The 143,164-nt window shown below is 38.7% G+C and overlaps 10 protein-coding genes and 1 long non-coding RNA gene across 16 annotated transcripts in view; 7 read left to right on the forward strand and 4 right to left on the reverse strand.

Moving 5' to 3' along the window:
* The first annotated feature begins 4,686 nt into the window (after window positions 1-4,686).
* LOC114465779 (NACHT, LRR and PYD domains-containing protein 4E-like) lies at window positions 4,687-19,254 on the forward strand. The gene is made up of 14 exons (XM_028451014.1): window positions 4,687-4,926; window positions 7,230-7,293; window positions 7,370-7,501; window positions 7,621-7,728; window positions 8,611-8,751; window positions 8,834-8,887; window positions 8,992-9,070; window positions 10,546-10,744; window positions 10,865-12,668; window positions 12,746-12,919; window positions 13,000-13,173; window positions 13,250-13,420; window positions 15,653-15,699; window positions 16,393-19,254. The coding sequence occupies exons 2-14, from the start codon at window positions 7,235-7,237 to the stop codon at window positions 16,947-16,949; spliced, it is 3,699 nt and encodes a 1,232-aa protein (XP_028306815.1). The 5' UTR covers window positions 4,687-4,926; window positions 7,230-7,234; the 3' UTR covers window positions 16,950-19,254.
* Window positions 19,255-20,696: 1,442 nt separating this feature from the next.
* Window positions 20,697-24,285, forward strand: ndufa12 (NADH:ubiquinone oxidoreductase subunit A12). The gene is made up of 4 exons (XM_028450291.1): window positions 20,697-20,835; window positions 21,741-21,826; window positions 21,904-21,991; window positions 24,039-24,285. The coding sequence occupies exons 1-4, from the start codon at window positions 20,747-20,749 to the stop codon at window positions 24,223-24,225; spliced, it is 450 nt and encodes a 149-aa protein (XP_028306092.1). The 5' UTR covers window positions 20,697-20,746; the 3' UTR covers window positions 24,226-24,285.
* A 1,000-nt stretch (window positions 24,286-25,285) lies between these two features.
* usp44 (ubiquitin specific peptidase 44) lies at window positions 25,286-33,583 on the reverse strand. Of its 2 annotated transcripts, none has more exons than XM_028450410.1 (7): window positions 33,357-33,583; window positions 30,671-32,069; window positions 30,313-30,594; window positions 28,650-28,851; window positions 28,207-28,315; window positions 27,458-27,705; window positions 25,286-26,042 (listed from the first exon to the last, which is right to left on the reverse strand). In XM_028450410.1, the coding sequence occupies exons 2-7, from the start codon at window positions 31,982-31,984 to the stop codon at window positions 25,918-25,920; spliced, it is 2,280 nt and encodes a 759-aa protein (XP_028306211.1). In that variant the 5' UTR covers window positions 31,985-32,069; window positions 33,357-33,583; the 3' UTR covers window positions 25,286-25,917. The 2 variants fall into 2 exon arrangements, with proteins under 2 accessions (XP_028306211.1, XP_028306212.1); XM_028450411.1 differs by having other exon boundaries at window positions 33,338-33,583.
* Window positions 33,584-34,597: 1,014 nt separating this feature from the next.
* Window positions 34,598-41,226, forward strand: LOC114465415 (uncharacterized). Its single transcript, XR_003674306.1, has 3 exons — window positions 34,598-34,672; window positions 40,096-40,331; window positions 41,111-41,226. It is a non-coding gene; the product is annotated as an uncharacterized LOC114465415 (long non-coding RNA).
* A 2,836-nt stretch (window positions 41,227-44,062) lies between these two features.
* On the reverse strand, window positions 44,063-81,531 carry ntn4 (netrin 4). Its single transcript, XM_028451026.1, has 10 exons — window positions 81,239-81,531; window positions 78,925-79,475; window positions 70,452-70,730; window positions 59,751-59,877; window positions 59,379-59,564; window positions 48,988-49,183; window positions 48,814-48,908; window positions 47,296-47,364; window positions 45,686-45,859; window positions 44,063-45,613 (listed from the first exon to the last, which is right to left on the reverse strand). The coding sequence occupies exons 1-10, from the start codon at window positions 81,279-81,281 to the stop codon at window positions 45,474-45,476; spliced, it is 1,860 nt and encodes a 619-aa protein (XP_028306827.1). The 5' UTR covers window positions 81,282-81,531; the 3' UTR covers window positions 44,063-45,473.
* Window positions 81,532-84,209: 2,678 nt separating this feature from the next.
* On the forward strand, window positions 84,210-87,555 carry snrpf (small nuclear ribonucleoprotein polypeptide F). The gene is made up of 4 exons (XM_028450248.1): window positions 84,210-84,358; window positions 84,780-84,905; window positions 86,518-86,582; window positions 87,420-87,555. The coding sequence occupies exons 1-4, from the start codon at window positions 84,356-84,358 to the stop codon at window positions 87,484-87,486; spliced, it is 261 nt and encodes an 86-aa protein (XP_028306049.1). The 5' UTR covers window positions 84,210-84,355; the 3' UTR covers window positions 87,487-87,555.
* Window positions 87,556-87,680: 125 nt separating this feature from the next.
* On the forward strand, window positions 87,681-96,283 carry amdhd1 (amidohydrolase domain containing 1). Of its 3 annotated transcripts, none has more exons than XM_028449834.1 (10): window positions 87,681-87,848; window positions 89,574-89,680; window positions 90,297-90,361; window positions 90,429-90,706; window positions 90,846-91,071; window positions 91,147-91,271; window positions 91,515-91,608; window positions 91,671-91,831; window positions 93,392-93,499; window positions 96,150-96,283. In XM_028449834.1, the coding sequence occupies exons 1-9, from the start codon at window positions 87,712-87,714 to the stop codon at window positions 93,495-93,497; spliced, it is 1,299 nt and encodes a 432-aa protein (XP_028305635.1). In that variant the 5' UTR covers window positions 87,681-87,711; the 3' UTR covers window positions 93,498-93,499; window positions 96,150-96,283. The 3 variants fall into 3 exon arrangements, with proteins under 3 accessions (XP_028305635.1, XP_028305636.1, XP_028305637.1); XM_028449836.1 differs by having other exon boundaries at window positions 87,743-87,848; window positions 89,413-89,680; XM_028449835.1 differs by lacking the exon at window positions 89,574-89,680 and having other exon boundaries at window positions 87,692-87,848.
* On the reverse strand, window positions 93,560-101,507 carry LOC114465072 (tetraspanin-9). Of its 2 annotated transcripts, XM_028449837.1 has the most exons (9): window positions 101,277-101,506; window positions 99,974-100,001; window positions 98,573-98,652; window positions 97,043-97,234; window positions 96,905-96,979; window positions 96,362-96,463; window positions 96,161-96,292; window positions 94,576-94,659; window positions 93,649-93,810 (listed from the first exon to the last, which is right to left on the reverse strand). In XM_028449837.1, the coding sequence occupies exons 3-9, from the start codon at window positions 98,633-98,635 to the stop codon at window positions 93,739-93,741; spliced, it is 720 nt and encodes a 239-aa protein (XP_028305638.1). In that variant the 5' UTR covers window positions 98,636-98,652; window positions 99,974-100,001; window positions 101,277-101,506; the 3' UTR covers window positions 93,649-93,738. The 2 variants fall into 2 exon arrangements, with proteins under 2 accessions (XP_028305640.1, XP_028305638.1); XM_028449839.1 differs by lacking the exon at window positions 99,974-100,001 and having other exon boundaries at window positions 93,560-93,810; window positions 101,277-101,507.
* Window positions 101,508-103,199: 1,692 nt separating this feature from the next.
* LOC114465639 (UPF0577 protein KIAA1324-like) lies at window positions 103,200-124,825 on the reverse strand. Its single transcript, XM_028450789.1, has 22 exons — window positions 124,569-124,825; window positions 120,654-120,774; window positions 115,312-115,501; window positions 114,772-114,916; window positions 114,540-114,629; window positions 113,331-113,436; window positions 113,109-113,258; window positions 112,310-112,398; window positions 112,059-112,239; window positions 111,846-111,974; window positions 110,828-110,918; window positions 110,640-110,742; window positions 109,756-109,893; window positions 108,060-108,332; window positions 106,661-106,834; window positions 106,311-106,500; window positions 106,020-106,116; window positions 105,839-105,940; window positions 105,495-105,621; window positions 104,819-104,997; window positions 104,496-104,658; window positions 103,200-103,507 (listed from the first exon to the last, which is right to left on the reverse strand). The coding sequence occupies exons 1-22, from the start codon at window positions 124,686-124,688 to the stop codon at window positions 103,436-103,438; spliced, it is 3,030 nt and encodes a 1,009-aa protein (XP_028306590.1). The 5' UTR covers window positions 124,689-124,825; the 3' UTR covers window positions 103,200-103,435.
* Window positions 124,826-126,599: 1,774 nt separating this feature from the next.
* klhl42 (kelch-like family, member 42) lies at window positions 126,600-130,821 on the forward strand. The gene is made up of 4 exons (XM_028450014.1): window positions 126,600-126,979; window positions 127,935-128,437; window positions 129,522-129,715; window positions 129,799-130,821. Exons 1-4 carry the CDS (start codon window positions 126,707-126,709, stop codon window positions 130,227-130,229), a joined length of 1,401 nt encoding a protein of 466 aa, XP_028305815.1. The 5' UTR covers window positions 126,600-126,706; the 3' UTR covers window positions 130,230-130,821.
* Window positions 130,822-131,723: 902 nt separating this feature from the next.
* Window positions 131,724-143,164, forward strand: part of nrip2 (nuclear receptor interacting protein 2) — an 18,404-nt gene continuing 6,963 nt past the window's right edge. Inside the window, exons 1-3 of one of the 2 annotated variants that reach the window (XR_003674276.1) lie at window positions 131,724-132,023; window positions 139,632-139,922; window position 143,164. The exon at window position 143,164 is cut by the window's right edge and continues 82 nt beyond it. Coding sequence is in view for 1 of the 2 variants with exons in the window: in XM_028449717.1 (XP_028305518.1) it covers window positions 131,868-132,023; window positions 139,632-139,922; window position 143,164 (448 nt within the window). In the remaining variant the exon portion in view is untranslated. The remainder of the gene's footprint in view (window positions 132,024-139,631; window positions 139,923-143,163) is intronic. The other variant, XM_028449717.1, reaches the window with a different exon arrangement.

Here is a 143,164-nt window from a genome sequence, read left to right on the forward strand (position 1 = left end):
ATATACCAGAGTTTCTCAAATTGGGGTAAGCAATGGCACTACGGGGGGCACTTAAGAGAGAGAGAAGGAAATTTTACAAATGAAAGAATTAAAAATATGGCTTTTTAAGGTTTATTTCTTTAGTTCAAAATAATAATACTATTAAATATTACCAGCAATTCATAAAACGACAATAAAAACACCAAATAAGAAAAATATAGTGAATAATAAAAAGAACAGACAACCAAAAACACACACTAAGAGATTAAAATACTTACTATTACCAGTTACACACAAAACAACAACAAAGACACATTACTACAAATTACACAAACATAACAGAGAAACATTCAAAATGACCAGAAACAGACTGAGATGGAATAATTTAAATAAAAACAACCACACACAAAATGATAGTGATTAGAACACTAACTGATCATCTCTCTCCTGATGGGACCAGGAGAATGATCCATTCTCCTGGTCCCATCAGGAGGGAGATGATCATAAAAGAAATAAATCTATTCATGAGGCACTAAATACTGTTTATTTTCACTTATTTACAAAATGAGATTCTTTAAAATGTGTGTTATCGCTCATTCATTCCATCATTATGATTTATAGTTGTTTTTTCATAGTATTCTGAGCAAAATGTGGTAGTTGGACATAAGGGGGTACATGGATTCAGAAATGCGAGAAAGGGGTACATGAGCCAAAAAAGTGTGAGAACCACTGGTATAAACTACTACTATATACTAGATTTGTTCCTACATGTTTATGGGTTCGATGACAATAAATGTGGTTAATTTGAAAGCAGTTCTGTGAGTGTAATTTTATTTATATTATTTATTTGTTCAAAGCGACACAAAACCTCTTTTTGGTGTAAATCTATTTTGGAGTTGGAGCTACTAAAGTGAAAGTCAAAGCCACTAAAGAAGCAGTAGTTGGTGAAGGAGGAAACGCTCTCTACAGCCCTCCCTGCACTGAAGGAGCAGCAGTTTGACACACAGGTTTTTCAGTGTGAACATCTGCAGTGTTTCAGCGGGGCTGGTGGACGTACACAGACTGGTACCTACTGAAATAAAACTGAAGACGACTTCCGGTGAGAGACATTTGTTAAGTCTCTTTTTCTTTCACTCGGAGTTTGGACTCTGTGGTGCGTTTGCGGGCGCGCGGAAATCTGAGACCTTTTCAAAGCAGTTGTTGACCTTGTGGTTTTGTGCTCAGTTTGTTAAATTGGAATTAACTGTACTAATTAATTCAATTGATTATGTCAACCTAGATTAAAAATAAATCATGATTGTATTGTTGGATTCAAAGCACATGAAGTATTATATAAGAGTTGATTATGTGTTATAAATTCTATTATGTATAAGAAATGGGAAGATATGGAAATAATAGTTTCATTGTAAATAATATCTAACTATATATTCTTAAACATATCAAGTAAATGTCATAAAATGAAATATATATGTATGTATGGCAAGCTGTTGAGGAAATTATATATATATATATATATATATATATATATATATATATATATATATATATGAAAGATTTAATATATGAAAACCACCACACAAAACGCCCGACAGACAGACTTTTATTCTGCTGATGATCTTGTATCATGTTGTCCACCTCACACATTGATAGCAGAGGTAATTTGTGTGTCGATGACGTTTTGTTGAAAAGATTTTGATGCTGGAAGTTCAAATCTGTGAATATCTGCCAACTTTACTTAACAGTGTCACGGTCCAAATAGTATCCAGATAATCTGGTGACTTTCGCTCCCGGTCTGGACATAAAAAGAAGCAACGCATAAGTGACATTACTGGTGAATCGAAACGTTTTTAATACATAAATAAATCAAAACCAAAAAACTGGATGTTATGTAAAACATGGTGTATTGACTCTATTGGTGCTCCTTGTTTCTTGTGATCAACTTCCGTGTGTGTTGACAGCTGCTGTTAGCGGTATTTATAACGTGCAAAATACACATTTTCACTGCCCTCAAAAAAAAAAAAAAAAAAAAAAAAAGCTGTAATCGTTCCACACAGAAGAGGTGTGAGAACATGAGTTTGAGCTGGAGTGTGTGTATATATATATATATATATATATATATATATATATATATATACAGTATATATACATATATATATACTTTCATGTATATTCAAACTTTCATATATATATATTTAATTTCCTGAACGGCTTGCCATATTTCATATATATATAGAGACAAATGCAAAGAAGCGGTAAATTGCAGTTTAATATGGCACGTGTGGATGCTAATTTCTGGAGTATTAACAATGGTATCAACAAAAAGACATAGTCATCAACATCCCCCGCCATATTGGTTGTCATTATAACTCATAACCTTTTCCTAAATGTCCTAAATCTAAGAACTTACATGTATACATAAGAAAATATCATCACATTAGAATATCAAATTACTAACTATCTTAAACGGTCTTTGAGAAAAGCTGTCCCATTTGAAGATACCTCAGACAGAGTAAAACAAAAATGGAAAAAGGGCAATAACTCAGGGAAAAAATATTGTGCGCTTCTCATTTTCGAACTCCATCACAGTATTGATACAGTGAAGCCACACACAGAATTATCCTTTATTAAACGGTTTCTGAGAAAAGCTGCCCTCTTTAACTCGGACGGATGGATGCATGGACGGACGGAGCTCAAACCTATATCCTCCTTCACACTTTGTGGTGGGGGATAATAATGTGTACTTTAGACAATTTGAACCGTAACACAGTGAATAAGGGCTAAAAATCTGACATATAAAGGGGTTGAAAGGGAATAATTGCATTTTGACTGAGTATTAAATACAGGAAAAACATTAGCTGGTCAGATGTAAATAACAAATGATAAAACTGTAGGTTAGGCCAATATTAACACTTTGAGTATTTTTTAATCTCTAGAAATGATCTTTAACAGTTCGGACCCTCCGGACTACAGCTGCAGAAACTTCAAACTGTTATTTAATGATTATTTATCAGACCAAACTGAAGTAAGTTCTCCACCTATAATAGAACACTGAGCTAAATAACTGATACAGTACAACTGAGGCTTCATTTCATATATTTACATGACCTTTTTCTTTCTCCCGCTTTTCCTCCTCTTATTTTTTTTTCCTTGTCTTCCGAATAGTTTAGGTTGTTTCGACATGATGACAGAATTCATATCAATAAATCCTCCCTTCCCCCCACAGGGATGAGCAGGTACCATCAGTCGGAGGAGGGAGGGGTTGGGGCGGGCAATTATTTTGTATTATTATTTATTAATTGGGCATTGCTTTATATTTCAATCTGTGTTTGCGTTTCCATTTTAGGACTTGATAGTAATAACTAGTTTTAATATGATTATATTTAGGGAAAATTATTCCCAATTTTCTGGCGCCCTTAGCGTTTGCCTATACTGCCTAATGGGCGAGCTGATTCTGAAACTTGTTGAGAGCTAGTTCGACACTTTCATATGAATCACACCCAGGGGCCCGGCCAGGGTTTTTGGGCTCCATGGAAACAAATCTTTGGGAAATTTTTATACTGTTTTACTTAAAACTGTGCATTTTAATGATATTTTTGACAATTAATTGATAAGTGCAATATTGACAATATCATTATTGTCTTATTCTATGTTGTGTATGGGGCCACATGAGCACCTTGGTCTAATTTTGTGAAGCCCCCAAAGTAATTAGACAGAAATACAGAAAAATATGCAAAATTACACAAAATGGCTCCAAATAAGTACTAATTTAGATTCAATTATTTAATTATTTATTTGTTCTATATTTCAAAACCAATCTCTTTCTTTAAAAACAAAACATATACTGTATATTGCTAAATTTTATAGAAACTCTAATTTTTTGAGGGGCTGGGTTCAGTAGAAAGTGAAATAAACATTTCAGTTCCAAAACTTTCTGACTATACTTTGTGTTTTCAGGCTTTAGGGGTTGAAAATGTCAAAACAAATACAGACTATAAGCTTTTTTTAAACTTTAGAACAATTCTGAGAAAAGTTTCCAAAACAAATGAACTCAGTGTTACCTAATACATTGTAAATAAAATGTGTGTGTGTGTGTTAATCACAGAATGTTAAATGGTCTACACGTGTGTGTGGTTGGAACAAAATGAGCCTTGACAAAAAGTGTTTGCTAAACTACACAAAAGAAATCAACCCTGAGTTATTGTTGTTGAACGATAGAATAAGAAAAGAAGAAAGTTTACCAGGAAATGATGAAGTGACAAAGGAATGCAAGGATCATTTCAGGTTAGAACAGTTTCAATTCCTTTGAAAATGTGATGCCTGGAATGATTGAAAACTTCTAAGATCTTTACATTGTTGACATGTCTTAGGTATCAGTGACAAACTTAGTGTCTGTAGATCCAGACAATGTTGACTACATCACATTGTGGTAGTTACAGAAACAGATATTATCTTTGAGTTAATAGACTGAATGTTTGCATACCAGTCTGATGGTTATCAGTGTGTTCACATTTAGAAACTCCTACTGATTATGAGTCACCACAACGTTACGTTAGGAACGTTTTTGTTTATTTAGTGAAAAAAAAAAAAAAAAGAAAACTGTAAAACAAATGCTTCAAAACTACTTGTACACGTCACAGACCAAAACTCAAACCAGAAAGGGAACTGGCAAATGATTGGCTGCCAAAGTCTAAATATTTGTTCTTACATGTTTAGTTGTAGCTGCTAAAGTCTAATGTAATTCCAAAGTGAAAGTAAAGAAGCAGTAGTTGGTGAAAGAGGAAACGCTCTCTACAGCCCTCCCCGCACTGAAGGAGCAGCAGTTTGACACAGAGGAGGAAGTTTTCGGTGTGATCAGCTGTGGCTGTGTGAACATCTGCAGTGTTTCAGCGGGGCTGGTGGACGTACACAGACTGGTACCTACTGAAATAAAACTGAAGACGACTTCCGGTGAGAGACATTTGTTAAGTCTCTTTTTCTTTCACTCGGAGTTTGGACTCTGTGGTGCGTTTGCGGGCGCGCGGAAATCTGAGACCTTTTCAAAGCAGTTGTTGACCTTGTGGTTTTGTGCTCAGTTTGTTAAATTGGTGTTTGGTTTAACTGGTAAATGAAATGCACAGCTACAAGCTGCAACGAGCTGATCTTCAATACAATTATTGATCATTTTAGCAGAAAATATCCCATTGTTTCCTATTAGAGACGTTGTGCGGGGACCGTCAACAAAGTGCAACCACCAACGCAATAAACATTGAATAATGTCAATAAGTCTGTGATCATACATAGCAAAGACATAATTTACTGTGGACGTTGATGGTCTTCATTTGGTCATACTACAACTCTTATTCAGCTAAAATACCCTTTTGGATATTTTTGATTATATGTATTGTTGCGTTTGCGGCCCGACACTACGGGGCTAACTAGCCGAATGACGAGGACACAGAGTGGCTGCCGTTTAACCGAATGAACCGGGTTTTATTACCCTCAAGAACAGGCTAATACTGGGTTGGAAGAGTGCCGAAAAATAACAAAAACGGATAGCTAACTCAACTAGCAGCTGGTCGAGGTGTCTCCTTTTCTCTTTCCCCTTTTTTTTTAGTTCCACCCCCCTTTTTTAGTTCCTCTTCCGCCTTCTTCCCCCACACTACCCTGATCCTTCCGCTCCCAACAAAAACTGGCCTATCCGACTAACTAGGGCAACTCCTTCCCCCACAACTTCCCATCAATCCCCCCCAAAGTCCTGCAGGGTCGCTACAGTATATTATATTGATTACAAGATCATTTTTTATCAATCACAGCAGAATAAAAGTCAATCTGTCGGTTGTTCTATGTGGTGTTTTTCATTAAGAATTTCGTATATACTGTATATAAGTCTTTCATATATATATATATATATATGATAAAAAGGATAATTTTACAATTGATTCTTCCCATTATTGATTACAGTGATATTGTTTATCAAAACACCACTGCCACAATTCTCCAACCACTTAATGTCACTTACAATAGTCTGTGTAGATTTATCCTCCACTGTCCCTTCAGAACTCAGCACTGACAAATGTATGAACATTTGTCATGATTCTCTCTGGCATCTAGACGACAGCTTCACTGGCTATTATTTATATTTAAATGTATTCATTTAAGTTTCCCTGATTATTTAAAACAATATATAATTCCTTTCAGATCGTCATACAGTTTGCGTCATGCTGATCAACCATATCTTGTCGTCCCTAGAGTCAAAAAAGTCTATGTTTAAAAATGCTCTTATCCTCCATCTCCAGAATATCTGTCAGTGTTTTTGATTATAGGCTATGTAACCTAAACCTTTTTTATTTATTTAATCTAATGAAAGTTTTTACTATCATTAGATAGTTACTATTAATGATATCACTATTATTACTTATTTATTTTTGTATAAAATATTTACTGTTTTGAGCAACTGTTAAATGTTTACTGTGTGTGTGTGGGTGTGTATGTGTGTGTGTCTATCTATATTTTGTTGTATTTATTATTTTTGAAATATTGAATTTTTGTATTGTCTGCTCTGCTGTATCTGTCATTTTATGTAAGTTGAGGACCCCCTCGAAAACGAGATGTTTTATCTCAAGGGGCATATCCTCCAATAAATAAATTTGCAATTTGCATATATATATTTATTTTTTTAAATTTCCTGAACGACTTGCCATAGAAATGTACTTATTTAATATATAGTGAATATATAGTGGAAGGTTTGCTGTTTTGATATTGTTATAATTTATTTAATGGCTGTGTAAGACTTTGTAATGGATAACTACAATGTGTGTTCAAGGTTTTTCACCTGCAAAATAAATGGGAAAAGAAACTTAAGCCTCATCATTTGGGATTGAATCCCAGCAAAAAAATCTCCAGTCCTGTGGGAACAGTGCACAAACGAAAAGAAAGGGTCAACCTGACAGTTGGTCAAAAAACTTCCATAGACACATGGAGTAAACTGGTGGCACTGTGATCTCTGAGCAAAGTAGTGAATTCTGTAGGTTTGGTTGCTACATGGTCAAACACACATTGCTTTAAGAAACGCTTACTTCACGAGCCAGCTCTGTAGAACCATTTATTTTAATCACGTGTCTTGGAGTTCAGCATCATCTAAAGTAGAGGACAGAAGAACTTTTGAAACAGGGTTTTTATCAGATCAAAACCATCGTCAGGGTCTACTGAGCGTTGGTTTTACATAGAACAGTCGGTGATGATAGGAATTATATCGTTGTGTTTGTGTGAAGGTGCTATGGATCAGGAGGTGGACACGGAAACCCTTCAGTGTGGCGAACAGACGCAAGCCCAGAGGTGAGACCAGCATCTCTACCAGGACATGTCTCTTCTGCACCATCAGTGTTCACTCTCAGCTCTTTGTTTGTTCAAGAACCATGATGCAGCACGTAACTGCTGGACAAGCATCTGGACCTGAACCTGGACTCAGCTGTGGGTCCAAAATAAGTGAAGAGTCTCCAGAAAAACACATTGACGTTGAAGGTGCTCTTTCCCCTGAAACACAGTGAGTTTACACATAGTCCTCTTGATGGTTTTAGTCAACCAACAGGTCAAGAGGAATTAAAGTTCTTTACATCATAACACCCACACTACAGTTCTGTTTTCTATACCTTTCAATACCAGGTACCGAGTACCTGTACCCAAACCCGTGCCAAGCTGTTGGTCATGTAAAAGTAACGCATCAAAGGATTTATTTGTTGAGTTCAAAGGGAAACCTTCAGCTGAAAAAAGGTGAGTCCACAACTGCTCGTCCAGTGAAACTATTGGAAATGTTTTAGGTGGAATTAGTTTCTTATCAGACCTGTATCAGTCCTGTAGCACGTTTATTTTTTTTAATGGAAACATGTTTATATAGGTAGGAAAGTTGGATTTTGGCCAATCACTAACATTTGATCTATGATCTAGAAAGTTACGTAATGACTCTTTACCAAGATTTTTCTGCATGTGGAATCAATTTCTGGGTCAAAGTCACTGTCATATCAAAGGTCAAAGGTCAGGTTTGACCTACAATCAGGAAACAATTAATCTCTGTTGACCAATTACATAAAGCTCTTTATTTAGCTATTAGAGCTTGCCAAGTTTTATTAGTTTGAGCTGGTGGCCACATGTATAGGGTTCTAACTGAAACTGTACCCTGGAAATTAACCAAAATTTACAACCAGATACATGCATTAAGCAAGTATACTAACTTTGCTATTCCTCAATCACATGCACATGGCACACTGCTTACTGCTGGGGCATTGAGGCCACACCCCCTGCACTCTATTGAACGTAAAACATACATTTGCTGGAATTTAGGAACCCTACACATGTGCCCACCTACTTAAACTTATATAACTTGGCAAGCTCGAATAGATAATAACAGGCTTTATGTAATTGGTCAAATTTAACCAATGACCTTTGATTTGACAGTGAATTTGACCCTGAATCTACAGAATACCACAGAAATGGAATCCTCATGCAGAAAAAAATTAGGAAAGAGTATTACACAACTTTCTAAGTCATCTAGATCAAAAGTTCCAGCGTAAAGTTGCGTATAGTGTGTTTAGCTTTTTGGCTGAAAATGCAGTTCTTTGTGTGTTCGCTCTTTAAGATGTGTATGTTTTGTTCAAGTACCCTGAAGCAGTACACACGTGGACCAGGACCCGAGATCCAAGTTGAACCGGGATCTCCACTCAGCTGTGACTCCTGCCAAAGTGATGCATCAAAGGATATAATTCTCGAGTTTCCAAGACAAACTTCAGCTGAGAAATGGTGATGTCATGCTTGAGCTGCAGTAACACATTTCTAGACAGGACATTAGATCTTAAATATATGCTCTTGTGTGTATTTGAAGTGACCAATCCATGGGGAAACCAGTTGGAATTAAACAAGAACGTCCAACTGAAGGGTACGTTTTATCTGTGTGTGATATTCATGAGGCCTTGTGAATTTTCAAAGTCTGCTTTTAGCCAGAAACGTCTCCATGTCTGAGTAATTCTATTTTTCTCACAGAGGCCATCTGCCAAGTTTCGAAGTTTTCGATGATGTCCATACAGAATCTCAGCAATGTGAAGACAACCCCATTTTCACTGTGGGTGAATCTATAAACACAGATTAGGACTACCAAACTCACAACACCATCTCACAAAAAAGAGTGTTTCCATTTTTACAAGCGCCATAATTATTTCGGCATAGTTTTTGTGCTGAGTGACATGACTTTCAAACTAATGTGTTTCGATTGGATGTTATTTTGTGCCATTACGTCTTATATATACTGTAACACAAGGTTTGGATTATGGTTGTGATTTGACATACTGTGGTTTGCAATTGGCTCTCAACAAACTACTGCCAGGCATCACAAGGAAAAGGAAAGAAAGTTGTGTTGCTATCTCCGAAAGTCATTTTTGTGACAGTTTCACAAACTCTTTGGAAGTGGACTAAAACTCATATCATTGTTTGAACTCTTGTGCTTTAATCCATCACAGATTATTAGTCAACCAATGTACAAGGTTGTGGTGAAAGGGTGTGTGAGATAGGATGGAAGAAAGACTTCTGCAGAAATCAGAAGTCAGATGAAGATTCTGGCAGTGGAACAGACACTAAGGCTGCATTCACACCGACGGTTTTGTTTGGGCAGGTAGTCCTCCTCGTTTGGTCGGTGTAAACACAAGCAAAGTCTAAAGCGGATCAAACAGGCGAATTATAGAGTGGTTGTTTTTGCCAGTCTCTGAGCATTTCCAATCAAAGCCTAGAAGGATTAGGTTCGCTATGAACGCAACCGCACTTGGAGGGGGTCAGGTACAGAAAGTATCAGTGATGGCGTAGAGCCCACAGCATTGTGGGTGGTCAGGAGAGCCTACAACGGTACAAACCAGGGCTTTAAAACCACCAAAAGCACGGCAACTTGTTGCTGCTTCATTATTGAATGTTGGTAATGAACAAGCAGAGTGCTGGCTTTGACCCATAGATGAGAGCCTCTTCTTCAGGTTTCTCTTTCTCTGCCTAGAGAAGTCTCTACTCCAGTAACTAGTTACAGTAACTGGTTAGCTCATGTAACTGCACCAGAGGCTGTTTGGAGCGGATCAGAAGTTGTTCTGTGAACGCAAACGAGCCAAACCACAGTGATACAATTATCACCTGTCCTTCACCTGTTCAGACCGAGTCCGGGAGTAAACCGGTGTGAACACACCCTAATAAGATTCAGAGAAATCTGAACCTTACCCTAAGCCTATTGGTTCTAAAATAAACGTTGTATCCTCACGGGGCTTCACTCTACAACCTATAAGTTATGTAGTGATGCAATTGATGCACTAAAAATCCACCAAATATTTATAAATTCAGACGATACCTTGCAGATTATTAATAAAAACATAACCCACAGTAAAAACCAACAACATCATATAAACTAAAGGTAAGAGACAATACTTGTTAAGCCAGCCCCCCTCCAAAATAACCAACAAAGAACCTTTTTTAAATAAACATCTCCACAGACCCCCACCTCATTCAATGTAAACAGACAAGTTAGTCAATCATTAATGATAAATGACTAACTGGTTTTTGTTCCAGCTCCTGGAAAAAAACATTGTCGGATTTGTGAAGACTGAACTGAAGAAATTCAGTCAGATTTTAGATGGAGACGATCCACAGTGCTCGGAGGGTCATGACAAGAAGCTGATGAGAAGCAACAGAGAGTCTTTTCTGAAGATTGCGCTGTACTTCCTGAAGGAGATGAAGCAAGAGAAGCTGGCCGACCTTCTTCAAAGCAGTAAGAGGATTTTTAACATCTTTAGAATTAGAAATTATGAGGTGAAGAAATGTTTGTTTTCAGAAGCATCAGAACTCAAACGTCAAAACTCTCCTTGACTTCATGTCTGTTTTCATTTAGAATTGAGAATTCCACGATGCCGACAAGCGCTAAAGTCCAACCTGAAGGAGAAGTTCCAGGATGTGTATGAGGGTGTGGCTAGAGCAGGGAAGCCAACCCTCCTGGAGAAGATCTTCACAGAGGTCTACATCACAGAGGGAGGGAGTGGAGAGGTCAACCAGGAACATGAGGTCAGACAGATAGAAACAGCATCCTGGAGATCAGACGCAGCAGAAACAGCCATCACACTAGAAGAGCTCTTTAAAGCCCCTCCTGGAAGACCTCGACCAATCAGGACAGTGATGACAAAGGGCGTGGCTGGCATTGGGAAAACACTCTTAACACACAAGTTCACTGTAGACTGGGCTGAAGACAAAGCCCAGCAGGAAGTCCACTTCACATTCCCACTGACCTTCAGAGAGCTGAACGTCCTGAGGGGGAGGAGCTTCAGCTTGGTGGGACTTATTCATCACTTCTTCTCTGAAACCAAAGAAGCAGGAATACACAGCTTCCAGGACTTCCTGGTTTTGTTCATCTTGGATGGTCTGGATGAGTGTCGGCTCCCTCTGGACTTCCTCAGCACTCAGACCCTGACTGATGTCTCAGAGTCCACCTCAGTGGAGGTTCTGCTGATAAACCTCATCAGAGGAAAACTGCTTCCATCAGCCCGCCTCTGGATAACCACACGGCCTGCAGCAGCCAATCAGATCCCTCCTGAGTGTGTGGACATGGTGACAGAGGTCAGAGGGTTCACTGACCCACAGAAGGATGAGTACTTCAGGAGGAGGTCCACAGATGAGGAGCAGGTCAGCAGGATCATGTCCCACATCAGGACGTGTCGTAGCCTCCACATCATGTGCCACATCCCGCTCTTCTGCTGGATCACTGATACAGTTCTGGAGGACGTGTTGAAGAGTAGAGAGGAGGGAGAGCTGCCCAGGACTCTGACTCAGATCTACAGCCACTATGTGGTCCTTCAGACCAAAGTCAAGAACGTGAAGTTTGATGGAGGAGCTCCCACAGATCCACACTGGACTCCAGAGAGCAAAAAGATGATGGAGACTCTGGCAAAACTGGCTTTTGATCAGCTGCTGAAAGGAAACCTGATCTTCTATGAGAGTGACCTGACAGAGTGTGGCATGGACCTCAGAGCAGCCTCAATGTGCTCAGGAGTATTCACGCAGGTCTTCAGAGAGGAGGGCAGCCTGTACCAGGACAAGGTGTTTACCTTCATCCACCTGAGCTTTCAGGAGTTTCTGGCTGCTCTTCACATCCATCTGAACTTCAACAACTCTGTTGTCAACCTGCTGAAAGATAAACAATGTCAGAAGCCCTCCAAGATGTCTCAGTCTTTAAAGAACACTCTGAACCATCTCCATCAGAGTGCTGTGGACGAAGCTTTACGGAGTCCAAATGGACATTTGGACTTGTTCCTCCGCTTCCTGCTGGGTCTGTCCCTGCCGACCAATCAGAGGCTCCTACAAGGACTTCTGACACAGATAGGAATCGGCTCCCAGTCCAACCAGGAAACAGTGAAATACATCAAGGAGAAGCTGGATAAAGTTCAGAGTGTAGAGAGAAGCATCAACTTGTTGCACTGTCTGAATGAACTGAATGATCGCTCTCTGCTGGAGCAGATCCAACATTCCATGATATCAGGACATCTCTCCACAAAGGAACTGTCTCCTGCTCAGTGGTCAGCTCTGGTCTTCATTTTACTGTCATCAGAAGAACATCTGCAGGTTTTTGATCTAAGGAGCTACTCCCCCTCAGAGGATACTCTTCTGAAGCTGCTGCCAGTGATTAAAGCCTCCAAGAAAGCTGTGTATGTAGATTTATCACCAAATGTCTGAAAATTCTCAACAAATCAAAGTCATTTCAGTTCATGTCATTCTTTTCCAGGTTGAGTTTCTGTGGTCTCTCAGAGAGAAGCTGTACAGCTCTGTCCTCAGTCCTCAGCTCTCAGTCCTCATGTCTGAAACATCTGAACCTGAGTAACAACGAGCTGGAAGATTCTGGAGTGGAGTTGCTGTGTGAAGGACTGAAGAGTCCTCACTGTAAACTGGAAACCCTGAGGTTAACACTTCCCACTGGTTTTTAACTTCTGAAGGACGTTGTTTCATGTTTTTGGGTCTTTAATGTTAGTATTTCACCAGTCTCTCAGGTTGTCTTATCACAGCAGTCGGATGTGCTTCTCTGTCCTCCGCCCTGAGCATGAACCCCTCCACTCTGAAAGATCTGGACCTGAGTAACAACGACCTGCAGGATTCAGGAGTGAAGCTGCTGTGTGAAGGGCTGAAGAGTCCTCAATGTAAACTGGAAACTCTCAGGTCAGACTTTTCTCTTTTCTCACTATGACTTCTGCTAGACTTCGGATCTGATTTCCAGTGTTTCCCGTATCCGTAGTCTGTCCGGCTGTCTTGTCATGCCTGAGGGATGTCTTTATCTGGCGTCAGCTCTGACCCCGGAGTCCTGTCTAAAAAATCTGGACCTTACTTACAATAATCCTGGGAACCTTGGGGTGAAGCTGCTGTCTGGAGGACCGGAGGACCCTACCTTCAGACTGGAAACTCTCAGGTGTGCCTTCAGGCTTTTCTAATCATCACAGCATCATTGGTCAGAGTTTTGTCCTTTTAAAAGCTATATCTGGCACAGTTTCCTCTTTATTTCATTCTATGAAAGCTGTTGGATCAATTCTTGGTATGAAACTGAATCAGTCTGTGTGGCATTTGCAGACCTCCCAGATTGCAGATTTCTGGGACTTTGTCAAGGTTGTTCAGATGTGCCATGTTACCATTATTAAGGTTCTACGCAGTTCTACATGTTAGTAGTTCTGATGAAAAGGCAGGGCTTTTTTGTCATCATGCCATCAGTCCTGGCACAGTGTCCAGTGGCAGCACTCAAGGGCGAGCGTAAACAAACTTATCTTCCGGCCAGCCGCTGCAAATTGCCACAACCTGCCAGTTTGTCTGCTGGACTACACCATTGCCCTGCCTAGAGTGTGACTCTGGTAATGCAAAAGCCAGTTTCACTTAATTTTTTTGCAATGCAGTGTTAAGTATTACAGAAATTATTTATCATACTGGCTCCAATGTTGCCCGGTTAAACAAGGTTTGCGCTGCTCTTCTATCGTTTAGGCGACCAGTGAAAAGTAAGCTAGGAAGCAAGATCCTGAGACTTGCTAAATTGAATGTTAGATTGCTAGCAACCACTTTAAATGGTTTGAGCAACAGTCAGCTTCAGTAGCCAAAGATCTGAACGGATTGACATCAGATCCAGGATAGGTGTATAGAACAAAAAATGCCCCTTTATCCTGTTTTTAATGACTTTATAAATGCTTTCGATACAGTGCCGAGAGAAGGCTTCTGGATTGTCTTGAAGAAGTAAAGACAAAGGTATTACCTTGATGAGATCCCTACACGACGGTATGCAAACTCAAGTTGTTCAGAGAAATGCCACCTCTATAGACTTTGCTGTGACAAATGGTGTCAAGCAAGGTTGTATGCTTGCTCAGACCTTGTTCTCGCTGTATCTGACTACAATGCAAGAAGTAGCATTCAAAGGTGTCCAAGAAGATATTTTCATAAAGATGCGTCATGATGCAGGCCTCTTCAATGTGTCCCACTTCAAGGCAAAGACACATACAACAAGGCACCTCATGAGATAGTTGCTGTTTGCTGATGATAATGCTGTGGTGGTGCACAGCTCTGGTGAAATTCAAATGATGGTAGACAGATTGGCCAAAGCTGCCAAAGGGCTACTCGTACAGTTTACAGACTTCAAGTATCTTGGGAGTACAGTTTCCAGCAATGCCAAAATAGAAAAGAGATTAGGACTATAATGGTTAACGCAAGCCTTCGGTAAATTGCAAGAGAGGCTATGGAAAAACAGACATGTTTCCATCAGAGTAAAATGCAAAGTGTATAAGCTGTACTATCAACCAACCCTACTATATGGTGCAATGACCTGGACTATCTACCGCTATCAGATCAAGTAGCTCCACGCCTACATGGTGATGCAGTAGAGGGCTATTATGTCCTGGAAGGACAAAGTAACAAATTTAGCAATCCTGCATTGTGCTGGACTACCATCTATGGAAGATATTTTAACTGAGAAGGGCCTCAGATAGCTAGCCCATGTACACAGAATGGAAAATGAAAGACTTCCAAGACAACTGTTGCATTCTCTGCTCCTAGAAGGACAACGCAACCAAGGGAGACCCAATCTTAGGTACAAGGATCTGGCAAAAACAAACACGAAAACATGAGGATTAGACTTAAAGAGTTTGCAACAAACAGCGATAAATAGGGTTGCATGGAGAAATATCATTAAACCTAATTCTATATCATAGCACAGTATTGTTATCGACTGACTGCAAGAGAGAGGCAAACGGCAACTCCGATTTTTGTAGTAACGGAGTAGAATGGATGACATGAAAGTTGGTCACGACCATCACACATTGAGCTACAACTCAGTGGTTCCTGTCTTAATACCTATTGTCCTTCATTGCCTTTTTAAAAATTGACATCAGAAAGTTGTTCTGGGGTTTCCATGGATCAGGTTGATGAAAATCATCAATCAAACCTGCATTACAAAAAACTAGGTGAACTAGAACGCTAGGATTTTTCTGCTTTATTAAGCAATACACACTTGATATTTCAGTGGGTACTTTTTCCTGAAAAAAGTATGTTAAAAAGTATCAGGCCCAAATGTGCCCCTAATGAAAATTTAGCAGTTTGTGAGTTGTCAAGGTCGGACCAAGTGTCCTCTTATGCTTATGTCACATCTCTGTCCCTCTGTTTTCTGCAGTGTGGACCATGGCGGAGAGCGGCGGATACGACCTGGACTCAGGAAGTGTAAGTGTGTCCTCACACAGTAAATGAGTGTGATCTGAATTTCAGCTTTGTTGTTTATTTCTGTCTAGGGGTGTGCATTGCAATTAATCTGATGATACGATTCACAATTTTGTGTCAGTACGATATATCCTGATCTGAAACAATACGATATACATCTCAGTATTAATAATTACGCATTTCCCCTTTACAAGTACAAAATGGCATGAAATACAATTTATTTGTTCTTCTTTTTTAGCTTTCGAGAACAAGTAAATGGTAACTCTACCAAAATCAAAAACGAGTGCTATGGTACATTTTACAAAAAAGTTTAACTTTTGCTTCTATAACAGGTTCTGATTCTGTTAAGTTTTTAAATCTTTTTTTTTTTTTTTTTTTTTTTTTAAGTAATCATCTATAAAAGTGTCCACTGTGTCTAGTATGTCTTCCAGCTAAAATGCATTGAGGAGTAAGGTAGTTTAACAAGGTCTGATGGTGCGTTCACTGACACCTAGTGACCGGGTGTTTACGTGCTATGTGGATGTTAGCGCAATTAAATTGATTTTTCTTTTAAAAAAAAAAAAAAAGAAATAACCTCATTTTAAAAAAAAATATTTGAATTTTTTTTGGATCTATACGATAATTGCCTGGTGAAATATTGCGATATATCGCCAAATTAATTTTTTCTTACACCTCTGGTTTTTCTGTCTTTTTCAGATTTCTGTCACATTGAACTGGACATGAACTCTGTGCACAGGAATCTGCTGCTGTCTGAGGACAGGAGGACAGTGAGGGAGGTGGAGGAGGAGCAGCCGTACCCTGACCACCCTCACAGGTTTGATTACTGTTACCAGGCCCTGAGCAGCACTGAGCTGACTGGTCGCTGTTACTGGGAGGTGGAGTGGATGGGGATTGTTTATGTTGCCGTGACCTATGGAGGAATCAGTAGAAAAGGAGACGCTGACCAGTGTGTGTTTGGTTGTAACAACCAATCGTGGAGTCTGAGCTGCTTCAGGAACTTTTATTCTGTTAAACACGAAAACACGACCACGGCCACTTCCTGCCCCTGCCCCTCCTCCTGCTGCGGGAGAGTGGGGGTGTACGTGGACTATCCTGCTGGCCGTGTGTCTTTCTACGAGGTCTCCTCTGACTCTCTGAGACACATCCACACCTTCTCTACCACCTTCACCCAGCCTCTGTTCGCTGGATGCTGGATCAGGTCCTCTGGTTCCTCAGTGTCTCTGTGTCCCCTGACTGAAGCACCAGGAAACTAACCACAACCACTACTCCAAAATAGACATACCCTGGGTTTGTGTAGTTTTGAACAATTAAAGAAAATTGCAGTCACAGAATTTCTTTCAAACTAACCAAATGCATTGCCACAGAAGTCATAAACAAGCAAGAACAAATGTTGTATATACAATGGTTATTATACTTGTTGAAATTTAATTTGTTCTTATTTTAATTTTGTTTTTCAGATTTTTTTTTAAGTTAGTTAGTTTAACAAGTAATTAAATAAAAAAGGGGGTGAAAAAGGAAGTGCTAAATTAATATGCATAATTTAAATATAATGACAAAATATAATGACAAAATATAATTTCAGACCGAGTTTACAAAATATGGACATATTCAAGTTTAGTAGTAGTAGTTTATTCTGTCATTTCATTCCATTAAACATTAAACAAACCATTCCATTATTTTGTGTACAGCATGACAAAAAGGTTTAGGCTGAAGTTAATACTTAATACTATGCCTAACCCTGTTTACAAACTTCCACGAGACAAAAACACAAAGATTTATACTAAACAATTTCAAGTGTCCAACAGAAGAGAAATACACATGTATTTAGAATCATTATTTTAACATAAATTTCAACATTCCAATATATATATATGTATATATACATTTTATTTTATGTTATTTTTATTTTTAAACTAAATCATGTCATCATTTATTAATTTCATCCGTTATGGATCTATTAAAGTCTTTTCATTGCTACTTTATTTATTCTGAGCTTATATAATTTTAATTACAGTAGATTTATACATATTTTTCAAAGCTGTGACTGTTCCAGATTATTTTATTTGATCTTTCAAGTCATTCCACAGATTAACACCTCTTACAGAAATACATCAACTTTTTTTATTTGTCCTAGATTTTACTTTTTTTCCCTCTGAGGTTATACTGACTTTTCCTGTGTTCAAAAAGCTCCTGGATGTGAGGAGGGAGATTATTATTATGTGCCTTATACACCATTACTAATGTGTTCAGGTCAACAAGATCATGGATTTACAATAGATTTAGTTCTACAAACATAGGGTTTGTTGTTATAGAAATCTGCTTTAGTGATAATTCTTATTGTCTTTTTTTGGAGTAGGAAAATATGATAAGTATTGGATTTGTAGTTGTTTCCCCATATTTCCAAGCCATAATTTAGGTAAGGAAGAATGAGGGAGTTATTTAGTAATAGAAGAGATTTTTTTGCAAGTACAGTTTTGATTTTGCCAATTACAGCAATGGTTTTTGCTATTTTTGCTTTTAATATACTTATATGTGATTTCCATTCAAGTTTTCATCAATGGTAACTCCTGGATTTTTTTTTGAGAAAACGTGTTCAAATTCTGGATCACTAATTTTTTAAAGTTGTATGATCACTGATTTTTTTATTTATTTGTTTTGTTTTATTCAGATTCATTGAAAGTTTGTTTAGATCAAACCATTTTTTTAAGACTATAAGTTTGTCTTCTACTGTATCAAGGAGCTTATTTGTTTGATTTTCAGCCGCAAAGAACAATAGAGACATTGATAGTTTTATTTCTTACTTTGCCTCAGCAAGTCACACACCTCAGTATTCTGTCTTTGTGCTTCTGTGTTTCTCACTGAGTAAATGTAAATCCACTGAACAAACAAACCATCCCTGGTGCCATTAAAGAGAGCTACAGACTGCCTGGTGCTAAACTGGCCTTAGTTTTAGTTCTAAGTTGAACAGAAGAAGCTTTTATCTTTTAAATGAACTAAATAATTATATTTCTGATCATATCATCCGTACAGTCATTATGAACTGAAAGTTTCTGAATATGTTTTTACATTATGTTTTCCTTACTTTACATCACATTGTTCTCTTTGGGGACATCTGTTGGACAAAGTGTGAAGAGCAAACCCCAGGTTTCTCCTGACCTTTCAGACAAATCAGTAAATGTATGATAGTGTGAGTAGTTACTGTACTGTGTGTGTGTGTGTTTTTTTAAAAAAACTAATTCATACCAAATGCATTTGTTTTCAGCAGAAAAAGTGTTTTTGGGATTCGGTTACTCTTTATTGATCATGATTTTTTGATTGTGGTATTAAAGTTTATAAAACTTTAAAGCAAAGATGATATTTTAGTTACATTTAGTGAGTCACCTTGGAATAATCTCTGGTAGCTTTTGGTTTAATGTTATACGACAGTTCTGTCTGATATCAGCATATATATAAATACATATATATATATATATACAGTATATATATATACAGTATATGACACTGCCATCATGTGACCATTCATTACTAGAATCAATAAAGATTTATTTTTAAACAGGAGGAAAATCAACCGTCTGTCTTCATTATTTTTTAAATTATATTTTAGTGATTGCATATGTAAAACATTGTAAATAGAGTTGGTGTTATTCAGTAAATGTCTGATAGAGATCGTATTGTTTTACGCAGGTCAGCATTCAAACAAAAGTGATAATGCATTATATCACAATTGAATAATATACAGATATTAGACTTGTGTGTTTTTCTTCTCCAATGAATCAAAGATTAATGAAATACTTCTAATAATTAATACTCTAGTGTATTAATGAAATTAATAATCAATACTCGCACTGCCCAAACAAATAAAATAAGTAGAAAAACAGATTCAAACCATCCAACGACTAAAGACAAAAAAAACATTTAAAAAATAAAAACACACATAATTGTTTCTTGTTTTACATGTAAGGGTATATTATACAGCTAATAATTATATATATATATATATATAGGTATTTTATTTTGTTATATTATTTGTCTTATATGCAATAGTATGATATTTTGCGAAACCTATTTATTTTATTTTTTTATGTCATGTTTTCATGTAAGGTTATATAATTTAACTAATTGTATTTCATGATTGAAAATTGCCAAATACATTGTTCTCATAGTCCTGGAACTCCTCCTAGACTATTAATGCAGTACTAATGACACGTGTGTCATCTCATAGGGACAATGTCAAGGATGTGCAGTCGACCTTTTTGGGCGCCAAAACCTCAAGGTCAAATTTCAAGGTTGTGTCAAGTGTCAAACATTTTTCATATCTTTACAAATATTTATTGTACAAGTTTGATGCTTCCATTTATGTAAAGATCATGGACCAAAGCTGTACGACCTACCAATAAAAAGATCAGCAGGGGTCAAAGTTCATGACATCACTAAATATATATATATATATATATTTTTTTTTCCTGTAACAAATTTAGATACAGTGCTAATTAGTAAAAAAACAAACAAACTTGTCAACAAATCCAAATGCAGGTTATCATTTTTGCCATTTTTTTCAAATTGCCAAATACGTATTCACCTTGCCTACAATTTATTTTACTTTAATTTATATATGTAATGGTATATTATCTTTATCTTTTTAATTATATTGTCTCATATGTAATAGTATGATGATTCACTCATTTATTTTGTGTTTTAATGTAAAGGAATTATTTCGCTGATATTTATTTTATTTTATTTATATTTCTTTGTTAAATGTTGTAATATTTTTTGTCTTATATTTAATAGTATACATCGTTTTATGCGTAATGACATATTATTTTTCCAAAATTTTTTTAATTATATACACTATTTCACGCCTTATATGTAAGTTTATTTTCATTGTTTTACTATATAACTTAAATATATTTGTTAAATGCTTTTAATTAAGCTTTTTTATTTTTATTTCATTTTAAAATGTGAGCGGAACCATTGCTCGTCGTTGTTCGTGTGTCCGGTCGGACTTGTTAGTCACCGTGCCGGTCCGTCGTTCTAAACGTTCCGTGCTAACATGGCGGAGTACGTGAACCTGGTTCGAAGGGCTTTGGGACAGATCGGAGGTCACGGAGGAGTCCGAGGGCTCCTGGTGCAGTTCTTCAGGTCGGTTCGGTTCTTTGTGTTATTCACGTCACAAACCCAATCAATAAATAAAAATAAAATAAACAGAAATGACGTCAACATCAAAACAAGTCGCTGCTGTTATTAATATTAAGCCTTTGTTTTACATTGAATCCTTTTTTTAACCTGGAAACACTTTAATCTAAATTAGTTTGTTATTATCACGATTCACCTTAAACACGGTTTAAAAATGTATCGCATTGTTTCGATTTGTTGTGATTATTTAATCGGTTTAAATTATTTGTGGATAGTTTTCAGTTTCATTTCTAAATATTCTGCAGGTTTAATTTTTAATAAATAAGTGCTACTTCATCCCACTCCCTTTAGAGCAATGTATTTATTTATGTTTATCTGCAGTATTTATGTTAATATCAGCCATGTAGGCTACGAATGGATAAAATATGTATGTATTAAATTGATAATATATAAATAAATAAATAGAAAATCAGCATACATGGATGTTCAGCCTGTTAAAAATGTTTCTGTCCTTCAAGAAAGTTTGTCAAAAAAAAAGTGAAGTTTTTCATTTATTATTTTAGTGATGTAATAAAACTAAAAGCGGAGTGTGTTTTAATGTTAAAAACAGCTCTGCAAGCTAACGTTAGCATTAGCATGTCATCATTGTTTAGGAACAATATAATAAATTATATATAATCTCAGGGCAGAAAAGATTGAACTACGTAAAAGATGATTTTGTATTTTTCTGTCCAGTTACTTTTTGGGATTTTCTGCAAGAGTAAAAAAAAAGTAAACGCTTGAAGCACTTCTAGAATAAATGATCTGTGTTTCATTTGTTTACAAACCAAATCAAGTGGAATCAGAACCACTTTGGGTTTCCTGCTCTATTTTAAAGCTCTTACGACGGCTGTTATTGACTGTGTTTTCAGAGCCAACGACATAAAAACAGGAACGTTGGTCGGCGTGGACAAATACGGGAACAAATACTTCGAGGACAACAAGCACTACTTCTTTGGTGAGTCGAGTTTTTTTTTCTGCTTCCTGTGAAATGTGACGGCGCGCCACGCTGAGCCCGTGTCACCATGTGTGCAGGGCGTCAGCGATGGGTGATCTACACCACGGAGATGAACGGGAAGAGGACGATGTGGGAGGTGGACGGCAGCATGGTGCCTGCTGAATGGTACAGGTTTACCACTGTGTTTACCACTGGTTTTACTACGGGGTTTACATTAGGGTCACACTAACACTGCTCTCACAATGCTGGATTTAAAGAGTTCAAAGGCATCACATGTCAATCAATCAATCAATCAATCAATCATGTCCTTGGTTTAATCACAATGATAATCAGAATTCCTTTATTAATCCCAGGGGGAAATTTCTTTATTATATTATGTTCTTATTTGTTACCAGTAAAACCAATCAGAACTATGGAGCGCCAAAGGTCAGTCAGTTATTATGGTAACAAGTTCACTGAGGTTAGTTTACGCGACAACGCACATTTAAAAGTGAGCAAACATTTGGTTGCCATGGTGACAAAGCCAGCTTTTGTTTTAGGCAGTAACCGCACAGTCGGGGGGGGGGGGGCTCATCTGGTTGTCATAGTAACAATGTCTGTTCTCTGACATTCAGCCTGGAAACAATGTCAAAGCCCTAGCCCAGCAGTTACCATGGTAACAAGGTATTTTCTTTAAAGTTATCTTAAGTGGTAACTAATGCTGAATTCGTTTGCACTCGGAATCCGGAACCTGGGTCGTTAGTTCCGACCTCTGAGGTAAATGCGTTTTATTCAGTAAGCTCAAAAAACATGGCTGGCCACAGCAAGCTGATGTTTGTTTTTATATTTTTCGAGGAGCAAAAATGCCTGCAGGGGAATTATTTATTATAAATATATATTAGCTCCTTGGGTTAGAGAGAGAGAGAGAAACATCCTACACCTTAAGTAAGACTTGAAGCACCAGCAGGGTGAATTCTGCATGCTTTATAGAACCATAGACTGTAGATAGTGCATTGAACTATGCAGTATCATTACTTATGCAGAGCGGCGTTCAGATGAACAAAGTAGGGATGGAAACAACACTGCAGAGTTATTCTGCACTTTTAGTAACACAATTAAACGGCACGTGAAAGTAAAAGTTGAGGAGAAAGGGACTGTTTACGTCTAACGGTGAGCGGCTCCATTTTGCTGAAACGTCATTCCGACTGACTCGGGGTGTTTGGATCCTGTCCGAGTTCTCGAGTCGGGGTTCCAAACTCAAAGGCCATTTTATTGCTCTTTTCCGATTTGTTTTGTTGGATTTATTCAAGTTCCGAGTGCAATCGAATGCAGCATAAGTAAAAAAAAAATCCTTGCTCGGTTACCATAGCAACAAAGCCAGCTTTTAAGACAGTTACCATACCAAGACAAGTTAATCTGTTACCATGGCAACACAGCCATCTTTCTGGCACTTCTCATAATGGGGTTTGAGTCCTGACCCAGTTGCCATAGTAACAAAGTCTGTTCTCTGACAGTCACCCTGGAAATTGAGTCAAAGCCCTCACCCAGAAGTTACCATGGTAACAAAGTTAACTAAGTCAAAAATTCTTGCTCGATTTTAATTGCGACACAGCCAGCTTTTTGGCACTTACCCTTGTAACAAGGTCCAAGTCCTGACCCAGTTACCATGGTAACATAGTCTGTCACTTCAAAGCCAATGTCCACGCTCGGCCGTAGTATCAAAGTTGTGGCTCAGTTACCATAGTGACAAAGCCTAATCTCTAGAAATCACCTTAGCAACAAAGTAAAAATGGTAACTCAGCTACCATAGCGACAAAGCCATCTTTTAGACAGTTACCGCACAGGCTCAAGTTAATCTTATTAGATTTTGTTACCGTGGCAATACAGCCAGCTTTCTGGCAGTCACCCAAGTAACGAGGTCCAAGTCCTGACACAGTTACCATGGTAATAAAAAGTCGGTCATCTCTCGGTTACCACAGCGACAATGTCTGGACTCTGTAGCCATAGCGCCAAAGTCCTGACTCGGTAACCATAGCGACAAAGTCCTAACTCGGTAACCATAGCAACAAAGTCCTGACTCAGTAACCATAGTAGCTAATTAAAAGTTCTCACACATTTACCATAGCAACAGTGTGTTGAGTCCACCTGATTGGATAAATGAGTTGTGAATGAAAGGGGAGGGGCATTTATTTAGAGGAGGAGTTTAAAGGGTTAACGTGGCTCTCCTCCTCAGGCACCGCTGGCTGCACTGTATGACTGACGACCCCCCCACCACGCACCCCCCCCAGCCCAGGAAGTTCCTGGCCGATGTTCACCAGATCAACGTTAGTGGGAGTTCTCAACAGTACGTTCCGTTTCCCACCACACGCAAGAAGATCCACGAGTGGGTCCCACCCCCTCCTCAGGCTGATGCCCACTGAGCTCTGTTAACCCTACTGTGTGTCAAACTACAGAATAAAGTCCAGTGTTGTACATAACGACGTCTCACGCTTTGGATAATAAATGACATTAAAATAATAACACAAAGACACATCTCACGCTGCTTTTTATCCAACTTTAGACTCGGGAACAAAGACGTGACCTGTTGGCCCTCACCTGACAAAAAAAACTAACCATATGCCATTTTATTTTGAAGGGCCTGGTGACTATTTTTGAATGTGTGTATGAATTTTAATTAGAGCCACACTAAAATCATCAGATGCAAGAAAAAATCGTTTAATGTGGAGATGGGACAATTTTATCATACACACAAATATGTGACTATCAGATATATGGGTCACATGATCAAACATTCATGTTAGCATTATAATAATGAGCAATCAGAGCATTAACACAGGAAACAACAGATTTACTGTGTTTTTGTTTTCATTTTGTACATTTTTTTAAGTCAATGTTGTCTTTTTGTGTATTATTCAGTCATTTTGTGTTTTTCTCTGGCGGTTTTTTTATGTCATTTTATTGTGTGTGTTTGGAGTCTTTTTGTGTATTTTTATATTCATATTTGTTTTTTGTGTATTTTTATTTTTTGGTGTCATTGTGTTGTGACTCCAAGTCATTTTGTATATTTTTGTGATGACCCGTGAGTTGATGGTTTTACAACATTATCAATAATCCACTCATGTTCTGTGTTAGTATGTGGAGCTGTGAGCTGCTGGATACGTCACAATATCACTCTGTAGTGCCATAATCTCCCTTTTTCCTGCTTCTTCCTCCTTTGCTGGGTAGCATCAGTGGCTAATCTCTCATCTAAAGGTGCACTGCTGCCCTCTTCAGGACACAGTTGGTCACTACATCACCCCACAGCTTAGATATTGATGAGGGACCTCCGCCAGGGTGTTTTCTAGTATTCTCCGTGAAAAAACTCAAATGATGAGTTATCTCGTCAATGGCACTGAGTGAGTTACTTTATACATTGTGTTGAGAAAATGTCCTGATTGGCCAATAATCCGGAAGAACAAAAATGAAGGAAAGACAAACTGGTAGATTTTGTAGAAAAGTGAAAAAATATTCTCATTTATTGAGGTAAATTTTCTCTAGGAAAAAAAAACACAATTTGAGGTATAAATTTGCATAGTACTGTATACGACTTCCACATATTTACACACACGCGCGCACACACACGTATCCATGTAATAACTGTCAAACGGAGAGGGAGCGTAATTTAAGCAAAACTGATAAATACCACGATCATGAACATCCAGAACATTGCTGGTAAAAGTTTGTTTGTAAAAAATAGCCTCTGAGGGTTTGATTTAAAATACATTCCGCGCACGCGCACACACACACAGCTGGTGATTGGACACTTGCTCATGGCTCTGATGATGATTTCAGCACAGAGCCACGACGGAATATTTATTAACACAAGTGTGAGGTTTCTGTTCATAATGCTGACGTGGTCGTGGTGTGATTAGTGCAGGATTCGTTAGGAGGCCACTTCCTGTGTGTGTGTGTGTGTTCAAGCTGCTCAGCTCTTATCGATATAAAAATACAGCTGTACATCTTTTTTAAAAAAATACCTACATATTAACACAATTTACAGCAAATTCACAAACTCCCCACGTCTTATAAAACTGACTCAAAATGATGAAATCCTAACGGTGGTGGCCCCGCCCCTAAAGCGGCCGGTCCTTGTCCTGAGCGACCCGCTGGGTGTAGAACAGGATGTAGGCTTGAGCGCGACAAACCTCCTCCGCCGAGCACACGTTCAGCTTGGAGTCGTTACAGTGAACCCAGAAACCTGCGGAGGATCCAAACAGGGTCAAAAAGACACAATTAAACACTTAAAATGCTCCACAAAAGATAGAGAAATGTTAAATGTCTGCTTTTACTTTTTTAATGAGCTAAAATGTAAAAAAAAAAAAATGGAGTAAAATGTGAAAATACCAACAAGGACAAAAAACAAACCTCTAATATGGCTGTTTCAGTTAAACTGGTCATCATGTTAACTGGTGTCTGACTTCCTTAGGCGTCACTAGCGGCCAAATGTGATGTACATTTAAAAAAAAAAAAGTTTGGCCTAAAATCTTCTAAAAGTGCTTTTTAGTAGTTTTATATCTAACAAACACATTAACTTTTAAAAATAGGACAACTTTACAGTTTTAGAGCCTGTGTTCCTCCATCTTGAAATCACATGATTGATGATGTCACACGGCCCCACTGCCTGTAAACATCCCATTGTTTTCTATTGGAGTGAAACATTCAGCCTGATTTATAGATCATTAAGCAGCTTTTTAGATAATTTAGTAGATTTTTCAGCCAAATTGACAACTTGTGCTGCTTTTGGTTGCTCTAAAAAAAAAAAAAAAAAATCAAGAAAAGTTAAAGATGTTGTTTATTTACAGAAAGAGGATAAAAACAGTTGTGCCCCACAAAATAATCTGTGACCGCAGGGGGCGACAGTTCCAACTCTGAGGTTTGGTGGTAGACAATGAAGCGGAGAAGAAGAGCTCTCCTAAGGGACTTTACTCTCCCTTAATCAGTGTGCTGACATGCCCTGGTGGCTGAAGGTAGAGAGTAATCACAGACTGTTGAAGGACTTCCACCCAAAAGGACTTCTAGCCTCAGATTATTTTGAGTCCAACTGTTTTATTCTCTTACATTTATTATTATTTAGATCAACCAAAAGCAGCACAAGTTTTCATTGTGACTGAAAAAACTGTTAAATGATGTAAAAATCAGGCTGAAATTTCACTCCAATAGAAAACAATAGGATGTTTACAGGCAGTGGGGTCGAGTGACATCATCAATCACATGATTTCAAGATGGAGGAACACAGGCTCTAAAACTGTAAAGTAGTCCCATTTATAAAAGGTAATTATATTAATATGGTGAACAATAATGTGTTTTGTTAGACATAGATCTACTAATCCAAGGACATTTAGAAGATTTTAGGCCACATTTGTAAAAACCGTGTAGGATCCCTTTAATAAATGAAGAAAACTAGTATTGGTTGGTTTAAAATACCAACCAGTGTTCTGGTTGATATGGTGACCGTGTTATCTGGTGACAGAGTTCAAACTATTGCAGGAAGTAATGACACACAAAAAAAGTGTGCGTATTAGTGCGTCACTTATCTGAACCAACAACACAAAGCAGTGGTTTAGTGCTGTAGTTCAACTGGTAGTCGTGTTAAACGGTGACCGACTGCCTCACCTCCCTCAGTGTTGTAGCAGTACGCCGTGTAGTGGCCCGAGCCAAAGCCTTTCCCATGATGCATCACCACCGCCGACAGCTCGTACAGGAAGTGCTTGGTGCGCAGCGAGCCGGGGCTGCTGGGAGGAGAAGAGCAGGTCACGCTCTTAGTGGGCGGAGCCTCGTGGCAGCAGTAGGGCTCCATGTTGAGGAGCCGGTCGAAGCTCACGTGGACACCGATCTTCTCCCGGTGGTTCCGCCCCGACCACCTGAGGACCAATCAGAGCACATGGACAGGAGCGTTAGCCAATCACCAACGAGACTGAATCCAAAGCTTTGACTAATTAATGAACCTTTTCTCCCAGTTAATAAACCTTTTCTCCCAGTAAATAAACCTTTTCTCCCAGTTAATAAACCTTTTCTCCCAGTAAATAAACCTTTTCTCCCAGTTAATAAACCTTTTCTCCCAGTTAATAAACCTTTTCTCCCAGTAAATAAACCTTTTCTCCCAGTTAAAATGGTAAATGGACCCAAAGTGCTTTACATATCAGCTCATTCACCCAATCACTCTCACATTCACACACCAATGGGACAGGACTGCCATGCAAGGCGCTAGTCGACCACTGGGAACAACTTAGGGTTCAGTGTCTTGCCCAAGGACACTTCGACACATAGTCAGGTACTGGGATCGAACCCCCAACCTCTCGATCAGAAGACGACCCTCCACCACCTGAGCCACGGTCGGTTAATGAACCTTTTCTCCCAGTTACCTGAAGCGTTTGAGGTGCAGTCTGAGGACTTGAGGCAGTTTGTGAACCATCAGACGTTTCTGAGCTTGAGTCAGAACCAGAGGTTTGGACGACGTCCTCCGTCGAGCCACTGTGGGGGCGGAGTTAAAGAGGATTAAAATGACATCACTGTTTGTTAAAAAGTGCTCTCAAATTGAAAAGTTTTTCATTGGAATAAATTATTCCTTCTTTGCAAAATAAACTCCTCCAAATCACATCACAATTTTAGAAACAATCAGCAGGAATTTTAATTGTTTTGCTGTAGCTTTTATTCATTAATACAATCTTATCAAAAGAGGCAGATTTGAGCAAATAATCATGTCTAATGTACAACAGTTATATCCTTATTATGCAGGAAAACTGGACAGAAAGTTAACGATTTAGCAAAAACACAGCAAGAAAAATTGTTATGTATTCAGACTCACCGTTGCACTGGTCGCAGGCATAGATGTTCCCCTCCAGCGCTTCGGTCTCGGTGAACTTGGCGAGCATCTCGGTCAGGTGACAAGAAGTCTGAGCGGCCGACTCCCGGCTGCTGTTGCTATGGTAACGTTCGGGAAACTCCAGAGAAAGATCCCAGAACGGCTCCACCGTGTTGGAGCGATGGTCGCACGACAAACACGTTACCTGGAGGATGACATCATCATCATCTCACCAAACTAGTAATAGACCTGAGAATTTGCTGAAAGTTCTGGGTTTTTTCAGGAGATTTCTGAACAAAATAAAGATGAAGGAAAAACTGCTCCTCATTGATTAATTGTTTCTTATTATTTTTATTCAAATGATCTGTGTCATCATCGTTAAACAAGTCTTAATTAAGTGAAAATATCTGGTAAATTTCCAGACAAACAAGATCAGGAGTTTTGGGAATATTCAAAAAATAAAAACTTTGAATTGGAATCCATCCATTTACAGACCCGCTTTGTCCTATTTCAGGGATTTTTAGTAAAATGATTTATTGAAATTAACAGGATAATTTTAAATTACTATCATATCCAAACATAAATATTAGCATCCATTCAAAAATAATATATATCAGTGTTAGAGCCATATCATTATAATGTCATAGTATTTTTATGTTTAAATATTAATATGTTTGGAATAGGTAATTTTGAAATAGTTTTAAAGGTAATATTGTTTAAATATTGATTTATGTTGACGTTTTTAAATGATCAGAGTTTCTGTGCTCCATTGGTTTTGACTTGCTGCTGTAAACCTGGTTTTCTACCGTAAAGTGTGGGTTAGTGTCGAAAAGTGAAGCCCATGTGGTCAAAGGACAGCAGTTTAGTGAAGCAGGACGAGGAGCAACAGTGTTTCTGACCGTAAAAGCTGTTCAAACCGTCAACCTAATCAGTCAAAGTGGTCAGCACCGTCATCGTCGTCATCACCGTCAATGACGTCATCGCCATCATTGTCGCGGTCGGACGTCAGTGTGGTCTTTACGTAAGGATTTATTATTTTTGAGACTTTGAGACTGAGCTTTAAATATAAGGACATTTTGATTTTGGAACTTTTGTTTTAGTTTTTCTATTTTTTGTAGATTAAAGAGACAGATTGATTCATCCTACGCTTGCCTCTTTTTTCTTCATTTTTTATTGGATTATGTTTGGAACAGACGAGTCAGACAACTTCATGTCCTGCAAGGAAGTGGTAAAAATTTGTTTTTGTGTGTTGCCACTTTTTTAAAAAAAAAAAAAAAAAATAGCGGGAAATAACGAGAAAATATTAAAATTTAAAGTTGGCCCTGAACAGGGACGTTAAATATAGTTGGAAAAATATATTCCAGCATTAAAAAAAATATCAGCATCACTGATAAAATAATTCCCATGAAAAGTTTAGAAATTCCCAGGCTTAAGTTCCTCTGGAAATTCACTGAAAGTGTTGCGTCTTTGCAACCTGAGACTGAATTATGTTTGAAATTATTCAAAAGACTGGGATTTTTTATTATTATGCAGGAATTTCCATAAACTTCCCAAAAAGTATTTTAACATCTTTAGAGGAAAATGGTTTCAAATTCAGGCTTTTTTTTAAACACTGAAATGAAGGATTTATAATAACAAGGAATAAAGAAACGTGTGTGTGTGTTACCTGGCTCAGCAGCTGTCCGTGAAAGATGGTGTTGACCATGGCAAGCACCTGCCTGATGAGGCGTTTCTGCGGAGTGCTCTCCAGCATTGCCTTGCTCTCCAGCGCTGCCTTGTTCTCCAGCGTTCCCGTGCTCTCCAGCTCTCGCTGCACCTTGTCCAGCAGCTCGCACAGGAACTCCTGCGCGTCCTGCTGAGCATAGCCGCGGAACGCCGGGATCAGCTGCCACACGGAGTGCAGCATCGCGAACGGAGACACCAGAGCCCACTTCCCCGACCACATGACCTAGAACACCCCGGGACACACCTGGTGACCAACGGTTCACTGAGAAAAAATGCTCCAGGGCTGATTAGTGACTCACCTGGAAGAGCGTGTGCAGCTCGTGGCAGAGCGAGATGTGTTTGGAGCTGGGCTCTTTGGGCTGGATGAGCTCCATGCTGCGGCCCCGCGACGCCCCACCGCTAAGCCCCGCCCCCAAGCTGCCCAGGTTACTGGCCCTGTTGTTCAATAGCGAGAGCGGCGGCGAGGGCGACACCTTCCCCACCAGCTGCCCGTGCACGGCAGAAGCGAGCAGCTCTAGCGCGTGTGCGAGGTCGAGGCGCAGGAAGCACTCCCTGAACACGTGCAGGTGACTCAGCACCTGCAGGATGGAGTTCATGTAGCATGTGTTGCCCAGGTTCCTAAGCCCCGTCACGCCCGGCGTCACCGTCGGCCGCCGTCTGTAAGGCGAAGCGTCCTGTTTGAAGGGTGAACCGTCCTGTTTGGAGCTCTGGCGCCGGCGCGACGGCCTCGCTTTCGCTGACGAACTTCGTAGTTTAGAGGAAGACGAGGATGAGCGGCTACCCTGCCTTGGCGCCGGCTGAGGCTTTTTAGTCCATGCTTGTTTTTTGGTAACGGTGGGGGCGCGGCTTCTGGTTTTTGAGCGGTGCCTGGACACAGTGGGCGGAGCTGGTTTGGTTCTAGTGCTCTGCTGGCGAGTGGTCGGCCGTGTGGCGGTGGCGGCTTCCGAGGGTTTGCGTGTTTTTTGTCGCAGGCGACGGCTTTTCCGTAGCGGCGTGTTCTCCAGCTGCTGCTGATGTTGACGTTTCAGGACACGCCGCCGCTCCCGCGCCTCTCTCCTCTGTTTCTCCTCTTCCTCCCTTTGCTGCTCCTCCTCCTCGTGCTTCTTCCCACGCTCCGTCAGCCCAAACCAACAGCGGAACACGCGGCCCATCAGCGCCCGCCGCCGGTGCCACAGCGCAGTGAACATCCGGTCCTCGTCCCTCAGCTGCAGCTCGCGTGCGCCGCACGGGATGAGGCCGTCAAGCGTGGCGCTGACAGAGCGAAGCGTGCGGCCGCTGCGCGTGGTGACGGCGTACGTCTGGCTCTGGATGGCGCTGAGCGTGCTCCGCAGCAGCTTCAGGTCGCCGGTGGCATTGTCGTTGAGCACGTAGTCGTCACACAGATAGCAGAAGACGTAGAGCTCGTTGACCTCCATGGCCAGCGGGTGGCGCTGCTGCTGGAAATGCTGCAGCGCGTGCTCCTCAATGTAGCGGCCGCATGCCACGTGCGCACAGCCCAAGCACGCCCACACCGACTCGGTGGTGTTGCAGTCCACGCAGTGCCACTTCTGAGGGTTGAGGATGGAGTGGTCGGGCGCCAAACGCAGACGCCCCACATGTTTGCACCGGTCCATGGCGTGTCAAGCTGCCTTCATATCACCATGGCAACCATGGGGGGGACCTGGACAACGGGGCCGTCCCAGGGCATGACGGAGGAATCTGTGGACGAAAAGATCAGATTAGCTAGAACCACATAGCCCCGCCCATTTACCCTTTGACCCTTCTCAGTCAGGCTGCTACATGCTAAGCAAACACAGTGGTTCTCAAACTTTTTTGAATGTTCCCCACTTTGAAAGGTGAACTTTCACCTGCACCCATTGCCCCCAAATTATCTTGCCAAATTTAATAACTAAAGGAACAACATATTTCATAATAAATCAAAAACGAAATTAAACTAATTACTTGCATAAAAAACTAAGTAAACCAGATTCATTATTTTTTCGTGAAGCACATGCCGACGTAAATCAATACTTTTACACTTTAGTTCCACGTTATATTTTGGTCCCAGTCCATATCTAATACAATCTAATAATTTAAAGTGCTTTTAATTTTTGCTACATTTTTAGGTTCTCATTATTACTTATTTGTTTGTAGGTGTTTCGTTTATTGTCAATGAAGAAAGGGATTTAAGAAGATTGGCATGAAATTGAAAATGTCCTCCTGTTCGTCGCGCCCCACCTGTCGTACCGCCATTCACCACCAGGGGGCGCGCCCCACACTTTGAGAAGTACTGATTAGCTAACAGCCACTGCACAGTGTGTCAGAAAAGGCCCTAAAAGATGAGGAGGAGACGTTTTACTTCTTTGTTGGTAAACAGTTAAATATTAATGTGCCTTTGGTTCATGTTTGTGCATTTAGTCACTAAACTTGTCTAAGTTAGTCCTAACTAGACATTTAACTATTTAAGTAAACAAACTATAGTTAATTTTTAAAAGAATACTCTTATCGATCTTAAAATAATAGTGAGGAAAAAAATAAACAGATGAAATCTCAGTATTTAACGAGTTAATGATCACGCTTTACCGCGTCAATCGTCACATTACTAATACAAATGTGTTTGTTTACGTTAGCATAGCATGCTAATTGGCACGATCTGACAATGAACGCGTTTAACTAAGTTTAGAGCTGGTAGTTAGTTTAACATAGAGATCGAAAGCTAGAAAGGAGAATGTATAGAATTAAAAAAGTATTTAATGATGTGATCTACCAGAGTAATCTGAGATTAATCCACTAATCCTAATGTGCTAGTTATCATTTAGCATGCTAGCTATTCAGGTTATTTAACATGTGCCAGTGCTAACTAACTCAGCTAATCTATCAGTTTTAGAGGGTTAGTTGGTTATTAGTATATACTAACTTACCCAGATTAGTTAACATTAACTAGTAGGTTAGTGTAACCTAGACAGCAATGCTAATATGATGCTAACCTAGCAGTGCTAAAGCTACCTGCTCCCCGGAGGTTCTGTGGCCGTTCAGAGGCTGCTGGAGGTCGGTGAGGGGAGGCAGTGTCGTTCCGGAGGTTAGCGGGGTATGATGGGGGAATGATCCGGGAACACTTGACGGGTTTTTCGGGTTTTTTCCTCTCCGCGCTCACTGCTCTGTCCGCGTGGTGTGGATCTGCTCTTCCTCGCTCCGTGACGTAGTTGTTGTTTTGATGACGTAAATTGTTGTTGTTACAACTTAAAACACTTTTCTATCGGTTTGTGTAAATATGTTTACTGTTTAAAAAACAATAACAACAGAAAACTAAAGGTAACACTTAAACAACACATCTTAGATCTCAGTGAATTAAATATTACAGTTAATTGTATGAGGGGAAAATATTATTTGATAAATCACATTATCAGCATAAAGTCGTAATATTATGTGGGGCAAACTTTTAATTTCAACATAATAAAGTCGTAATACGAGGGAAAAATGTGATGTTATGATAATAAACGTGTAATATGATGAGTATGAAGGCATAATATAATAATATGAGGACAAATGGTAATATAATGAGAATAAAGTCATAATTATATGAGGAAAAACCTGTAATAATAAGAGAAACATTATGTGGAAAAACTTGTAATATTATGAGAAAAACTTGTCATATTATGGTGAAAGAATTGGTTATATAATGAGAATAAGGTCGTAATAGTATGAGGAAAAAACTTGTAATATGAGATAATAAATTGTAATGTAATGAGAATAAAGACATAATAGTATGAGGGAAAAATTTAATACTGTATATGAGGAAAGAAATTGTAATATTTAATTTAATTTCACTTTATTGAGAACCCCATTAGCTCCTGACTTATTACAGGAGCGATATATTACAATATGTGATAATATGAGGAAATAAATTGTAATATAAGAAATAAGAAAAAAAAAAGAAGCTTTTATTCTGAAATCAGGCAGTAGCAGCCCTCTTCTCCTTCATGTGGTTCCAACTCAGAAATAGTTAAATTTTCTTGTATATTCTTTTCAAACTTGTGTTACTGATGATTTTGTGGTGCAGATGTAAATGTATTTCCTTATTTTCAAGACCTAAAATATAATTTCACAAAGCACTTCACAGATGTCAGTAACTGCTCTGTGGATCTCATACTGCAGGGTTTTTTCTCTTAAAATTATTAATTTATTCTCATAATATAACGGGGGGTTTTTTTAACAATTTTTTGACAGTTTTCTTTTTCAGTATGGCCTTAAAACACTACAGGAAAAGTAGAGCCATCTTCTTGGAACTGGACCTGCTGCACTGTGCTTGAACACCACCAGAGGTCAGTGTTGCACCTTTATAGCATGAACAGTGTTTTCTGTTAGCAGGAAGGATGGACACTGATTCATGAATTAACTGAACAAAGACAAAGTTTTAACTTTAGTTTTTTTTTTAAATTATCCAAAAAAAAATGATCTAGTTTATATAGAATTAATTATTCTCTGCTTTTGGCATTTCCTCTTTCTGTCCGGAGTCTCATTTTAATTCACATTCACCACTAAAACCACGGTGTTTTAACTTGTAAAAATAAAAACATGACTATTAAACTGTTCCTCTTGGATTTAGTCTGAAAAAGTTCACATGTATTGAAAAAAATCTAATTTTATTGATTGCCTGTGATCAGCAGCTGTAATGCAAAGCAGATTCATATAGGAGTGTGTTTTTGTTGTTGTTTTGTGTGTTTTTAGAGGCATTTTGTGTTTTTATAAATCATCTTTAGAGCTGTCTCGTGTTTTTGTTTTCCTCTTCTTATGTAATTTTGTGTGTGTTTTAAATTTATTTTACATGCTTTAATAATTTTGCTTTGTTTGTTTTTGGTTTGTCAATGTTTGCTTTACAGCTTCCCTGTGTACGGTATACATATACCGGTATACATATTTGAAAAATGGGGGCCCCGGGGGTCCCCGTGGCACATACGGAGTAATGCACCCCATTCAATGATTCGCTAACACCAACTGTCACAATATTTGACTCACAAATAAATGAGAAAACAAAGATTATCTCATTTATTTGTGAGTCAAATATTGCAACAGTTGGTGTTAGTGAATCATTTAACGACATATGAATGAGGCCCATTTTTCTAATGACTACTCCTCCGTTAGTGCTCGTTGAATCGAGCTGTAATTTGACATGGATATTCTATGAGCGGATGTCTAGAGCCTCTCTGAGACCTTTTTGAAAGGGGACGGGGGCCTGGGAGCCCACCCTCTTTTCCAGTCATTTCTAAATTATCGGAACATAGTCGTGTGATATATCGTTTCAAAGGCAATTCAACGTAGATTACGATGTTACGTCATTTGTTTCATTTGTTTTACTCGGTGGAACCAAGTAATTTCACTGAATTCTTGGGAACGTGGTACGTGTTATTTGGTGCGGAGATGTTCTGCGGGCCTGGCCGTAGTTCATCAGAACTTGTTTCTTTTGCCCCCCCCCCCCCCCTCCCCCCAAGCCTGATATTGTTAAAAAATTCATTTATTTTTTGTTATTTTCTGGTTGATCTGCTCTGAATGTTTGTACGAGAAGAAGATCTGAAGATGATTAACTGAACAAACACGTCTTAAAAGTGAGCAGAACAAGGATCAAATACTTGTGTGTGTGTGTGTGTGTTTGTGCGTTTAATGTCCTCAAAGAGTCACGTCAAGGTGAAACCTCAGCTCTCCTGGATTGAATTTTCTCTTGTCCTGATGAGTAGGAATCTAAGACTGTGTGTGTGTGTGTGTGTGTGTGTGTGTGTGTGTGTGTGTGTGTGTGTGTGTGTGTGTGTGTGTGTGTGTGTGTGTGTGTGTGTGTGTGTGTGTGTGTGTGTGGGGTTAAGGGGCGTTAGTGAGTGACTTATAGTGAGAGGTATGCGTTGATGTGCCATGCGATGCCTGTGAATCATCTCTAATGTTTTTCTCTCTTCGTGTCCTCTGGGCTTTTTATCACCGTCGTGTTTGAACACGCTAACACGCCTTCTTCTTCTTCTGCATAATGTATTGGCTCACACACTATACGACAGACATAGGCAACTGGTGGCCCGGGGACCACATGCGGCCCTCAGTCTAAATTTATGTGGCCCCCAAAGTAAATCAGAATCAGAATTCCTTTATTTGTCCCAGGGGGAATTGCTTTTGTTACAGCCACTCAAGAAAATATCACAAATAAAAGAATGAATGTTAAACAAAGACGTAAGAAACATTAAGTGTATAAACTGTTAAAAATAAAGATGAGATACAATGTAAAAAAAATGACAGAAAAATACACATAAGAGCAAGAATACATTAAAAAATACAAAGAATTGCAGGAAAATATAGTAAAAGACAATATAAACACAGAAAATATTCCAAAAACGCTCAAAACTACTACAAAAATGAACAAAACGACAACAGTAATACACAAAACTACTCTGAAAAATATACAAAATTACAGGAAATAACAACAAAAATACACAAAAAAAAAATTGAAAAACAAAAAATGACTCAGCAAATCCACAGTACTAACAAACAAGCAAAACGACAACAGAAATCCACAAAAAATTACTCCAATAAATGCAAAATGACAGAATATGACTCCATAAAACATATATTTTACAGGAAAAATTTGCACAAATGCCTCACAATGAGCAAGACAACAACAAACATACACAGGATGACAGAAAAACACAAAATTACTATAAAAACTCTTTGTTCTTTCCTATATTAACGCTCAGATTGCTCATTATTCTAAATGCTGAGTCATGAATGTTGATCATGTGGCCCGCCAATCAAACAAACACATTTTTGTGGCCCTGCTGTGATAATAGTTGCCGACCTCTGCTTTATGACTCAAGGTGATTTAAAGCTCGACTTAGTGATAATCCTGTGTTTAAACAAGTAAAAACTGTTGGAAAGGGTTTTTTTTCATTATTAATATTTCAAAGGCAGATAAACGCAAATATTTTATAAATTAGATATAATTTTTAGTTTAAGAAATAAAAAAAAGTCAAATCAAACTTTTGAAAAAAAAAAAACCTTTATAATGAAAAGATTTGTTCTGAACAACTTTCAAAATAATGGTCTCTTTTTTGAGAGGCAAAAATGATAACGGTAAGAAAAGCTTTTTTTTCCAATTTCAAGAAAAAAAAGTTATATTTGTAACGTAATTTTTATCTCGTAAAACCTTTGGGAAAGATTTAAAAATCTTTTTAAAAATGTATTTATTAATTCATTCATTACTTTGTTCATTTGTTTATTTATTTATAATTTGAAAGATTTGGGTCAATTTATGTTTTGTGTTTTGACGTAAACAGGTCCAACAGGATAGATTTCATTTGTTTTTTTAATACTTTTAAAAACAATTTGTGTGTGTGTGTGTGTGTGTGTGTGTGTGTGGAACATTAGAGGGTTTATTTTATTTATTTCCTAAATAAAAACTCTAAATTGTTAAACAGGAAAGGGGAAAAAAACAAGGAACTAAGTGTTGATAATAAGGAAAAGGTCAGGGTAATTTTCTCATATAAAGTTCACATTTCAAAAAGTTGCTGTCAGGATTTGTTTCTGGTGTGCGTGTGCGTGCGTGTGCGTGTGTGTGTGTGTCGTGTGTGTGTGTTGTGAGGACGCGTGTGCTGCATCAGCTGTGAGTCACTGAGGAAATGAAATGAGAAGCTGAAACTGCTTCATGTTCCTCTGAAACCAATGCGTGTTCTCTCCACGTTTCACTTCTAATGGCCAAACAAAACACACACACACACACACACACACACATATCCAGACACGCCGCAGGAATGTTTCTCAATCTGAGGGGCAAGCCAGAACAGAGAGGCCCCCGTGCCACTGATCGTTATGTAGCCACTGATGTAATGGACTCATTAGAACCAAGCCCAGGACTCATTGTGAGATCTATCTATTATCTATCTATCTATCTATCTATCTATCTATCTATCTATCTATCTATCTATTATCTATCTATCTATCTATCTATCTATCTATCTATCTATCTATCTATCTATCTATTATCTATCTATCTATCTATCTATCTATCTATCTATCTATCTATCTATCATCTATCTATCTATCTATTATCTATCTATCTATATATCTATCTATTATCTATCTATCTATTATCTATCTATCTATCTATCTATCTATCTATGATCTATCTATCTATCTATCTATCTATCTATCTATCTATCTATTATCTATCTATCTATCTATCTATCTATCTATCTATCTATCTATCTATCTATCTATCTATCTATCTATCTATCTATCTATCTATCTATCTATCTATTATCTATCTATCTATATATCTATCTATTATCTATCTATCTATTATCTATCTATCTATCTATCTATCTATCTATCTATCTATCTATCTATCTATGATCTATCTATCTATGATCTATCTATCTATCTATCTATGATCTATCTATCTATCTATCTATCTATCTATTATCTATCTATCTATCTATCTATCTATCTATCTATCTATCTATCTATCTATCTATCTATCTATCTATCTATGATCTATCTATCTATGATCTATCTATCTATCTATCTATCTATGATCTATCTATCTATCTATCTATCTATCTATCTATTATCTATCTATCTATGATCTATCTATCTATGATCTATCTATCTATGATCTATCTATCTATCTATCTATCTATGATCTATCTATCTATCTATCTATCTATCTATTATCTATCTATCCTATCCTATTATCTGGCTGTGATCTACAGCATCACTTTGTCTACCTGCGTATCAGTAACAGTCTCATCCTCCAGGCTCTGCAGGGTGACGCCTTGGTGCAGATACTACAGCACACCCTCAGAGGTCTCATAGTGCTCTGATGCGTTTGGGTTAATCTAGCTGGGGCGACATCGAAAGTTCAAGAGACGAGACAATATATGAGATATATGGTTCTAGAGCCCTTGATGTGTTGAGGTGAGACCAACTTTATCTAGTGGGAACTTCTCAACCTCGTTCACCAGCTCAGGCTCGTTCCCACCAGAGAGATGACGTTCCACGTCCCTAAAACCAGCCTCTGTCACCATGCTTTTATCTCCAGCAGACTGGACTATTGTAATGGTCTTCATCAAACATCTACAGCTGGTTCAGAACGCTGCAGCTCAGGTCTGAACCAGAACAAAGAGGTCAGAACACATTAGTCCAGTTTTAAAGTCTTTACACTGGCTCCCAGTCAGCCTCAGAGGAGACTGTAAAGTTCTGCTGCTGGTTATAAATGTGTGAATGGGTTTGGTCCAGAATCCATCAGTGAGATGTTAGTCAGGTATGAACCCAGCAGGTCTCTCAGATCTATGGACACAGGTCAGATAGTGGAGCCCAGAGCTCACAGTAACCATGGTGATGCTGCTTTTAGTTGTTATGCTGCAAAGAAGTGGAACAAACTGTAGCAGAGCTGAAGTCAGCATCTAATGTGAACATTTTAAAATCAAAGTTAAAGGCACTTTTTTCTCTACTGCGTTTGATTGAGAGAGAAATTTTTGGTCATGTTGATGATGTCATGATGATTTTACTGATGATTGTAATTGATTTTACTGATGATTGTAATTGATTTTACTGATGATTGTAATTGATTTTACTGATGATTTTAATGTTCTTATTGATTTTAAGCTGTTGAATGTTTTATCATGGAAAGCACATTGAGTTGCCTTGTGTATGAAATGCGCTATACAAATAAATTTGCCTTGCCTTGTCTTGCCTGTGGGTGGTGGGCCTATAGAAGGAGACCCCGAGGAAGACCCAAGACATGCTGGAGAGACTTTGTCTCCACGCTGGCGTAGGAAAGCCTCGGGAAGAGCTGGACGAAGTGGCTGGGGAGAGGGAAGTCTGGGTTCCCTGCTAAGGATGCTGCCCCCGCGATCCGACTATGGATACGCCGAAGGCGATGGATGGACTCGACGTCCTCAGGTCACTAAACACAACATGGCGTTTCATTTTGAAGGAACGCATGACGAAGTAAGTTGAAAAGCCGTTCTTTCTTTTTTTTTTTTAAAGTTCATATATATAAATGTATTAAATGTAACGTTGATATATGTTAACCTTTAAAATAAATAGGAAACAACAGCTTTCTTACTCACGTATCAAAGCAGCACATATGGATGACATCATGTGTATTTCTGGTTTCTTCAAAGTATAACATCATGTTGTGTTTTATGGTTTGAGGCGGTTTTATTTGTTTAGGCTGATGACTTTTATTTTGAAGCCTGAGCACATTTCATTTGATGGTGTTTGGTTTGAGAAATCACAGAGGTCTGATACCTGATTCCTCACCCTGAGACCTGAGGAGGTCCTAAAACGTACACCGTACGTTTTAATATTGCGATATATCGTCCCACCCTTAGCTCATCAGTAGTGGGTGTCTCTGTGGGACGCTCCTCAACGCCTGGTTTCATGTGTCTGTCTTGGGGTGATGGGTGCTGCTATTGTGATGATGACTCCCAGTGTGAGGAAGAGTACGGGGGGTTGGGGTGGGTGGGGGGCTGATTGTCCTGGAGCCTGCGGGAGCTGCCATGCACTCAGCGGCCAATAGCAACGCAAGAATGCTGACAGGACAAAGACCATAACTCTATTCTATAGCAACACAAGCAAGGCATTGTGTTCACACACACACACACACACACACACACACACATTCCTCGATACTACAATAACACACGCACACAAAACTATACGGAGGAAAACTGTGCATGTGTGTCGGCCACACACTCATTCATCAACTGGTTTGTTTCCCACAGCGTGTGACGACCCCCACAGCACACCTCTGTCTCTGTCTCCATCACAGGCTGAGAACCAACCGTCAACAACACAGCCACACGAGCATGAAACGTGCACGGACACATGTAGTGTCTACACTCAAGGTCAGGTTCCCACAAACATCATCGTCTACTTATCTGAAGATTGCGATTCAGGAGTATTCTCAGTACTCAGAGTATTCTCAGTACTCAGAGTATTCTCAGTACTCAGAGTGTTCTCAGTACTCAGAGTATTCTCAGTACTCAGAGTATTCTCAGTACTCAGAGTATTCTCAGTACTCAGAGTATTCTCAGTACTCAGAGTATTCTCAGTACTCAGAGTGTTCTCAGTACTCAGAGTATTCTCAGTACTCAGAGTATTCTCAGTACTCAGAGTATTCTCAGTACTCAGAGTATTCTCAGTACTCAGAGTATTCTCAGTACTCAGAGTATTCTCAGTACTCAGAGTATTCTCAGTACTCACAGTACTTCCTCTGAGGGAAAGCTGCTGCTTGAAAATTCAAATAAAAGGGAAAATATAGCTTGATTCTGTTTCACATGAGATCCAATCTTCTCTTTCAAAATGTCTTAATTTTTTTAATTGTTGATCTATTTCTGTATCTTTCACTTCCGTTTGGTTTCCATTTCCTCATCTTTCCCTGTTTCAATGGTTTTAATACTATTCAACTTCCTGGAATCATACCATCCATCCATCCGTCAATTTTCTGACCCACTTGCTCCTTTTTTCAGGGTTCTCAGGGGTCTGCTGGTGCCTATCTCCAGCCCCAATGGATGTTAGTTGGGGGTACACCCTGGACACGTCACCAGTCCATCACAGGGCAACACACAAACACAGACAACCACTCACACTCACTCTCACTCCTACAGTTTAGTTTATGTCATAGAGAGATAATTACATTTCATGTTGAGCAAATTTCCGTCAACCGGCAAATCACCATCAAGTTTTGCACGAAATCCAGCACAGCCGTGATTACTGATCACATAACGTGAGATTTTAAGTTAGATTATGAGTATGTGTTTACGTGAGTTTTGCAGATCAAATGAGCACATGTTGATATTCTACTTGGACACTTTCTCGCTTCTGATGTTTTCAGAACTTTCAAAGTAAAGGTGTAGAATCAACAGAGATATTTAGCCTCAGTGTGAACAAGGTTTTTAATGCTGGAGGTTCCAGATGCATCTTGGAAACTTGGAAGTTTACTTCAGTTGGAATGCTCAACATCCGACTCATACTATAGTATATACAGTACGTAGTATATATGTAGCGTGTAGTACATTGGTGGGACATTTACTACACAGCCAAAATCTCTGCTCCACATTGTTTCTTAAATTAGTCTAAAAGTCAAAACTCAGGTGAAATCGACTGTTTTTTATCCGTTATTGAGCGCAGATTTTCCAATTGGTTGATTACTTCCTTTATTGTGAAGCAGTAGCTGCAGCTTTGGTGTAATGGTGGCAAAGTCAAGGTTTCAGTTAAAATAAGTCACATTCCTGTTTCCTGCACTCGTTCACCTCCCATCAGCTCAGACTACAGAGCCGTGACCCTGAGCTGCCCACCGGCCCACCGTGAGCTCCTCCTCTGACACAGGTGAGTGACCTTTGACCTGGCCCACCGTGGAGGAATGCGTCCTCACCTACGGGCCATCCACGTCACGGCGCGCTCAGGCTGAACCCAAACAACGTGTGTGTGTGTGTGTGTGTGCGTGAGAAACCCAGCGTCGCGATAAGGCTATTTTTGTAGACTTTATGGGAAGTATTTCAAGGCCTGAGATGTTTTATCAACCAGTAGAAAATCAGGCGCTAGTGCTGAAAAAACAAGGTTTCTGATGCAAACAATCAGACAATCTATTAACATTCATTTATTAAATTACCCTTTAGGGCAGGGCTTCTCAACCTTGGGGTCAGGACCCCATTTGAGGTTTTGAGAAACTGGGAGGGGGTCGCCAGATGCCTTCAAGAAACTAAGAATATTTTCTGAACAATTTCAGCCATTTTTTGCATATTTTTACCGTTTTTCTGCAGCTACACCAAACTTTCCATATTTTAACATATTTTCATCACTTTTTCTTGTCATATTTTTGCTCCTTTTAATGAATTTTTGCTACATTACTCCCATTTCTGACACTTCTACATCACATTTCAATGTCTTTTCTGCACATTTTTTAAAAACTTTCCAGACATTTTCAGCACTTATGAACCCTTTCCACCTAATGTCACATACAGTATGTTGACCCATTATTGTCACTTTTAACCTCTTCACCATATGCTCATCTGCTCATTCATGATTATTTTTGCCAATTTAACCACATCACAATTTGTCACGCCCATTATTTGCCAGTTTAACTCCCCTCCCCCCTTTTTTGCCACTTTTAAGCCAATATTGACAATTTGATTCCTTTTTACCACCTTTTCTGTCCATTTTTGCTGAATCTAATTTGCAACTTTTAACCAATTTCTTTGCTTTTCCACCATTTCTTAGCCACTTTTAACCCACTCCAAAAATACACAAAAAACCTCATACAAAATTACAAGAAAATGCACAAAAGGACAATAAACCCCCACAAATTTACTCCAAAATTACACAAGACGACTACAAAAATAAAAATGAAATGACAACAACCCCCCCCCCCCCCCCCCCAAAAAAAAAAACCATGGACTGTGTGTGTGTGTGTGTGAAAAAGAAAAAGTCTAATCTTTTCCAGCACCTCAAACAGCTGCCACGAACACAAGCCACACTACAGAACGAGGCCGTTATCTGATACTGAACTTTAATTTGGTTCTTCTTTCCAACAGTTTTTCCTCTGACACATCTCTTCAAACTCTGCTCTGCTTTATGACAGCTTGTAATTGGACACCAGCCTCGTTTTATTTGAGCCTGAATGTGTGAGTTTGATCAAAGGTGGAGACATTTAAAAAGACACAGCTGTCATTGTATAGAAAATTATATTGGATCAGCTTTTAATATTACAATGAACAAAAACACAAACCAGAGGAAAGAAAGATGAGCAATAATAACAACTCTATAGATATATACAAATAATACTGTACAAGAGCACAAAGGAGGGAATTAGCTGACAGCGGAGTGTGATGATCACGTAATGGTCGTCAACAACATCCTAAACATTGGAAAACCCACAGAGACACTGGACTGAATCTGGACTGTGCTCATTACAAAGTGCACACACACACACACACACACACACACACACACACACACACACACAAAGGCAGGTAGAGCGATACATTCACGTTGGCGGTAAAACCATTACCCTTCCATTTTGATGCAGGCACACCTGGACTTCTTGAATCCACCTGCCTGTAGTGGCTTGTATGGCTTGTTGGGAATCACATTTTGTCTCTACACACACTCTCACACATACACACATACACACATACACACGCACACTGCTGCCTCTGCGAGCATCAGTTTTGCGCGTCCATTATTTGTCAGTCCGATAAAGTGCAGCAGAGGACGAGGCAGTCCAGTGTCGGCGGTTCTTGGAACAAGTAATTCCTCGATTTCTGAAGCTACAGAAGAAAGTTTGACCTGAACCTGCGAGAGAACAAAGATGGCGTCGAACACGCCTTAAAGTTTCACCACAAGTGCTTTTAGATTGTGCCGATGATTTTCTCAAGGGGAAGAAATCAACCTTTTCAAACAATCCTGACCATCGCTACGTCGTTTACCAGCGGTTTATCAGTTGCAATCTTTCACATGGAATCTAAAACTCATTGATTTCTGATGCTGAAAAAGAAGGTTTTTGTTTAACCAGCAACAGAATAAAAGATGGCGAGGGCTACACTTTGAATTCTCATCACGAGTGCTGTTAGATAGTTTAGTGTTTGGATGGTTTAACCATTTCACACCAGTCCTCTGATGCCATTCCACTTCTTGCAGATTAATTTTGTCATTCTCTACCAGTTTTGCATCTTTCTCAAGTAACCTGAAAATTTGGAAGCTGATGAAGATGGTTTTGCTGAAACGGGTACGCCTTGATTTTTTGTCCCTAAGTGCTTTTATAATGTGTAGTTGATGCTCAGGCTAAGGACAAAGTGGCTGGTTTTGTCCATTTCACACCAGTCTTCGGCTGTGATTCCACATTTTGTGGCTTTCTTGCATTACCACCCAACATTAGCCGTCTAGCAGTTGCAGTCTTTCTTGAGTAATGTGACATTCCTTAACTTCCAAAGCTTCAGAAGTAGGTTTTGCTCAAACCAGCAAGAGAATGAAATATTACCACGAATATGCCTTAAAATTTCATCACAAGTGCCTTTTAGATTGTGCAGTCCTTCCTCAAGGTTCCGCGGTCGGCTGCTTTCATCCGTTATCGCTCTCGTTAGGTATCTACCAGCTACAGTCTTTCCTGAGGAGCGTGAGGACTTTGCGGCCCAAGCTGGCTTTCCAGGGCCTAACGAAGCTCTTCATGTTGACCAAGAGGCGACCCTGTTTGCGGTCCGAGTGACCCGCCACAATGTACTCCATCCCTGAGGAGAGGTTTGTGCTGTTAATAAGCGATTCTCGTATTTAAAGGAAAGCAAACAGACTGGGTTCCTCACCCGGGTTAAGGATGGGGCACGTGCAGCCCCGTGCGGTCCAAGACTCGGGGTAGAGCGTGACTCGGCCTCGCTGTATCTTGACTTTGGTGTTCTGACTGAGCACCTTCTGGACTTTGACCTCCACCTCAGCGTGGGTGCCTTTGTCGTGGGCCGACAGCACTTTGACCTTCAGCACTGGGAGTCAGAGAAGAAGACCAGATCCTTTAATGTGTGTGAACACACACACACACGCACAGTCTTCCCACTACAGGGGGAGCTTTTTATTAATCAAAGATATCTGATTGGCTATCGCAACTGAATGTGTCCATTCACTCATAGCGGACGGGAGTCTGCTTCATAGATATAATATACTGTGGTGTAACTGTTTTACATTTGTGCTATTGAACGTACCCTAGAGCTGTTGTTAGGATCAGCCAATAGAATGTGTATATGTCTATGGTCAGCTCTGTTGATTCACGTGACGTCACTCACATTGCTGCATCACCAGAGCGCTAAATTCTGTCGGAGAGCAGTAAGTGAAATTTGAGAATCTGTCTTATATTGTCTGCATCGCGAAACTCTGTATTAGTTTTAGACCCTGTCTTCAGTCGCCACAATGTGGTCATTGGTTCAAGTCCTTTTGTTCATCTATTCATCATCTTTGAGGAAGCAGACACCAGAAATGGTCATAATGTTACTATTGATTATTATTATTATATACCCTTAAAATTACTGTGTTTGACTACTTTATATTTAGAAGTATTTGAAATATTAGATAAAGAGAGATAGACTCTGTTTTTATCTGATAAAAAATTTGTCTCGAGCAAGATGTGAGGTTGAATTTGGGCCTCGAAACTTTGTTTTGATTACCACTGAAAACACGCAGTATATTGACATCGCTGTAAAAGTTTGGCGCATTGCATTGTGGGATGTGGAGTCTTGTAGATGGATGCATTTAAGTGTTTTCACTTCATTCTTACTGTGATTTCTTGTGTTTGCCCCAAAAAACTTTGCCAAAGTGACTTAACAACAAAATTCTGGTATTTTGTGAAAGTTGCAGCAAAACAATGGAGGATGTTTATTTTGCGGTTTGTACGGAATGATCCAAATCTGTTCAGAGTGAGGTGATATCACAGGGAACACTGAGAATCACTGTTCTCCTTGTCTTAAGATTAAACACAAGAAATCACAGTCAGAATGTAGTAAAAACACTTCTTTCACATCCCACAATGAAATGCACCAATCTTTTACAAAACAAACCTTTGAGCAGAAATTTCAAGCTTTTCCATCTATTTATTTCCATCTTTGGTTTATTGATCTATGAGGACTACACTAAGTTTTTTTTATCTGATATGACATTATCTTCTCCAGCAGCTTTCAGTTATTTACTTAAAACATTTTGTGAATCTTTTGAGAAAATAGTCATGTATCATCTGCATATCGAGAACATTTAATCAGTTTTTTGAATGCTTTGACCATCAAACTTCACAACATTGTGGCTGATCAGTGTAAAGTATAACTAAATATAATATTTTTATATTTTATATTTATATAAAATATAAAATAAAGGCTTGAGGACATGCCTGTAATTCTTTAACAGTGAAGGAGGAGGAGGAACCTTGAGCTCTTACCATATGCATAATTCATGGAGCAGAAGAGTTTCCCGTTAGTCAGGGGTTGCACTTTGCACTCGCACTTCTCTGCAGGGGACACAGATTCACATTTTTTACATGAATAAATAACCACTCCTCAGCGTTGGTGCTTCAGGTAGCGTTGGCTGCGTCTGAAAACATGTAGTGTTTGTGTGTCGGGAGAGGAATGTTCCCATTAAAGCTGCGGTAACAGTGAAGGGCGCGTCTCAAAGGAGGAACTCTTTAAAACTGTTCAGGCGGAACATCACGTGGCTTCTGTCTCTTAGCGAGCAAATCCCAACAAATATTTAACAAATAACAACCTTGTCAATAGCATTTCATTACAACCCTGCAGTATTTCACATTAAAATGATTCATATTTATACCAGGAAAATCAGGAATAATGTGATTGTTTTTGATCTGAGTGCTAAATTATTAACATTTATGTTTAAATTTACAATAATAATGACAAATCTGAACACAAACACAGGAAAGAACAAAAGGTTTTGTCTCTTTCTGTTGTTTTGTGTTATTTTTAGTCATTTTGGATAATTATTCTCTTATTTTATGTGTTTTGTTGTCATTTTTTTAATATAGTTTTCTGTTGTTTTTCTGTACTTTGGTGGTTATTTTTTAAAGCATTTTTTTGTGATTTTGTATATTTTCTGTCATTTTCAAATTTTTTGTATATTGTGTTATCCTTTTGTGTTTTTTTTGTCGTAATTTTCTTGATTTTCTATATTTTAGTCATTTTGTGTATTTTTATGTAATTATTCTGTATTCCAGCAGATTTATATTGTTCAATTGTTTTTGTTGTCATTTTGTGAGTAATCTTGTGTATTTCTGCTGTTGTTTTGTGTATTTTTTTGGGTAATTTTGTATGTTGATGTTGGGACCGCACAAAATTAGACCAAGGACCACATGTGGCCCCCGGGCCGCCAGTTGCCCATGTCTGCTATATATGATTAGACTAAACCTCAAATGTGATTTCATCTCAAACACATTCATTAACATAATTTGGCATTTATTTAGTTAATATTGGATGCTAACAAACTAGCGACTGGCTCAAGTATCGTCTGAATATGGTGCAATGCCACTGAATGACACTAGGTGGCACACGGAGTTCATTCAAGGTGTGATTTAGCTTAATTAAAATATAATTAATACAAATATAAGGTGAATTTAGATTGTTACGCTTTACTTTATATTTTTTCAAACCTCACCAAGACGGTACATTTGAAGTTAATACACATGCGTGACTAGTTTTGATTCCTTTAATAGATCTGGATTCCTAAATGAGTCACTCCATTAAGTGATTTGATTCATATTAGTCATTGGAATCTCCCACTGCCAGCATATTTACTCTATTACAGATATTAATGTTTATATTTACATTCGTTTTTTTATTTTTAACTTTTTAAATTAATATGATACCAATATTATTTTATTATTGCCATTTTTTGTTAATTTTTCTAATCATTTAAATAGTTAATTCATAATCTGAGCTCTGAGCTTTACCTGAGTAGTGGAGGGCAGAGAAGAGTTCGTCTGCTCTGAAAATCCTGACGGGTTCGCTGGAGTTTCCCTCCACGTTGTAGAGATCCAGTTCTGATCTAAACCAAAAGGATCGCAAACTGTCAACGTTAACGCTCGTGAAATCCAAACAAACTTAACGGTTTATCATCTTCTTACCCTGACACGCAGGCTCCCGTAAAAGGGTCGCAGTCTCCGGCGCAGTCGCATGGACGGCAGCCGTACTGGTGGAAGTCCCAGTATCCCACCATGCACCGGTCACACTGGGCTCCGCCCACTCCGGCCTTACAGAGGCAGTTTCCATTGGAGGGATCACAGAGCGAGTCATCGGTCCCCAAAGGGTGACAGCTGCATGCTGGGAAAGAAAAAACCACACACAACTCCTTTAGAACTTTGATCTCGACTTTCATTGATCAAAGAATCGTTGGATCAAAAAATCCAGATTTATGGAACTAAATGTTTCGTTTTGTTCTGAGAGAGTCTAGACCAGTGTTTTTCAAATGGGGGTACGTGTACCCCTAGGGGTACGCGATGACACTACAGTGGGTACTAGAGAGAGAGAAAGTGGAAAATTAACAAACAAAGTGTCAGTTTTGGTCTCACCCCAGACGTGATAAAAAAACTATAGAAATAAATCTATTCAGGAGCCACTAAATCAGTGTTTTTCAACCTTGGGGTCGGGACCCCATATTTTATGAAAACACTCAATGTTAAACAAATGTATTTCTATTTGTTCACTTTGTGTAATATAAATCTAGTTCCACTAAAATTGAACTCAAACATGATCAAAAACTAATTCTAAAAAAAAAAATGTTTTTGGGGGTCGCCAGAAATTCTTGATATCAAAAAGGGGTCACGATCCAAAAAAGGTTGTGAACCCCTGTACTAAATAGTGTTTATTTCACTAATTTACAAAGTTAGATTATTTAACACGTGTTTTCACTCGTTTATTCCATCATTATGATCTATAGATGTTTTTAAATACAGAGGGGGTACAAAGGGGGTACTTGAGCCCAAACAGTTGTCGAACCACTGCTGTAGACGATTACATAGACGTATTTTTTACCTCATTACTACTCGCTGTCTGTCACGCTCTCTGTTATCCTACAACACAAAGGCTTTTCTCCTCCTTATCAACGTTCGTCTGGACTTTTTCACTGATGACGTAACCACGGCGACCACAGAAGCCTTTGAAGTTGGTGAGTGTCACATCCTCAGATTGAGCCGCTTACAGACGCTAACTGTTCTCTGTCTCTGAGGGCTGCTGATAGCGGGGAGTTATTTAACTTATTCCAACAACAACAACGCACTGACCTTTTATACACGTCTGAAGAACTAAAGCTGCTCCAGTCACAGTTTTTATGGCCAACCAACAGGCCAACATTACATTTTTCAATTACAATTACTATTTTTCCCATGAAAATCAATTACAATTACATTCTCAATTACTAAAGTATAATTACTATCAATCACAATTACCAAGCTTTAAATAAATAAATGTTGGCTTTCTGTTAGCATCTCTAATGCTAACGGGTCTGTTCTTAAATCAGCTGTAAAATACACTAATAAATATTATCTATCATCTAATTAGTTTCTCATCTATTGGTTACCTTCCTAATCAATGAAAATATTGGTATTCATATTGTTGGTGTGGACGTCTGAGCCTTTTTTCTGTCTCTGTACCATTAGATTTACATTTTTCATTTAAAACTAAACGATAAAATGATCCTCAAGTATGGAGGACGTTGAGTGCCACAATTAAATGAATAAATACGCCGTTCATTCATTAATTAAAATGTCAATAATTATTTAAATCCATTTTACATTTCATTTTCACTCTCAAAAGTATGAAGTACAAATATTTCACCATGTATTTATTTATTTCATGGTCTGGTGTTGCAGCACTTCATAAATTATTGTATCTGTCAAACCAACTTTTAATAATTATTAACTACGTATGTGTGTAAGACATGGTTCCCCAGGTTTGTGCTTTAATTCAAATGTAATTGACAGTTTTTATAGAATGTTCATGCCAATTACAATTACAAATACATTACTTATCTGAACTCAATTACAATTTAATTATGATTACAACAGCAATAGATATTCTCAATTACAATTAAAACTATAATTAATCATTATTAGAATTATTTACCAAATTATGCAATGGTCTGATTTAAATCAAAAATTAAAAATTTTTTTAAATTAAAATTAGGATTATAACAGCAACAGCTTTTTTCAGTTACATCATAATTGTAATTCATTATCAATTACAATTATAATTGGCCCCAACCCTGCTTACCATTACATCGTGAATAGACGTGTCTTCTGTGTGAAAAACCAAATGCTCAGTTTTTTTACAGATATTGGTCGAAAACTCCTGCATGACAGCTAATAATTAGCTTTACAGCTAATAAATAGCTTTACAGGAGGAGGGGTCACCGTCCCATAAATCTGCCCTCACATCCTGGGGCAGGGCTGAAGGACAAACGGGGTGGGGGGGGGCACGTAGCTTGAAACCTGATGGGCAGTAAACCAATCAGAAGTGTGAGAAAATAATGCACATGACAAATCATGAATGTGGTTAAATTAGCCAAAATTATGATGAAAAGAGGTTAAAAGTGTCAATAATGGGTCAACATATGTGACATTAGGTGTAAAAGTGGTGGAAATGGTTTATAAGTGCTAAACATGTCTGGAAAGTGCAAAAAATATGCATAAAAATCATTGAAATGTGATGTAGAAGTGTCAGAAATGGGAGAAATGTAGCAAAAATACATTAAAAGGAGCAAAAATATGGCAAGAAAAAGTGTCGAAAATAAATATATAAAGTTTGGTGTAGTTGCAGAAAAATGGGCTCAAACTGTTCAGAAAATATTCTTAGTTTCTTAAAAGCATCTGGTGACCCCCTCCCAGGGTCTTGTGACCCCAAATGGCATCCTGACCCCATGGTTGAGAACCCCTGTGAGACTCTCAGACCATCTCCTTCCTGTTAGGAACAACCTGACGTTTTACGAGAACTCTTAATGTAACAATCAGTGCTAGAGTTTAGAATGAAATAGATTTATGTGTAACTAGTGCAGTGCACGCAGGAAGTGTGTGTTGCTATAGGAAAGTGGGGAGTTAAGTAGTTTTTTCATGGATGGTTTACATGGGAGTTTTAATTCAGAACAAAAGTAAAATCCTCTTTAAACTGACCTTGTAAACACTTAATACCTAAAGCAAATTTAATTCTGAATTAAACACACACACACACACACACCGTCCGCCCTCTGAGTATGGAGTCATGTAACAAAACTATTTGTGTGTGCGTGTTTCAATCTGTGTGTCTGTATTAACATCTGTATGCGTGGGTCATCAAACCGGGACATTCTATTGGCTGTCTCTGTGCACGGGACTTTTGGAACACTTTTGGCGAATGCGATCAGTAACTTTTTAATACTTGTATCTCGTGCAATACCGCTAGGAACCAGCAGTGGTCGCTGGTACTAAGTGATAGACCCTCCAATCAGAGGCCAACTTCATAATACATTTATATATATATATATTTATAACTGTAATGTTTAAGTCATATATACATTACATAACTACATCATATAACTTATTAATAAAACACACATTAATAAGACACGTTGTGTGCCAACCAAACCACCTCCATAACACAGAAGAAGAGGAAACTACCACTAAAAGAATCAGAAGAAGATAGGACAGGAGAAATAAACATCTTTATTTATCTTAACAAATAGATTAATGCAGCTGATTAGTTACGAGGCGTCTCTATGGATACTTGTGATAGTGAGACAGATTCCATCAAAGACAGAGCAGACAGACACAACCCGTGCACTGTTTGTTCTTTGGTTATTTCGTTTCAAAATGAAATTAAAATAAATAAACGGTGTAGTTATTTTGTTTTCCTAATTTAAAACCAAAACATAAAAATCAAACACCAGACAAGCAGCGGTTTACTGTGGTGTAATGAATCTACTGGCGCTCCTCTTTGATTGTGATCAACTTCTGTGTGTGTTGACGGTTGAACGTGAGCATCTTGTTACAAAAACATCCACAGATTGAATGAAAACAGGAGCAGAACCTGAAAACTGCTGAAATAAATCCTAAACAGGCCTATTGTGTGTGAAGACCTGGTCCAGGACCTGTGGAGGGACACCGGGTGCAGCGTAGTGGTCCTGTTCGCTCAGAATGTGACGTGCTGAAGCTCTCGCTCTAATTTCCCCGTAAATATCCAAATGTCTCACAACAAGAACAAAATTTTGCCATTAAGATTTTGAATCTGAAAACAGAAAAAACGCTGCTTATAAGATAGAGATACAAGTATTAAAAAGGTACAGATTGTATTCCCAAAAGAATGTCTCGGTTTGATGACCCACGCATACGGATGTTAATACAGACACACAGATTGGATTACGCACACACAAATAGTTTTGTTACAATAATGACTCCATAACAGTGAGTGATTGGCTCTGGTGCGCCCACACGCTGCCTCTAACCCGGCCAACTGTGCCGTGTGATCAAAGCCAGCAAAGGCTCAATCCACAGTGATGATGTCATCAGTTCTAAAATTTGATAAAATTTTCCGCTCCCGGTGGATAATTTTATGAAATAATTCATTAATGGCATCATTGCAATCCAAACAAATCTGATGTTGCACAACTTTGAACCAAGCAGCAGCCATGTTGAAAGTCTCAGCTCTGTTTGTACCTGAACTGCAGAGATATTTGAGCCACACACACACACATTTCTTACGTTATAGATAGATGGGTTAACTCAAATCAGAATTAGAGGTAATTCAGTTTAGGATTAGGGGCTTAAACTAGGTCGTATGTTCAGAGCAGTGGTTCCCAAACTTTTTCAGCTGTGCACCCCTTTGAAGAACAAAAAAACTCAGATTTTAAATGTGTACTATTTTTCTTCATCTTTAAAAAAAAAAAACATTTGCGATCACATATGTTAGAACAATAATAAAGCTTTTAATTATTAAAGTGAAAAGAAAAAAACGTTTTCTATTTTTCATGTTCAAGGTTCAGCATGGCCATTCTAGCACCCTCTGAAATATTAATACAAACAATCTAGGGATGTAACGATTTACTCAACTCCCGAAACGATTCATTTATTTTACAAAATGGGACTGTAGACAAATTTTTTTTTTGGAAAAAAAACTAGAAAATACTGTATTATTTTCCTTTTATTTTTCATTGTTAAAAGAATTCCTTGATAAACTATTCAAAACAATGCAATTTAACTAAAAATAAATCTTGAATGAAATAAATAAAGGAATAATACAAATGAAAATGAAGCCTATTAATTTAAATTCTGGTTCTATAATAAACAATGCAAAACTGCATAATAGTTCTTTTTCTTTTAAAAGTGCAACTGAAAATGTATTTTGTGCCTTAACAATTGGACTTTTACGTCATATTTGTTTGGACCAGCAGAGGGCGCTGGTAACACAGTGGTCGGTTGGCATGCAGATATCTTGCAGTGAAGAAGAGAAGCTATGCTAGCAGACAGAGCTAATAGAAAAACGTGACTTTTACAGAATTTCAAGTAATATTACAGATATTCTTTCGGTGTTAAAGAGGTAATGAATCATTTATTAACATATTTAAGAGTAGAAGGCGGCCAGAAAGAAAGTATTAGCAGACTCCGCCCGCCGCCTACACTTGTGGATAGCGCCCTCTGCTGGTTAAAAAAAGTACTGTGATTCAATTTTCAGAAAATCGATATCAACCGTGATACCTATGAATCGATTTTTAACTGCCTTACGATTAATCGTTACATCCCTAAAACAATCATATGAACATCAATAAATAAATAAATAGTTTAAACTTCAATTTTAACTTAAAATGAACTCTTTGGCTCTTTGATGTTTTTTTTATAGCTTTAGTGCTTCTTTCAAACACCTGAAAACACAACAAACATCCCTGATTACATTTAAAATGTTCCTTTGACCTCGAAACTACTGGAGTTACATCAGACCTGTTAAAGCTGTGGAGTCGCCCACGTGAGCAAACATCAGATAAACGTCACCATTAAAACCATAAAAGCAGGTCATGAAGATCCCAGCGTTGTGTGGAGGCTTCACTGGTTCAGGAAGTGACAAAAGCATCGATGTTTAACCCTCAACATTAGCAGCACACACACATACTGGGACACTGTGCGTTTGTGTGTCTCTGTGTGATTATGTGTTGCCATTTATATATTTTTCTGTCATTCTTTGTATATTTGTTGGAATTTAGTGTGTTGTGAGTCATTTTCTGCATTTTTGTTGTAATTTTGTATAATTTTCTTTAATTTTGTGTGTTTTTGATGTCATCGTGGTGTCATTTTGTGTGTTTTAAAAACAAGCTGTGATTGCAGATTTATGGGCAGACTTGATTCTAATTCCAATAATCGATGTTTGAAAATAATGATTACATGTACGTTATGGGAAAACTCCACGGTTGTTACTTTGTAGGAGTTTCATAGATTTTATGGTCAAACAGTTAAACCTTGAACTTTCCATATTGGGAAATTCCTCTGACGCCAGAACTGAGATATGATTTATTTTAAACCTGGTCAATGATGAGAGAAAGTGACTTTTAGACTTTTTGAAATGGATCCAGAATCAGTATATTGATCCGTACTTTTGACGTAATTAGGCTAATAAACAAAAAACAAACAAAGGCCAGTGGAAATATCAAATCAATATACAAATCAAAAGTCAGGAAATTAGAATAACATTTTGAGAAAGTCACAGATACAGGATGAAAATGAATAGAAATAACGTAACACACGGAAACCAAGAAATATACACAGAATGACAGAAAAATAAATGGCAACAAAAATGGACAAAATTATAAAAAAATAACAACAAAAATACAAAGAATAACAGAAAAATATACAAAGGACCACAAAAATGCACAAGATGATAAAAAATGTTTAAAAAAAAAGCCAAACAAAAGCACACAAATTTTATATATATATATATATATATAAATACATATCATAAAAAACTAATGTATGTACAAACATAAAAGCTTTGTAAATGATAGAAACCATAAAATATTCAGAGTATTTGTGTGTGTGTTCCTGGGGGATTTTCTTAGTGTCTGTTTGAACTTGATCGTGTGTGTGTGTGTGTGAGTGTGTGTGTGTGTGTGTGTGGTGGTTGTAACTCTCCCTCTGTAGACTTTACTTTCCCGGTCGTTCTGAGGCAGGAATGAAAAAAATGTTCCTCGCGACGGAGGGAAATTCCTGCGTTGTCAGCGAGTGTCTCTGCGCTCTCGTCTAAAACCAGGGTTTGTTTCACTCTCTGTGGTTAAAACCAAAGGTGTAAGAAAACACCGCCGCTCACCACTGAAACCAAAGCATACCATAAAACACCTGCTGTAGAAACCACGGGGATGAGAGGAGAGAGAACGCTCCCGGGAAAAAACCCAACAACACTTTACAGAAAAAAGAAAAACACTACACGCCTCAAAATCTGAGATAAAACTGCTTTCATTGGTCTTTTAAGTCTGTTTTTCACTTCACCATCTCTACATTGACCTCTGCTCTTCTTCTTCTTCTTCTTCTTCTTCTTCTTGTGTACACTAGTTAAAATCGCTACTCCTCTGTTATGAGTATAATAAGTCATTTTCTCATTTATTTGCGAGTCAATTATTATGACGGTTGGTGGTACCGAATCATTGGCACATACCGATATACAGTATAAATGGAGCCCATTACTCCGTACGTGTCATGGGGGCCCCATTTTTCCAATGACTACTCCTCCATTAGTTCTCGTTAGATCATAATGCAGTTTGGTATGAATATGATGAGACGCTCAGAGGCCTTTTTTTGAAATGAGGCCCAGGGGCCCACCCCCATTTCCAGTAACTTCCAAATTTATAGGAACATAGTCGTGTGATATATCGTTTCAAAGGTAATTCAACGTAGATTACAATTATGCCTCGCACAATTCGATTAGGGGCCATTTTTTGGCAATTCCCATTAAAGTCGTTTTCTCATTTATTTGTGAGTTAAACATTTGGTGGTACCGAATCATTGACACATACCAATATATAAATGGAGCCCATTACTCTGTATATGCCACAGGGGTGCCAGGGGGCCCCATTTTTCAAATGACTACTCCTCCCATAATGCTCGTTGAATCGAGCTGTAATTTGACATGAATATTCTATGAGCGAATGTCTAGAGCTTCTCGGAGACCTTTTTTTACTCAGTGGAATCAAGTCATTTGACTGAATTCTCTGGAACGTGTTATTTGGCGCAGAGACGTTCTGCGGGCCCGGGCGTTGTTCATCAGAACTTGTTTTTTTACTTGACCCGTCTCCACGATGACCTCTGCCATTTTTTACCTTTATGAAATAAACATTTTTCTTTTAAATATTTTAATGACCTTTTTTCAGCTGAAATATTGTTGCACATGAAACAAAATAATAAATAAGACAATAATTAAATAGAGGAAACAACATGTTTGTTCATATAAAAGCTTCAATTTGTCAGGTTTTATGTAAAAAACATTATTATTATTTTGAAAGAATTGATTAACTATAGAAGTTAAGGTTTATTGGTTATTAGATTAGTTGGGGTTAAAAAAAAAACCCATATCATTAGTTTTAAGATAATGGTTGAAAGTGTTTTTCAGTTACACAACAGTTGTGATACGTCCGTACATGAACGCAGACACACACGCACACACACACAAAGGCATGTCTGACATACCGACAGGACTAACTCACTGGGTCAAGTCTGACAGATAATCAGAGGAGAATGTAGCCCACACTGTCTGTTTATGGATGACTATCTGGTGTTTACATAAGCCTGGAGGGCAGCATGCTAACGCTAGGCTAACAGCGCTAACTTTAAGAGGGAACTTGGACGTTTACAACCGCGACCAATGATTAACGGCGACGACGCTTTCAGGTCTTTGGGTTATCGTTGATAAGCATCGAGGTTTGTGTCTGGATGCAGGAATGTAACCATCTGATGATTAACTAGGGTGTAAACGCACACACACACACACACACACCCAGAGCCAGGTGCCCGTCAGTATCCAGCGTCATCCAGCACGTCCCAGCACGCGGCCCGTGTGTCCTTAGCATTCCTTGCCAGTCTCGTGTCATTGAGTTATGTTGAGTTATGTTGAGTTATTCTATGAATGCATTGCATGTTCTTTACAGTAATTTAATGGTACGTTTCACACACAAGCAGCATTTTGTCACCGCGTGCGTGATTGATTGTGATTGCTGTCATTCTTACAGCATGTTCTACACGCTGCGGTTTCATAACAGTCATATCTCTTGTTTTCCACCTGAATTCCTCCTGTCATCCCACAGAAACCGACACAATTATCTAAATTAGGAACACTATGTACTGGATGTGAGAGAAAAGAATACAGCACCAGGGTGCAGCTGCTTTAAATCATTCATGAGGTTCTTTCAGGTAATGTTATTAAAAACAACTCAATACTTGAGGAAAGCTGAACTTTACCAAACAGGTGATTATTAGTCATATCCAATAAGACAGTATTACACAATCTTTGTCTTTTTCTGTGTTTTTGGTTTCATTTTGTGTCTTTTTGGTGTCATTTGGTGTGTTTTTGTGTTGCAGTTTATTTATTTTCCCATCATTCTGTGTAAATTTGTTGGTTTTTGTGTGTTGCAGAGGGGTATTCCATAAAGCAGGTTATGTTCAAACTCTGAGTATGTTCGGGCTCAAATGAAGAAAACTCTGAGTATCTCATTCCTAAATGCAAGGTATGTTCTTCTCTGAGTATGTTACCATGGCAACATTGTCCGTGAACTAAACGTGCTCGCTGTCAGGTTTTATATACTATATATATATATATATATATATATATATATATATACCTGTATATATATATATATATATATATATATATAGTCAGTGAAGTGGGGTTCAGTGTGAACGCACCTTTAAAACAGGCCCATATTCCTCAAACAACGACTTATTTCACCATCACTCTCTTCCGGGTGGTTACCATGGTAGTTTGTGTAATCGTCGATCCATTGATGATGGCTTTTTATCGCGCGCGTGCACGTAAGTAACCCAAGGTTTACATAGTCAGGGTTGATTGATCCACTTCATACCAGCTGTAATGGAATCCGATACCCAGAGTTTCCCATGGTGGGGTATGTTGATCCAGAGTTTATGGATAAACTCAGAGTTTGTTTACCCTCCTTTATGGAATACTCCTCTAAACACTTTGTATGTTTTTGTTGGGCTTTCTTTTTGTCATTTTATGTATATCTGTAGTCTTCTCGTGTGTTTTTAGAGTAATTTCAAGATCTTAGAGGTATTTCTTTGAAAAGCACTGTGCAGATAGTTTTCCACATTTTTAGTTGAACTTAGTTATAAAAGGCTGAAAGCTTGTATACTGTACGGTTAAAATAAACTACTGTTGTGTATATTTGCTTTAGTTATCTCCAGTTTTTGTGTTTTTGGCTATAAGCACTTGGTTTGTTCTGTAATCAGAGTTTGGGAGCAATCTTTGTGCGTGTCTTCAGTTAGAAAGGGGCGTGGCTTACGTTTGCAGGAGTCGGAGGCGGAGTGCAGTCGCAGTGGGTCTCTGAAGAAGCCGACCTTGCAGCGCTCACATTGTCGCCCCTCGGTGTTGTGAGAACAGTCGCACACGCCCCCGCTGCGCTGGCCGGACTCACGCCACACCGTCCAATCAAAGTGGCAGCTGTAGGCGTGGCCATTACACTTGCACTCTGACGTGAGAAGAAGAAAAAGACGTATTAACGTATTACAGTAATCGCTGGAGCATCTTTCTTTACTTAACGTGTTCTCCACAATGACCTCTCCGCTCTTTTTTGTAATTCCATACTAAACTACAGCTTTATTTTTGATGAGAATAATCAGTTTCGTAATGGAAAAATACTCTGAATACAACTCACTGCGACATTCGTGCGGCGCGCCCGTCAGTCCATCGGCCGGCTGCCACGGCCGGTCGTTGAAGAGAGCAGCGCAGCGTTGGCAGTGGTCCCCCGCTGTGTTGTGCCTGCACACGCACTTTCCGTGCACCTGATAAACAACGACGTAAGGGTTTGTTAACAACTTCTCGTCACATTTAAGAGGGAAGGAGCACAGATACAGTTTTCTTCTTGCGGTTGACACGTACGACCCTGAGCAGCATCTCTTTCTCACATCCTGCCTGGAACCAGTGAATGGAGATTGATTGTTTGGCTTCATTGCTGCAAACAGGCCCGGGCCTCCGCTCTGAAAAGCCTGTGTGTGCGTTTATGAGTATGTGTGTATGAGAAGAGTGCAAGAATGCAGCGCTGAGAGCACAATAACAATCTCCTTGTCATTCCTGCGAGCTGGAATGCCATGCATGCTGGATAATGATTGAAGGAAGGGGGGGAAGCAAAGGCATCTGAGGAAGCTCTTTATTTGTTTGCGTTACACCGTGCAACTGTAATGTGGGACACAATTATACAATGAGGTAGACGTGTATTAATGAGGCGTGGAGAGGTATCGGCAAGGAGGGCGGACGTAGATTCCCACGGCGATGTGTCGTAGGAAAGGTAAGAGAAGAGCCTGAACTGTCCTCTGCCTGAACTGACCCCAACGATCCACGACCAAACTGTCATAGCGAAACATTTCAATCCATCACTTAAAATGTCGCAGCTCTGGAACCTTTCATTTGTGGGTCGGGGGCTGGAAAGGTTGAGAACCCTGGTTTAGACAAGTTTACTGGTTATTTAACTTCCTGAAATCATTCCAAACATGATAATTAGAGTTCATAAAGTCAATTACTGTTATTCATTTAACATTTTAGAAGGTTTATATATATATTTGCTTATTTTTACCCTTTTTCTACAATTACACCAACTTGCCATATTTTAACATATTTTCGTCACTTTTTCTTGTCATTTTTTTTCTCCTTTTAATGCATTTTTGCTACATTATTCCCATTTCTTGCACTTGTCCATCACATTTCAATGACTTCAGCACTTATAAACCATTTCCTCACTTTTTACACCTAATGTCACATATGTTGACCCATTATTGTCACTTTTAACCTCTTTTCACCATATTTCATGATTATTTTTGCCAATTTAACCACATTCACAATTTGTCATACCCATTATTTACCAGTTTAAACTAATTGTTCCAATATTGACACTTTGAACCCTTTTTACCACTTTTTCTTTCCGTTTTTGCCCACTATAAATTGCAACTTATAACCAATGTCTGTGGTTTTTAAAATCCCATTTCACCACCTTTTCCACCATTTTTGGTCACTTTGAACCCATTTTATTTCTGATTAAAACAAGGATTTACATCTTTAAGATGACTATATACTATGGCGTAAATGGATAACCCTGTCTCCACATGACTGTTCTTCAATGTTCATGTCTGTGGGCAACCACCTTCAGCTACAGTGGGGGTCCCCGCTCTCTGGAACCTTTATTTTCTGGGTCGTGAGCTGAAAAGTTTGAGAACGACTAGTTTAGATGAACTTACTGGTTATGTAACTTGCTAAAATCATACAAAACATGATAAATAGAGTTAATAGAGTCAACTACTGTCATTCCTCCTCCATGAACCGCCACCTTAACATGGTGGAGAGGTTTGAGTACCCGAATGATCCTGGGAGCTATGTTGTCGGGGGCTTAATGTCCCTGGTAGGGTCTCCCAAGGCAAACAGGTCCCAGGTGACGGGTCCGACTAAGAGCGGTTCAATAGCCATATATGTACATTAAACAACAAAGACAGTTCACGTCGCCCGGATTGGCGCTACCGGGGCCCCACCTTAGAGCCAGGGTTGGCGCTCGAGTGCGAGCGCCTGGTGGCCGGGGCTTTGCCCACGGGCCCCGGCCGGGCAGAGCCCGAAAGGACGACGTGGGCCCGCCCTCCTGTAGGCCCACCACCCGCAGGAGGGATCATATGAGGCCGGTGCAATGTGGATCGGGCAGTCGTCCAGGGCGGGGGCCTTGGCGATCTGATCCCCGGCTACAGAAGCTAGCGTTAGGGACGTGGAGTGTCACCTCTCTGGCGAGGAAGGAGCCTGAGCTTGTGTGCAAGGTGGAGAAGTTTGGACTAGATATAGTCGGTCTCACCTCGACACATAACAAGGGCTCTGGAACCAGCCTTCTCGACAGGGGTTGGACTCTCTTCTACTCTGGAGTCGCCAATGGTGAGAGGCGCCGGGCCGGGGTGGCTATACTTCTTGCCCCCCGACTTAGTTCCTGTACGTTGGAGTTTACCCCGGTAGACGAGAGGGTAGCCTCCCTCCGCCTTCGGGTGGGGGGACGGATCATGACTGTTGTTTGTGCCTATGGGCCAAACAGCAGCTCGGAGTATCCACCCTTCTTGGATTCCTTAGAGGGAGTACTGGAGAGTGCTCCTTCTGGGGATTCCCTCGTTCTGCTGGGGGACTTCAACGCTCACGTTGGCAGCGACAGTGAGACCTGGAGGGGCGTGATTGGGAGGAACGGCCCCCCTGATCGAAACCCGAGCGGTGTTTTGTTGTTGGACTTCTGTGCTCGTCACAGATTGTCCATAACAAACACCATGTTCAAGCATAAGGGTGTCCATATGTGCACTTGGCACCAGGACACCCTAGGCTGCAGGTCGATGATCGACTTCGTAGTCGTGTCATCGGACTTGCGGCCGCATGTCTTGGACACTCGGGTAAAGAGAGGGGCGGAGCTGTCAACTGATCACCACCTGGTGGTGAGTTGGCTCCGATGGCGGGGGAGGATGCCGGTTAGACCTGGCAGACCCAAACGTATAGTGAGGGTCTGCTGGGAACGCCTGGCAGAGTCTCCCGTCAGAAGGAGCTTCAACTCCCACCTCCGGGAAACCTTCAACCATGTCTCGGAGGAGGCGGGGGACATTGAGTCCGAGTGGGCCATGTTCCGTGCCTCTGTTGCTGAGGCGGCTGATCGGTGCGGTGGCCGCAAGGTAGTCGGTGCCTGTCGTGGCGGCAATACCCGAACCCGTTGGTGGACACCGGGGGTGAGGGATGCCGTCAAGCTGAAGAAGGAGTCCTACCGAGCCTTTTTGGCCTGTGAGACTCCGGAGGCAGCAGACAGGTACCGACGGGCCAAGCGGAGTGCAGCCACGGCGGTCGCCGAGGCAAAAGCCCGGACATGGGAGGAGTTTGGTGAGGCCTTGGAGAACGACTTCCGGACGGCTTCGAAGAGATTCTGGACCACTATCCGGCGTCTCAGGAGGGGGAAGCAGTGCACCGTCAACACTATGTATGGTGCGGATGGTGCGCTGCTGACCTCGACTCGAGACGTTGTGGATCGGTGGGGGGAATACTTTGAAGACCTCCTCAATCCCGCCTTCCAATCAGGAAGCAGGGCCCAGGGACCCGAGAGTGGGCTCTCCTATCTCTGGGGCTGATGTTGCCGAGGTGGTTAAAAAGCTCCTCGGTGGCAGGGCTCCGGGGTTGGATGAGATCCGCCCGGAGTTCTTCAAGGCCCTGGATGTTGCGGGGCTGTCATGTCCAGGTCCACATGTGTTTTGTGGACCTGGAAAAGGCATTTGACCGTGTCCCTCGGGGATTCCTGTGGGGGGTCCTCCAGGAGTATGGGGTATCGAACCTCCTGATAGGAACTGTTCGTTCCCTGTATGACCGGAGTCAGAGTCTGGTCCGCATTGCCGGCAGTAAGTCGAAATCGTTTCCGGTGAGGGTTGGACTCCGCCAGGGCTGCCCTTTGTCACCGATTCTGTTCATAACTTTTTATGGACAGAATTTCTAGGCGCAGTCAGGGCGTTGAGGGGGTCCGGTTCGGGGGCCTCAGTATTGCATCACTGCTTTTTGCAGATGATGTGGTCCTGTTGGCTCCAACATACCATGACCTTCAACTCTCACTGGATCGGTTTGCAGCCGAGTGTGAAGCGGCCGGAATGAGAATCAGCACCTCCAAATCCGAGTCCATGGTTCTCGACCGGAAAAAGGTGGAGTGCCTTCTCCGGGTTGGAGATTAGGTTCTGCCCCAGGTGGAGGAGTTCAAGTACCTCGGGGTCTTGTTCACGAGTGAGGGAAGGATGGAGTGAGAGATCGACAGGCGGATTGGTGCGGCGTCTGCAGTGATGCGGAGTCTGCACCAGTCCGTCATTGTAAAAATGGAGCTGAGCCAAAAAGCGAAGCTCTTGATTTACAGGTCGGTCTACGTTCCAACCCTCACCTATGGTCATGAACTTTGGGTCATGACTGAAAGAACAAGATCACGGGTACAAGCGGCCGAAATGAGTTTCCTCCGTAGGGTGGCTGGGCTCTCCCATAGAGATAGGGTGAGAAGCTCAGTCATCGGGAGGGGCTCAAAGTAGAGTCGCTGCTCCTCCGCATCGAGAAGAGCCAGATGAGGTGGCTCGGGCACCTAATTAGGATGCCCCCTGAACGCCTCCCTAGTGAGGCGTTCAGGGCACGTCCCTCCGGAAGGAGGCCCCGGGGAAGACCCAGGACACGCTGGAGAGACTATGTCTCTCGGCTGGCCTGGGAACGTCTCGGGGTCCCCCCGGAAGAGCTGGAGGAAGTGGCCGGGGAGAGGGAAGTCTGGGCCTCCCTACTGAGGATGCTGCCCCCGCGACCTGGAAACGGCTAAGCGGGAGAAGATGGATGGATGGATGGAACTACTGTCATTCATTTCCATTTCATATGCTTAAGAAAATATATGTAAAGGTTGTGGTTACGCTGAAATCACAAGATTACATCGCTAGAGCAACGTTAGCTACAGTGCTAACCCCTCAGCCACTGTTTAACAGGATAAAATCCCATAGAAATGTGTGATATGATCCCAAAATATGATTTGTGAAACCTTTAATTACCTTTAACCAACAAAACACCCTCACGTTTTGCACTAAACCGTGCGATTGTAGAAGCTTCTGCTGTGACGTGTCACAAGGTAAACTGATCACCAGTTCAGCTAATACACCGGCGATAAATATAACTTTTTTCCTATTTTTAGTCCATTTTTAAAAGTTCTTTTTGACACTTTTACCCAATTTCAGGCCTATTATCATCCAAATAATCTATAAATACCAATACCACTTGTTTCCTTTAATTTTGCCTGTTTTTATTCAACAATTTTGCCCCGTTTCATTATTGTTTGCCACATTTAAGCTACCCTTTGCCATTACGTATCACCAGGTTACACTTTATTTGCCCATTTTTTGGCCACTCTTGAATGTTTTTGGCCCGTTTTAGTCACTTCATGTTTTTCCACTTTTGGACCATTTTTGGCCTCTGTTACTATGTCTGCCTCCACTTGCTTGTAAAAAAAAACCAAAAACATAGCAGACCGCCCACTTTGGGTCGACACGGGACGATGCTCGGTATGCCAGGTGGCCAGTCCACCCCGATAAATAAACAGAGGGAAACGGGTCGATTGCTTTTTACGTTTTCAAATTCTATTTTTTTCTTTTAATGACAGCTAGCATACGTTTTACAATCTAGGCCTGCGGTCCAGATACAGGCCCATCATAGCATCAGATGTGACTCTGCCTGAACTGACCCCAACGTTCCGAGGCCAAACTCTCATCGTGCAACATTTCAATCCATCACTTAAAAGTCTCGCAGCTCAACCAAAAATGGTCTCGGCAAAATCGGAGGCAGGAATTTTAATGACACATTTCACAGAGATGAAAGCGATGTCCAGCAGAAACATCTGGCCCACGTCCAGACGGCTGGTATTTCAAGCCACTTCACATGTTTACCATACCGCGATACGGTACAGTTAACACACACACACACACACACACACACACACACACACACTGAGGACAGATAGTTGAGCGAGCTCAGAGCGTCTCACTATCTTCAGATCAAACTTTGGAAAAAGGCTCTTTTTGTTTTCCTCTGGGATAGAGTTGCCAGAAGCCGCTCGAGTCGCAGATCCCTGGATGCCATTAGGTTTGTGTATGTTGGCTTTGTAAGCAGCTAGCAGACAGTGTAATCACCCCCCGACCACAAAAAACCTCCCGTGGGAGGGAGAACAGGCAAACAAACATCAACTACCAACAAACAACATGAGCGTGGCCTGGGTGGTGGGGGGGTCGTCTCCTGATGGAGGGACTCTCAGAGGTAGGGGTCTGTCCCATCGCTGTGGGAGGAAGAAGGCAATGGTTTTTTATGGTAATATTGAAACTTTGAACCCTTTTTACTACCTTTTCTGTCTGTTTTTATCCACTCTAATTTATAACTATTAACCAATTTCTATCATTTTAAAATCCCATTTTACCACCTTTTCCACCATTTTTGGTCACTTCGAACCCATTTTATTAGTGATTAAAACAATTATTTCCATCTTTAAGATGACTATAATAATAATAAACGTTCCTGGATAACAGTGGATATTATTCAGATGAATAAATAAATGTGGTTATCACAGATTCATAGAACAATAGACCATCATTTTACTGACTTTATGGATGGACCCCAAAAATCTCTCCCCTTTATTCCCCCTTATAGATGGTCCTGTCTCCACATGACTGTTCCCGCTCTCTGGGACCTTTATTTTGGGGATCGTGGTCTAAAAAGGTTGAGAACCACCGGTGTAAAGGATGACACAGTTCTTGATGTTGAACCTTTATTTCAGGTTACGTAACTAACACACCATTCGGTTTGGAGTTGGGTTGGGAAACCAGAACGGATCCTCTGCTGGTCCCACACAGTTTGAACCAATCAGGACCAAGTGACCATGACCTCATTAAAGTGAAGATTGTGATTCTGTGCATATAAGGAACGACTGAGGTTTGAATATCAGTGTTTTTGTTCTCGCTGAGCTGCTGAGATCTCATTTATTGGACCCAGCTCTAAATCTATAAAGCTGACTCCTTCCATGCCAAGACATTCCATGTGGCTCCTGCGTGTGTTTTCAGGAGGATTTCCTGCTTGTGAGGAGAGAAAATCCTCTAAAACGCTGCATATGAACCAAGGGGGCCGTGGATTCGTCCTCTGCACGCCAAGCCGCTGATAATCAAGCGTTTCACTTCTCAATGGTGACACATTTCTGTGTCTCGCTGCACCTGAGAGTGAATGTTGTGACCACGGGTCAGCAGAGCAACGCCGTGCAGCGTGCCATACGGGCGCATTAGATAAACACACACAGGTTATATAAGTGCCTTTTCCCACTTATCAGCCGTTTGTTTTGTGTCTCCGCTTCGACCCGTTGGTTCAGGCCAAACCCAAACAAGCCCGGCAGCACAAGACGGGAGATGAGGGCAGGGATTAGCCAGCGCGCAGGAAATAAAGGGTGTGTGTGTTTCATCATGAAGCTTGCACTACAGGCCAGGGAGGATATACTGTACATCTATGTAAGAATGCCTTTGGTTTAACACTTACATACATACATATAAATGTTTTTAAATAACTATGTGTGTCACTATAAGCCACAACCAATGGGCTGCAGATTATAGAAGTATAAGTATAATTTACTTGTGTGTTCCTCTGGTACTTTTATTTTATTTTTATTTTTTTGGACCAAAAATGGTGGAAACAGTGGTGAAATGGGATTTTAAAAACCAAAAAGTTGCACATTAGAATTGCCAAAAATGGACAGAAAGCGTGGTTCAAGGGTTCAAAGTGTAAATATTGGCTAAAAAGTGGAAGAAATGGGAGGAGGAGGATTGTGGTAATATAATCTAAAACGTAGGAACAATTAGTTTAAACTGGCAAATAATGGTATTATAAATCATGACTGAGGTTAAATGCACACAAATAAGCATGAAATATGCGAAAAGATGTAAAAAGTGACAATAATGTGTCAACATATGTGACATTAGGTGGAAAAGTGGTGGAAAGGGTTTATTAGTGCTGAACATGTCTGGAAAGTGAAAAAATGTGCAGAAAAGGCTTTGAACTTTGATGGAGAGTGGCAGAAATGGGAGTAATGTAGCAAAAATGCATTAAAAGGAGTAAAAATATGGAAAGAAAAAGTGATGAAAATAGGTTAAAATATGGTGTTTCGTGTAGTTGTAAAAAAAGGATAAAAATAAGCAAAAATGGGCTCCGAGTGTCTTGCGACCCAAAATGGGGTCCTGACCCCAAGGTTGAGAACCCCTGCTTTAGCTGATGTTCAAACTAAACCATGTGGTATCTCAGAAAGAAGTGAATTAAATTGGTAATTGTAGAGGGTGAATGTTTGACTGCTTTTAACGTTGAAGTTTCTGTTGTGTTTACTTCTTTTTCCCACCATCACTTTAATTGGTGGTTGTTAACCATCTTCAGACGAATCTCTGCCTATTGCCAGACACGCCTATGATTGTAAGAATAGCTACATGAATACATATCTTTCAAAATAAAAGCAAATGCTTCTTTTAAAGCCCATTTTTAATCCCAACCCACCAGTTTATGGGTTTTTCTTTTTTCCAGATCACTTTTTTTGTCTCCTGACATGGTTCAACTGTCACCTGCCAGTCTCCTGGTCACCTGACAGTCAAAAAAAGGAAATCTCCTGGAAAGAAAGGGATCTGGATAAATGAAAAACATAACATATTATTAAGGGTTCTAAACTGGTGGGTCGGGATCCAAAAATGGGCCTTGGACGTGTCTTTAAAAGAACCATTTGCTTTTATTTTGGAAGATATTTATTTATGTAGCCATTTGTAACTAAAGGAAAACCTTAGATGAACTTGCTGAATTTTGAACCTCTAATGCTACATACTTTTCGTTAATGAGTACGATCCAAGTAATTCAGGTCTGAACCATTGCAAAAAGCCATGTTGACATTTTAAAACCTTGTCTTGTTGTTTACCAGCCATACAGAGAATGAACGCCACTGTTTATGCTTTCCAAGCGTGGAGAGGAAACTCTCACTTTCCGGTCGGGCCTCACTGATTATGTCGGGGCGGACTTTTGACTTTCAAGTGGTTTTTGTTTGTTGTTTTGCCCGTTGATAGCAGCGCCGCTCTCAAACACTCACGGCGGATCTCTGAGCAAAAACAGTTTGTTAACACCCGTCACTTCAACAACACCATAAAGCCATGAATCAATGCATCTGGCTTCACTGAGCCTTTGGTCTAGTAATTACAACACCAAGCCATCAGCGAGTCTGTCTGCGAGTATCACGCCTTGGAATCTACATTTCCTCAGAAAACCCTGCCCTGGGGGTGAGGTTACTGGTCGATAAGCATCACAACGAGACAGGAAAACTTGGCAGTCTTTAAAAACACAGCAGCAGAACACCAAAGTGGTGCAATTTGGATTATTTTGTTTGAGACGGCAAGAAAACAGACTTCGATGATCAATGACATCCGTCTTCTTCTAATACTAGATCTACTCGATTGGTTCTATAAATGTGGTCCAGTAAGACACAGGGTAGTTTTGAAAAACTGACATGCAACTACTCTTTTGTAATATTGTTGCTTACTTGTAGGACGTAAAAGTTTTGCATACAGTCTGTAGCGATGTTTCCATTACAGATTTTCAGAAAAATAAAAGCGATATTTTTAAATGTTGACAAAGTATAATTGCACTTTGAAGATTTTTCCATTGAAGGTTGTTTTGGAGCCTCGTAACTCCTGTGAATTCTCATCCCGAGATTTCACTGCAGGAAGACTGACGCTCCAAACCTCCTAATAACACTCTGCATTCCTTTGTTGTTTCACGTCTAATGTGGCACTAAGAATTATTTAGTCTAATGCTAAGAAATGTCTTGGGTCTCCTCGTCTGTCCACACGTACCGCGCCATGTTTTCTCAGAGAGAAGTGGTCATGTGACCAGGTATTAGTATAGTGCTTTTGCGACACATTTCAATATCGAAACATCTGAAAAACGTCCTCATGAAAGCGTCAAAAATGTTTAGCGATACTTGAGTGTTTTTTCAAAATCCAGGTGTTTCCATTACCAGTCTTTATTGCGCTATTCAGATTTTACGCATTTCCAAGGGTAATGGAACGCAGCTTGTGTGAGTAATTAGAAATCTTCACTTTGGAAAAATGACTTCTTACCATTTATTGTTGTGTGAACTAATCAAGCCAAACTATATTGCCTAATTTGTGAGAATGTAATTGCACCAATAATTTAGTTTCTCAAGTTTAATTTCTTTGAACAAAAGAGACAACCTTTCCACTATCTATAATCTCACCATCCTGATACCAGTGACCCTTTAGGATGCTATGAACCACACAATAGGTTATTCAAAGCCAACCAACAATACAGAGTAAACCCCAGACACCCAACTAATGAGTTTATACCTGAGGGAGCCTCCAACAATACCTTGATGACTGAGAGCCGTTACAGGATAAAAGCTGGAGGGAGCTTCACTGTGAGCTCTGGGAAACTTGGACTGGTTGGACGGACGTCACCCCCAATGAATAACTCGCAACTTAATTAAAAGAATAAGATTTTGTAATTCTAGACAAAATTTTAACAGTTCATTGGTATCCCAACTAGAACATCAATGAAAACTGCAAGGGTTCTACTTAAATGCAACTGCACTGTAACCTATGTGACCAAACAAGCACCTTTGTTTCAGTACAAGTTTGTCAAGGCTCTCGCTAGTTTTCCCATCGATGGTTTCAAACCCTTTAATATATCAGGTTTACCAGAATGAACCTGACCTGGATGACAGAGAACCCTTACAGACCAACTCAGAGTGAGATGTCCAGCTTGATATGAAGTGTTTAGATCTTATTACCACGTGGTTGGTCCGGTCTCGGATAGGCTGGTATCCTGGAGAGGGGACGCATTGCTCGGCGTGGCCGTTACAGAAGCAGCTTCCCTTCACGATCAGGTCGTAGATGGCGAAGTGCCGAGTCGGCAGATCTTCGTTAGTGGAGGCGAGGACTTTGGACTGGCACGGGCATGCCTGATGCTTGAGTAACCGTATTCGGATGTTGGTAACCCTGAGTTGCTGCTGACCCTCGGCACCAAATGGATCCAGGGACTCCCACTTTGGGAGCGTTCGGTAGATCACCTGTGAGGCACAGAGACACAGAGAATAGATTGGATTAAAAGAAAATAAGACATTAAACTGTAACTTTCAAATGAAGTGTTCATGACAGCTTACTGTATTTGGACTGTAGAAGAAGAGTCCCATTCTTAAAATCCAATCGGAACACCGTCTTTTAGCTCAGGTACTAGTCACCCTGGTCATGGTGGTGTTTTTAGCTTAGTCACAGGGTGTCTGTAGTCATTTTTAATTGCAAGCTGTATCAGTTTACTTGCAGACTTCAGCTACTGGCTACAGAGCCACCATTTTGTCTGTTTACTTGACTACTGCTATAATGAACGTCTCTCACTGACGAACCGTTTTTTTTTTTGCTTCCGCCTGCTCTACAAGGACTTTCACAGAAAATAACCCGACTGAACCTCGAGTATTATGATGTTTTGTTAGAGCTTCTGATTCAAAATAATTCCAGGTACACTTTAAGACAATTGGACCTGTTCAGGAAGGGCTTTAAGAAGCAGGTCTAGTAGCTTTAATCTACCGTAGATATTCCCAATATGATCTCAAACATGTTTAAGCTTTAGTTTAAACTTTATTGAATCAGAATCAGAAAAATTTTAATCATCACCATAGGGCAATTAGAAGGCAAATTAAACTTTAGATATATTATCAAACTTAACCATTGTGAGCCTAACTTCCATTTAAACCCATTGCTTTTATGAGTTTGAGAACCACTGATTCAAAAACAAGTCGAGCAGGATTAAGTTTTTAGTTTTAAAAAATCCTCTATTTCGTTATCTGAATCCTCCCGATTTGGTGTGTTGACGGAAAACACAACAAAGTCACAGAAAATAAGACAAAGAAAGGCAGTAGTTGGACCATTTATCATTACTTGTCGTTTTTCCTCAAAGTGGTGATTTTGTGACTTAAATACTACAATTGCCCAACTTCACTTCGTTTGAAAAAAAATCTGATCATACAACATGAGCTCTTTAAAGATCAAATCAGTTTAAGAACACAATTACATGCTATAGAAACCTTTCGCAGTTTGCTCCGGGGAACATAGTTTCAACCCCTCTTCCTTACATCCTCATTAAATCATGAGGGATTCTTTTACGGGTGTCCCGCTCCTGTTTCTCCCTCTCTCTGCACCTCGTTTGGTTTCTGGACATCCGTCAAATCGTAGCTGCCTTTATGGGCTGCCATTACCATGACTACTGCTGTCATTAGCTACCCACACATCTGCTTTTCTCAAAGCTGACAAGTTGCTCAGGCTTTGTAGGAAAAGCACATATTTACTTTAATCAGTGCTGAGTTGTGACTGATAGTATTGAATGAGCGATGTCTGTTTATGTATGTAACGAGAAGCTGCCCCATGCTGCCTCCTGATTGGCTGGATGATGTGACTGAGAGTGTGATGGGAGGAGCACTATTAATTTCACCGTTGTTGGAAAAGGTCACGGGGGTCACGGCATTGTGCTTTGCAATTAAGAGAACGCGAAAAATAGGACGCGGGGGGCGCCGGTCTGCGGGAGAGCACGGCGAGCAGGGCCAGACAAAGACCAGGCCTGAGATGCAGTTCCACATAACTCAGGGTCGGACAAAAGGCCAGCGACAGCCCGGCGACACCACAGTACTCACACACACACACATACACACACTGACTAAACACAACGAGTCTGTGCATTCTTTTACGCAACAAAAATTCCTCCAGAGGCCTTCTTCCAGAATCTACTACAGACACGTTCACCAATACGCCGATGACGCGCATGTTTACCCTGATGTGTCCAGCTTTGTTTGAAGGGTATTCCCAGAGGTTCACCACTTAATTATACTTTTATAAACTTTATGTAACCTTTAACTTGTCTGTTATACAGCATTCAACTTATTTGAGATGTTTTATTGACTTTGTTTATAATGTGTTTTTTTTTATAATGGGCAGGTGCTATATTGATTACATAACTTCTGAATGAAGTTGGGATGTTTTGTATTTTTACTTGGTTTCATTTAATTTGTGATTGAGAAAATTGAAAGTCTTAATCAAATTTGTATTTTGTGATTAGAAATAGGAAATCTTTGAGTTTGGCATTTTTGACGTCTTGAGAATGAAAGATTTTTTGTATTACAGCAAAGGATGAGTGTCCTCTAACAGACACAAAACAAAGATATCACACACATTGTATAAAATACTGACGCACGTGGAAACCTTGTTTGTTCTAATCTAAATGCTAAATATAGCTGGAGTCCTAGAATATCACCAAGGTCTCTGGAAGTGTTGTATCTGAGTCAGTTGAAATGTTCTCTGCTATAAAGGTCAAACACTTTGTTCTCGTCACTTACTACTGATTACAATAAATCATTCCTGAGTCACAATAGACCTCTGTTTATAGTAAACATCTACATATGGTTGACAATGACAGAAAGTACTGTCGTAGTGCCTCCAATTTTCAGTGATCACAGGAAATGCTACAAAAAATGTATTTATTTTTGGGGGGTTAACACATAAAATTGAAAACCGCAGAAATGTGTTGGGAAGTTACTTTGACAAAAAAAACAAAACAAAAGAAATTTAAGTAACAATGAAGTAAAAGCACTTCTATGCATCTGTCTACAGGACTCCATAACCCACAATGCAATGCACCAAACTATTCCGACATGTCAACACACTGACTGTTTATGGTGGAGATCAAAACAAACTTGTTCCTGTTAGACTGCCCTCTAGTGGTGACAGAGAAACGATCTCATCAAAAAAGCACAAATATGGCGAGAGCTACATTGCTTTGCGCTAGCCAAACGTGCTGTCAAGACTTTGATGCCCTTTGCCACCACATACGTGTGTGTGTAAGTGGATTCAAATTCAACATTGCAGTTATATTTCACAGATATAGGGTGATGAATATGTTGTATTACTTATATATGTTTAATCAATTAATATTTTGTAGATTTCTTTCACCCACAAAAAAGAGAGATTGTTTCTCAATGAAAATGCCAGTAGGTTAGTTAATTAAATAAATAAGATGTTTTATTGTGTGCTTACTTACAGATTATTATTCTTTTTTTTAAATTATATATTGTTTCTCAACAGGAAAGGTCAAATTTAGAGACATATTTCACTATAGGGCTACATTGTAGATGACATTACATTATTATGTTTTTAAATGTGCAGAAGTAGGGGGTACATTGCTACAGATTAAATATCTGAAGGGTTTTGAGACTGTGAAAAGTGTGGGAACCGCAGGCCTACACTATGTCTTTATCTGATAACAAATTATCATCCCCAGCAGATTTGAATCCAGAATTAATCTGCTACTTAAACAGTAACTAAACCCCTGCTTTATGCTGACCTGACACTAATGGGGACGTTTTAAAAATGCCAATACAAGGCGATGTGGGTAAAGTGTCTTGACCAAGGACACAATGACTTGGCTAGAGCAGGATTCAAACCCCCAACCTTTTGTTTATTGGAGGACCCACTCTACCACTGATCCATGGTCGCCACGACAACTAAATCAGCAAATTTAAAATACTTTTACTAATATGTTAAAAGTTGGACGAGGATCAATCGACAGCACTACTTAAAACCCAAATACATATACAATCAATCCTGATCAGTGTTTGCTGTGTCTTTACACTGGGATTCGCTGTGTGAAAGCCACTCTTCTGGTTAAAACACTTGCTGTTGAGTTATCAGATGATCATCAGGCCCCAAGGCTGCTTAAATTCTTTCTTCCTGTTTCACTCTGAAACATACAGTAAGCCTGACTAATTCCATCAAAGCATGTGAACTGTAATCTGGTAAATGGTCACAATGGGCATTGATGGAGGGAAAAAAACACAGAGAGGGAAACTGGGAACTGGGGGATGGGAGTCCCGACAACAGCATCGACGTCCCTCAGAGCGAAGGCACTTCCTTCCCAACAGACAGACGCAGAGTGTGTGTTTATGTGGAAAGGACATGTATGGAAACACAAAAATGTGTGTGATTATGGGTGTGTGTAGGCTGGTTTTACTTGCTCTCCTTTCCCAAAGGAGGTCAGTGTATTTAACCAACACTCACCAACATTCTTCCAGCTGAGCCGACCTCATAAATAAGTCAAGGCGCACATAAACGCTGACTCCGCCCCCATATCACAGGTGAACACGGAGAGCTTTGGGCACAGGAGACAACATGCTTTCATGTTGTTGGTGGGGGGAAAGCTGAGAAGCAGAAAGTAAAGAACTGTAATCGCTTCCAGCCACGACCCGCAACCCGCCGCCTCGCCATCCATCACGGCTGCCACTTGTCTGATCACAGGAGCTCACATGCAAACCAACACGCCGTGAACCCATAGCAGCAGCCTCCAGTAACGAACATCATCTGCCAAATGAGACCACGACCACAAAATACACCTGAAACTGTCAAATACCAACACCACCCCAACATATCCGTTTCTCTACAGCAGCGTTTCCCAGACAGGGCTTGGTGTTCCCCAAGGTCCTTTCAACATTTATGAACCAAATTCTAAACATGAAATAACTTTCCTCAGGATTTCATGAGCCCTTCTTTGAATAAAAGTCTCCCTGAAGTAGAAGAATCTCCAAAAAGTCACGGAAACTTAAATAAATGTCTTAAAGTCTTAGAGTTACTGTTGCTGCAGCAAACAAAGTAGTAACATCTGATATGATAAGGGGTAAAAACAAGACCAAAAAGTATTGATTACCACGGAGGCACGCAGGCCTTGGGTTTGACACCCAAATATTTAATGTAAAAAGGTTAAATTCATATCTGCAGTTAATTGTTTCTCCACTGTTTGAATTCAATAGTTTAGTTATTGGGGTTGGGGGGTTGCGTTATTTAGGGTGGGTTGGTTGTTTGAGTTGATTACGGTAGTTGGTTGGTCTTTTTTTTTGGCTGTTTAGTTTTATTTGGTTGGTTGGTCAGTTTGTCATTAAGTAATCTTTGGCAAGTCAACGTAGATCTTTTAGCTTGTTGGTTTTATTTGATTGTTGTGGTTCTTGGTTCGGTGGTTAATCACGTAGTTAATGAGTAATCTTTGGTGAGTCTGTTTGTTCACGTAGGTCTTGGGTTTGACACCCAAATTCTTAACATAAGTGGGTTGATTTCAGATCTGCAGTTACGTGTTTCCCCACGGTTTGAATTAGGTAGTGGTTAGGGGTTAGCGGAACGATCAACAAATAATGACGGCCTTCATGACACCTTATTCATGCTAATGACAGGTGTCATGTTATAATAATGACAGCGTAGTCAGCCTTTATGTATAAAAGTTAAAGTGTGACTGAAAAATGTATGAATTTTTAGATTAAAAAACATGAAACAGGTTCAAAGCATGTATTAAAGAACATACAGAACAAGAGAACTCAGAGATGGCAAACCTCCGCAAAGTGCCACGGTTGAAGCCCCTGAAGGGCAGAAATCGGTCTCTTCTGCCTTGACTTAAGGGGCTGAGTAATGTTTCCTTGTTATCTCAGGAAGTGTTCAACCATGGCCCAAACCAGGTAGAGGAGGCAACAGATGTTGCGTGTGACTGACCTGACCTCAGGTCATCAGCTGAGGGTGTCGAGAGGGAAAAGATCAAGCACAGGAGACCAACACAGAGGTCAGAGAGGAAAACATCCAGGAAAGTGTTCACATGTGAAGCCTGGCTGGTACACACACACACACACACACACCGCTTCAATTATACATCAAGGAAGCGCTCTCGTGCTACGATGCTAGCACGCCCGTTAAACCCTCCATCATGCTCTCACTGAGCCTCTCCACATGTCACAGGACAGACCGAGATGCTCTGTAAAACACTCCCAAACTTCACAGAGAACCTGGTTCTTGCTCTCCAGGTTCTTTGCACCTGGACGGTTTATACTCTGAGGGTAGTTTCAGACCAGCAGTTAGCTGGTTAGTTCTGTTAGCTCACCTAATCATGCACTGTATGTCAAGTTCAGACTGAATGAAAAGTTGATTCAAAGTGTGGTTCACAACCTACAAACAGCAACATCAGGAACCAAGACGTCCTCAGTGGGGGTCTGTGACCAGCGTTTGGATCAGAGATGGGCAACTGTGATTGTCTGTATCTCTATCATAATATTGGGGTAACCGTGGCTCAGTGGTAGAGTGGGTCATCCAATAACCGTAGGATCATTTTTGTTCTGTCTTTTTTTGTTTATTTACCTGTTTTTTTGTGTATGTTTGTACTTGTCTTGTGTGTTTTTGGAGTAAATTTGTATGTTTTTGTTGTTGTTTTGTGTATTTTGGTTGTCATTCTGTATATTTTTTGCTCATTTTGTGTTACTTTGGTAAATTTGTGTATTTTTGTGTATTTTTGTTTTCTTTGTAGTTGTATATGTTTTTATTTGGGTGGTTTGTTTCGGTTGGTTGGTTGGTTCTCATTGTATCAATTGTTTGGTGGCCAACGGTTGGTTGTATAATTGTTAAATCATCTTTGGTAAGTTTTTGGCTGGTTTGTTTGTTTGTTTGTTTGTTTGTTTGTTTGTTTGGATAGTTTCTCGGGGGAATTGTTTGTCAATGGTTAAGAACTGGTTGATGTTTGGCTGCTTTGTTTCATAATTAATCGGTATGTTGGTACTTGACTGATCAATGGTTAGTCAACTATTATGCTTGCATGATTGGCCCATGATTGGTTGATTATTTGATCAAGTGGTTGATTAGTTTGCTTCTGATTCTCCAGTTGGTAGTAATTTGTAATATTAGTTTCGGTTGGATTGTTGAGCAACATGAAGCGAGAAACGAACAGACGAGCTGAATGGATGCGTTTCTTTTTGTTGTTTGAAAACCACCTGGAGCAGTCCGTCAACCGATCAGACTTTGTGTTGTGTACAGTGTCTGCTGTAAGCCCCGCCCCTTCCTGAAATCCGAAACGTGCGTGGTGAAATACGATTCAACAAAAGATCCATACAAAGAACGCAAAGGGACACACAAAGTGAGAGCGAGACCAAAACAAACACTACAGAGGCCTCACCTTTCTACGAACGCCAAGTTACTCAGCTTTGTTTGTCAATAGTTTAGTTATTGGGGTTCGGGGACTGTGTTATTTAAGTTGATATGTTGGTTGGTCTTTTCTTTGACTGGTTTGTTTTATTTGGTTTTTGGTTGTTTTGCTATTAAGTCATCTTGGCAAGTCAACATAAGTCTTTTAGCTTGTTGGTTTTATGGCTTGGTTTGTTGGTTAGTCATATACTGTAGTTAATGAGTAATCTTTGATGAGTCGTTTTTTTGTTTGTTTAGACTTTTGGCTGGTTTGGTTTTAGTGGTTGGACAATAAGTAATCTTTGGTACGTCAAAGTTCTGGTTTTGTAGGACTTCAAAGGTGGTTTGTTTTAGTTTTATTTAATTGTTGTGGTTGGTTGGTTGGTTAGTTGGGTAGTTGGTTGGTTGGTTAATAAGTCATCTTTTATAGGTAATGTTGGTTGGAAGGATCTTTGGCTCATGTGTCGTGTTTGTCAAAGTTGGATGGCTTTGCTTTTGGGTAGTTAGTTGGTTGTAGGTGGTTTTTTGGTAAATTGCCATATTGTTAGTTGGTGAGTTTTGATTTGCGATAAATCTTATGTTAGTTAATAGCTTTATTTTAATTTATTGTTTGGTTGGTTTGTTGGTTGTTTGGTTGGTTAGTCTTACTGTCGATAAGTAATCGTCAGTGTTTGGTAGGTTTGTTTATTTTGTTTTATTGTTGTGATTAGTTGGTTGTTCCTTTGGTAGTTAATTGGTTATAGGTTGTTTTTTTAGGTTCATGGTCATGTGGTTGGTTGGTTAGTTTGGATTTGCCGTAAGTTATATGCTAGTTAATAGATAATAGGCTAGTTTGTTTTTTAATCATTTTGTTTGGTTGGTCTTACTGTCGATAAGTGGTCTTTGGTTTTTGGTAGACTTGTTTGTTTGTTTGTTTGTTTGTTTGTTGTGGTTTGTTGGTTGTTCATTTGATAGTTAGTTGTTGTAGGTTGTTTGTTTTGTCCATGGTCATGTGGTTAGCTGGTTAGTTTGGATTTGCTGTAAGTCATATGTTGGTTAATAGATGTTTCGGTTAGTTCATTTTTTATCGTTTTGGTTGGTTGGTTGGATTGGTCTTACTGTGTGGTTTGTTTGTTTGTTTGTTGGTTGTTCATTTGATAGTTAGTTGGTTATGGGTCATTATCTGATCAACGGTTATGTATTTAATCCGTTGGTTTGCGTTTTGGTTTGTTACAAACCTCCCCAACGCCCAGTCCTCACCTCTCCACGGCTGCAGGGATGAGCACCGGAGTACTTGGAGGTGCAGGATGCTCCATCACGTCCTACGCCCCCTTTCCCCTCCTCCAGCCCGAAGGCGGCGCTACAGTTGGCAGCGTAGTATTGAAGCATCCTCCACGTCCGCCCAAAGTCCTGCGATCGCTCCAGGGTCATGGCGGCCGGTCGGGTGGAGCGAAACACCACGATGAGGTGCGTGAAGTAGAACTCTGTCTCCAGGTTCAGCTGAACTGTCTCAGACTCCGCCCCCTCCGCAGATTGCCACCAAGTGTTGGGATGGCGGAAGGATGAGTCGGACATGGCGGCGGCCAGGTGCGACAGGAGCGGTAATCCGGCGTTGCACTTGGCGCACTTGGCGGCGTTGCAGGCCAGGTTGACGTCGGGGTCGTCAAAGGAGCAGAAAAGTTCGCTGGCGTTGTTTCCACAGACGGTTTGAGTCAAAACGCGCCGGCCCAGGGCCAGGTTCCCCATGCGGGGGTTACATGCCCAGTTCTCACAGCGCGGGGCCACGCCCGCACGAAATACCTCCGAGTTACCTGGAGGAGGGAAAGGAGTCAGACCCAAGGTTCTCAACATGCGGCTCATCACCTGATTTCATTAGATAAAAATCTAACAAGTAAAACAAATCCAACGAATGTTTGAACATTTCATTAAAGCACTGATTAGATTTCACATCAACACTTTTAAATCTCATTTTGGCTTTAATTATGAACATTTATGTCACTTTTAGTAAAAGTTTATGCATTTTTACCATAATTTGTCCATTTCTATAGTTATTTCTCCAGAGTTATTAGTTATTTTATGACAAAGTTTAGCTCTGGTAAGTTCATAATAATTAGTTGTTTATCAGTCAGTGTTTACTTCTGAGCATCTTTTTTTAATAGTCTATTTTGGTTTGTTTGTATGATCTGTTTGGTCATTTCTCCAGGGTTATTGGATATATTGTGACATATTGGAACTTCATAAAGTCCATTTCAGTTGTTTATGGGTCTGTTTTTTGATCACTTTTAGCATTTATGGGGTATTTTAAACCCTTCTGTTTTCCTTTTTGGCTTACCTTGAGTTTTTTTCCCCACTTTTGATATTTTTTTTGTTTATAATTTGTTTCTATTTGAGAACTTTGTGGCACTTTTGGCCATTTGGAGTTTGTTTTTTAATAACTTTTCTGGATCATGTTAATGTTATTTATGTCAGTTTTGGTATAAATTAATACATTTCTGGTCATTTCTCTGGGATTATTAGTGGAAGTAGGACAAAAATCACTGCTTTTAAGTTTCTGTTTTTTTTTCTTTTACATATTTATTTCCAATTCAAAATAATAATTTCGTTATTTTGAGTCAGCGTGTTTATCGTTGAACACCTTTTCCATCTTTATTCATGTTTTTAGTTTTTTAGAGTCTCTTTTTGTTTCGTTTCCTCTATTTGTGGTTATTTGTGCACTTTTTTGTTTTGTTTGGGGTGATTTCTGGGAGTTTGTGTGTATATTTGTAGTGGTTTTGTATTATTTTTCTGTGTTTCTGGAGTCTTTGTGTATTTTTGTGGTTTTGTATGTTTTTGGAGTAATTGGGTATATTTTTTATAATTTTTTGTGTGTTTTGGAGTATTTCTGCCATCGAGTGTAGTTTAGCAAGGGGTTCTCAACCTTGGGGTCAGGATCCCATTTTGGGTCACAAGACCCTGGAAGGGGGGTCGCCAAATGCCTTCAAGGAACTAAGAATATTTTCTGAACAATTTGAAACTACACCAAACTTTCCATATTTTTACCTCTTTTCATCACTTTTTCTTACCATATTTTTGCTCCTTTTAATGTATTTTTGCTCCATTTCTCCCATTTCTGACACTTCGACATCACATTTTAATGTCTTTTCTGCACATTTTTTCCACTTTCCAGACATGTTCAGCACTTATAAACCCTTTCCACCACTTTTCCACCTAATGTCACATATGTTGACCCATTATTGTCACTTTTATCTTATTTTTTGCCAATTTAACCACATTCATGATTTGTCATGCCCGTTATTTGCCAGTTTAAGCTAATTGTTCCTACTTTTTAAAATTACATTTAGAACCACTGGTTTAGTGCATCGTGTCATTTTCGCTTGTTTGGAGTTGTAGTTTTGTTCAAAATGTTTACATCATTTTGATTATTTATGTCACGTTTGGTATAAATCGCTGCATGTGCGTCTTTTTCTGTCACTTTGATGAGGAAAGTAGTGAAGTTGTGTCTGTGATTATTGAACAGGTATAAAGTGTTATTATTATTATTAGTAGTAATAAATGAATAATGACGTGCACTAACCTGCATATGACAGCACGGCCACGCTGAGCAGCAGACACAGCATGTCTGTCTCCTGATGTGGGAACGTGTACTGGTAGTGAGGAAGAGGAGGAGGAGGAAGAGGAGGAGTGTGACAGCAGCTTCACGCGCGGTGCGGACGGTGTGGACTCTCTCTGTCGCTCAGGCTGCACAGCATGATCCCGCACGGTGCGTGAGGCAGGTCTGCGGGGCTCGGATGGTCCGCAGCGGGTCTCATGTCCGCGCGCTCTGAGACTCTAGAGGAGCGTCAGTGACGCTACAGGAGCGGACACAAGCCCCGCCCCCTCTCTGGGATAGCTGCACAACATGAGGGGCGGGGATCAACACAGGGTCCGCCTCAGCCGGCTCTCTACTCTGAGCTCCTCCTCCATTCACACTGCCCACAATCTATTTCATATAGATCTGTCCCTGTCCTATATTATAGACATATAGAATAGATCTGCTTTGTCCTCTGTTACAGACGGATTACATAATAAATCTGTTCCTGTCCTTCATTACAGATGTATAAATAATAGATCTGTTCCTGTCTTTTGTTATAGACATAAATAATAATGAAAAATATGTTCATGTAATTTGTTACAGTCTTAGAAAGAATAGATCTGTTCCTCTTATTTGTTACAGATATCAATAATAGATCTGTTCCTGTTCTTCGTTACAGACTTATAAAGAATAGATCTGTTCCTGTTCTTGGTTACAGACTTATAAAGAATAGATCTGTTCCTCTTATTTGTTACAGACGTATAAAGAATAGATCTGTTCCTGCCCTTTGTTACAGATATGAATAATAGATCTGTTCCTATTCTTCGTTACAGACTTATAAAGAATAGATCTGTTCCTGTTCTTGGTTACAGACTTATAAAGAATAGATCTGTTCCTCTTATTTGTTACAGACGTATAAAGAATAGATCTGTTCCTGCCCTTTGTTACAGATATGAATAATAGATCTGTTCCTATTCTTCGTTACAGACTTATAAAGAATAGATCTGTTCCTGTTCTTGGTTACAGACTTATAAAGAATAGATCTATTCCTCTTATTTGTTACAGACGTATAAAGAATAGATCTGTTCCTGCCCTTTGTTACAGTCTTAGAAAGAATAGATCTGTTCCTCTTATTTGTTACAGACATATAAAGAATAGATCTGTTCCTGTTCTTTGTTACAGACTTATAAAGAATAGATCTGTTCCTGCCCTTTGTTACAGTCTTAGAAAGAATAGATCTGTTCCTCTTATTTGTTACAGACGTATAAAGAATAGATCTGTTCCTGTCCACACACACACACACACACACACACACACACACACACACACACACACACACACACACACACACACACACACACACACACACACACAAACACACACACACACATAAACACACACACACACACATAAACACACACATACACACACACACAGACACAGACACGCACACACACACACACACACACACACACACACACACACACACACACACACACACACACACACACACACACACACATAAACACACACACACACACATAAACACACACACACAGACACAGACACACACACACACACACACACACACACACACACACACACACACACACACACACACACACACACACACAGAGCTGCTGACGCACTTCCAGTCTCTGATTGGTTGCTGGCTCAGATCCTGTTTGAGGTCTTTATTGGACTTTTTGTTGAGTCAACATATCAATAATATTAATATTAATAATGAAAATAATAATTAATAAATAAATGAAGTACCTAAAAAAATCTAAGACTTTTTCAACAAAATTTGAAATCTTCCCCAAGGGTTTGACGAAATACGTTAAAAATGTACTTTATTTTGTCTTGATATTATATTTCTTTATTTTCAAATTTTTATTTTTTTTTAATCCAAATTTCATTTTTCCATTTTACAGTGATGTTAAGAAATGTACTGTTATATATTTCGCCTATCATTAATAAGACCATTATTTTAAAATTTGTTAAAAACAAATCTTCCCATTATAAAAGCGTCATCTAAATATATTAGAAAATACATTATTTACATTTAACTGACCAAACATCTGCAAATATACATCTCTGAGAAACATTTTTTTATTCACAGCATTTAAAAACTAAAAGAGTTTTTTAACCATGTGCTAACTAATTTCTGAAAACTGGGATGAAATAATCTAAAATCAAACTTAATCAAACAATGACAAAAAAAAATAATTATTTTGACATTTTTCCTTAAAGTTGCACAAAATAGAAAACTATGTTTCTGTTTTAAAAATTCAATTGTCTTTTAAAATAAATAAATAAATACATTATTTATTATACTATTTACTCCAAAATCTGGGAGATTAGAAAAAAGAAAAATAAGATATTGATAAAATATTTTTAAAATTACACTATTATGGACTAATTTTATTTTATTACAAAACATGAAGATTAATTTATAGACTTAAATCATAGGTTTTTAGTTTTAAAATGGGAAAACTAAGTTTCAAATACATTGTTGCTTAAAGGTTACCAGAAATTGAAAAGTTGTTATTTCGTGTGACTCACAAAATGTAAATATAAGAATTAAGAATTGTTCTGTGATAAACTATGTGAAAGAGCGCCATCATGTGTTGATTTGATGTATTTCATGCCTTTTTTAAATTCTGTATTGATTTCTAATTATTAATTACCTTCTTCATTTTTTCCGTACATGTGTTTAATGACTTTCAAATGTATCAAATTAATTTTCCTGTGTTCAATATTTTTATTCATTTATTAATTTATTTTACGTGTTGCAAGTTTTTAATAATACTTTCACAACATATTTCCAAAACTTGATTTATCTTTAGTTATTTTGTGTATTTTTTTTGTTAATTTCGTGTTTTATAATCTGCTGTTTTTCATGTTCATGAACTACTTTATTTTGACAGGGTTTCTGCTGCAGTACCGCATCTCGCCACCGACGGCGATGCAGCGAAAAAAAGCGGATCCTCGTGAGAGGTTGTACTTCCGGTCCGGCGGTAAAGCGGAGAAGCGTGCAGCGAGTTAAACGTTTGAGCGACGAAAACCCGTCAATAATCTTTGATTTTCTGAATCAAAGACGTGTTTTATTAAAGCGAGATGGTGAGTAGAGCCTTTACATCCGGGGCTTTATTTACGTTCGGTTGGTTTTTGTGTTTCTGCGGAGGAACAACATGAGTTAGCACGTTAGCTTCATTAGCCTTCATTTACTGATTTGAATGAAATAAAACCTCGCGTTTTTCCTCCAAAACCGTATTAAAAAATAAAAAATTAGCTGACAAAATAGAAATACGTGTTATATTTAATTTACAGGGAAAATGAAGTTAAAGTTTATTGAAATGCGCTGTGAGTTGTTTACACTTTGGCCACCAAAGTTAAATTACAAAAAACGTGTAATTTAACATTTATTCTGTATCATTATTAAATTGGTTTATATTATAATGATTTGTCGGATATATTGTGTGTGTGTGTGTGTGTGTGTGTGTGTGTGTGTGTGTGTGTGTGTGTGTGTGTACGTGTACAGTCTCTCCCTCTGAACCCTAAGCCCTTCCTCAATGGTCTCACTGGTAAACCAGTGATGGTGAAGCTGAAGTGGGGAATGGAGTACAAAGGTTACCTGGTGTCAGTGGACGGATACATGAACATGCAGGTCAGTTTACACCAAAATATAAAATGCATATTTTCTAGGGCTGGGCGATATATCGAGTTTTCTATTTTGGCGATATTATATGTAATTACAATGTTGACTGTATTGATATATATACACCACCGGTCAAAAGTTTTAGAACACCACACTTTTTCCAGTTTTTTATTGAAAATTATTCAGTTTTTTGTGTCATTGCACTCTGAAATAAAAGCATAAAACTAATAAGCAATTTGAGTTGAAAAAGAAATGATGGAATCCATGACCAATACTGTTCAGCTGGTGCTCATGAGGGTCTGGTACCACAGTGTGTTCAAACACTGCCTTTATGCAGACAGGGGGTTGGAAGGAACCATGAAAAGTTGGAACACCTGTAGGAATTAGTAGTCTTTAACCTTCGTTGCTACAGAACACCTTTAAATTATTAACCCACTTCATGTTCCCTGAAAAAGGCCTTTTTGTGTAATTCTGAAATGTACATTATTTTTCAGTTTTGGGAAACCAAAGCTTTTTTAAACCTCTGGCTGTTCAGTTCTTACTTTTGTACCATTTCAAGCTATTCATTGGACTTGCACAACTTGAATTACGATAAATAACTGGAAACATTAGGGTGTTGTAAAACTTTTGACCGGTAGTGTATGTATATTTTTTTTTAATAGTTTATTTATTTTGTTTTTAAAATACTCGTTTAGGAGTCACTGCTTTTGTTACTTCTCAGAACATCATGAAAAGCTTAGTTAGATGGATTTCTCAGTGCGTCCTAACACTAAACAAGTCTCACTGAAGAACCAAAGAACTGTGTCTGAGAGGAGAAAAAGCCAAAAGTGCCACTTATTGTGTAGCTGTTTAACTTATTCACTGCCAGCCATTTTAGAGCATTTTGACTGATTTTTAAAGACCCACAAAATATTTTGCACTATGACAACCAGATTCTGAAAGAATAGAGTATCTACTTTGTTCATATTTTTTTTTTAGTTTCTAGTTTGTTTTGTTCTTCCGTAATCAGCAGTTGAATAGAGGAACGTTTCACACTAATCACCAGTTTGACAAAAAGCTGAGAAAAGTGTCTTTTTCTGAAAAAACCTATTAGTGACTTTGAAGAATTGTTTTGCTTTAGGGACACCTCAACATTGGTTTCCTTTAGTTAAAACAACACTCAGACCAGGCTGTTGATGACAACATTATTATTTTGTTATCTAGGTCAGAATTAAATGGATTTCTTACTGTGTTTTGGCATTCCTCCAAGTCTCTCCCCCCGTTAGTTCCCACACACGCAACTTCGTCCTCCTCCTGGACATGCCGAGTGTCACCGCTTGTCCCGGTTTGTTGATCGTTCAGTCACACTGTCTCCTAGCAACCCCCGTTGAAAAACACAACTGACGTATTTTTACGTCAATGGCAGCGAGTGAGTTAATAAATGTGCCTGTGTGGCATTTTGAGTTCGGATCAGACTTTATTTGAATTAAAATGATCAAGACTTATATTGTGTATCGTAATTATTTAATCGTGTGTGTGTGTGTGTGTGTGTGTGTGTGTGTGTGTGTGTGTGTGTGTGTGTGTGTGTGTGTGTGTGTGTGTGTGTGTGTGTGTGTGTGTGTGTGTGTGTGTGTGTGTCCAGTTGGCGAACACAGAGGAGTTTGTGGACGGAGCGTTAGCAGGACATCTAGGAGAAGTTCTCATCAGGTCAGAATTCACTTTATTATTTTTTTTATTTTACAGCTTCTGTTTGTATGAATTCATGAATAAAATGACATCATAGTACAGCAAAGATTAAAAACACATGAATGTTGACACAAGTTAAACTTCTGTTGCATTTAATGAAAAACAAACATAAAAATTAAAGTCCTAAAAGTAAGACACTGCTAATGGAGAACGTAAATAAACCTATAATAATAATAGACAGATGTGAGATTAAAACATATTTAACAAACCGTCCTGTTTATTCTTCAGGATCAATTATTTTAGAATAAATATCAATTTTCATCCTTTTTTTTGTGATTGATGAAGAAAAATTCAAATAAATCAGTAAAAATATACAGTTTTCTTTTAATATATTTATTATTGATGCTCAATAACCATGTTTTCATTAAGATAATTTACATTCATTTTTGTTTATTTATTTACTGTAAAAATGAATTGTAATTTTGAACTTTAAAAAAAACATTTAGCTATTTTATTGTTAGAAACAATCAGTAGGTTTTTTTTTTAGATTTATTTGGTTTTATTTTGTAGGATTTTTCCCCAGATTTTTACATATTTAATTTATAATTTATGGTTTGTTATTGGTGTATGTGTATAATCTCTAATTAAAATCAGTATTTTATTAGGCTCAAAATGTGTACTTTTCAACTTTAAATTAGTGATAGAATAGACCTTTTATTTTGTTTTATTTTGTTTTTTAAATGTAGCAATAAAATATTTTAATTACTATGTATTTTTAAAAGTTGATATAATTGCACATATTTATGTTTGGGTGTGTTTTTAGATAAAAACCACAGTGTGATTTTTTTTTTTTTGCAGGTGTAATAATGTTCTGTACATCAGAGGAGTGGAAGAGGAGGAAGAGGATGGAGAGATGAGAGAGTGATGAAGATGTTTGTGTGATTAGTGCTTTTGTTTTTTTACTGTGACAATAAAATCTTTTGTTTAAAAGCTGCTCTGTGTGTGTGTGTGTGTGTGTGTGCGTGTCTCTGTGTGTATGTGCGTGCGTGGGGGGGCGTGTCCCTCCCTCCCACTGCTGAACTTTAAACTTTGTTTCTCCTGAACAAACATTGACTAAACTAAACCATTCTTCTCTGAGGCTTCGTTCAACATGTCGCAGGATTTTCTTCTTCTGGTGAAAAACGCTAAACAACTGGTGTTAATCTGTGACGGAGGAGAAACTTTTCTCACTAAACATGGGATGAAAAACGTCCGTGTGATGGAGAATGGCAGCGTGGTGGTCGGGAGGTGAGCTTCAGCTTTAGATTTAAAGATTCAGGTTCACTAAAGTCTGACTTTAATCAACAAATGTGATGGTTTTAGTCTTTATTTGGGTTTAAATGTCACATCTTTTGGTTAATGAGTTTCTCTCTGGCTCCACCTAAAGCTCCATGTCTGCGTAATCAGAGACAGTGACAGTGTTTAGTCCTGAGGCAATAATTAACAAAATATCTTTGTCATCAGAGGGTCACATGATCAGTGTCAGTATTTAGAAATATGACCAATCAGAGCATCAGCATTAGGGAGATTTTTGTGAATTTGCAGTTTTTTTTTTTTTTTTTATTGTTTTTCTTTGTTTAGGAGTGATTGTGTCATTTTATGTATTTTTGTCATTGTGTGTTTTGAGTAATTTTTTGCATATTTTATTTTCTGCATTATGAGACATTTTTGTGTATTTATGTTTACCTTTTGTGTGTTTGGGTCTTTTTTTGTGAGTAATTTTGTTTTGTATGTTTTTGGAGTAATTTAGTATATTTTTGTTATGTGTGTTTTTGTTTATTTTTCTTTGATTTTGTGTTTAGTGTATTTTTATAATTTGGGGAGTTTTTTGGGGTTATTTTTGTTTTGTTTTTTGTAGTTTCATGTATTTTTGTTGTTTTTGAGTCATTTTTGTACATCTTTCTGTAATTTGTAGTATTTTTTAGCTTTTTTGGTATGTTTTCAGAATCATTTTTTTTATTATTTTTTGTCATTTTCTGTTTTTGGAGTTATTTTATGTAGTTTGGTGTGTTTTCTTTCTTTGGGAGTTGCTTGTTTATTTATGATGATTCATCATTTGAGCCAAACAAGGTGTTGGTTAATGTAAAAACTTAAAGTTTAAAAACATAAACCTCAGACAAGCCTCAGGAATCACCAAAAAATACAGTGATGTTGTATTTATTTTTGGTCTGTGGATATTATCACATTTATTTTGAGTTTTTCTACATTAATTAGATTTTTTTATTATTTTTTAAAGTTGTTCTTTTTTAATTTAAAAAAAAAGAATTTTATTAGAAAGTGTACAATACAAGACTTTATGGAATATCTTTAAAAAAAAAATATTGTCGGTAATTAAGCCCAAAAAACTACATCATGTATCAAACTTAAGGCCTTGGGGCCAAATCTGGTCCTTTGGAGCATCAAATTCAGCCCGTTTTGTAAATAAACTATTTCAGTTGTAGATATCTCAGCTCCTCCAAATACAAAAATTTAAATCCACAATATTTGCAGAGCTTAGTTTTCCACTTCTTACATCACATGACGGCATTCATTTTTAATCTCTAATTGTATAAAAGTAAATTTTTTCATGAAATTTCCTCAAAATCCAGGCGATTTTAGTGAAGATCCTGCAGGGACTGATGTATTTTATCACTTATTTAAGGGTCATTTCAACAAATGGTCCACGCACTTTGGTCTCTGAACCAATTGTTCAGCGATTATTCAATATCAGACTAAATTATTAGTTTGATCTGATGAATACTTTTTGAGATATGGACAATTTAGTGAGGGGGGGGTATTTGTCTTTATTTTTTTTTCCATTTTCATTTTCCAGTATCTCAGGAACTTCAGCACATAGAAAAGGTAAATGTGGTACAGTAATATTAATATTATATACAATAATATTAAGTGTTTCACACCATGAATTACAAATAAGTAAATCTAAAAAAAAAACTAAAAACCCCAACCTTCCCTTCCTCTTTCTTCCCCCCGTAGAGACGGTCTGATTAAGGCTGTGGGTCCGTCAGAAACCATCAAAGCTCAATATTCCCACGCTTCCTTCCAAAAGGAAATCGACGCCACAGGAATGTGTGTCCTTCCTGGTGAGTGTCGGCACAAGAACGTTAGCGTAAATTAGAAACGTGAGGAAAGTGATCGAGTACGATCGACTGCTGCACAAAGGTCTAAATGTGTTGTTGAACAACAGGTGAAGTCAAAAGATGGACAGAGAATAATTAGCAGTGCAGCTAATTAGCATTTTAAATTGTTTCCAAAGCAGCTTTTCTCTGCTACGTCTCCTCCTCCGTCAATAACTGCAGCCATCTGTGAGTAAAGCTGTGACATGAACACCTGCTTTGACCAATCATATTCATCTGTTTGCAGCTCCTCCCCTTGGTATTTAGATTAGATTGCATCATCATTAAAGGCTAACACGCTAACGTTTGACACACATCCTTGGGTAGTAGATCACCTGTAACATGAGTACACACATTTTTAGGAAATCAAACGTTTACGACGGACATGGACAACTAGCGGCCGGGGACCACATGTCCCCTCCCTCTAATGTGGTCCGGCCCCTAAAATAAACACACAAAATCACTCCAATAATAACACAAAAAAAACAGCATTAAATTGTGTAAAAAGAATACATAAAATTAATCAAAAAATATGGGGAATGTGTAGAGTAAAAAATGAAGGACCCGTGTGATCTGCTTTGAGGTTTGGTCGACGCCCACACTCATCCCGTCTGGGCCGGAGACCGAGTTCACGAGTTTGCGATGAAGGTAAGTTCCTGTTCAGGTTGTGACGTCTGCAGCAGCGATGGTTGCTAACGTGACGCTCCTCCCCCAGCTGGCCGGCGCCTCCTACATGGACGTGCACCGCGCTGGGGGAGGGATCCACTTCACGGTGGAACACACTCAAGCCGCCAACGCATCCGACCTGCTGGCCTCACTGCGTGGCCGCCTGGATCGGATGCTGCGCGCCGGAACGACGCTGGTGGAGTGCAAGAGCGGATACGGCCTGGAGCTGCAGACGGAGCTGAAGATGCTGCGAGTGATCGAGGAGGCGCGAAAATCCTTGGACGTCAACATCTCTGCCACCTACTGTGGAGCCCATGCCGTACCGAGGTTACACGTCTTCACCATCGGAATGTTTCACATCGTTCAAACCCTCAATGAAGTTTCTGTGTTTCCGTGTCTGCTCCGTGTTTCCGTGTCTGCTCCGTGTCTGCTCTGTGTTTCCGTGTCTGCTCCGTGTCTGCTCCAGAGGGAAGACGGTTGCCGAGGCCACAGACGACATCCTGCAGGTGCAGCTGCCTCGGCTGAAGGAGGAAATGTCTGCAGGAACGCTGAGAGTCGACAACATCGATGTGTTTTGTGAGCGCGGCGTCTTCGATCTGGACGCCACGCGCTCCATCCTTCAGGCGGGAAAAGACCTCGGGTTGAAGATCAACTTCCATGGAGACGAGCTTCACCCAATGAACTCTGCTCAGGTTTGAAACTTCCTCAGAAGAAGAACAAAAGTCCGTTTGAAACTCCGAAATGAGCATGAGTTTGTTTTGTGTCAGTTGGGGGCGGAGCTTGGAGCCCTGGCCATCAGTCACCTGGAGGAGGTCACAGATGAGGGAATCGCTGCCATGGCAACGGCTCAAACGGCTGCTGTCCTTCTGCCAACCACGGCCTACATCCTCCGGTATAATGACACTCGTTAGAGCTCATTAATGTTTGTTATTGTTTGTTATTATTCGCTAATGTTCTGTAACACTTATTAATCTAAATTAATGCTGGTTATTGTTCGTTGATACTTATTAATGCTCGTTACTCTTTATTAATTCTGATTATTGTTCATAATTGTTCGTTAATCTTTATTAATGCTGATTATTGTTCATTAATACTGGTTATTGAAGCTCCTGATTGTAAATGTGTGTGTGTTCAGTCTTCCTCAGCCTAGAGCCAGAGACATGATCGACGCCGGCGTGATCGTCGCCCTGGGGAGTGACTTCAACCCTAACGCCTACTGCTGCTCTATGGTGAGTCCTCCAGGGGGGAGACCCTCACTCCTCCTCCCTCATCTCCCTCCTCTCTCCATCAGCCAATCGTGATGCACCTGGCCTGTGTCAACATGAGGATGTCGATGCCTGAGGCTTTAGCAGCAGCGACCATCAACGCCGCCTACGCTCTGGGACGGTCCCACACGCACGGATCTCTGGAGGTCGGCAAACACGGGGACCTGGTGCTGCTCAATGCCCCACGGTACGCACACCAACACAAGACACGCAGACGACAAGTTTATGTGTAATTTAGGCCAACTTTTGTAGGATTATTTGTAAGAAATTGCAAATTCTTTTGACAATTACGAATTGATTGTGATTAAAAACGACATAAAAGTGCAGGAAAACAGTGAGTCCCTGCAGATAATGTGGAGTTTGATTGAGTGAATCTGAATTCTCTGTTATTTTTATTTTCTCCTGTGGGCCAAACTAATGCTCTAATGGGTCACATTTGGCCCCCACGCCTTGAGTTTGACACACGTACTCTAAAGTCACAAATACTCCCCAAAATATTTCAAAGGTTTCCCTCCTCACTACATGATTGTAGTTACGTTTAAATGCAATTATTACAATCCTGCCGTTTCTTGCAAATATTCCCAAACAATTCGCACAGATTTCTATGAAAATTGGTTGCAATTTTGAAACATGAATGACTTTTTCTGGTCTGACCCACATTTCCTGTTGCTGCTCCTGGTTCACTGTAGGACAGACATGGTCATCTTGGCATTATTACTTTAATCCCCCATCATTGTTTTTTTTTTTTTACTCAAAATGGTTAATAAACAACAACAGATACATTATCTGTGCAAAGTGGAACGAATCAATGGTTTAATAAACCATTTAAGATGTTTGAAAGTGGTCGTCTTGTTCAGTGAGATTATACGCACAAACTACATTGTTGTTAAGAGTTGTTGTTCTTTACTGAACAGGAATACCTTCAGTTGTCTGAGATGTCACTGATAGCGGTAGTCATAACATAGCAGAGCCTCCGACCAGGATAGAATTACATATCAAAGCCTTCTAAAAATGTTTCCTACTCGAGTATTTGTAACATCCAAATAATTACTACATTTTTTCCTCTTTCCTTTGTAAATACTCATGAAACTAAATCTGACAAGAATTCTGATCAAGTCTTCTCTGATTGGACGATCCCATTTTGGTTTTTTGATGTCTTTCTGTATGTTTTTGTTTTATGTGCATTTTTAAAGTCCTTTTAAAAAAATGTTTGATATGAGGCATTAGTAAGACCTTAAAAACTAGTGCAAATATGTTGCAAACACTCAAATGGGGGCGGGACTGCAGTAACTTAACAAATGACAAAAATTATTAACGCCTAAAATCAGAGGTAATAAGGCTATAATCAGGCAAAAAAAAATGATTTTTTTTTTTTCTCCTAAAAGTGAAATTGTGATAAACAACCTGAAACAGAAGTTAGGCTGTATTAAAGTATAAAAATAATGAATATGGGACAGGAAGTCCACATTTAAAGCTATAGTAAAGCAAAAAAATGTGAAAGAATGTAACAATTTTTTTTTTTAGATAAAATGGTAGTTAGACCCTAAAAACTGGTGTAAATTAGATGAATAGACTTAGAGGTGAAACTACAGAATTGCATGAAAAATAACTAAAATCTGTGGTGACTGGTATGGCATAAAAAAGCCTGCTTTATACGTAACATTACTGTATCATGTACGTATTTACTGTATTTTTATATAAACCAAGGACTGAGTATTTTATTAGACGTGACTTTTGTTTCCTGCAGGTGGGAGCATCTGATCTACCAGGTCGGAGGTCATCAGGAGGTCATCCGCTACGTAATCATCAAAGGAAACGTCGTCTACGATAACGACAGAACCGTTGGCTTGTGAAGGTACGATAACGTCATTAAATAAAGGAACCTTTCAGTTATAAACTCACACACAAAGTAAACAACAACAAACATCTTTTATTTTTCACTTCATGCTGAAATCAGTCGTTACAGGTTGGTTTCAATCTGCGTTTGTGCCAAAGAGAATAAAGAAAACTAAACGTTCAGTTTATTAAAGCAACTATGATGATAATAATCATAATAATAGTAACAGATCAGCAGTGATTATGATGAGCTTCAACTCAGGCTTCGTACTTCTTCCCCGCTCTGTGAATTTGTTGGTAGAGCGTCATGGAGAACGCCATCCCCAGGAGCTGCACGGGAAACACAACAAACAGCTCAAATATTTCATCTACTTCATTCTTTTTAAGTGACAATATCTATAAAAAATAGACGTGAACGAAAACTATGTTAAGGTCACATTTATTCAGACAACTTTTCTAAGGAAATGGCTTTGATTAGCAGAAGCCTCCGAGGAAGACTGACAGTCGAAACACGTCGGAAGATCAAAGTAAATTTCCTGAAAAAAGTTGACTGAATAAATAAAACTCTAACATATTATTCAAAAGGAAAACTAAATGAACTTGCTCGAATTATGTAAAAATATTTTTGTATTTTCGTCGACTAATAAAAACTAAACTATAAAACATTCTCACGGCGCCGAAATCCAATCAGAACAACTTTTGTTACGTGGGAGGCGGGGCCAGCCTTAACACCATCCTACATTAGGTCAATCAATGGAAATTCAAACTTTATGAATTATTCTGCTTTGTATTTTAGTCGACTATAACTGTTTAAATATCATTTAGTTGACTAAAACTAATAATAGTATTGATGACTAAATTTGGACTAAAACTACTGTTTGAACTTTTATGATGAAATGGTTTATTAAAAAATCATTAAAAACTTTAGTTATTTATTAAACATAATATTTTTAAAGTGACATCAGGACATTTTATTGATATTATTTATGTTTACTGATAAATACTAAATGGGAGCATTTTTATGCTAAGCTAATCTTTTACCTGGAAGTATATCTTATATAAAAATAGAAAATGTTCATGTTTATTTATTCTGACCTGAATAACCAGCACACACATGGCGATGGTTCCCAGCAGGTGTTTGTTGTCGTCCAGCCACTCCTCCACCTTCTCATAACAGCCCTGAAAAAACACAACGAAGAGTGTAAGAAAACATATATATCACGATATTTCACTGCACTATTATCATATATATCCAGAAAAATGTCCAAATCATGTTTTTTAACAATTAAACTATTTAAAAGCGCTAACAGGGTTCCTACAGCGTTAGTCAATTTAAATTCAAGACTTTAAGACTTTTTATTTCCATTTGAAGTAAAAATTTAAAACCAACATAATTTTTCCAATGTCTAGTGCAGACGTGCGATTAAGTGTAAGTAAACACACAAAAATGACAATAAAATACACACAAAAAAAACTAACTAAAATAATCAAAATTACTCCAAAAACACAAGATGAGTACAAAAATAGCCAGGGAAAAAAAACATTATATAAAACAACAAAAAAATAAAATTAAATAAAAACCATTAGGAAAAATCTTTGTTGGACAGGTAATTTTTATTAAAAGTACATTTTCCCATGTTGTTTATAATTTAAAAAAAATGAATGTTAGCATTTATTTTTAAATGTGAGAATAATTAGAATCATAAAATATTTATGATTATGTGTTAAAATTTAAGACTTTTGAAACATTGATTTACGACATTCTAATGACGGTTAAGGCCTTTTTTTAGATTTGTGAATTTTATGCCTTTTATGACTTTTTAAGGATCCACGGGAACCCTGGCTAACAATAGCATTTTGCGTAAATGTTCACGAGGTAAGTGAACACACCATCAGACCTTCATTAACTGAAGTTGATTACACTTTATTTTCATAAAACACACTGGACACTTTTAGTTAAGTTAAGCGTTTTTGTAAAATGTAATTTGACAATTTGATAAACAAAGCACTTGTTTTTTATATTAATGCTTGAATTACAGTTAGTTACCATTTACTTGTTCTCACAAGATTAAAGAAATTAAATACATTGTATTTCAGGCCATTTTGTCGAAAATGCAAGTGAGGTCGTACTGCGTTAGCTTCGCCATAGCGTTAGCATCAGCATTAGCCTACTGTTAGCGTTAGCATTAACCTGACGTTGACATTAGCTTAACGTTAGCAATAGCCTAGCAATAGCATTAGCCTAACTTTAGTATTAACATAGCAATAGCGTTAGCATTAATGTAGCGTTAACACTAAGCTAGCATTAATATTCACTTAGCAATAGCAATAACCTAACAATAGCTTAACTTAGCAATTAGGTTGAAAAACGTTTAAATTGGTGGAAATGCTAGGCTATCCCTAATGCTAGCCTAATGCTAACGCTAGGCTAATGCAGTGCAACGCAAGCCAGCACCTGCATCCTCACTTGCATTTTCTTCAGGAAATGCAAATATTCTACTTATTGATATGTATTGCGATGTATATCGTATTGTTTAGTATCAGGACATATCGTATCGTCAGAGTCATGGTAATGTACAGCCCTACTTCTAATCACATTCTAGAACGTAGAATATTAAACTGTGGTTGTGGGGACTACTTTCTGAGATGGAAGGCTACGTGTGTTTCAGGTGCTGCTGACCCGTGTCCAGAAGGTGTTGGAGGCGTTGCGTCCACAGCCGGGGAACAGCGTCTGGCAGCATGGGTCGGGGACGCCGTTTTCATGCAGCGCCGCGAACCAGTCGAGGTGATTGGTCACACCGCAGCACTTCCACTGCAACACGGATCACAACGCATCAGAAATGTAGAGCATGAAATAAAGCCTGTGGGCGTCACGTCTCACCTCTCCCTGGATGGTGTTCCACGCCGCCCTCAGACCGCCGTTGTTCTCCGTGTTGTACAAAACTAACCCGTCCTTCAGGTCCTGGCGAGCGTTTTCACTCACCTGAAAACAGGAAGTAAGAGAGAGTCGCGTATTTATCTTAGAATCAAACAAAGTGTTAAGACACGCCTTCATTGGTAGTAACCACGCCCCCTACTACTTTATGTCATAAATAACGCCAGTGAGAATCGACCTATACACTAGTGCAACATATAGTCCTATAAAAATGAGGCAAACAAAGCCGGTGCGGAGATGGTCACATGTTCAAATCCCCTGAAACTGAAAGAGTTCAGAGAAAGAATTTCAAAACAGTCACATGATCAATATTATGATTATTTCCTCAAACTTGTAGGCATTAAACACTGGGGACTTTTACCGATTATTGCTGCTTTGTTTATTTACAGCCTCCGATTTTCTTGATCGCGAAAAAAAGATGCAAAATGCGATTTTTATTGATTTAAAAATCAGGTTTTTCCCACTCCTAAAAACACGGGTGAGTCTTACTTTTTCGGTGTAGACGAAGAAGAGGATGAGGAGGATGAGTTCGGCCAGGAGGATGACGAGCAGGACGATGAAGAACTGGAAAAGGAAAAGCATTAGGGCGAGGGTGAGACTTGGAGGTGGGCGTGGCATGAAACTCACGCTCAGCAGTAGACACTTGTTCTCCTTGATGGCGCCCAGGCAGCCCAGGAAACCCGTCACCATGACGACGGCACCCAGCGTGATGATGAGGTTGGCCGCCGAGATGGACGGGAAGGACGGGGACAGAGTGGCGAAGCTGCCCTGGGACACGGAGAGCCACACCCCCACGCCCAGGAGGCCACACCCACCCAGCTGACACACACACACAGTTTGAACATGTGGAGAAGCTCACACAGAATTTTTGTAATTTGAATTAGAATTTTATTTTGGTAGTCTTCAGAACAAACAAAAACAGAACACACACCCAAATGTTTACCTAATGAGCCTAAAACTGTAGGTTGAAGCTAAAGTTTATCCACATCTACCCCATAATAAAACAAAGCTCTCTAGATCAGTGGTTCTCACACTTTTCTGGCTCTAGTTCCTCTTTCTATTACTTTTGAATCTAAGTATCCCCTTATGTCCGACTACTACATTTTGCTCAGAATTCTATGAAAAAACAACTATAGAGCATAATTAATAATATAAGTGATAACACACAATTTACAGAATGTCATTTTGTAAATTAGTGAATGAAACAGTATTTAGTGCTACCTGAATAAGTGTATTTCTATAGTTTCTCTTATTTCCTGTCGTCGTCTCCTAATGTGGGACCAACACTGACCTTTGTATTTTCAGTTCATGTTCTAATCAACATCATTTTGTTTCTTTTTGTGTACTTTGCTGTTATTTTCTAGTATATTTTTTCTCTTATTTTATGCGTTGGTATTATTTAAATGATTCTCTCAGTGTGTGTATTTTTGGTGTTTCTTTGTTATTTTTGTGTATTTTCTAGTGATCTTGTGTAGTTTTCTCAGATTTTGTGTGTCTGCTGTCGTTTTGTGTGTTGCTGATAACAGTAAGTATTTTTCCCTCAATTAGTGTGTGATCTATTGTAGTTTTTAAAATCATTTTCTAAGTAAAACGTAGTCGATTCAGAGGATTCAAGGGCACCGCGGCAGTGCTCGGGATTGTGCCCTGGCACTCTTCCAGCTACAGAACCACTTCCGTATTTTGTCAGCACCGGGACTTGAACCGGTAACCCTCCGGTTCCCAACCCAAGTCCCTAATAACTAATATCACTATCTTTACATTAGACATTCAATATGTATTCTACACAAAGTTTTATATATACAGCTTATACATGCACATCAAACATACACGTCATACATGTACATAATATGAATATTTTACTTTTTAATATTTACTGCACAAATTTCATCAGTAAAAAGTTAAATACAAAATAGTGGCATTTAAATGGGGTGGCCTGAAATGTCTAGTAATTGATAAAATAAAGAATACTGAAAAAAAATTATATTTTTGTAGCTTTATTAGATTATTCTTTTTCAAATTAAAACACAATTTTAAACAACTGTATTCTATACTTTCACTTCTTCAAATATAAATCTAGTAAAAAAAATGAATAAAGTATAAAATCAAGACTGCAGGGTTGAAAAAGCCTGTACTAACGTGTAACACCATGTGTCTCACCCAGAAGATCAGGTTGAAGAGGAAGAGCATGTACTTCACACAGCAGACGCAGCCGCGCGCCATCACTGCACCAATGGGAGCTGCACGGGAAACAACGTTCACACAGAGTTCATTTAGCTACAGATAGACGATGACATCAGGATAAACACACAGAGTTAGCATCAGTCAGTGTAAGGCTGCAATGATTAGTCGACATAATCGATTATGTCTTTGAAGCTAAATGACTATTTTTAGTTATTTTGTTTGTTTAAGTGGTTGTTGTGTCTGTCTTTGTTGTCATTTTGTGTATCTTTGGAAGTTTTGTGTACTTTGTGCATTTCACTGTTGATTTTTGTGCATAATGTGCTTTATATTCCTTCCAACTTTTTGAAATACAATATTTGGGAGCCGCACAAAATTAGACCACATGTGGCCCCCGGGCCGCCAGTTGCCTATGTCTGACATCCAGGTTAGCTCCAGCTTTTTAAAGTTACTTATTTACTGTCTTTGTTTTACTAATACTACTTTGTTCAAGACAACTTACACTTTAAGTTTGTGATACAGTATTCTTATTATCTTTCTTCCGCAACTTTTTGTTGTGGAACTCCTCCTAGGCTATTAATACAGCACTAATGACACACGTCATCTTAGAGGGGCAATGTCAAGGATGTGCAGTCGACCTTTTTTGGAGCCAAAATGTCAAGGTCAAGTGTCAAAAACCAACATTTTCCATATATCTATGAATATTTATCATTTATCAAGTTTGATGCTTACATTTATGAAAAGCTCATCTCACGTGGAGTATTTTATTTCGTTGGACCAAAGCTGTACGACCTACCAGTAAAAAGATTGGTAGGTGTCAAAGAAAAAAACTTTTTTCCCTATAACTTGGCCACAAATTGAGATCCAGTGCTCAGACTGGTACCATTGAATGACATTTCCTTTCATTGTGTGACGTTGACCTTCGCTTAAGGTTAAGGTCAGTCTTCTGTTTTTCCTGCATTCTTACTTTAAATTTAATTAGTAAAAAGAACAAACTTGTCAACAAATCCAGATACAGGTTTTTGCTTAGTTTATTCATGATTTTATTGTGATTTCAATGATATTTTATGTGTTAAATATAACAGCTACACTACAAATACATGTTTTATGTGATTGTTTTAATTCCTCCGTGTAAAACATGCCGTCACAGTACGACAGGGACACGTTCACAGGTGGAAGGATTTTAGCAGGTGTTAAAATAACACCCAGAATATGTTTCAAAACAGAAAAATAATCATGACTAGTCGTCTAATCCAAAAAAATAATGGATAGATTAGTCGACTACAAAAACAATCGTTAGTTGCAGCTCTAGATTACATCATCAGAACAAACATGAGGTCAGCATCAGTCAGTGTGACACCACAACACACACGAACTCACCACTTTAAGGAGCAGTCACGTCTCTTACCTGTGTGTACACACACACACACACAGTAATTTATTAAAGTAAAAAAAAACTGTTAATGTTTTTTTTTATTCAGGTACTCTCATTAAGTCAACAGAGACAGGTTTTATATCCAAAACCATATTAGAAAAGAGGACAAAAACACAGTTTTATCTATTTATTTTTATTAAATACCAAACCATAAACCTAACTGTACAACTATAAAACCTAATTATTGAAAAATTTTCTTTTTTTTTTTTAAAAAAAAAAAAAATATTGAAAAATTTTCTAATTTTTTGTGGCATCCAAAATAATTGCACAAAATGTCACCGAATTGACAGACAAAATAAAAATAACAAAATGACAGTTAAAAACACAAAATTGCAAAAAAGAAATACTAAAACACATAAAACAGGAACAAAAACATACAAAACAAAAATAGACTGAATTGACAGAAAAATAAACAAAACAACAACAAAGCAAAACCTAAAGCCTTTGTTGTTTCCTGTGTTAATGCTCTGATTGGTCATTATTCTAATGCTGACATGAATGTTAATAAATGGACCCTCAGATCAGATACAATCACATTACTGTGATAAAAGTTGATAATCACTGTTATAAATAATGTCAATTAACTTATTTATACATAAGACAGGGATTTTACCCATTAAAATAATAATAATAAATAAATAAGGTTTAGATTTTGTTCTGTCACCATTTTAAACAAACATAAGTAACAATAAATAACAATTAAAATGCTGTGTGGACTGTTTAAGTTGTTGTATTATTATACACTTCACACAATAAAAACAAATTATCTTAGTTTAAGTTGTCGGTGAATTTGTGTTTATTGTAAAGCGCTTCGGTACTTTTTCTGTAGCAATAAAATAACGTTATTAAATAATACAATATATAAAGTCAGTGTGCTGTTTATTTAGATTAGTGTTTACAGAAAACTTTGTAAATTGTACATTGAAGATACTTTTTTTTATTTATTTTTTTTTAAACAAAACAAAACGGTTGAATCTTTTATTTAAAAAATTAAATATCAGACTGTTGCCAGGAAGATCACTCGTCGTGACGTCACAATCAGTCCCGCTGAGTCCAAAGTTTGCACAAAAATCTCCAAAAGTCACTTAAGAACACATTTATCGCAGGTTTACACGAACTAAACTTGTTCGTTTTTAAGTGTGGAGATGTTTGGAGCTCAGACCGCTGCTTTGTTTCGAGTGGATCCCGTCGAAGAAGAATGAAAACGGAGAGGAAAAAGGAGGAAAGTTTTGGGGATTTTTTCCTTACCGTTTACCTACAAAATGGCGCTCATCTTCCCGCCAGTGGTCGAGGCTCTGCCGCAGAAAACCGTAACCTTCACACCATCGGTTGTTTACCGACGAAATCACGGACAGATAGAAACGTATATCCACTTCAAAGTTGGCCAGACGGTGTGAATCCAGAGAGGAGGAGGATGATGGAGTCACAGCAGAGGGAGGAGCAGCGGCAGCAGGACAGAAGAGCCGCGGAGGGAGGACCACATGTTGCCAGGTTTGAGGATCAAAACTGCTGGGATTGATTTACGTTCACTTTTATGTTTTTAAGGAGTTAAAACCAATAAATCTTAAGTTTTCATCAATGTTTAAAATTTAAATGATCTCATAAGTGTGTTACACATCAAACCATAGTCAGCACAAAACATAATGACTTCAAAAACACACAAAATTACGGAAAAAACACATAACTTTAGGGGGGGAAATACTCAAAAGGACAAGAACAATACACAAATATACTATAAACGACTATAAATATACACAAAATAACAGAAAATAAACAAAACGATGACACAAATGATTTATAGCATACAAAAACACACAAAATGACTCCAAAAACACACAGTTACATAAAAACACATAACATTAGGGGGAAAAATGTTCAAAAAATACATACATATACTATAAACGACTATAAATATACTAAAAAAAAAAAACCAAACAAAACAAGAACAAAAATGACTAAAATGATTCACAGCATAAAAAACAAAAATACACAAAATTTATATAAAAAAAAACAAGACAAAACACAACGACAATCAAGACAGACTTATCCCTATATTGTTTCCTGTATTAATCTTTAGATTGGTCAATATTCTAAATGCTGAGATAATCTGATATTGTGGCCCTTGAGTCAAACAATTGTCTTTTTGTGGCCCCAAGTGTATCAAAGTTGTCCACCTCTGAAATGGGACATTCTGAGATTTAGTTCATCAACAGTAAAAATACACAATAAAGCATACAAATAAATTAATAAAAGACAAAAAAAATAATACAAAATGACAACAAAAACACTCAAAAATGACTCGAAACACACAAAACAACAAGAAAAATTACCCAATATGACTCAAAAACACAAAATGACAGAAAAATACACAAATCAACAGTGAAAATACACAATATGACTCAATAAAACATACAATAGTACAAAAATATACATAAAGGCAACAAAAATACACAAAGGTAATGTTAAAACACAAAAACAAGACTAGAAATGTACAGAGAAATATACAAAATGATAACAAAAACCCTCAAGAATGACTTGTGACAGACAAATTGACAACAAAAATACACACTTTGACTTCAAAAACACACAAAATGACAGAAAAATACACAAAAGTAAGGCTGAAACACAAAAAATGAGTAGAAATGTACAGAAAAATACAAATAATAAAAACAATCAAAATGAGTGATAACACACAAAACAACCACAGAAATACACAATATGAATCAAAAATTAACAGAAAAATATACAAAATGAGCAGAAAATCAGACTAAATCTTTTTTTTCTCCAGTGTTAATACTCTGATTGGTCATTATTTAAATGCTGACCTGAATGTTGATAGTGTGAACCAAGCTCAGTGGTTAGCTGGACTAAAACGAATGGTTGATAAAGTTAAAGCCACCCTGGTTGCCATGGCAGCGTAGACCTCCTGTTATAAGGTATCTTTCTTGTTCCCGTAATGTTCCTGGTGTTCAGAGTTCCTAAGCTTGTGAAGTTTGGTATACGGTCGTAACAGAAAGTCTAAGAAAGTTAAGCTATGTTGTTCTTCTCTCACATATTTAACATACATTATGTTACTGTATATATGTTTTTATCTACTCCTTAAACAGGAAGTTGCACCCATAATCACAAAGCAATTCAAAGTTAGTATTTCACTTCAGCCACACATTCATCCCAAAGCCAAACAAAAATTTATTAAAAGCTCATCAACAAAACACTTTTATAAATAGTAAATACACAACACTGAACGGAACATAAAAATAAATAAAAATACAAAATGTACAAAAAAAAGAGAAAAACTATTTAAAGCACGTTTCTTCCTGTGGTGTGTGGAGTTTCAGGGTCCGCTCTGTGCATACAGCGGGGTCTGCAGTGGTCCTTTAATCACTGACACACACACACACTGGGCTTCATCCCAGAACCCAACGCTCGGCCTGAGACGAGTTCAGCTGCACAGACTCACTGCTCTCTCCGTGCTCGTGCTGAAACACACATTACACACATATTATAAACATTACAGGCTGAGGTCATATCATAGCAGTGATTTTAATGTAGACATGGGCCACACGTGGCCCTCAGACTAACTTGGTTTGACCACCTCCAAGGTAAACACACCAAATGATGCCAAACAACACACAAATGACAAAAAAATAATTGAAATAAACAGCAAAAATACATGAAATGACAAAAAAATACATAGAATTACTCTAAAAAAAACACAATATGACAACAGAAATGCACAAAATTACTTGCAGAACACAAAAAAATGACAGAATATAAAATATGAGAACAAAAATACACAAAATGACAGAAAAAAACCCAGAACAACAGTAAAAATACACACAACTCAAAAAACGCACACAAAATGTGTAAGAAATGTGACAAAACAACAGCAAATATATACAAAATTAAACACACACTATGACAACAAAAATACACATAATGAGAACAAAAATACACATTACTACTTCCTAAACACACACTATGACAACAAAAATACACAAAACTAAACAACATAAATCACAAAAATTACACCAAAAACACAAGATGACTAGCAAAACACACAATACAACTACAAAAATACACAAAATACAGAAAATTATAAAATATCAGAACAAAAATACAAAAAATGACTCCAAAACTGAAAAAAAAACAACAACAAACACACGCAAAATGTGAAAAGAAATGTGCAAAATTACTCTGAAAACACTCAAAATGACGAGTAAAATGTACATTATGTCGTTATGTTTTATTGCTGCTAATCTTCAGCCTTACACTCCAGGACAATAGGGGGCAGTAGTACTGTAGCTCTATGCGAGCATCTCTCAAATTTCACTGTACCCCCAAGTACCGTGACAATAAAAGACTATTCTATTCTATTCTATTCTATTCTATAATAGGAAACATGAAGACTTTCTTTGTTGGTGTCTAAACAGTGAGAGTAGTTGGTTACACCAAAGCAGAGCTCACCTTGTTGGCGATGGCGCGCAATTTCCTGAGCAGCGATGGTTTCTGGGTGTAAACCACATCGTCATCTGGCTCCTCCCCTTCGTTCAGAGCGCAGCTGTCGGCAGCCGGAAGCTCACACTCCTTATTGGCCGACATCACCAGACGAGAGTATTTATACTCCAGCCTGAAGGAATTAAGTCAGAATGGCTTTATTACCACACTGAGTTTTATTTATAAAAAATATTTGGAAAAACACAAAATTGACGTTTCAAATGTTACATTTAGAATTTCTCAATTTAACGTCTTAATTTGAAAAAAAAATGGCTGAATAAATGAAAACTCACCTTTTGTTCTTCTTCCAGAAGTAACAGGTGAGCGAGATGAGCAGCACGGCCATGAAAGCCCCGCCTCCGACACTGACTTTGACCCACAGAGCGATGACCTCGCAGGGGGCAGAGCTCGGCGAAGGCAGGGACACGCCCCTGGTGCACAGCTTGGGCTCGTTCCACATGAAGAGCGTTTCCTACAGAGAGAGGAAACATGTCGGGTCGTGTTGAGTTGATGAGTCACATTGTCCCAACGGTGGCTGCAGAAATCATGACTCCGAAAAAAAGGATAAAAAATAAAGAAAAGAGGAAAAAAAAGAAGAAAAGAAAAAAGAAGAGAAAAAGAAACAAAAGAAAGGAAAACAGAAGAACAAAAAGGGAAAAAAAACAGAAAAAAAGAGCTGAAAAAGAGAGAGAAAAATTCACCCGGCGCTCATGACTCCAAAAGAAAGGAAAAAAGGAAAAAGAAGAAAGAAGAAAAAAAATGTAAAAAAGAAAAATCAGAAAAAAAGAGAGAGAAAAAAAGAATGTCATGACCAAAAAGAAAGAAGAAAAGAATGAAAGAGAGAGAGAAAAAAAGAATAAATTATGACTCCAAAAGAAAGAAAAAAGGAGAAAAAGAAAGAAGAAAAAAGAACAAAGGAAAAGAGGAAAAAAGAAGTCATGACACAATGATTGCATGTCACTTGCTCACCTGAACCCCAGCCTTGCAGGCACCCTCTATCTGGTGGTAGTCATGGTGCATGCAGCGTGGACACGCACTGGAGCTCTCCCACAGGAAGTGAAACGTGCATCCATCGCAAGTTCCTTCATGGCACGAGCTGTACACATCACATTTTTACTGTTACAAGTCGTCACGTGGACCAGCCATCGTTCTAAGGACGTACATCTGAGAGGGAGCTGGTGTATCTGCAGCTGTGAATCCACAGAACCAACAGCCCTTGGTCTAACTATATGCGGCCCCCAAAGTAAACACACAAAATGACAGATAAATACACAAAATAACAGCAAAAAGTGGGAAAGAGCAGGAAACTGGACCTGGGCACCGACACCTCGCCCCGCCCAGACTTCTCAGGATTACAGCGAACAGTGATGACGGAGCTGCGGCCCTGATCACATGACGCCGTTGGTTGTGACGACCTAAAAAAAAGGACCACAACTCACAACGTCAAGACTCCAACCAAACTACACCCCCATCCTCTTCACCCAGAGGAAGTACCTGTAGAAGAAGTTGATGTCGGGAACCTCCTCTGAGCTCTCTGGGAACAGATCTGGTTTGGCGTTGATTCCATTGAGGACAGAATCCACCGTTGCTCCTAAACCACAGACAAAACACTTGTCAAGGCGTGGGCTCACCATCTGACTCTTTCTGACAAAGTGGTTTCAAGAAACTCTTTTCTTTGATCAAAAATCTACAAGTAAGGCTAACTGCTTTGAAGGTAGATGATAAAAATATCTGCGAAAACAACAGTAACCCATTATGTTGATTTTTTTTTTTACATTGTCGTACCAATAAAAGTGTCAGCGATGCCAATGGACTGGGAGGAAATGGCCACCCTGAAGCCCCGCCCATCTGAAGGGATGATGGTCGACTGACAGATGAAGCTTTCCACCGAGTTGACGAACGGTACCGAGTCGCTCTGCTCGTTTTTGCCTGAGACGTCGGTGACGTTATCGGTGCAGACCGCCGCACTCCTTCCCTAAACAAACAACATGAACACAACATGGGTCAAAGGTCAGCTTAACCATCCAGACGCTGTACAATTCACGATCCGTCAGAAGCGTAACCGAACAATGACATTTCCGTTAGCATGTGCTGAGCTAGCTTGGCAAAAAGAAAAAGTCACCAATGAGAATCACCTCGTGTCCACACAGGCTGATGTTGAACATCCGCAGGTACTTCGTCCCCTTTGTGGTGAAACTGGGGCCGACGATAAGTGAGGTCACATCGCTCAGAGGGCCGAGGTCGAAGGTCAGCGTGCGGTTCCCTTCCGTGTGGATGAAGGAGCAGTCGCTGTAGCAGCGGGAGTGTTCCTATGGGAAAAGTCAACGCGCCGACTTTAAACTTGTACTGGTTTTTGTCACATTTGACATTTGAGTTCAGTGTTTTGCCCAAGGACATTTCCAAATGTAAACCGGTATAGCCTTGGGACGACCCCTCAACCACCTGAGCCACAAAATCAAGCAATTTCTGAAATGTCAATCTGACGCTCAATATCGTCTCACGTACTTGTTTTGGGAAAATTTCACGCATTTACACGCAATTGTTTACCGTAAGGGGCGCACGGTGGCTTAGTGGTTAGCACGTCTGCCTCACAGCAAGAAGGTCCTGGGTTCAAGCCCTGGGGTGGACACTTGGGTCCTTTCTGTGCGGAGTTTGCATGTTCTCCCCGTGCTGCGTGGGTTTCCTCCGGGTACTCCGGCTTCTTCCCACAATCCAAAAACATGACTGTAAGGTTGATTGGAGTCTCTAAATTGCCCATAGGAGTGAATGAGAGAGTGAATGGTTGTCTGTGTCTCTGTTGCCCTGTGATGGACTGGCGCCCTGTCCAGGGTGTACCCCCGCCAAGCGCCCTATGAGAGCCGGAGATTGGCACCGGCAGACCTCCGCGACCCTGTTAAACGGGAATAAGCGGGTAAGAAAATGGATGGATGGATGGATGGATGGATTTACCGTAAAACGGGTGGTCAGAGAGGCAGAAATGTCCATGTCCGCACAAAATCCGACATAATGACAAACTTTACCTTCCAAAATTGAAAATGTCTCTATGACACGGACTAAACCCTCACCCACATATTTTGGGACAGTATCACACATTTCCACCATATGTTTTGCCGTAAAATGAGCGGAATGTCGTAGCAAAAACTGACAGATGTCAAATCTTGCACAACATTTTGCCCTACATATAAAAATAACAACAATGTTATTAATTCTGTTTTAATTTTGTATTTTCCATCTGTTTTCTGAGATCACCAAAAATCAGAGGCCCTACATTTAATATTCTAAACAATTATTACATTTTTAACAACATTAAAAAAAAAGTGAACAGCAGGCTATCTTGATTAGCTTTATGTATTGGCTTGTATGCTTGGCTACCAAGAAATTTCCCATCTGAAAAGTGGCAAGCGGAGGGATTTGCATAAAATCTTGCGTGAGTTCAGCGTGTGCGTTCGGTGCACATCTACCACGCAAAAGCCTGTGATGAATTCTGATTAGGGGAAATCTGACACAGAATTGAGCAAACCCATGCCTCTCCACCTTGTTGCTGATGCTTTGTGGTCCACAGGCGACGCAGGCGTCCTGGCCGTACGTGTGTCGTCCGGCCAAGTGTGTGTTAGGCGGGCACTCCTGGCACCGGTTGGTGTCTCGGTCGATGTAAAACCCAGCCGGGCAGGGCACGCAGGACGTGCTGGCTTGTTGGGAGTTGTGCGGAACTAGAGCACAGGCGCGGCATGCCGATGCCACGCCGTCCAAGACGTTGGTGACGCTGACGGAGTAGAGCTTTACGGTGTCGCTGACGTAGCGACGGACCTAGAAAGATGAATACAGTACCATTAATCCTCCGTGAAAAGAAGCAAAAAATGTCTTTTTTTGCCTGTTTATCAACATCCCTTTCATCAACAGCTATAGATAATTAATTACCTGCATCATCATCATCAAAGTACCTTCTTCAACTACAAGGCCAACCCTCTAACCCTGCATCAATGAAGAAGCATGAACCATTAAGTAAAGTAACGGTATAATGTTTGTGATTGGACCAAGTGTTCAGATAAGGAAGGAAATGGGCCTTGAGCTTGGCTCAGGACTGAGGTCGTTAGCACTTCCAATGGATTTGGGTTAGGGGCCCCAAATGGGTTGGTTCCTCAATTACCTCACCAAGTTTTATCTGAATCGGATCTGGATTGCGCATTTCTAAAACATGGATGTGTCCATATATTGGGAGCTACAGTATGGTTATTAATGGGGATATGTATTTCTTCCAAGCCTTTAAAGTGTGATTGATTGTGGTGCCAGATCAGGATCATTGATCCAGATAACCGACAATATCAGGAAAAGTGAGATTTGGAGCTTGGCGGTGGTTTGCGCTCTGACTGCTGTTATTGTTGATGTACAGTAGTTGTCAGATAATTTATCTAAAAACTAAACTCTTGTTGGAATTGAAATTAAATCCCAATTGGCAGTAGCCAGTAGAGCAGGTTCTGGTATGCGGTTAAGTCTATCCTCTGAGGTGTAAGTCCATTTCAGCCCAAATCCAGGAGACACATCACAGGTTTGTTGAAGTTTAATGTGGAACTCAGAGTGAGGTGTGCTTTGTTTTAGCAACACATCGATACCCATCACAACTGGAGAAATAATTTCTGCTGGCTAAGGGTTCCCCGATCCAATATTAATATCAAATATTGGTTCCAAATCAGCAAAAATTACGAATTATATCAGCTGGCATCTAAAATCTCAGATATAAGCAGTCCATTCCTGACTCTGCTCCAGCACTTCTATCCAACAGTTTTTATTGGATTTATTGAGGTCACTTTTTAGGGTCTTCTTCTTTCTTCTCTTGTTATTGGCGTGTTGCAACCAACTTGAATAGGTGCATATCGCCACCTACTGTACATGTTTTATTTAATTACTTTCCACTTTCCTTATGTTCTCAGTTTGAGTAACCAGCTGATCGAGGCTTTTCTAAAGTTCCACATGACATGAAAGTATGTTTGATATCGGATCAATATCGGTAACAGGCAACAGACAAGGCTGCCATATTGTTATTGTATCTGAAGTGTAAAATTTGTATTTGGACAGCCTACTACTGGCCTTAAATAATTATGGCCAAATCATTAGAGACTCAACCGTGAAACAGTTCAGACCTCAAGGAGCTTATTTGGAGATGACATGTTTCAGATGACTCAGGGTGTTACAGGATGAAGGGATAGTTGGACCAAAACGATCATTGGCTCACATCTAAAGCGTGGTTGGTCCTCTGGAAGGCCCACGTGTAGGTAACGGAGGCATTCCTGCTCATGCTGTGAGAGTATGACTGCTTCATTTTGCTTCCTGCCCAGGACTCCACCACCGTGGTGCTCTTCCTGTTCATGTCCTGAGGAGCCAACAAAGGTATCAACAAAGGCATCAACACAGGCATCAACACAGGCATCAACACGGGCATCATCACAGATATCAACACGGGCATCAACACAGGCATCAACACGGGCATCAACACGGGCATCATCACAGATATCAACACGGGCATCAACACATGCATCAACACAGGCATCATCACAGATATCAACACGGGCATCATCACAGATATCAACACGGGCATCAACACATGCATCAACACAGGCATCAACACAGATATCAACAAAGGCATCAACACAGGCATCATCACAGATATCAACACGGGCATCATCACAGATATCAACACGGGCATCAACACAGGCATCAACACGGGCATCATCACAGATATCAACACGGGCATCATCACAGATATCAACACGGGCATCAACACAGGCATCAACACGGGCATCATCACAGATATCAACACGGGCATCATCACAGATATCAACACGGGCATCAACACAGGCATCAACACAGGCATCATCACAGATATCAACACAGGCATCAACACATGCATCAACACAGGCATCAACACAGATATCAACACGGGCATCATCACAGATATCATTGCGGGCATCAACACGAGCATTAACACATGTATCAACACAGGCATCAACATAGATATGAACACAGATATCAACACAGGCATCAATGCGGGCATCAACAAGCATAAAAACACACACACACACACACAGACACACTGAAGGAAGGAGACTGAGCTCGCACCATCATGAAGTAGAGCTCACAGTCCGCAGAGCAGATGGTCTCAAACACAAATGTGATCCGTCCAAACTCGCCCCCCGTCATCCCTGAGAGAGACGCTGGGACTCTGCACGGAAGCAAAACCAGTCCAACGTAGAACTCTCCAAAACAAGCCTCACCGAACACGACCAATAGAAACACGTGCGTCTCACCTGAACCCGGGAACGTGCAGACTGAGGATGAGGTAGTCGTTATCAGAAGAACCGGCTCCACTGCCTACGTGGTCGCCCGCCACCTCCCACCCTGACCAGTAACAGAGACACCAGGTAAACTAGTTAGACACTGGATTACAACCATCATTAACCAGTCCTCTACTGAAGGTAAACACTGGGCTTCAGGTAACCAGTAGTCAGCTAGCTAATCCATATCAGTGGCCTAATGATTGGTTGGATGGAAGTTAAACGGTTAACCAGTCTATAGTTAGCTAGTAGGAATCTGTCGAGAGAAACAGGTATTTTTGTTTTGATTTTTTTGTTTTAATTAAAAATTAAATGCGTCATGTATATATGTTGTTACACATATATATTGAAATTTGTCCTCTGCAATTTAACGCATCCCTGGGGAACAGTTGGCAGCCATTTTGCGGCGCCTGGGGAGCAGTTCGGGGTTAAGGGACTTGCTCAACATCCCACAGTGATGGCCCAGGTGAGGCTTGAACCGTGAACCCTCTGATTACAAGCCCAGCATCCTTAACCACTAGGTTGTGTTGCGCTGCGATGGACTGGCGCTCTGTCTAGGGTGTACCCCGGCCCAGCGCCCAATGAGAGCCGGAGATTGGCACCGGCAGACCCCCGCGACCTTGAATAACAGGAACAAGTAGGTCTGAAAATGGATGATTAGTTAGTCAGTTAATTAGTTGGTTAGGTCTTTTCGTTGTCAGTTAGACAGTTTATTAGTTACTTCAGATCGTTAGTTAATTTTCTAGCAAGTTATTTACTTAGCCAGTTAGTTAGACAGTTACATACTCAGTTATTTAGTTACTTAGACATTTAGCTAGTTAGTTAGTTATAGTTAAAACATGCCTAAACTAATCCATTGGTGGAATTAGTTGCTTAATAATCAGTGAGTCAAGGTTAGCATGAGTAATAATAATAACTAATAACTAGTTAGTCATCAGGATATTATTGTTAATAGATTAGTAAATTGTAACTTGTTATTTGAGGGTCTCACCATTCATGTCGTCACACTTTGAGTTTCCCACGTTAAAACAGGACGTCTTCATGTTGGACGGCAGCACGTTCCACCACTTGTATTCATAACCTTGCACAGGCTCTGTCCCTGCAGGACACTTAGCACACGCTGAAACACGCACACACACACATGCATATAACACGTTTACATCTCATCTACACACACACACATTTCCAGTGGCAGCTCTCGTACCAGAGGTGCCATCAGAGTGTGTCCCAGGGGGGCAGGGCAGGCAGGTGGAGTCGTTGCTGTTGTAGTAACCAGGGTTACAGGGGGGGCACGGCTCCCTCCACCCTGTGGCAGGAAGGCTCACTGTTCCGGTCACATTCTCCACGCAGATCTTTGGCTCCACCCACCGATACAGCACCTGAGTCTGAGGCAGACATCAAGAGTGTTGGTGAAGCTCTTCACCATGTGTGCGTGCATGTGCGCGTGTGTGTGACCTTGCCCTCGCTGTCACAGGCTGTGTGGATCTGGAAGTAATCTCTCTCAGAACACGGCGGTCGCTCTTTGCACTCGGCCCATCCTTCATCTGAGCGACAGAGACACTGATGAGGGTTTAAACTAAACTTTGAGGCCTGTACTATGAAGCTGGATCAGTAAATCTGGGATTTATCTCTCCACAGATTTAAGGTGGTAAAATTTGTAATTTCATCATTATAACAGTGTGTTAGTGTTACTCTTGTGAGTTTTTGTTGCCTTTTATGCATTTCTTTGTACTATTGTGTACTTTTACTGTTGTTTTGTGTGTTTTTTGTCATTGTGTATTTTTCTTGTCATTTTGTATGTCATGAATCATTTTGAGTGTTTCTGTTCTCATTTTGTATATTTCTCTGTACATTTCTAGTCAGTTTTTGTGTTTTAGCATTACTTTTTTGTATTTCGGTTGCCTTTGTGTATTTCTTTGTTTTCTGGAGTCATATTGTGTATTTTTCCTGTTGTTTTGTGTATTTTACTGTCATTTTGTTTTTTTAGTCATATTGTGTATTTTTCTTGTCGTTTTGTGTGTTATGAGTGATTTTGAGTGTTTTTGTGTTCATTTTGTATATTTTTCAAGTCATTTTTAGTGTTTTAGTGTTACCTTTGTGTATTTTTGTTGCGCGAGAAGATGAAATCCAGCTTCGTAGTACAGGCCCTAAAAGCTAGCACACCTCCTAACTCGCTCTGCTGTAGCTTTATTTTAGCGTGTTTGAAGCTCTAGCTCATTTCTGTCTAACGTCAACGTTGCATTTGTTCACTTACGTGAGTAGTGATGCTCGGGGCACGTTTCACACGAGGACGAGCCCTTCACAGAGTACGTATTACTGGGGCATGGCTGGCAGGAGGAGGAGCCTGGGCTCGGGCTGAACCAGCCGGGCCTGCATAGAAAACACTCCGAGGTATAGGCCACACCTGGAAAAGACACAAACACGTCAGAGTGTTGGTTTCCTGTAGCGTCCATAACACAGAGCTCAGGGACGTCACCTTCAATTTGGATGTTCTTGATCAGCACAGGTTTCACCATCTTTCCTCCAACCAGTATGGCAGTGGTTCTCCAGTACAGGATGTTTGTGCCGGACTTCAGGCTCACCTTAACAAATAGAATGTAAAGAAAGATGAGATTAGATAAGAAAAGACTAAAGAAACTAGAATAATTCAGGATGAGATACGTTAAGTTAAATGAAGTCAAGTAGGATTAAGCAAGAGAAGGTAAGATAAGATAACTTAAGAAAACATAAGATAAGATGAGATCATTTGAATTAAAAAAAGATCAAGATAACGAAAATAAGATGACGTAAAGTAAGATAAAGTGAGACTAGAAATAAGATAAGGAAAGATGAGTAGAAATAAAGATAAGGTAATATCAGTTAATTTAAAATAAAGTAAGGTTAAAAAATACATTAAGATAAAGTAAGATAAGTTAAGATAAGACAACTTTAAGTAACTTAAAATAAGGACAAGATAAGATAAAGATAAAATAAGCTAAGTTAAGATAAGACAACTTAAGGTAACTTAACTTAAAGTAAGAATAAGATAAGTTAAGATAAAGAAAGATGAGTTAAAATAAAGATAAACAAAGGATAAGTTAATTTAAGATCATAAAGAAAGACAAGCTTAGATAAAGACAAGATAAGTTTAAATAATTTAAGAAAATTTAAGGTAAGTTAAGATATGATAAGGAAAGGATAAGTTCATTTAAAACAAAGAAACACGAGTTTAGATAAAGATAAGCTTAGATCGTTTAAGGTAAAGTAAAAAAAAACAACATAAGACAATTTTAAGGTAGGATAAGGTAAATTAACATTAAAGTAAGATGAAGAAAGGATAAGTTCATTTAAAATAAAGAAGGATACATTTTGATAAGGATGTGTTTAGATAATATAAAATAATTTAAGATCAAGTAAGAAAAGTTAAGACAAGACAATTTAAGGTTTTTTTTTAAATTTATTTAAAACTGGGATATTGATCCGGATCATCCCCAAAATGTAATCTAATCACTTTCATCAAATTTAATTAACATCCATCCATTAGTTTTTGAGTGATGACAGTTTAGAAATGAATAAAAAAAACTCTGGTAAAACAACAAGTTAAGATAAATAAGCTAAGATAATCAATGATAAGGTAAAATTAGCTAAGATTGGTATTTATTGATTGATCCTGAGTCCAATACAGACCCCATTTAAAGCCACTGACCGTGTGTGTCCCCCACTCTCCGTTCTTTGTGCCTTTAATCCACTTCTGATCCTCAGTCTGAGCCATTTCCTGACACTGCTCGTTCTGCACCTGAACACATTAAAAAATGTTTATAGTGTAAATATGAGCCATTAATACCACTTATTGTTGTAAATGATTTAGTGTTTCACTGAGAGATCAAAGTTCACCCTGTGGTTTGAATCTAAAACGTGTGTAAATTGAATTGTCTTACATAGAACTCAAAGAAGATGTTGCTAGGATACTGGTAGGTGAAGGACACGGATCCCTGTGTCTCCAGATGAACGACGTAAACCAGCGACACCGTGCACTCGTCGCGGTTCGACTCCAGATAAACGCCCTGTGGTGTCCACGAGGAACTGAAACCACAATAAACAATGTGATGTCTTATCAGGAAGTAAAGTTTGACTTTTAGTCAGAGGCGGAGTTTGAGAAGAAAAAATAGAATTAAATATATAGAGATTCCCACCAACCACAATGTGTGTATTAATACTGATAATGTTGAATACTAAAATTTGCTTTGACGCATCATTTAATGTTGTAAATTCGTGATAAAATCAGATTAGATAGTAGGGCTGGGCAATTTATCGAGATTCAAAATAAATGAAGTTTTCAATTTGGCGATTTAAAAAATGACAATACTGCCTATATCAATGAAGAAGAAATACTTCCTATTTAAAATGGTTCATCAGTTTTTTCCTTTAAGTCGAGATCTTTCCATCTTGGTTTAGTTCCCTCATGTTCTCATAGTTACCTGTTACAGGCCTGCACGTCCTCTTCATTCTGACGCATGTCGTGGAAACTGGACAAGCTGGTGAACCCCGCGGGAATCGCATCCCATTGGTCGAAACGCAGACCGCTGCCCAGCGAATAGAAGCCTGTGGCGCACGGCGTGCACTCCTGGGTGGACATCTCCAAGAACTGCCCAGCGGGACAGGAAAAGGCTAAAGGCAGAGCAGACGCTAACATGTCAAAATGCTAACATGTCAAAATACTAACATGTCAAAACGCTAACATGTCAAAATGCTAACATGTCAAAATGCTAACATGTCTAAATACTAACATGTCAAAACGCTAACATGTCAAAATGCTAACATGTCAAAATGCTAACATGTCAAAACGCTAACATGTCAAAATGCTAACATGTCAAAATGCTAACATGTCAAAATACTAACATGTCAAAACGCTAACATGTCAAAATGCTAACATGTCAAAATGCTAACATGTCAAAATACTAACATGTCAAAACGCTAACATGTCAAAATGCTAACATGTCAAAATACTAACATGTCAAAATGCTAACATGTCAAAATGCTAACATGTCAAAACACTAACATGTCAAAACGCTAACATGTCAAAATGCTAACATGTCAAAATACTAACATGTCAAAACGCTAACATGTCAAAATGCTAACATGTCAAAATGCTAACATGTCTAAATACTAACATGTCAAAACGCTAACATGTCAAAATGCTAACATGTCAAAATGCTAACATGTCAAAACGCTAACATGTCAAAATGCTAACATGTCAAAATGCTAACATGTCAAAATACTAACATGTCAAAACGCTAACATGTCAAAATGCTAACATGTCAAAATGCTAACATGTCAAAATACTAACATGTCAAAACGCTAACATGTCAAAATGCTAACATGTCAAAATACTAACATGTCAAAATGCTAACATGTCAAAATGCTAACATGTCAAAACGCTAACATGTCAAAACGCTAACATGTCAAAATGCTAACATGTCAAAATGCTAACATGTCAAAATGCTAACATGTCAAAATACTAACATGTCAAAATGCTAACATGTCAAAATGCTAACATGTCAAAACGCTAACATGTCAACATGCTAACATGTCAAAACCCTAACATGTCAAAACACTAACATGTCAAAACGCTAACATGTCAAAACGCTAACATGTCAAAATGCTAACATGTCAAAATGCTAACATGTCAAAATACTAACATGTCAAAATACTAACATGTCAAAATGCTAACATGTCAAAATACTAACATGTCAAAACGCTAACATGTCAAAATGCTAACATGTCAAAACGCTAACATCTCAAAATGTTAACATGTCAAAACGTAAACATGTCAAAATACTAACATGTCAAAATGCTAACATGTCAAAACGCTAACATGTCAAAACGCTAACATGTCAAAACGCTAACATGTCAAAATGCTAACATGTCAAAATACTAACATGTCAAAACGCTAACATGTCAAAATGCTAACATGTCAAAATGCTAACATGTCTAAATACTAACATGTCAAAACGCTAACATGTCAAAATGCTAACATGTCAAAATGCTAACATGTCAAAACGCTAACATGTCAAAATGCTAACATGTCAAAATGCTAACATGTCAAAATACTAACATGTCAAAACGCTAACATGTCAAAACGCTAACATGTCAAAATGCTAACATGTCAAAATACTAACATGTCAAAACGCTAACATGTCAAAATGCTAACATGTCAAAATACTAACATGTCAAAATGCTAACATGTCAAAATGCTAACATGTCAAAACACTAACATGTCAAAACGCTAACATGTCAAAATGCTAACATGTCAAAATACTAACATGTCAAAACGCTAACATGTCAAAACGCTAACATGTCAAAATGCTAACATGTCAAAATACTAACATGTCAAAACGCTAACATGTCAAAATGCTAACATGTCAAAATGCTAACATGTCTAAATACTAACATGTCAAAACGCTAACATGTCAAAATGCTAACATGTCAAAACGCTAACATGTCAAAATGCTAACATGTCAAAATGCTAACATGTCAAAATACTAACATGTCAAAACGCTAACATGTCAAAACGCTAACATGTCAAAATGCTAACATGTCAAAATACTAACATGTCAAAACGCTAACATGTCAAAATGCTAACATGTCAAAATACTAACATGTCAAAATGCTAACATGTCAAAATGCTAACATGTCAAAACACTAACATGTCAAAACGCTAACATGTCAAAATGCTAACATGTCAAAATACTAACATGTCAAAACGCTAACATGTCAAAACGCTAACATGTCAAAATGCTAACATGTCTAAATACTAACATGTCAAAACGCTAACATGTCAAAATGCTAACATGTCAAAATGCTAACATGTCAAAACGCTAACATGTCAAAATACTAACATGTCAAAACGCTAACATGTCAAAATGCTAACATGTCAAAATGCTAACATGTCAAAATACTAACATGTCAAAACGCTAACATGTCAAAATGCTAACATGTCAAAATACTAACATGTCAAAATGCTAACATGTCAAAATGCTAACATGTCAAAACACTAACATGTCAAAATGCTAACATGTCAAAATGCTAACATGTCAAAATGCTAACATGTCAAAATGCTAACATGTCAAAATACTAACATGTCAAAATGCTAACATGTCAAAACGCTAACATGTCAACATGCTAACATGTCAAAACCCTAACATGTCAAAACACTAACATGTCAAAATGCTAACATGTCAAAACGCTAACATGTCAAAATGCTAACATGTCAAAATGCTAACATGTCAAAATACTAACATGTCAAAATACTAACATGTCAAAATGCTAACATGTCAAAATACTAACATGTCAAAACGCTAACATCTCAAAATGCTAACATGTCAAAACGCTAACATCTCAAAATGTTAACATGTCAAAATGTAAACATGTCAAAATACTAACATGTCAAAATGCTAACATGTCAAAACGCTAACATGTCAAAACGCTAACATGTCAAAACGCTAACATGTCATAACGCTAACATGTCAAAATACTAACATGTCAAAATGCTAACATGTCAAAATGCTAACATGTCAAAATGCTAACATGTCAAAATGCTAACATGTCAAAATGCTAACATGTCAAAACGTAAACATGTCAAAATACTAACATGTCAAAATGCTAAAATGTCAAAATGCTAACATGTCAAAATGCTAACATCTCATAACGCTAACATGTCAAAATACTAACATGTCAAAATGCTAACATGTCAAAACGTAAACATGTCAAAATACTAACATGTCAAAATGCTAACATGTCAAAATGCTAACGTCAAAACGCTAACATGTCATAACGCTAACATGTCAAAATACTAACATGTCAAAATGCTAACATGTCAAAACGCTAACATGTCATAACGCTAACATGTCAAAATACTAACATGTCAAAATGCTAACATGTCAAAATGCTAACATGTCAAAATGCTAACATGTCAACACACTGACTGAAGCAAACGTTCCTGGTATGAAATGAAACAGCTTATGTGATAACGATGATACTCTAAGCTCCGCCCTGTCTCAATGTGAAGCACTTTGGGACTGATCTGGTTGATAAATTACAACAATCGAGAGTGCGACTTTTACAAAACTGCGACTAATACGTTTCTTAACTGCATCATTGGTAGTAACCAGAGTGTGTAAAGAGTACAGATATGTCTACTCAAGTAGAAGTTACATGATAGAAATTGAACTCATGTACAAGTCATACATAAAATACTCAATTACGCGTAAAAAGTAGCTCAATTAAATATTACTCAAAGTAGAAGTTACTAGCTACTTTCACCCGCCATGTTTATTGTTGGTAATAAATCTTGGTACGGGTCAAATGCATACAGTAAACATCTCATGTAGAAACCTAAAAAGAAAGAAACACAATCTTGCACACTTGGAACATAATTTATTTTCCGCAAAGGCATCTGAATAAAATAAAAAGTTTGTCAAAATATACAATCATTTCTTAAATGAAATAACACCAATTAATTAAGTAAAACATAAAAACGTTCTTAGGCTCTAAGTATGGATACATTTATAAACTCTAACACTGAGAAAATAACTGGAATTCAATGCTGTTTTGGTGTGTTCTGTTACGGTTAATCTGATTGGTCGGCTATGATGTGATGCATTACGTTTAATCTGATTGGTCGGCTATGATGTGATGCATTACGGTTAATCTGATTGGTTGGCTATGATGTGATGCATTACGGTTAATCTGATTGGTCGGCTATGATGTGATGCATTACGATTAATCTGATTGGTTGGCTATGATGTGATGCATTATGGTTAATCTGATTGGTCGGCTATGATGTGATGCATTATAGTTAATCTGATTGGTTGGCTATGATGTGATGCATTACGTTTAATCTGATTGGTCGGCTATGATGTGATGCATTATGGTTAATCTGATTGGTCGGCTATGATGTGATGCATTATAGTTAATCTGATTGGTTGGCTATGATGTGATGCATTACGTTTAATCTGATTGGTCGGCTATGATGTGATGCATTATAGTTAATCTGATTGGTTGGCTATGATGTGATGCATTATGTTTAATCTGATTGGTCGGCTATGATGTGATGCATTATGGTTAATCTGATTGGTCGGCTATGATGTGATGCATTATAGTTAATCTGATTGGTTGGCTATGATGTGATGCATTACGTTTAATCTGATTGGTCGGCTATGATGTGATGCATTACGGTTAATCTGATTGGTTGGCTATGATGTGATGCATTACGTTTAATCTGATTGGTCGGCTATGATGTGATGCGTTTGATTGTTGTCTGGTAATTTCATTTTTTGTAGTTTTACAATGTCTGTTGATTATTTTAAAACCAAAACAAATCTTAAAAAATGTAACAAAAAGGAATTAAAAAATGTAATTCCGTTTTGGTTTTCTTAAGTTTTTTTGCCACAGATTGCTAAAAATTATTTCCAGTTTTTGACTAATTAATTATTAGTCATTAACTAACACTTTTAAATTTGGTTTTCAGGTAATTAGTTTAATTTAGTTTTTGAGTTATACTTTATTCATAAAATATGTTTGTTCCTGGTTAGTTTATTTCATACATGCACTAAATTTCCTTTTTTGTTGTTTTTAAGCGTTTTGTCACAGATTGCAGACAGGATTATTTGGAGGGTGATGGACGCAGATGGGGCTTAAAAGCTCAGTGTGAAATACCCCAAAAACGTTTGAGATCCACTGGGTTATTATTATTATTATTATTATTATTATTATTATTATTATTATTATTATTATTATTATTATCAACAGTTCAACTCACAGCAGTCGGTTCCTCTGCTGGGGGCAGGGAGTCCGGAGCAGGTTTCTACTCTGAAAGGGATGGCCACCCTCCATCGAGCCCCAGTACTGTCACACTCTGTGTACTGGTAGTAATAGTCGCCCTGCAGAGCACACACACACACACACACACACACACACACACACACACACACACACACACACACACACACACACACACACACACACACACACAGCACCATCAATATTCTATACAACAATTACACATTTCACAGCAGCATAAACGTTTACATTAAATAATAAACGTGTTCATTCAGAGGAACTGTGAACTACAGCGTTAACGGATCAAGTTTCCTAATCCATCGCCTGAAAAAACAAACAAATGGACAACAGAAATACACAAAACAACACACAAAAGAACATCATTTACAGCAATTACACACAAAAGGAATTCAAAACGACAACAAAAACAAACAATACCTCCAGAGGTGTATTCCATAAAGGCGGGTTAACAAACTGAGTCTATCCATAAACTCTGGGTCAACAAACCCAGCGATGAGAAACTCTGGGTATCTGATTCCATTACAGCTGGTATGAAGTGGGTCAATCAACCCTGAGTATGTAAACCTTGGGTTACGTGCACGCGCGATAAAAAGCCATCATCAATGGATCAAAGAATACTCAAACTGCCATGACAACCAAACGGAAGATAGTCATTTATTCACCGTAATGGGTGAAATACGCCGTTGTTTGATGAATATGCTCCTGTTCTAAAGGTGTGTTCAGTCTTCAGTGATTATAGTGGCTTAAATCACCCGTAATTAGTCACACTTTTTGGTCGCTTCATCACTTTATTGCTTCAGTGACGTGACGAGCGGTGAATAATATGAATAAAATGTGTCTGAGGAGGCGTGTCAGCTGCATAGGATGTCTGCATAGAGAGTCCTCCTGTTACACTGGATATAAAGACAGTAAATGCCGCTTGATATCGATCATCATCATTTTTAATGTAATATTGTCACCATAGTCATCTCAACGTCCTACAAAATGTCATAAAAAAACACTGAAGCGAACCCACGACCCAACGTTTTCAAGAGCAGCGTCACACTTCACTGGGTCATCATATCTTCAAGGATGTATAATCTACAGACTTAACTATATAACAATATAAAACAACAATTGAGCCTTAAAAGTGTATTAATTTAAATGATCATCTCCTCCTTTATATTATCTACAGGTTTTTATTCAGTGAACTTTACTACAGACGTCAGTAGATGTTTTAATGTAGATCAACCTCTCAGTGACTTTCACTAAATGATCTACATCTACAATGTTAGAAAGAAAACTACCTTTAGCACAAAAAAAAAAAAAAAAAAAGACTTAAACAACACAACATTAGTAATGATGTGAACACGTCTGTGGTGTGTGATGTTACTAATGTGTTTCAGAGAAAAGTGTTAAGGTTTATTAAAGTGTTAAGAAACGGTGTTCAGGTGGGCGGAGCCAGGTAGAAACCCAGGGTTTCTTTGATAAAACCTGCCAGTGACCAGGTTTAGTTCATGGACAATGTTGCCATGGTAACATACTCAGAGAAGAACATACCTCACGTTTAGGAATGAGATACTCAGAGTTTCCCTCATTTGAGCCTGAACATAGTCAGACTTTGAACATAACCTGCTTCATGGAATAAACCTCAGAAACACAAAATGGCAGCAAAAATTAAAAAAATAACTATGATGAAAAAAAAACGTGAAGCAAAAAAATACACAAAATGACTCCAAAAACACACAAAACAGCACAAGAAACTGACAAAAAAATGACAAAGAAAAATGAAATAATTCCAAAAAATAATAAAAACTACTCCCAAAACTTTAACAAAATACACAAAAAGACACAAAACAACAATAGACATAGTAACAATTACTCCAAAAAAAACATAAAAACCAATGACAATAAAAAGGAAAAAATTACTAAAAACTAAAGAATAACAAAAAATAAAAATGACTCCAAAATACACAAAATGATTTCAAAAAGACACAAAACAACAATAGAAATAGTAGTAATTATTCCCAAAACCACATCACAACAAACATGTAAAAAAAAAAAATACAAAAATGCACAAAATTTCTCCAAAAGCAGCACAAGAAACAACAAAATAACAATAAAAAAGAAGAAAAAAATTAAATAATTAGAAAAAGACACAAAACGACAAAGAAAAAAAGCCCACACTAAACAACAATAAACACAGAAAAGAAATAAAAATAAAAACCACCTGAAAAGACTTAAAACCTGAAAGACGTCGATAATATGAATGTTTATCAGGAATAATAATAAACAATAATAAAACTTTAGAACCTGAAGGGTTAAAAACATTTTGATGAGCGACTGTTTCATTGATCATTCTGCACAGGCCGTTTGTTGGGAGTCTTTCAGTGACTGACCTCGATCGCTACGGCAACCACTCACGGTCCATTAGGAGAGGGACATCAGGTCACGTAGCGTTGCCATAGCGACATCATATTCTAATCACGTAACAAACCACAAAACAAACACGATGCGCTGCATGTTGTCTGATAAAATAAAAAGGGACATGGGCTGATGCTTCGCTGGTCGCCCTGGTGACTCACGCTGGTCGTCATGGAAACTGATGGGAGAAAGTAAGAGGCGTGATGAGGCCTTTCTGCTGAGTCAGGAAACGGATCAGCTCCATAAACAACATGTAAACAATCAACGCTTCCACCTGGAAATGTTTGTTCAACACTCAGCACCAGGTCAATTAGAATAGTAATCATTATGTTGTAATTATCATTGTAATCATAATTGAAAAAAAAAAATGTGGCTGTTGTAATCATAATTGAATTGTAATTGACTTTGTAATTTGTAATTGGCATGGAAATTCTATAAAAACTGTCATTTACAATTTAATGAAACGCAACATTTTTGAACCATGTTATAGTTCTATTTCTTTCACATACGTAGTTAATAATTATTAAAATATGTATAATATACGTCCACACCGACAATATGAATACCAATATTTTCATTGATTAGGAAGGCTAACATGGTAACCAAGAAATAAGAAACACATTAAATGATAAATCATATTTTATTTGTGTATTTTACAGCTGATTAAGACATGGGTCAAACTGACCCGTTAGCATTAGAGATGCTAACAGAAAGCTAACAAGAGGATATGTTATTTATTAAAGGCTCTGTAATTGTGGTTAATTGAATTTGAACATAATTGTAATTGACTTAAAGGAGAAAAATACTAATTGCTATTCTAATTGTAATTGGAAAAAATGCCAGCAACCGTGATAATAATTGAGTTGTAATTGAACATGGGTAACTGAAGACGGAATTGTAATTGAAAAATGGTAATTGACCCTAACCCTGCTCAGCAGCTACATCGCTAATCTAGATGTTCCTGTCCGATCACCATGCGCGGAGTTTGCGGGGACGAGGGGCATTGCCCCCCCCAGTGGTCAGAAGCTTTCATTACAGTTTTCCTAAATTAATCTGAAAAAATACAATATTTATATAAATAATAATAATATAAAGATGTTAGTTCTACCTCAGGTGTGTAGAAGTAGAAGTTTTAAATGGTCCCAAACTTTTAAGAATAAAGCTGCGTTTATTATTTGCTTTCTATTCCGATCAACGTCCGACAGCAGCTAAGATGGATCGGATCGGATCTAAAACTGCTGAGCCTTGAAAAATAAATCTGCATTACTGTGAGTTTGTAAAACAATTACTTTGTTAGAGATGAAATCTGCAGATTTATTTTGACATTCATGGCCTTTATTTTTAAATGAAGACAAACTGACATTTCTTATAATAAAAGTGCAAAAGCTTTTGTTATAATCTCTAACAATAAGTATCAGTATCGGTGTAGATGATGATGATGATGATGATGATGATGATGATGAACGCGCACCTTCCCGCACGGCCGCAGGTCTCCGTCGCTCAGCACCGAGTGAACCGCGCTGATGGTGAGGATGATGAGGAAGAGGAAGAGGCAGCGGGGCAGCCAGCAGCTCCACGCCGGCTCCGGCATCGTCAGCTCGGGTCAGTTTCGGAGCGACCGTCCGCTGCCCGGAGCGGAGCCTCCAGTCCAGCTTCCAGCTTCCAACAGGCCGTCAGCCTCACATCCTCCTCCTCGAATAACACTCAGAGTCAAGCACCCGAGCGGGACAATACTGCTTCCTTTGTTCTTTCAAAATAAAACCACTAGTCAGTTCTCAACACCCAGAGGATGTAAAACCAAATCAAACCTGGCGGGTATTTGATCAAACCCAGCTCAGGGTTAAGTCCAGGTTTAACCCGAGAGTCCGGCTCTGTTAAGCCTGGTTCTAACGGGAACAGCGGTTTCATCAACGAGACAACACCTTGGTTACCATAGTAACACAGTCTGCTCCTGACCAGGTTTAAGCAGCAGGCTTAGTTTAATCTGCTGAGTCACTCTCATGAAACCACGTCATCATTATTAAAGAAGTCATTTAGTGATGTTTTAATAAAACACTCAATAAAGATCTAGAAAAGGAAAAGTGAGTCAAAAAGACTTTTGTTATACTTTTTTTTAATAGCACTTTTATATAGTATTTTAAAAGGAAATTAAACAGAAAATCATGGCAAATGTGTGAATATGTCTTTAAATCTATACAAATGACGATATAATCATTGTTTACATGTTTTATGTGTACCTTAGTTTTAATGAGATATCACAGTCTCCATGAGTTTAAACCATCTGGCTTGGCTCAGCTGGGGAGACTGAAGCTGAGAAGAGTTTTGATGAAATGGTAAAGGACGGCTTAGCTGAACCAGGTTTAAACCTTAAGCCTGGCTCTACTGAGAACGCTTTGATGAAATACCCCCCCTGGTGTTTTGTTCCTATGGAAATAGACTTGTGTCTTTATTTATTTATTTTTTTTAATAAATAATAGAAATAATAATAATAATAATTTAAAAAAAAAGTTTACATCAGTCAAAAATCAATATTTTAAATAAAAAAATAAAAATAAAAATTGATTTTTTTTTTTTTAATGAAATTTTTGTTGTTTTTTTTGCTTGACATTTAAAAAAATGAATAATAGACACAATTGTACTACTCATAATAAGACAAGACCCCCCTCTAAAAAAAATAAAAACTCAACTTCAATAAAAGACTTTTCAATAATAATAATAATAATAATAATAATAATAATAATAATAATAATAATAATAATAATAATAATAATAATAATTTATAAACGATAACTATACCAAATTTTCATGGTATTAAATTTACTCACTGCTTCTATGGTAAATGTTATTCTTAATTTGTCCACTGAGAGGCGCACTATTTTAATAAACAGTTTATTTACCGTTTGTAAGGTATTTGTATAGTGGAACCATTGAGCATTTTTTTTTTTTTTTTACGATTAACTACAGAAAAGTTTTGGAACATTACAGGATTATGGTTTTCCATTCCTTAAGTTTTTGACAGATTGGTTTGAAAGTAAAGGATTAAAGTAAAAAATTATATAACTCAATTTTATTTTTATGCAAAAAATGTATTCACAAGTGTAGATATTTAAAAACAAAGCCATGTGTTTGACATTTTCTGAATAAGTTGAAAATATTTGAAAACAAATTAAAGTTTGTCCGACCTAAATTTTCTGGTAAAATTTCTCAAATTATTATAATTTTGTTTCTTTGAGTGACCGTTAAATTATTTTGGTTTAAGTTTTTTAAATTTTCTGTTTGGTTCTTGAGTCTTAATGTTACCTATTCATCGTGTTTTGAGTCATTCTTTGTATAAGTGACGACGTGTTTGTCAGTTGTCAAATAAAAAAAGGAAATAGTTCCTTTTATTTTGAAAAGCAGAGCTCACGGGCTCGTGTTAGATGCAAAACCACGCGCTTTGTTTGCCTCAAAGTAGAAACACCTCGTTGCCATGACGACGCACCGTAAATCGCCCGAAAGTGTCGTGAAGCTGACAGAAAGTGAGCCATGCAAAGAAAGTGAGTTCAAGAAGAAGCTCCGAGTCCGACCGAGACCGGGTCCGCGAACCAAGCCCGGGGGTTGTGACCGCGCATGCGCAGCAGCAGCATGTCCTCCGAGCAGCTCGTAGCCATCGTGACGGATGAGAAGACCTACGAGGTGGAGAAGAAGAAGCTGATCGAGCAGAGCGACTACTTCCGGGCTCTGTTCGGCTCAGGGATGAAAGAATCGATTCAGGACTCGATTCGACTTCATGGCCTTAGCGGAGCCGGATTGGACCTGGTTCTGGACTTCATCAACACCTCCGAGGTCCAGGTGGAGAACCAGAGCCTGGAGGACCTGATGGAGACAGCCTCCTTCCTGCAGGTCACACACACACACACACACACGCACACGCACACACACACACACACACACACACACACACACACACACACACACACACACACACACACACACACACACACACACACACACACACACACAAAAAAGGGGTAAAAAAATAAAGAAATCGAAGGACATTTAGTATTTGTCACTTATTGCTTAGATGTATTATTGTTGTTGTATTATTATTGATCTTGTTTTATTGTTTACAACTGTAACGTGTGCACTTGTATTTAATCCTGATTTAATTAACAGTCTTTTACTTCATTATGTACATTTTCCTTCGTTGTTTAGAGTTTATTCTTTTTATTTGTAATATTTCTTGAGCATCTGTAACTCAAGTAATTTCCCCCTGGGATAAATAAAGAACTTCTGATTCTGATATTGTTGATGCCTTCCATACTTTATGTCTAATTTAGACAATATTTAAAAAATCGAATCGAAATCGCAATATTTGTCAGAAAAATTGCAATTAGGTTTTTTGTCAAAATCGTGCAGCTCTAAAGTTGTAAGTAGCACAATGGAGGATCTCTGAAAACCTCAAAATTTGTGATTGAAATGTGTTTCCGTGAGTTTTATGGATCAAATAAGCACATGTTTATGAGGGAGATTTTTGGGTCACCGTGGTAACCAGAGACTGAGTGTGTGTTTACACCTGACCAGACGAGCCGGACTTTCCGATAAACAAACCCTGTCGTGAGCCAAAGAGAACTGATGTGAAAAAGCCTCGAGAAGGTGGAAGTCGTCCTTGATTTGGGTTCTTGAGTTTCTACATTATTCAATAGAAGCAAGAACTTTGTTCTAGTCCTGGAGGTGTAAAGAAGTGGACTAAATCTAGTCCATTAAAGAATCTCATCTGTCCTCCAGAACAGAAAGAGTACAAACACTAAAAGCTAAGGTTCCTTATCTGATCAGTGACACTGCCTTCTTCTTGCAGGTCACTTCCATCTTGAAGATCCTCGTCTCAGAGATACGACCTGATAACTGCGTGGATCTCTTTAAGCTGTCTGAGATTTATGGAACCCACGACCTGCGAAGCGAGTGCCTCCGATTCATGAGCTGCGACTATCACCCCATGCTGAGGAGGTCCGAGTTCGGCACGCTGCCCCCCACTGTCCGGGAGCTGGTTCTGGAGATGCGTCTGAAGGGTTCCTCTACCTTGGTGGCCATTGGAGACTTTACCCCCCTGAACCAGGACGTGTCTGAGGATAGGCCCTGGTCCATGCTGACGTACTCGGAGGTGGATCAGCGCTGGAAGCCTCTGAGCAGCGACCTTCCTCCTGACATGCTCAATGTCCGAGGCTTTGGATCAGCCGTTCTGGATAACTACCTGTTTATCGCAGGCGGGTACCGGGTCACCAGCCAGGAGATCTCCGCCGTACACTGTTACAACGCCAACAGGAACCAGTGGAACCAGATGACCCCGCTCAACCAGAAGAGGTTCATTTACAAACTCATTGTCACCTGAACAGACAACTTTGTTCTAACAACCAGAGAAAAAGTTCTCTTAGGTTGTGACAGTACTTGGTCTTAAACTTATGACGTCCCCTGTCCTTTGTTGACAGACATTAGGAACACTACGTTCAAACTGCATAATTCTGATATTTTTGTGTGATTGTTCATATTACATATCAATGCGTCTTCAATCAGTTTGGAGTATGAGCAGAATGCGACCCTGAAGTGACGCACATGCGCAGAAGAGGTCCTAAGGTGACCCATGACCCCACAGGCACGTACGGTGTTTACGGAAGTAAATATGAAGGTGTCCAGTGTAGGACTGTGTGTCACGCTGAGAAATGTTCTTTTCAACAGAATTCAGCACTACAGCTGCAACTAACGATTATTTTCATAATCAATTAATTGGTCAATAAATTAATCAATGAATCAGATTTTTTTGTAAAACACAGTTTATTTATAAAACACATTTAAACCCTGCTTAAGCTGATTAAACTTAGTGTCTCTCACACACAAACATTCGTGGTGCGTGCACACAAAAATCTCTGCAGATGAATCAAACGGCTCTGCGTCACGGCCAGTGACATAAATCACACGATGCAACAAATTGATAATGAACATCATTGCCAACACTTTTATTAGTATATTTTTAACGATTTTATGGATTTGTTGTTGCAGCCTTATTCAGCACTTCATAACTTTGGAAGTAAAAAAAAGAAGAGCCAGGTTTATCGCTCTAGCCGTTTGCTGTGATGCTACTACATCGTCAACAGTGGTGATGATGTAAGAGTCAGATAGAAAGCACCTCGGCCGTCCAGACTGCAGTCACGTGCAAAAAATCACATACGTATCGGATTTAGGACCACATATGAAAGTAACCTGCGTCGGATTTGAAAAAATCACAATTGTGCTGTTCAGACTGTCTTTAACAGATCGGATACAGGTTGCATATGGGCAAATAGATTGGATTTGGATTGCATTTGTCTGCAGTGTGAACGTAGCTGGATAGACCTTTACAGGTTTTGGTTATCCCTCCATTGCTCATCCCATCCTTGTTCTTCTCCGTCAGGTCCAACTTTAAGCTGCTGGCGGTGCGGGGGAAGCTTTATGCCGTGGGCGGGCAGTGTCTGAGCACGGTGGAGTGTTACAGCCCTGAGACAGACTGGTGGACCTTCGTCTCGCCCATGCCCGACCCGTTAGTCGAGTTCTCCGCCTGCGAGTGTCAGGGCATGATCTACGTCATGGGTGGTTACACCGCCAGAGGTGGCTTGGTTTCTCATTCGATCTGTTCATTGTGGTTGTCCAAAGAATCCCTGACCTGAGTAGTTTTTTTTAATGTCTCACAGACAGAAACACCAACGTCCTGCGCTACTGTCCCTCCTCCGATGCCTGGACCGTGTTTGGCTCCTGCTCGACTCACATCCGGAAGCAGCAGATGCTGTCGGTGGAGGAGACCATCTACCTGGTGGGGGGCTACACCCACGAGCTGCAGGCGGCACAGCAGACGGACGACGTGCTGACGGTCCAGTCCTACGATGTCGGCACGGGCTGCTGGCGCCGGCTCAAGGAGAACACGTCCAAGTGGGGCCTGAACCTGAGCTGCTCGCTGCACAATGACGGCGTCTTCATAATGAGCCGTGACGTGGGGCCGTCGTCTCGCCTCGAGCACCGAGTCTTCCTCAAGTACAACATCTTCTCGGACGCCTGGGAGGCCGTCCGACGCTTTCCGGCTCACGGACAGAACATGCTGCTCTGCTCGCTGTACCTCCCGCAGTGACAGGACTGGAACGGGACCAACAGACCCACACAATGACCTCCGTGCCTTTGAAACGCAAAAACTCACGAGTGAAAACACTTTGTGTGCAGCAATGATTTTCTGTTCTTCTGAAAAACTAAAGTCACCAAAACTCATCTACGTTAGGATCGATCAAAGTTAGCCACCAGATAACATGATCACCAGTCAAACAGTAACATTACTGGTATGCATGCTCAATTTGTTGTGTCCAACGTGTTAAACAAAATGTGTCATTAGATAACATGATCACTAGTCAAACCATAACACTAACTAGTGCTATGCATGATGTGTCAGTGACTATTCACCAGATAACTTGATCACCAGTCAAACCTTTACACTAACTGGTTCACGCGCTCAATTTCAGAAACTTGTCACAGGATAACATGATCACCAGTTGAACCGTAACCTCGTCCACTGATTGGTTGTCTCACTCACAGTCTAATGCTGACAGATTATTTTGTGCCTTCTTAAACCTCACGCATGTTTTTATTATGAAAAGCACCAAAAGTGACCAACGTGTTTTATTTTTGTTTGTTTGTTAAACTGTTTATAAAATAAAGACAAAGAAAGACTTTAGAATTGGTTTTGTTTTATTTTGTTAAAAGATGTTGGATGATAAAACTGCTTTTGATGAAAGTATTTCAAAATAAAAGCTGGTTATATCTGATGTATTTATTATTTGATGATATAATGCTTTTCATGTCAAATAATTACCATGTATACTGTAAAGTTTTAATAAAAAATAGATAAAGTGGATATTTTAAAAATGTAACACATTTCTAAATAAAAAATTAAGAATATAAAATGAGTAATCACATGTTACCAAAGCATGATAAAGTTAGAAACTTTAAGGTGTCAAATATTCAGAAAATTGTTAAATTAGAATTATTAGATTCATTTCAACTGATATGGACATCACATTTACATTGGTAACCCAGATGTAGTGTTTTGAGTGTTAGCATATGTGCTCATTTACAAAACCTGTCCACAGGAGGCTTTTAAAATTTTAAAAGTAACAGAAATAATAAGAAAATAAGGAGGAAATTTACACTACACAAAACATTACAAAATAAAAGCAATATCCAAAGTTATATACAGCCATTAGTCACAGGGCAGAGGCGACAAATGTTCATTATATAATAATTTTTTTTAAAATAAATTCATAATGTATATAAATTAGTGGTGGGGCTCGTTTAAAAATCTGAATAAATGAATAGGGGTTCATATTGTGGTAGGGGCCACCAGGGGGCAGCACAGTGGCCATCATCACATTCTCATGATGTGTTTGGATGATTTTATAAAAAATGTATTTCTCAGGAAGGAGGAGATGAATGAAGTGAACATGACATTAGTGACACAGAAACACTGGAAACTGCTTTAATGAAGGATCAATATTGTCCTTCACTGAAAGTGTGTCAGGGTGAGCGTCACTGGGAGGATGAGGAAGAGGAGGGGAGAGAGAGAGAGAGAGAGAGAGAGAGAGAGAGAGACTCCCACCATCCTCACAGAGAGAAAGCACAGAGACAGAAACAGAGAGAGATGCACATCAGAGACTAACCAGAACAGAATCCCACAGAGGGACCATCATCACCACCACCATCATCATCATCCTCTTCAGCCATGAGTGAGATGAAGAAAGCAGACCTGGCCATCAGAGACAAAGCCATCCTGCACCAGCAGAGACGCTTAAAACAAGCAACACAGTTCACACACAAGGACTCAGCAGACCTGCTGCCTCTGGACGGACTCAAGAGACTGGGGACGTCCAAGGACCTGGTGAGTCCCCACGAGGACACACACACACACACACACACACACACACACACACACACACACACACACACACACACACACACACACACACACACACACACACACACACACACACACACACACACACAGTGCATTTATCACTTCAAAGGTTTGAACCAATCACATTCCTCCTTTTCTGCATCATTATTACTCACCATCATCCAGGGGTCACAACCTTCAACATCTGCAATAGACTGGGACTATGAACACATGAATAACATTGTTTATGTATATGTTCACCATTATTTATATGATCGCTATATAATGAGCTGATGATGTAAACAGCACTAACATAAGGAAGAGCTGAGCTCAATGTAGCAGGCTGCTAAACAGCTTCATATTTACTGAGGAATAACATTATAACCCAGTACAAACTAGTATAACCCTGATGAACCAATATAATTATTAATGTCATATTCTCTGAGCAATACCAGTATAACCTAGTATAAACCAGTATAACCTAGTATAACCTAGTATAAACCAGTATGAACCAGTAAAACCTAGTATAAACCAGTATGAACCAGTATAACCTAGTATAAACCAGTATGAACCAGTATAAACCAGTATAGAAACCAATGTCATATGAGGAATACCAGTATAACCTAGTGTAACCTCTTTGTATGAACCAGTATAACCCAGTATAAAAATGAATGTCATATGAGGAATATCAGTATAAATTAGTAAAACCTCTTAGTATAAACCAGTATAGCCTACTATATACCAGTATAAACCAGTATAGAAATTACTGTAATATGAGGAATATCAGTATACATTAGTATAACCTCTTAGTATAAACCAGTATAACCCAGTATAATAATATAAGCATTTAAAGCAGCAGTGGTGAGGCCCCTTCTGAAGAAGAAAGGTTTAGATTTGAATCATTTAAACCATTTTCAAGCAACATTTTAGAAAAACTTGTTTTTATTCAACTGAATGACTTATGAGCTGATTTTAATATTTTTGAAAAGTACCATTGTGGTTTTAGGGAGAACCTGGATTTTACCAGTGTTGGTTCTACTGGACCTTAGACCACACCATTCTTCATAATAGACTCAAATACCTGGTGCTGTTCATAAATGGTTTCACAGACATAACTTTTATGCTAAGTTTGGATATGTTCTGATCTAAGGTCCATGAAACAACATGTGGTATGCCTCAGGGATCCATTGTAGGCCCTGTTTTATTTAATCTATATGTTCTCTCTTGGTGATGTCATCAGAAGGCACGCTTAAGCTGACGATACACAGCTGTATATCTCTGTGTCTCCTGATGACACTAGTCTAATGGATGCTCTTTTTACCTGTATTTTAAATATCAAATCCTGGATGGCAGAAAACTCTTTCAAGCTCAATCTGGACAAAACTGAAGTTTTAATTCTGGGTCCTGAGGCCCAGAGAGAGAAACTTTTACCCAAACTTCAAACTGCATCTTTGATTCCTCTATAAAAGCTGGGCGTTTTTTTAGATTCTGAGCTGACTTTTATCCCTCACATTAAAATTATAGCAAAATTAGGTTAAATATGGAGACGCTAATACATGCTTTTATCACCAGTCTAATTGACTACTGTAATGCCCTGCTTTCTGGTCTTCCCAAAAAGAGTATTTCAAGTTTACAGTTATTACAGAATTCGGCAGCACGTGTCCTGATGAAGAACAGGAGGCGGGAACACATGAAACCCATTTAAATAATTATCTTTCATGTTGTTTTCATAGTTTTAGGTTTATCTTTTATAGTTTTAGAATGATCTCTTATGTTGTTTTTATAGTTTTAGGATTACTATCCAGTGTTTGCTCTGCACTGGGGGCTGTGATGGGTGCTGTCTGTCTCGTGCCCCTCAGTGATGGTGAATAGCTTCTGGACTGGGGGGGTCTGTCTCGTCGGTCTGTGTCCTGCTCCTGGTGCAGACGGCTTCTTGTGACGTCTCCTTACCTAGATCTGATCTGTACCCAGCCATGTGCCATTGTGCTTATTTTAACCTGTGTGTCTGTGTGTGGTGGACGGGGTTTGTACGGTGTGGATGTTTGATTTATTTTTTATCTTTGTAAAAGCACTTTGAGCTAAAAGCACTTTTAATAAATAAAGATTGATTTGATAAACCCAGTATAACCAGTATAACCCTAGTACAAACCAGTATAAACTTGCATAAATCACTATAAATCAGTATAATCCAATTTAAACCAGTATGAACCAGTATTTTATTAATTTCAATTTATTGATTATTTAAAAGTGATAATGCACATTAATAAACAGACATGATGTAAATAAGTCAAAGGAGGCTAGTTTTCATCTGGTGTCCGTGGCCACATTTTAAAAGGCAACTTAGAAAATAAAATGTATTAAAATACAGAGAGAATCCAACCTGACAAAAGAGAACACGAACCCAGTATAAACCAGTAAAACCTAGTATAACCCAGTTGAATCCAGTTTGTTTATTTAACCCAGGATTTATTTATTTCTCCTCTGCTCGTTATGTAAGATACAGTTTGTTTTGCTGCTCATCTCATCAGCTGGAGGTCGTTTCACGCTCAGTGTCATCATGTCAGAGTGAGATCAGCTCAGAGCCTCAGGGGAACATCACTGGTACCAAACCAGTGATCAAATACTAGTCCAAACATCTAACAGACCTTCATGTCAGTCTGACAGTATATATTATCATTCATTTAATATTCATACACAGTACAGGTGCTGGTCATATAATTAGAATATGATGAAAAATTTGATTTATTTCAGTAATTCTATTTAAGAAGTGAAACTTGTATAATGTATACATTCATTTCACACAGACTGATAGATTTCAAGTGATTATTTATTCTAATGTTGATGATTATAACTGACAAATAATGAAAACCCTAAACTGAGTATGGACAAATTTCAATGTATGTGTACCAACACACACACATATATATATGAATGTATATACTACACAATTTATATATAATATAATTAGCTTTAATATAAAAAATGAAATATTTATATATTGTATATTTATTATAATCTTTGTTTCAGTATTTTTATTACTCTTTACATCAGTTATTTTTTAAACCAGCAACTGTTTTCTTTATACAGGAACATAACTGACGTTAGCTCACGTATGTAGCCTGTGCTGCTAAAGCTATCAAACAGAGGCTCATTTTAAACCCAGTAAACAGTGGCCGTGCGCTGTGTTGCCAGATTAAGCTGCTACTTCTGCCCATAAACTGTTCAATAAACCCAACCTGGCAACACAGCTTCTGCTTTAGTTCACTCTCCTGTTGCTGCTATCTTTCATATTTTTCTTTATCACAATCACGTCTTATGTCCCTGTAAAGAAAATAATTGCTTACTCACTTCCTCCATGTTCGGGTTAGCTTAGCACATATCTTAGCACATATCTTAGCTGTGGACTGAGCAGGGTCAAACAGTATAGGGGCGGGGCTAATTTATGGTCACCATTGATAATTATCCTCATTTCTTATGAATGGCCAATGTTCTAAATATACAATAATTGGCTCTGAGCAGCAGCTAATCATGACGTGCTAAGCTGTGGTTACATAATGTGTCTTATTTTGAAAATCCAAAGAATGGTTAGAGCTTCAGGAGGTGAAACAGTGACCTGTAATTTTCTCTCTCTGCACGTCTCGCTGCAGCTCAGCTGTACGTCGCCTCGTGCTCATCCTCTGAGCTGCAGGCGTGTGCACGAGCGTGTGCACGTGTGGCCAATGCAGAACATCTGAGCTCTGGAAAGGATCTGATATATTTACACAACTAAGAAATATACCAACCAATCACATGACTGCACTTTAGAGGATCTATTCTAAATATGTCTGTGACAATAACAGATCTATTCTTTATACATCTGTAGAAAAAGAGAGGAACAAACCAGTTCTTCATAGGTCTATGTAACAAGGACATGAACAGATCTATTCTTTATACATCTGTAGAAAAAGAGAGGAACAAACCAGTTCTTCATAGGTCTATGTAACAAGGACATGAACAGATCTATTCTTTATATGTCTGTAACAAGGAACAGATCTATTCTTCATACATCCGTAACAGATCTATCCTTCATAGGTCTATGTAACAAAAGACATGAACAGATCTATTCTTTATACATCTGTAGAAAAAGAGAGGAACAAATCAGTTCTTCATAGGTCTATGTAACAAAGGACATGAACAGATCTATTCTTTATACAGCTGTAACAAGGAACAGATCTATTCTTCATACATCCGTAACAGATCTATCCTTCATAGGTCTATGTAACAAAGGACATGAACAGATCTATTCTTTATACAGCTGTAACAAGGAACAGATCTATTCTTCATACATCCGTAACAGATCTATCCTTCATAGGTCTATGTAACAAAGGACATGAACAGATCTATTCTTTATACAGCTGTAACAAGGAACAGATCTATTCTTCATACATCCGTAACAGATCTATCCTTCATAGGTCTATGTAACAAAGGACATGAGCAGATCTATTCTTCATACGTCTGTAGTAAAAGAGAGGAACAAATCAATTATTCATAGGTCTATGTAACAAAGGACATGAACACATCTATTCTATATGTCCTTAACAAGTTACAAATCTATTCCTTATACGTCTGAAGGAAAAGACAGGAACAGTACTATTCTTTATCTGTCTGTAACAAGGAACATATCTATTCTTTATACATCTGTAACGAATAACTTATCTATTCTTTATATGTCTGACAGAGGAACAGATGTATTCTTTATACATATAAAACATGTAATTTATCTTTCATAGGTCTATGTAACAAAGGACAGGAACAGATCTATTCTCCATATGTCTGTAACAGATCTATTCTGCATTGGTCTATAGGAAAGGATAAGAACATATCTGTTCTTCATAGGTCAGTGACACATCTATTTTCATCTATCTATGTGTTGGAGCGTCTCTCGTCTCGTGGTCCCTGAACGCACCGTGAGGATGTGTTTATTCTTAGTGTTTCTTCCTCTGTGTGTGTGTGTGTGTGTGTGTGTGTGTGTCTGATAGAGGAGGAAACTGTGTCTGAGCAGCAGGAGGATAAAAATACACACACACACACACACACACACACACACACACACACACACACACACACACACACACACACACACACACACACACACACACACACACACACACACACACACACACACACACACACACACACACACACACACACACACACACACACACATCAGAAAACATTTCTTAGCCAGTGGCGCCAAAACAAACGCACAAAACAACTCCAACTGTACACAAGAACACAACAAACACAAAAACAAGATACTAAAATAAACAAAACTACTCCAAAATATAAATAAAGATTATATCAAATCACCTCAAAAATACAAATAATGACAACAAATACACAAAATGACAACAACACACAATAAGACAAAGAAAATCACTCCAAAACACACAAAAGGATCCTTTTCTGACTCAGAGTGTATGCCAGAATAATTACATCATTTCTTCATTTTCCTAAAAGCCAGAGTTTGTTTGTTGTCCTTTTTTCTTTTTTGTCTGTTTTTGGTCCTTTTTTTGTCTGTTTTCAGTCAGTTTTTGGTCCTTTTTGGTTTTGTCTGTTATTTGTCCCTTTTGTCTTTTTAGTCTGTTTTTGGTCTTTCACATGTGTTTGTAGTCCATTTTTCTCATTTATTTTCTGTTATTTGACCTATTTTGGTCTGTCTTTAGTCTGTTTATAGTCCTTTAAGACTGACTATAATCCTTTATCTGAGTTTTTTTGTCTGTTTTTGGTCCTTTTGGTCTTAAAGTGGGGGTTGCTTTTGGTGCTTTTTGGTTTTTTTGGGGTCTGTGTTTTGTCTGTTGTTTGTCCTTTTTGTCTGTTTTTGGTCTTCCACATGTGTTTGTAGTCACTTTTCTTAGTCTTTTAGTGTCCGTTGGTCCTTTAAGTCTTTTGTGGATCTGTTTTTGGTCCATTATTTGACTTTTGTGCTATGTTTTCTGGTTTTTTGGTCCTCTAAATCTGTTTGTATTCTTTTCTTACTTTTTAACTCTGTTTTTAGCCCTTATCGTCTGTTTGCTCAGATTTTTATTTATTTGCATGTTTTTTTTTTGTTCTGTTTTGTTGGTAACCAGTGGCTACTGTACGGCACATTGCGATCATCCGTTGACGACGAGGGCCGGAGTAACTAATGGTGCTTTAGTTTACAAATTCTCCAGTTCCACCAGGACAAACACAGGAGTGGCTCTTGCTGATTGGATGAATTAGGTGTCAATAAAACCAAATAATCTCCTGTAGAAGTTTCAAGACTTTCTTGTTGGAAGTGAGAAAAAGTGCTGAAGTTGTTCCAAAGCTGACTTTTGACATTTAGTAGGTGTTGCCCTATGGTGCACTGCATTACAGCCGTGACTCTTTGGCACTCAAACATGCAGCGATCAATGATTCATACGTGTGCACGCCTTGTTCCCATGTGCACGGAGGCACATGGCCAGTGTTTTATTCATGCGCTGACTCCACTGGGGGTGTTGGGTGACCTAACCTTTCCAAAGCCGGCTGTGCCTGACTCTGTGCTCGCAGAGCAGCAATGTGATTAACCAGCGAAAACACAATTTACCTTAACGTTATCCAGAGAGCGCAGACACCCACTGACACGTGTTGCTCTGAGAACACAAAGACCAGGAACGCTGTAGGCCTCAGGATAACAATACACTCATTTGTTTAGTCCTTTTTCTTAGTTTGTAGTCTGTTTTTAGCCATTTTTGGTCTGTTTTCGCTCCTTATTTGGGTTTGTTGTCAGTCTGTTTGGTCCTGTTGGTCTGTTTCTAGTTCATTTAGGCTCTTTCTAGTCAGTTTTTGGTCAGTTTTTTGTTGATATATTGTACTTATTGATTCTATTCCATTTTGTCTGTTTTAGGTCATTTTAGTCCTATTTAGATGTTGTTTAGGGGCTTTTGTTCTTTTTAATTTGTTTTACATCCTTCAAATCTTATTTTGGTCTCTATGTCTGTTTCCCTTCTGTTGTTAATCAGTTTTTTGTCCTTTAAGTCTTATTTTTAGTCCACTTTTCATTGATTTTCTCCAGCTTTTTTTTGGTCCTGTTACACAGGTTTTCAGCCTTTTACTGTATTTTCAAATGTGTATCATATGTTTGATATTTTTACATGCTTGTGTAAAAGTTTTTATTACGTAAGAATGTTAAAGGTATAAAATTTAAAAAAAAAAAGAGTAATGTCACTTTAGGGGCTCAGTAAAAATCTAAACATAAATCTTTACATTTCCCCTCAGATTGTTTTCCTCGTACTATTTTCTGACTGTGAATTTATTTGCTGATGTCTTTTCTTGTCGTGTCGTGTCCAGAATAAAACTTCTGTTAATTGTATTTCCTAAAAGAGTACAGTATGTTATTGAAATGTAAGTTTGCACAATTGGGTTATTATAATACAAATATTCAAAGCCATTTAAACATTCTTAGCATTGCCTCTGTCGACTCGCCTTTGATCATTTCTTGGAGAGCATCCAACGCTTCCATTGGTTTTAAAATGATTTTTTTAGGAAAAGCAGGAAACGCATTCAGCAAATGGACCTGACCGTCTTGTTGGTTATTTTCCCGCCTCCTAGCAACCTCACAGCATCGTGCAGCGCCGCCTACTGGAGGGAAACATCACGCGGCTGAGAGGCGAGGCCAAAGACTCCGGCGCCAGGGTCCGATCGCCGCTGGCCGACACCAAGGACGGCGCCGCCGAGGCCGAAGAGCGGAGCGAGAGCACGGCGGACGACTCCACGGAGGAGAGGGAGTCCTTAGAGGAGAGCGAGAAGAGCCTGCGGTCGGACGAGGAGGACGACGTCAGCGAGGCGGCTGCGAGCTACAAAGGCTCCGCCCCTCTCAGTGTGTTGGTCATACGGTGCAAGGTATTCAAAGATTGGGCCTGTTTGTCTCATCATGGATAATATCTATAACTTTCCTCTTTCTGTCACTCATTTACATAAAACCACCCAAACCTGTCGGTCGCCCCCAAAACAAAATGTCTATGAGAACAACATAATACACAAAACTCCAGAAACACAGAAAACGACAGAAAAATACACAAACTGTCAAGAAAAGTAGAAAAAAAACTTACAAAAAGATTAAAAATAAAAAAAACAATACAAAAAAACTTAAAATCATAAAACACATCAAATTACTACAAAAACCACAACATATACAACAGGACTTGAAAGACACACAAAAAGACAACAAAACTTTTCCATAATAATGAGAAAATCTATAAAATGAAAAACACACAAAGTCTCAAAAAAATGAGAAAAGGACTATAAACCCTTTGTTCTGTCCTGTATTAATGCTCTGATGGCTCATTATTCTAAATGCTGACATGAATGTTGATCATGTGACCCTCGGAACAGATACAATCACATGTTTGTGGCCCCCATTGTGATAGGTTTAAGACCGTAACCCAGGTTAAATAGAAGCTCCCTTTAACCCGTTACTGTGAAACATCACTGTTGTACAATCAGGATATTATGAGACATGATCACATCATGTCCTGAAGAATAAAAATGAGAAGAAATAGATGTTAATCTGTGAAGTTGGTTTCTCTGCTGCTGCAGACGGCCGTACTCGTCTGATTTACATTTACTCAGCACAGAGTAGGAGACTTCGACATCAAATACTGATCCACGTCTCACTGCCACATACAAGCTGGAAACAAGGCGAACAAAAAGAGCCCCACGGCGTCCAATGAGTCACCGCTCCACTTTCTCTTTAGAGCCAATGAAAGGCTGAGCGAGACCCCGCAGCTGTCAGCAGTGTGAGAGACATGTTCAGAGTGAGCACAACAAGCGTTTAAGAGGAAGGAGAGTTAGAGCCACTCTACAAAACCCCAAAGAGCCAATAAGAAAGACTGTGGGGGTCGTTTTATCAGATATGAAATAATGCTGATTAAAAAACCAGAGAATTTAAAACCAACCAAACAACTAATGCACACATAAGGGTCTTTCTACAGCCCACCCACTGTGCTCTCAAAAAAGTCTGACATTTTTACCAATTATTCCGTAATTATTCAATATTCATACTGTAAATGTTTAGTTTGATCTGATGAATATTTTTTTAGATATGGACAATTTAGTGAGAGGGGGTGTGTTATTACTGGTATAGTAATAAGCTCCACCTACTCTCTCAGAATATAGAAATAGATCTGCTATACATCCTATCTGGTGGACATGTCAGCTCCTCTAAATAGTGTGTGTTTGGGTCTGGAACATGTTTGGGTCTTCAGTAAACTACTTAGCATATGTCTCAGCTCCCTGTAATGTAATCAGCTTAGAGCTATGAACATAGACTGTTCACATCACTAATGATTAGTCACAGATATACATTGGTTCTAGGGTCACACGCTCTGGAAATATTAATAAAATATACTTTTGTTTTACTTTTTTCATTAGCCCATAACTGCATGTGGGAATGGAAGAAAAAAACATCTGATCTGTTTTAATTAATAACATAAACGTTAATCTTTATTAGGATATAAAACAATTTGTCTTTATGCGACTTCTTCATTTCTTATCCCAACTTTCACCACTCGCTGATATTGAAAATCCTTTACATGAGGCAATGCATCCAAACATATGAAAACAAACCACAACGGATAAAGAAATCTTAGTGGGATTTGAACCCAACACCCTAAGTTATGGTGGAAACCTCTGAAGTCACTAGACACACATCGACAAGACACGTGAGATGGGAAACTCAATTTGTTATTTGACTAGTTGTGTCTCTGTATATTTTAGTTGTCATTTTGTATTTTTCTGTTATTTTTGAAATAATTTATCTGTTATCTTGTGTTTTTTGAGAATTTTTGTGGTTTTGGAGTCACCTTGTTGATAGGTTTTTGTTTTGTGTGCTTTTGTTGTCATTTTGTACATTTTTCTCTCATTTTGTATTTTTTGTGGTATCTATAATATCTATCTCTATGTAGTACCGTATATCTTTATAATAGGTATCTATCTCTCTATATATGTACTGGTAGTCTATAATATCTATCTCTATATATAGTATCTATCTATGGTTTTTATCTAGAAAACAGGATGAATTCATGGAACCAAACTAGAATAAATAAATAAGCATTAAACACAGTAGTGTGGATAAAAACAGGAGCAACGCTGCACTTTGGAGCTGAACATGTGATGGTTTATTAATGTTTTACTGGTTTGTCAGTGAACCCAGCAGAGGAAGTGATCAGCAGCAGCTGATCTGTCAGATTGAGCAGCAACTGATTAACTTCATTAGTCAGTGTTTGTTGGAGTGGAAAAAAACAGCAGCATGTGAGGGAGGAGCTTAACCTTCCAGTTCACTTGTTTACACCTGAGGTTCTCAACCGTGGGGTCAGGACCCCATTTGGGGGTCACCAGATGCCTTCAAGAAACTAAATTTGTTTTGCATATTTTTGCCCTTTTTCTCCAACTACTGTACACCAAACTCACCATATTAGTATTAGACAATTCAATTCTTATTATTTTTCTTCTGTAACTCCTCCTAGGCTATTAATGCAGCGCTAATGACATGTATGTCATCTCATAGGGCTTTTTTTGGAGCCAAAATATCAAGGTCAAGGTCGCGTCAAGTGTCAAAAACCAACATTTTCCATAACTCTATGAATATTTATCATACAAGTTGAATGCTTACATTTATGAAAAGCTCATCTCAAGTGGAGTATTTTATTTTGTTGGACCAAAGCTGTACGACCTACCAGTAAAAACATCGGTAGGGATCAAAGTTCATGGCGTCACAAAAAAAAATAAAAATAAACTAAAACATACTTTTTTCTATAACTTGGCCACAAATGGAGATCCAGTGCTCAGACTGGTACCATTGAACAACATTTCCTTTCAATGTGTGACCTTGACATTCACTCAAGGTCATATTTAAGGTCAAGGTCAGTCTTCTGTTTTTCCTGCATTATTACTTTAAATGTAATTAGTAAAAAGAACAAACCTAGTTGAACCTATTTCCATCTTTAAGATGACTATAATAATAGTAAACTTCCTGGATAACAGTGGATATTATTATCGTGTTTTTCTTGGTAGTTTATCCATTAAGTTTAACCACGTTAATAATGTTGGTAAAGGATTAAAATGTGTTTGGTTTCCTTCCCAGT

The sequence above is a fragment of the Gouania willdenowi genome, chromosome 6 (assembly GCF_900634775.1).
Source record: "Gouania willdenowi chromosome 6, fGouWil2.1, whole genome shotgun sequence".
NCBI lineage: Eukaryota > Metazoa > Chordata > Actinopteri > Blenniiformes > Gobiesocidae > Gouania > Gouania willdenowi.

What these genes read in the sequence shown, in the direction of transcription:
- LOC114465779 (XM_028451014.1), top strand. Translation starts at nt 7,235, where the DNA reads ATGGATCAGGAGGTGGACACGGAAACCCTTCAGTGTGGCGAACAGACG. An exon ending in AAACCTTCAGCTGAAAAAAG is followed by an intron (nt 7,729 to 8,610) that starts GTGAGTCCACAA and finishes GTTTTGTTCAAG; the next exon opens with TACCCTGAAGCAGTACACAC. An exon ending in CAAACTTCAGCTGAGAAATG is followed by an intron (nt 8,752 to 8,833) that starts GTGATGTCATGC and finishes GTGTATTTGAAG; the next exon opens with TGACCAATCCATGGGGAAAC.
- ndufa12 (XM_028450291.1), top strand. Translation starts at nt 20,747, where the DNA reads ATGGCGGAGTACGTGAACCTGGTTCGAAGGGCTTTGGGACAGATCGGA. An exon ending in CAACAAGCACTACTTCTTTG is followed by an intron (nt 21,827 to 21,903) that starts GTGAGTCGAGTT and finishes CCATGTGTGCAG; the next exon opens with GGCGTCAGCGATGGGTGATC. An exon ending in AGCATGGTGCCTGCTGAATG is followed by an intron (nt 21,992 to 24,038) that starts GTACAGGTTTAC and finishes TCTCCTCCTCAG; the next exon opens with GCACCGCTGGCTGCACTGTA.
- usp44 (XM_028450410.1), bottom strand. Translation starts at nt 31,984, where the DNA reads ATGGACCGGTGCAAACATGTGGGGCGTCTGCGTTTGGCGCCCGACCAC. An exon ending in TGCCTGCGACCAGTGCAACG is followed by an intron (nt 28,316 to 28,649) that starts GTGAGTCTGAAT and finishes CCGCCCCCACAG; the next exon opens with TGGCTCGACGGAGGACGTCG. An exon ending in CTGCACCTCAAACGCTTCAG is followed by an intron (nt 27,706 to 28,206) that starts GTAACTGGGAGA and finishes ATTGGTCCTCAG; the next exon opens with GTGGTCGGGGCGGAACCACC.
- ntn4 (XM_028451026.1), bottom strand. Translation starts at nt 81,281, where the DNA reads ATGCTGTGTCTGCTGCTCAGCGTGGCCGTGCTGTCATATGCAG. An exon ending in GGCCGTGCTGTCATATGCAG is followed by an intron (nt 79,476 to 81,238) that starts GTTAGTGCACGT and finishes TCCCTCCTCCAG; the next exon opens with GTAACTCGGAGGTATTTCGT. An exon ending in ATCCCTGCAGCCGTGGAGAG is followed by an intron (nt 70,731 to 78,924) that starts GTGAGGACTGGG and finishes TGTGCCTCACAG; the next exon opens with GTGATCTACCGAACGCTCCC.
- snrpf (XM_028450248.1), top strand. An exon ending in ACGGATACATGAACATGCAG is followed by an intron (nt 84,906 to 86,517) that starts GTCAGTTTACAC and finishes GTGTGTGTCCAG; the next exon opens with TTGGCGAACACAGAGGAGTT. An exon ending in CTAGGAGAAGTTCTCATCAG is followed by an intron (nt 86,583 to 87,419) that starts GTCAGAATTCAC and finishes TTTTTTTTGCAG; the next exon opens with GTGTAATAATGTTCTGTACA.
- amdhd1 (XM_028449834.1), top strand. Translation starts at nt 87,712, where the DNA reads ATGTCGCAGGATTTTCTTCTTCTGGTGAAAAACGCTAAACAACTGGTG. An exon ending in GGAGCCCATGCCGTACCGAG is followed by an intron (nt 90,707 to 90,845) that starts GTTACACGTCTT and finishes TGTCTGCTCCAG; the next exon opens with AGGGAAGACGGTTGCCGAGG. An exon ending in ACGCCTACTGCTGCTCTATG is followed by an intron (nt 91,609 to 91,670) that starts GTGAGTCCTCCA and finishes TCTCTCCATCAG; the next exon opens with CCAATCGTGATGCACCTGGC.
- LOC114465072 (XM_028449839.1), bottom strand. Translation starts at nt 98,635, where the DNA reads ATGGCGCGCGGCTGCGTCTGCTGTGTGAAGTACATGCTCTTCCTCTTC. An exon ending in ACAAGTGTCTACTGCTGAGC is followed by an intron (nt 96,980 to 97,042) that starts GTGAGTTTCATG and finishes TTCCTTTTCCAG; the next exon opens with TTCTTCATCGTCCTGCTCGT. An exon ending in GGAACACCATCCAGGGAGAG is followed by an intron (nt 96,293 to 96,361) that starts GTGAGACGTGAC and finishes TCCGTGTTGCAG; the next exon opens with TGGAAGTGCTGCGGTGTGAC.
- LOC114465639 (XM_028450789.1), bottom strand. Translation starts at nt 124,688, where the DNA reads ATGCCGGAGCCGGCGTGGAGCTGCTGGCTGCCCCGCTGCCTCTTCCTC. An exon ending in CAGCAGAGGAACCGACTGCT is followed by an intron (nt 115,502 to 120,653) that starts GTGAGTTGAACT and finishes CTCTGCCTTTAG; the next exon opens with CCTTTTCCTGTCCCGCTGGG. An exon ending in GTGAGCTCTACTTCATGATG is followed by an intron (nt 109,894 to 110,639) that starts GTGCGAGCTCAG and finishes TTGGCTCCTCAG; the next exon opens with GACATGAACAGGAAGAGCAC.
- klhl42 (XM_028450014.1), top strand. Translation starts at nt 126,707, where the DNA reads ATGCGCAGCAGCAGCATGTCCTCCGAGCAGCTCGTAGCCATCGTGACG. An exon ending in ACCCCGCTCAACCAGAAGAG is followed by an intron (nt 128,438 to 129,521) that starts GTTCATTTACAA and finishes CTTCTCCGTCAG; the next exon opens with GTCCAACTTTAAGCTGCTGG. An exon ending in GGGTGGTTACACCGCCAGAG is followed by an intron (nt 129,716 to 129,798) that starts GTGGCTTGGTTT and finishes AATGTCTCACAG; the next exon opens with ACAGAAACACCAACGTCCTG.